The sequence below is a fragment of the Gopherus evgoodei genome, chromosome 5 (genome assembly GCF_007399415.2).
Source record: "Gopherus evgoodei ecotype Sinaloan lineage chromosome 5, rGopEvg1_v1.p, whole genome shotgun sequence".
Lineage (NCBI taxonomy): Eukaryota > Metazoa > Chordata > Testudines > Testudinidae > Gopherus > Gopherus evgoodei.
In genome coordinates, this window is record NC_044326.1 from 112,798,116 (window position 1) to 112,942,294 (window position 144,179).

Genomic DNA, 144,179 nt, shown 5'->3' on the forward strand with positions numbered 1-144,179 from the left:
AAGGAAAGCATTGTTTGCACCATGCGGCAGGAGATACATGTGAGCTATTCCATCATGGCTAACTAATAGAATAGGCAGGTTTTCATTTTCATTCTGCTCATAAGTATCCACTATCACTACTGTCAAGGCAGGATCAATCTCAGGTTCACACGTTGACTACATTTTTGGGACACTCATCCCCCTGAATTCCACCACATATAAGGAGGATATCATGGGCCAGACTGACAGCTGGTTTAAATCCACTGATGTCAATGGAGCTACACTGATTTATATCAGCTTAGGCTCTGGCCCTGTGTACTAAAAAAAAAAAAAAAAAAAAAAAAGATGGGTGATTGTATCGAGATAAAAGCCTGAATATGAGAGGATGTAGGCATCTGCAGCAACACTGGATATTTACATTTCCCTCCTCCCCAAGGGTTTAATTGTTTGAACGTAATTAAGCACAATTCACTGAAGGAAGTGGAATTGCTGTACATTTTTATACAGAGAAAGAATATGTTATGATTTCTACATAGAAAAATAACCCAGTATGATGGATGATCTGAGGATGCGAAAGAAGCTTGAGAAGAGTTCTGCTTCTGAGAGAATGTTAAACAGACCACGACAACAGTATCAAATCTGCTACTGACAGAAAAGGCATAGATTGGCTTGAAGTTTCCTCTGGCTGTCTTTATTCCTTTTGTAAGCTCCAGTCTTCTTCTAGTCTCCCTAGAAAGTGTTACATCACTTTAGGGAGAAGAAACTTGAGATAATCTGAAATGAAAGGAAGGACCCCAGCGAATTAATAGTGACGAGTTGAACGCATAGTGCCTACAGATGAGTTTTACAGTTGGGTCACTTAGCAGCACAGGATGCATATTTATGACAATGCAACTGTCATTTATGACAATGAAAGCCTTGAAATTTAATGGGTTTCAGTAATGGAAGTTTGCACTGACAATAAGTTGGCCTGGATCATGCATTTGACTTGCAGCTAATATAGATTGTCACAGGGCTAACTTATTAGAATGACAATGGCCAAGCCTACTATGTCAAGGAAGTTCAGAATATAGCAAAGATCTTGACAGCACAGTCTACCATCCTGCCAATCTCAGGACATGTTGCTCAAATGCCATGTTGTGGTAACACAACATGTCGCAGATCCCTGAATCCAATTCAGCTTTGCTCAGCTTAATAGCCAGGAATCAGCTATTAACTTATCCTCATAACTAAATTTAATATGAGATAAGTCCCCCAGCATCTTGTTTAATCTTATCGGTCTTCCAGATGCAGGGGGTGAAGAAAATATAGGAATAACTGCATGCCCCAAAATATCCATATTCTGATGGCCACAATCCAAGTCCTGACTAATGGTTTCGAAATGCTGAGTACGGTAGTTAAACAGGCATCTAGATCTTTCACTAGGGAGCCCTCGATCAATATGTGGGGGGGCAAAAGTGAGAGAAGCTCTGAAACCTGAAGCAAGACAAGAGATTAAAACCCATAGCGTCTGTGAATATTGCAGATAACATCAGAAGGGCTGTGTCCATATGAAGGACAAAGAAACAGTCCAAGGAAGGATAAATCAAGAAACCGAAAGACTGAGAATGTTAAATTGAATGGACTTACAAAAGAGGATTCTACTACAAGGTTTTATTAGTGGCTGAGAAATGGTGCAGTGTTTCAATAGCAGAAAGGATATGCACAGAGATTTCCTGATACAACCAGAAGTCTTGGTCTTTGATGCACAGGAACTTATGGAAGAATGATGGTCGGTGCAAGTGAGAGTCCTGAAAAGCTGTAAGTGAGCGATAAGAACTTATGGGTAAGATCACTGGGAAAATATTGCAAAACTTGGTAAATGCTGTTGGGAATTTTGATTTTTAAAATGAATTATGGGGAATATTCCCATGTTTCCAGAATATGGCAGAGACACTTCAGACTACCTAGTAAGTTTTTTAAAAAATGCATAGTGGAAAATTATACTAACTAATTGCAGGTCAGTCAGAAGCATGCAGAAAGGTCTGGCAAATTCTGCAGATGGTTTCATCAAAGATCTGCAGAATTTGGGTGATTTTTGACTTTACATCACATTTTAAGGAATGAGTCACTGACTCATAACAGACATGCATTTAAATGAAGATATCTGTAACGCGTTACAAGTCCAAGATCCATCACTATAGTCACATTATCAAGAGTGTCTAACCATTTATGGAACAATTCAGTTTAAACAACATTAAACAGCAAAAAATAAAGAGATTCTATCCAAGTCTGGACTCTGTCTTCCACATGCTATGTCTGTAAGAGATTGAATATTGCCACTGCACTTCCTGAATTTCTAGGAGATGCAAATCAAAGAATTTTAGACTTTAGAAATGGAAACAACTTATTAGGTCATCTAGTTCCCTACCAATGAAGGACTATACTCTGCTATTTGTACAGCTTTGTCCAGTCTTATTTTAAGTGGCTGAAGATATGAGATTCGCACCACTGATCTTGTGAGACTGTTGTACTTTTAATAGATTTCACCATGATTAGATCATCCCTCCCACAGAAAGTCCCAGGGGAGGCAGCCCATTGAAAGGAAGCCCTTCATGAGTTTCTTCATGCAGTTTTTCCTCTGACAGATAATTGGAAGGCATGTTATTTGTTGTAGTGCCAATGGACCAACCAATATTGTGGTCCCATTGTGCTAGTCCTGTACAAACACTAGTAACAGAGTCCCTACTTGAAAAGCTTACATTCTAAATAGACAAAAACAGGCAGGGAGTAGGGGAAAAGGATAAGAACACACAAGCAGAGCTATCACTGTGATGGTGACAACTGGCACATTAATTCTGCCATTTTTGAGGGTGGGAGAGTGGATTTGTCAGGAGATTAGCTACACAGAAAGGCAAGGAAAAGGAAAGAAGTGAGGGGTTAGAGCAGGGGTGAAGAAGAAGGTCTGAGTGGCAGGCAAATGTGGAGTGAGACTGAGGTGAAGAGATTGTGACGGGGCAGTATGGGATTGGCGCAAACCACCAGTCAGCACAGGGCAGAGACAATCCAGTCAAAATTATGGAAAACCTTATTAGGGCCATCAGTCCCCGCTTTATATGCTTCTCTGCTGGCTTTGGCTTCTGGCCGGTGCGTCCTTGCAGTTTCTTTTCTTAAAGCCACATGGCAGGGGACAGAGGAGGGTTTTGCACATTTCTGGTTCTGGGGGATGCTGCAGGGAGAGGGTTGGCCACAGCAGGATCTCATTTGACCTCTCCCTTCCTAGTGCAGCAGTCCCTAAATAAGCTGCTCCTACAGCTGCTCTGCCAGCTTGAATATTTGGCATACAATACATGCCAAGTTGTACTTCAATGAATTTGTGATGTAGTATAAAGGATTTATGGGCATAAGTATGAGATGGCCTCATTACCAGGGCGTAGTCAAGCTACAAGTTCGTGCTTTATCATAGGGACCTCCAATTTGTATTATCTTTCTTTTCAATTACTGTAGTTTGTTTTTATTGTTTGGTCCAAAGCCTTTTGGACTCCCATTGACTGTAATAGCCTTTAGATTAAGCCATTCATTTGTTGTTTTTATTCCTTGTTTCCTGTATCGCCTGCTAGTAGATTGCTTTTGAAACCCAGTGTGATAGTGTGTGACATTCTGTTTTGTTTTTCTTATCCATTTTACATATTACATTTTGTTAAGTCTGCTTGTATGCATTGGCAACTCATGCCTTTATCATAAGATAAATGAGCATTTTTTAAAGTTAGATGGATGGCTTTGTTTACCCAGTACATAAGTATATCGGCCTTTAGACAAATTCAAAACGTTACAAAAAGTCTCTATCATGGACAACCCCAATCAATTACAGGGGTATCTTGTTTAATAAAATGACTGAATCGCCTTATAAAAGGGAAAGAATAAAAGCTTAAAGGCCAGATTTTCAGAAAAGCTCAGCTCCAGACAGATCTCATTTAAAGCCCTAAATCAAATGGCTAGAGTCACATTGTCATTCAGAGTGCATGGCATTTTTGGAGCAGGAGCTGAGCACGTCTGAAAATCTAGCCCTACATTAAATTGTGTCTGTTAAAACAGCTCATTTTGCAGCAAAGGAGCATTAATATTTTAAATCAGGTTGCTCTGGAGAAGTTTCTGTTCCTAGAATTCCAAATTCAAATAGGTCAACATCTTATTCATATGCCATTCAAATACATATGGAAAGCTAGTTAATTTAAGTTATGGGAGAAATTGGGGACATAACCCTTGTTATCTTATATGCAAGCTCTGTTTCATTTGAATTTGTTAAAAGTGTTTGTGCTGTGCTATTTGTTGGAGGATATTTTGAACCACATCATGTACTTGGAAGGTACTGTGGATCTGTTTCTTCTGTAGGCATCTCCAGCATATTGAAGGAGATGAAAGGCACATGCAAGCCCTGGAAACTAGCAAACTATTTCACAGATCTCTTTTTATTCCATTTTACTACCAGTCATTCTAGAATGTATTTATTTTTACTAGACAAGACCTCCCCCAAAATCAAACTGATTACAAAATAGGTTAAATTACACTCTTTGATCAAGTACCGCTTATGGAATTCGTCCTTTGATCTCCCTAAACCAAGTTTACAGACATGATTAGTGAATAGTATTCTACTGCAGGACAAAAATGTGATGCAAGAAATGATAACTGTTCTTTCTGGGTAAAAGTACTATGGGGCAAATTTATATCTATGTCTTCATGGTGGAAGCTGTGGCAAACTGAAACTGTGCAACGTCAGATGAGTCTTTGGAAAGAGCAACATAAAGATTATCTTTACAAATCTTGTTTTAAAGATCGCATTTAACAAGAGATACCTGCTTGTTAGAAGTTAATTTAAAAAAATTGAATTTAGATTTACTAAAGGATTTTGTGGGGGAAAGTTCTCTCATTATCACTGACAGCAAGTTGGCATGGCTGATTAAAAACAAAGAATGCCAGAACTAGATCTGATCCTGGGAAATTATAGATTTTAATAGGTATTTAAAAGTATTTCAGAAATTGTTACCAGGGGTGGGGGGGTGACAGAAATTGTATCCCTCTCCCCAATTTGGAAGATTTGGTTAATCCACTGAATAAACAGAGGCCCTCTAAACTAGATTGTACACACAGGACAAAGGGTAGGTCTACACTGCAGCTGAGCGGTGTGATATCCTGCTCAGGTAGACATACATGCACCAGCTCTGCTTGAAGTTGTGAACTAAAAAATAGTAGTATCGTTATGGTGGCATGGACTGTACTTGGGTAGCTAGCCTGAGCCACCAGCCACACTACTAACTTTATGTGTAGATATCTACCCGAGCTGAGAATCACACCTCCCAACTGCAGTGTAGACATATCCATAGACCAGTGGCTCTCAACCTTTCCAGACTACCGTATCCCTTTCAGGAGTCTGATTTGTCTTGCGTACCCTCAAGTTTCACCTCATTTAAAAACTACTTGCTTACACAATCAGACATAAAAATACAAGTGTCACAGCACACTGTTACTGAAAAATTGCTCACTTTCTCCTTTTTACCATATAATTATGAAGTAAGTAGACTGGAATATAAATATTGTACTTACATTTCAGTGTATAGTATATAGAACAGTATAAACATGTGATTGTATGAAATTTTAGTTTGTACTGACTGTGCAAGTGCTTTTTATGTAGCCTATTGTAAAACTAGGCAAATATCTAGATGAGTTGCTGAACCCCCGGAAGACCTCTGTGTACTCCCAGGGGTACATGTACCCACGGTTGAGAACCCGTGCTATAGACAACTGCATGGAGTGCCATGAAACTGCCTGTGCATAACTGGGAGTGGAGTTTGTCCCAAAGTGCAGATCTTGAAGAAATACAAGGAGGAGAATTGGCAAATTGGCTTTATACTGCAAGAATGATGCTCATACACCAGACTTCCCCTTCAGCCCCAAGCCCCCAGCCAACCAACAAGAAAAGAAATTACCGCAAGACAAATCAATCTGAAAAAAGTAAATAAATAAAATTAAAACCATATTCCCAAGCAGAGATTTTACTTCAAAAAGGAAAAATGCTAGAAAGTCCATAAAGTCTTGTAGCGACTGCACTATTGCTATCAGTTCTCTGTGGAAGGTACTCAGATTTTACAGTGATGGGCTGAAGTGAAGTGATTGATAGAAATAGCACCTCTGGATATGTATGACCCCAGCCTAGGCTCAGAGGCCATAATACAACATGCTCTGAATTTGTGTGCACCAAATGGAGGTTAATTTTGAAAATCTCACTCAAATATTTCATAGCATTTAGTGATTTCCTTAGTTGCAAACCTTAGTGAAAGAAACAGCAGTAGACACTTTCTTTCATAGCCACAATGAACACAAGGGTCAGTTACAAGGGTCAGTTACTACTGTAAATCTTCAGCCTGGCATGCAGGGTATCAAATGTGAGAGTTGGTTTAGCATTAACAGGATCCTGCGCATCAAGCCTCTAGGGCATTGTGCTGAAATTGTATCATCATGGGTTAGAGGATATTATAGCAGGATGTATGGAAACATGCAGATGCATAATTTCTAACACTAGAACAATTCACTCTTCCCACATATGAAAAGTTAACAGGTCTGCTGAACAGAATATCTCAGCTTATTTATCACATCTCCTTGTGGACTGAGTTGTGGTGGCCACAAATGAAATCATTCTGCTTTACCAGGTGATAAATGTTGTGTTTCTGAAAGCTTGTTTTAAGCTTTGATAAGACTGAAGTGTCAATCCTCCTCCTGTCACAGGTCAAGTGGAGTGCAGAACACTACAGGCTTCCCCACACACCTTACCACCATGTATCTTGCCACTTTACTTGGGTGTGATCCTGCTCCTATTGAGGTCAATGACAAAGCTCTCATTAACTTCACTGGTATGTTACCAGGCCCTTTGAGAGCCTACGTGTCAGTAGGAAAAAAAAAAGTTCTCTTTGGTTTATTTCCACATGGGGCCTCTTTTTGAGAGAGCAAATACTGCCAGTTGGACCAAAGTTGATTTGTGCTAGAAGCGCTAGTTCTTTGGGACTGAAGCCAATACTGCCAGACTCAGCACATGTAGAAAATGTTACTATCACATCATCAGAATAAGTTCCAGTCCCTTTGGTTGATGCTGGATTCAAAACAGGGTGCTTCAGGTGGAAGGTCAGTGTCTGAAAATTAAGTTGACAGAGAGCTATATTCCTTCTCCCTTCTTTATTAAGAAAGAAATCTAGGCAGATTAATTAACTCCTGCTCCACACTTGGCCAGCCAGCCAAGTATGCATCTGTCCCCACCCCCCTTGTGACAGACAATTTTTAATTCACATCCTCATGGTCTCCATTCAGCAGGTCTGAGTTAGACTGCTGCATTTCCCACGCAATAAATTAAAACTTGAAACCGAAAAACATCTTTAGCATATGACTGTCATGAATCATTTATTTAAAAAAAATGCTGACTGAGATCCCTGTCTACTGCATATTCACTTCGCCTGTCTGCAAAATGTAATTTAAATTACCATATTGCTTTAGGAGCATTTTGTAATCCTAGCTATATTAAAAGCACTGGTTTCTTAGGATAAGAATGGCAACTAGTAGGATTTCTGTTAACTGACAGTTAACTGCTGTCAATTGAGACTGTGGGGGACACCTAAAAATGTTACTGTTAAGGCTACATATAACCAAAAGAAAGTAGTCAGTGGTTCTACCAGTTGATGTTTTGCCTCCTTTACTGTTTGATTGAAGGATTATCACTATCTCTCTACTTCATTTTCCCATTGTGTGGTTTGCAAGATATTTAAGGCTTCAATGGGTTATCTAAGTTAAGTTAATGGACAAAGTCTTTCTGTTGACCTCAGTGGGCTGTGGATCAGGCCCTAATTTAAACCAGAAGTGTGAGGTTCTCCTGCTCTTTGTTTTACTAGGAGACAAGGACACAGGCCCAGCTCCTCAGAGGTATTTAGGTGCTACCGACATTTTCAAAAAGCTGTCACTCCGCTTCTGCCTAATCACGTAGGTACCTAAGTCCCCATAGGGACCAAAGTTTCTCCCAGATGGCAATTGCCAGCTCGATAGCTACTGAGCTGTTTGGAATCCTAACTCAAACCAAAGCCCCAGAGAGCCTGAAGTGGGATTCTCAAACTAGGTGCGGGGACACTGATCTCGCCACTGGGGCCCAATCCTATAGATACTCTCTGAGCATAGCTCAGACCTGAGACCTGTCAGTCCCTACAGCAGGAGGGCTGGATGCAAGCCACTAGTAGAGGGGGGTGTGGGGGTAGCACAGCACAGCACACACACGAGATATCTGAGGTCACAGGGAAATGTAGCATGACAGAGAAAAGTATTGAACAGCAGCAGGAGAAAGTTTTAGGGCACAGGCAAACTTATGTGGATGACCTGGTTTAGGTGCCCAATTCCAGACGAGGGTTTGTGGCTGAGGTGCCTCTCTCAGGCCTGTCAACCTGGCATACTAGCTCAGCCACTTAGTGACTAAGCCTCTCTCCTGGTGGCTTAGCTGGCTCCCTGCCCAGCTTGTTGGCTTTGAGGATCCCTTTTTTAGGCTCCTAACTATCCCCATGAATTAGAGATCCTGATTGCCTAGCTCTGGGATGAGGATTGCACTAACTGGCATGCCACCTAGGGGAAAAATATTGCAGTCCTGAGCAGAGCAGCACTTAAGTACCTTGAGGATCTGGCCACTGTGTCTTAGTGAAGAGTTTAATTGAATAATACCATTTCACACATAGCAGAGTCTGCCTTGTGTTTGTTATTACAACTTATTTGCATCACAGTGCTGTTATTCCTGCATAATATTTCTCAATTTCCTGCTCATGCCAGCTTCCATGATGCCTCCTATACTTAGAGTCATAGACTTTATGGTCAGATGGGACCAATATGATCTTCTAGTCTGACCTCCTGCTCAACGCAGGCTGCAGAATCTCACCCACCCACTCCCCCAACCTAACCTAACCAAATCCCTAACCTATGTCTGAGCCATTCAAGTCCTCAAATCATGGTTTAAAGAATTCAAGGTCCAGAGAATCCTCCAGCAAGTGACCCAAGCCCCACGCTACAGAGGAAGGCAAAAAAAACCCAGGGCCCCTGCCAATCTGCCCTGGAGGAAAATTCCTTCCCAACCCCAGATATGGTGATCAGCTAAATCTTGAGCATGTGGACAAGACTCACCAGCCAGACACCTAGGAAAGAATCCTCAATAGTAAAGCAGATCCCACCCCATCTAACATCTTGTCACAGGCCATTGGGTATATTTACCGCTAATAGTCAATTAATTGCCAAAATTAGGCTATCCCATCATACTATCCCCTCCATAAACTTATCAAGCTTAGTCTTGAAGCCAGATATGTCTTTTGCCCACACTGCTCCCCTTGGAAGGCTATTCCAGAACTTCACTCCTCTGATGGTTAGAAACCTTCATCTAATTTCAAGTCTAAACTTTCTAATGGCCAGTTTATATCCATTTGTTCTTGTGTCCACATTGGTACTGAGCTTAAATAATTCCTCTCCCTTCCTGGTATTTATCCCTCTGATATATTTATAGAGAGCAATCATATCTCCCCTCAGCCTTCTTTTGGTTAGGCTAAACAAGCCGACCTCCTTGAGTCTCCTTTCATATGACAGGTTTTCCATTCCTCGGATCATCCTAGTAGCCCTTCTCTGTACCTGTTCTAGTTTGAATTCACCCTTCTTAAACATGGGAGACCAGAACTGCACACAGTATTCCAGATGAGGTCTCACCAGTGCCTTGTATAATGGTACTAACACCTCTTTATCGCTACTGGAAATGCCTCACCTAATGCATCCCAAGCCCACATTAGCTTTTTTCATGACCATATCACATTGGAGGCTCCTAATCATCCTGGGATCATCCAATACTCTGAGGTCCTTCTCCTCCTCTTTTACTTGTAACTGATGAGTCCCCAGCTTATAATAGAAATTCTTGTTATTAATCCTAAATTCATGACCTTGCACTTTTCACTATTAAATTTTATCTCTCTGTGCATCTATCTTTTCCTTCTGCTCCCTCACAAAAAATATTCATTTCATGAAACATTTGAAAAATAACTACCGTAACATTGCAGTACAAACTTCAACTCCTAGTAGCACTAAGTGTAATATATAGACACCATGTTTTTTTTTCCTCTAGAATTCCATTCATAGCAGCAGAGTTATGCTTCAGAACCTAGTTTTTTTGTTTTTAAAAGTGGTTTCCAGTGCTTGTCACGGTAACCTTGAAAATATGAAACAAAGTATAAACCGATGTTGCCTCCCTAAGTCTGCATGTAGTCTGAAACAATAGTTTTGAATATAGCTGGAGGAAACTTCCAGAATTTCAAAATTTTCAATCAATTTTTTGTCCAAAACCTCTATCTTGACCAAAAACAAATAAAAACCAGAGGTGGACCCAAAGAATTTTTAATTTAAAATGTATTTTTCAACTGAGAGCTGGTTAAAATTTAAAAAAAATTAAAGCCTATGAAATATTTTTAAAAATAAACTTTTTTTAAAAGATACCTGCAAAATAGTCCCTGATTTTTGAGCAGCTTTAGTTCTGAGAGAGCTGTGAACTACAGCATTCAACTCACTGTCTCTACAGTGAATTTAAATGTCAACAATGCTAACATGAGTATTTCATTGCTGATCACTTTAGCATTGAATGTGTTTGGCCCAAACTCCCAAAGATGTGAGCAGATCAGAACATTCTCTACACTGCTTTCAAAACCTCCTGCTCCCCTTCTATCAATGTGTATAACATGGAGTCCTACTCACCACCAGAAACCCTCACTTTGTAGGCACAGCTGGGGAGTAGGTCAGTCAGTCTGATGCCCCTTCCTCCAGGTGCTCACTCTGTCTCTTTCCCTCACAAGGCTCAGCCCCAGTTTTCATAGCTCAGCCTTGCTTCCAGCTAGGTCACTGCAGTTTTCCCCTTCTGGGGTGTAGGTTTGTGTACCAAAGTCTTTCTGAACCAGCCATTCCAGACAGGTTTCCAATTCACTGCCTCTTAATGGTGCTACTTCTCCATTAGCTGTTAGGGGATTCTGGGCCCACCCTCTTCTCCAAGTTCCACCTCAGGGACCCCACAACCAGCAGCTAAGGTCTGCACTATCCTCCTCCTCCTCCTCCTCCTCTTGTTGTTGTTGTAGTTGTTGTGGCTGTTTGTTGTTTGTTTGTTTGTTTGTTTCCCTGGACTGCTTCCTGCACCTACTTCCCTAGCCACAGAGAGAGTAATTACAAATCTCTCCCCACACCCCTGTTTGTGCTCAGCTATTTGTTTTTTACAAGTGCTGCCTGTTCCTGCCCAGTTGAGCCTAATCCTTTAATTAGTTGCTCCCTGGCTCTTCCTCCAGGTGCAGTTTAAGTGGTTAATGGGCCCACCTAGCCACATTTAACCCCTTAAGGGGTGGGTGTGGGGCACCCCATACAGTGGTTACACATTCTAGTTGAAAAAAATCTGACACAGTGAAAACTGGAGGGCATTGTAGTATAACTGGAATGTAATATGAAAATAATAACAATTGATAGGTACTACTTCTATCATTCCTTTTCATGTTTAATTCAATAAACCCAAAGCCATCATCACGTTTTCAGTTTGCTGCACTAAGGTGAAAGAAAAACCAGGGGATATTGCTCTAGGACAGGGTTGGCCAAACTTACTGACCCTCCGAGCCATATACAATAATCATCAGAAGTTCAAGAGCTGGGTGCACCAGCTGGGTCTCGGGACTTCTGCTCTGTGGCAAGGCACTGGGGCTCAGGGATTCTGCCCTGAGAGGAGCTGGGCTTCTGGGTTTCAACCTCGCTCCTACTGAAGTCCCCAGCCCCAGCAGGTGAGCCCTGAGTCCTGGCAGGTGCCTCCCCTGGGGCTGAAGCTCCATCACTCCGCCGTAGGGCAGAAGCCCCAAGCTCTCCACACACAGTCTGGTAGGTGGAGAATGGGGGGAGGGGTATGCAGAGCTCCGTGACCTGCACTTTAACTGTGAAAGAGCCAGGTGAGGCTCAGGAGCCACTATTTGGCCACCCTGTTCTATAATTTAGAACCTTCCAGTTTGCCACAGAGTACATGGGAACATACAAATTGCCATATTGGGTCAGACACAAGTTCCATCTAGTCCGGTATCCTCTTTGTGGCCAGCAACAAATGCTTCAGAAGAACATGAAAGAAACCCTACAGTATGCAGTTGCGGGATAATTTGCCTTCTATGAATCTTAACATCTTATATTGGATTGGCTGAAGCCTTGAAGCATGAGTTTTAATAATCCTTCAAAAAACATTTTTAAGCCTAAATTAAAATCTATTATTAATGTATTTAAATATTTGTATGTACCAAAAAATCTCTTCACTAAGAGTCTCCTTCTGTTTGCTTGTTCAAATTAGTTATTTCCCCGATGGTGGTAACAAAACCATTCCTGGCACAGAAATTATGACATCACAAACACAGATTTATGGTGTCATGAGATGAACTGCCTCTTTGCAAACATTTTTCTTCAAGAAAGAGTCACACCCCCACAAACACACAAAAGGCAAAGTGCATTACTTGTAGATGACAAATGGTATACTACAGTACAGCATATATACAGATGGCATTGGAATGTTTGTGCAAGTCTAGGCTTCACTCAAGAACTTGGTTAGCTTGTGCTAGAGTTGTGCCTGTTTACAACAGGAGTGTATTTTTTTTCCTTGAATGGGTAGATTATGCACTGACTGTGAAAACAATACTAGTTCACCTTGCCAAATGGCTGCATGTCAATTCTAACTTTTACTATCAGCATTATATATTTTTTAACTTTCAGGTTTTGGAGGCATTCTATGCTGCATATATAATCAAAATTGTATAACAATGCATATCGTGTTGAGGCTTAGTGATAGGTGAACCTCAAAAGGTTTGACAGTAGGAGTTTGATTTGGATAAATACCCAGAATTCTGGATACTTCTTTAAAGTATCTGAACCTTCTGTATGAAAATTTTGAGCTGGAAATCTCCTGAAAACAGGCTTGCCAATGGGAATCCTTGTACTAAGATTCTACTTCCTGTCAGTACTATGAGAACAGCCTTGCTCATGCTATTTTGGTGCTCCCATTTTCAACCCTGGACAAAACAAGAAATTCCAGGAGTGTGTTGAAATTAAAAACAAACAACCTGACAAATCCATAGGTCAAGACTGTCAGTATGATGCATGCTGTGGTCACTCAGAACTTCATGGCAGTAGGGGGACGGAAATCAGATTTTCCTGTTCCAAAGATATAGGCTGCTACCTAAGGAAAACCTCTGTTAGAGCACATATGCTCATTTCATTGTCCACTAAATTACACCAAAAAAATTGTGTAATTTCATTATATTTAGTGAAGTTATAGGATTTATTGTCTTGATATCACTTTTTGTATGAACACCCATCTCCACCCAGTTTAAAGGCAGGGCCATTACATTCAGTAGTAATGGTAATCAGCACTGACTTTCAAACAATAATAACTTTTAAATGGCTTAAACCACTAGTTTATTGGACCATGCAAAGCAACTTTTCCTCTGTGACAACTGGCTAGCTGCATGCCATATTTGAAAGGTTAAAATTCAGCCACTTTTCATCTTCCCCCCAACAAACTGACTGAACACATTTTGAAAGCACATGCATTGAATTTTTTTTACTCCATCTTAAATATAACAATATTACTACAATAGCTAGAACTGCTCAAATAATGAGGAAAAGAGGTTTAAACATATTTGCAACTAGATGGTTTGATCTGAATTTGCTGCCGCTCATGGGGTTGTTATTTCCAAATATTTGACCAGTCATTGACATTCGTGAATGTATTTGTGTTGTGTGTGCAGTGTGTTAGTCATGACTGTTTACATTTGTTATTCTCCTGTGAAAATGTCAGTCACTCAGTTAGGAAGTGGAACCAGTACCAGGCTATTCTCAATTTGTGATTTCTGGTTAGTTGTCACAAACAGTTACCAATCAGTTTGCAAACCATCCACAGTCTAAAAATCATTAGCCCAAACTAGTCAGCAAATATGGATGAAAAACATAGGCAGTCTCAGAAAGGCTTTGTGAATTGATCACTGGAAAACAAAGGGGGCCTAAATTCATAACATTTTTGGTTTGTTAATTACCGTTTGAGCAGCTTTGACAATAAGAAAGGGGAATGTGTGTCCCAGGTGTACCTGGGAGCCCAGGGCTAACATTTGTAATCTGCCTATCATTTTGAAAAGTATTTTTATGTTAATTGTGGGGTGGGGTGTTTTTTTGCTAGCATCTAAGTTTCTAAATTGTATTTTTCTTGGTATATTTCAAAATGTTAATTTCTACATGAAGATTCATTCCTCCGCTTTAGGAAATGCATCATGCACCAAATTACTTTTAAACAGTCTAAGAGCAAGCTGGTACTGTACAAAACAAAGATTTTATTTGTACCAGACATTTGTAAATAAGTCATTGACACTTGTGCAATAACAACAGCAGCTCCAATAATAACACAGAACTGCCAGCATAAACAAGTTTCCAGTGAGATCCACTCTATGTTGCAGATCCATCAAGGTCAGTCACAGCAGTGGTGCTCAGAGTAATAGCTAAGGGAACAGATGGAGTTCTGCAGTACAGCAGCAGCCACCTCTTGCTTTCTTCTCTTCCTTCCTTTGCAGCTGCCTTTCAGCAGAAGAAGGTGGACTGGGAATCCTAGGCCACCAACAGGCTGTTGTCTATGCTAACTCTGCCCAAACTAAGTGTTTTTCTCAAAAGTTTGGACACATCCTAAACCTGCAGAAACACTGAGGTTTGACTAGGCAAGAAAGCAATGCCTGGTGCTGCCAGGGGAAATAGCAGAGTTGATGACATTTTTTAAAAGAATTTTTCCTAGTTTGTGCCTCTCACCCAAGAAATCCTAGTTCCCCGCTCTAGGCTTTACTTCCATCCCACTCCATTCTTATTGTATTGTAAACCCTTAAGGATGATCTGCATGAATCTCACACAGCAGATTCTCTTCTGCATATTCTTTGCAACAGCTCCCTTTCTCCCCTGTCCTTAGGCCTTTGTGTAGGGAGAAAGTGTCAGCAGAGGAATCCATACCCCAAGCACCTGATCACCTCAGTCTTGTCCCTCCTTCCTTCAATCACTCCCTATACCTCTCTCATCTCCTACCACTCTGCACTGAGCAGGTAAGCAGCTGACTGGCAGAGCAGTGAGAGGGCACGAGAAGGATGAGAGGAAATACACCGCTTAGCAACTCTGACAATGGCCATTAACACAAAGAGCAAAACTGTTGAGGAAATTTTTTTCCCTTCTCCCAGCCTCATCTGCTGACTAGAGCTGGTTAAAAAAAAATATCCAACAAAATTTTTTGATGGAAAATGGTTTTTTTTGGCTGAAACAGAAGTTTCCTTGGTAAATGTCAGTTTTCTTTACTTTTTTTCTCACAGGTTTTCAAGAATAATCATGCTGTGATTAATATCAATATGCCATATTGGTTGAGTACAATCTCTGGCTATTTCTATCTGTGTTCTCTTACCACAGTGATCACTGGGTATCTGACCAGCTATTCTGTTTGATTTCCTAGACTCTGAATATTATATACATGCAGATGGGGATATTTTTATTTAAAAAGTAGTTATTCTTGATAACCTATGGGGCAAATTCACCTCTCAGTTGCATATATACCACATATCAGTGAACAGATACCATTAATTGAAAAGTGGAAATAGCTCCTTCTTGAATGAGCAGCTAAAATAATTTTTTTTTTGTTCTGGAGGCATGTGTATTAAAGTAAATGGCAAAACTCCTATTGACTTCAGCATCCAGCCTGTATAGTATACAATGTTGCCAACTCTTGTGATTTTATGGAAAGTTTCATAATATTTGGTAGGCTTTTTTTATTATTATTTTTTTAACCATGGCAGTCAAGAGACTGCCTGAAAACCTCAGCTTTAAAAAAAAGTTTCTAGCCCTCTCAGTGCTGTAAAAAATATGAAAATATGAAACAAATGCACCCTATAAATCCAGAAACCAGATGACAACTCAAAAGAATCCCAATTTTTAAAAATATCTAATGATTTTTAAGCCAATCTACTTATTTTGGGGCCTGACTCATGAGGTTTTGGCAATACTGAGTATATATTCCAATCCTATTCAATAAAGACCTACACTAAAACAGCAGGCAAGGAATGTGGGTAAATATTTTTGGGAAAAAGAATATTTAATATATTTCATCTTATTATACATTCTTTTTCTAAATTACAAAGTCATCAGGAAGCATATATATTCTGCTACAAAGCTTTTTGTAAGAAATATCTCTATAAGAAAATATATCTCATTAAACATTTCCTGTAAATAAATTAGTCCAAATACTATGTTTTGTGCGGAGAAGGGGAGGTTATGCAGAAGTCAGAACGTAAGATGCAAATCACTAGGGGGGACAATTCTTCAACTCCCTACTCATATGGAGTAGACACACTGAAGTCAGTGAGACTGATCTTATATGCATGTGCTGTTATGGTGTACAAAAGGGCTTTGGAATTGACCTCTATATTTCAGTTGTTCTGCTGAAATGATTCACTTTCCAGACTTTATTTCTGTTCTCAGTTGCACTGAAGTAACTCCATTGAAGTCACTGGAGTTGCAGTAATGTAGCACTTGTGAAAGTGAGACTGGAATCGGATCATCACTTTTTAAGGAATAAGAGAGCCTATCTCTACAGACCATTCCCTTTTTAACAATAAAAAGTGACTTGCATATGAAATATATTATCCTATAAATCATTCTCTTTAATCCAGTATATATGTTGGAATTTAGATTCTTATCAGAGATACAGGAAGCGTAGTTTAGATATGATTTCCAGTAAAAAAGTTTGCGTCAGAAGATGTATATGAACCATTATTTGTACAAAAGGCACTGGTACAGAAATGCAAGGGAGGGGAAAGGTGCCATAAAGAGGGAGAGGGGGGAAGTCAAAAGTTGGTCTTCACAATTAAAGTAAACTACTCTGCTGTACACAAGCTGTTTGGAACTGATTAACCAAAGGGGACAGCCATTGTCTTATAAAATGCGGAAACAAATATTTCAGTAAGTTAATTATATAATCTGCTATTTTTAAAAGAAATTCCAGTCTCTTTACTTACGTTTACACAGATAACATTCCTTAAAATAAGTGAGCAAAGTAAGAGGAGATGAAAAGACATTAAGAGAGAAGTCAGATGGTGGACATCCTTCGTTTTAGCCAGTTCACGAACAGGGTAGTTATGTTAACAGATTTCTTTATCCACTGTAGTCAATGTGAATCCACTGTTCACAACAATATCCAAACTGTTAACATGCATTCAACCAGAACCTATTCTCTTTTCAGTCTGAGCTGTTGTGTCACATCACATGATGGCTCGCAGCATGTCATAGATGACAGCATCACATGTTACTGTCTGTTCTTTAGGAGAGGCGATGAGATGCTTGCAAAAGTCAACTTTTTAATTTTTTGCTGACTGTGAAAGGTGAATCCAATCCATTTTAGCTTCTCCAAATCATGGAAGAACCAGATTTACACTAACAGCCTATTGTTACTGTTACAGTATAAAACATGTAATTTATTAGCATACAATCTAATTGTAGAAGATGCAGGCAGCATCTCGTATAGTTAAGGTTGCAAAACAATTTCTGTTATAACCTTCCATATTCAGATGTTCATAACTTTTCAAAATATTACCTTTATGGAACTATCCATAATGCAAGCATGTTCTGACAAGAAAACTATATTTAGTAGGTCTACGAGCAACTGAATGGGTATCATTCTGGACGAATCATGCACATATTTTGCTTTATCTGCTCAGCCCATGTATGCTAGCAGTATACCGAGACAAATACAAGCTATTAATTATAGTAACTGAAGATGAACCGATTAAGGCATTTCAGTTTAAATATTTATAGAATTATATATATATTTTAAACAAAAAAAAACCCCCTGTTTAAATGCCTCTGATCAGAAGAACTGCCACTGGTGTTTTGAAATCACTGTGTGGTGAGATTTTGCCACTCCCACTGGGGCCTGCAAAATCCAGCACTCTTGCCCTGCAGGAGTGCTTTCCTTTTTCAAGTGACAGCCCTGATTAACAAGGTGTATGGACATTCACAGTAACTTTTATTCCCATCTCTAACACCTGCTATTTATCACTAATATTTTAGTACCCAATAATGTGTTGACAGAAAAAGTCTTTCTGTAAAGCACTGCTTTGTGTTGGAATATGCTGTATACAATTTATTTAACAGTCTATTACCATGGTGGAAAACTATCCCACCCCTAACACTGAACTCTTGAAAAGTCATGGGACCATGCAGCTTGATAAATGTCAATAATTTCCATTGTGCTTTTTTATAATAGTTTTTTTCCACAAACTGTCGAAATTATTTACACAAAGAAGTTGCATAATGGAAAAACTCCAGCTGCCATCGCATTCACTTCCAGTTCAAAACAAATGCAGTTTGGGGTGATTTCTATTCCTACCACAATCATTACTTTAACCATTCTGTGTTTATTTACAATCCTCATTTCCGACCATGTTGCAATGCAAATACACAAATTCACAGTCTATTAGTAACATTTTTCCAATCCTCATTCAGATTTTCTGACATACATGAAGTCTTGATTTAGAAGAATAAGTGGCATCTTTCCATACTTTGCAAGACAGCCCTTTAGCACAGTCACATCGCTGGAAAATCTCCAAGCCGTGAGAGCCTTTCTTGCGCTGTTTGGTACACACCTCCCCCTGATGCAACACAGGTTTGCAAATTTTGGTCCAGAAATGGCGAGCACAGCAGTACCCCTCAATGCAGTCTGATGATCGTAAGCAGGGATCTCCTTCATGCCCTAAGAAAAGCCAACAAAATATTTCAGTGTCTGAGGCAGAAGGTATAGATTCAGAACAGTCTGGCTCAATGTTGACTAAGAAACAGAGGATATGATACTCATCAGCAGGTATTTGAAGTACATAAACGCCAAGGCCTGGGGGGAGTTAGAGAGGTGCAAGGAGGATATCAATACAATTGTCTGTAAGGCCTGATAAGGAGAAAGTCAATTAATGAAGCCTCATGGTCACAAAGGCATGTGTTACATATTGCATGATCATCACAAGAGAAGCAAGGTGCGGCCTGCACAGATTGCGCAACTGGAAAATACACTTTCCCACCACATCTGACACATGGCTTACAGTAAAGGAACAAATGCTATTCTGAGCACAGAGGCTATGACTGACATATACAAGCAAATTGGTATAATATCGTTTGTGGTCTGTGAATTCTTGAAATATACAGATGATGACAATCCCAGCCCTCCCAGCATTTCATAGCAGATCACTGTAAATCAGTCTAGTCTGCGTTGCTGTAGCTTGTCTTTCTACAGAGAGGTGAATGAACTGGACTATATTGCAAAAGCAATCCTACCTTTTATGTGTGACAGCTTGGACTGTGGTCTCCCTAGATTCTGCCATCCCAAGTCCTTGCTAGAATAAATACCATTTTTCTTGTGGCGTGGTCCTTCCAGAGCGGGGATGTGTGGAGTAAGGATGCTTTCAGTTACTGGTATGCAAATACCTATGGGAATGAGATGTTAGAAATGGGAAGGCCTATTAGAAGGCTGTGGTAGAGGCTGAGAGGAGTGTTGTCAGTCAATAGGGCACTGAACTGAAATTCAGGAGGCCTGGCTTCTATTCACAGCTCTGCTAGTGACCTTGAGCAAATCACTTCACCTCTCTGTGCCTGTGTATTTCCCCTCCCACCGTATGTATGTCTTATTTGGATTCCAGGCATTTTGGAGCAGGGACTCCAAAACCTCATACCACAGGATCTTCAATCTCAGGTGCGGCATCAGCAATATAAACAATAACAAGAATATAACTTCCAAGGCATCGTTTTAGTGGAGTAACACCACGGATGAATTTGCTTCTTTACATTTACTGAAAAAGAATGATTATCCAGTTTGCTATTGAATCAGTGAATTAATCCATATTTTAAGTAATCTGTCAGCCACCCATAGTTTAGTCACGAAATATAGGTTTTGTTAAAAAAACATAAACATCTAAAAGGACAGGGGGTCAGAGAGGTGGTTCGCAATACCTTAAATGAATAGAAATGTACTATGACATTACAGAAAATTTAATGAAAAGGGGGATTTAAAAAAAATAGTAAACATTCCCCTGCTGTGTTTGACATTGTATTAGCGTTGCATTAACACAAGAGTCGTGAATCTGACCAGACACTGAACGACTACACTCTAAATGGCTAGTTATGCATCGAACTTTTTACTGCCACATACAAATACAGTTTGAGCATGCAATCAAAATAACTGCACCCTCAAATAAGGCATACGGTTGCCTACACAGTTTTGAAAATCATGTGTTAGGTTTCTCACTAGCAGAGCAAAATCACAGAATCTCTTCTAATCACAAGATAGAAAGCATAGGACATATTTATACAAGCCCTGTGTTGCTATAAGTTTTTTGACATGTTTCCTATTGGTCTGAAGAAGGAATTGTGGTAACTCAAACAGAACTACTGCTACACATGTCCTCTGCTTACATATGTTCTCAATATATGCCATTAAACCAGTCACTGTCATATATAAAAGGAAAATAAGAAGAGCTGCTTAAGTACCATTGTTACAACGGTTCCCAGGGCAGCACATGCCGTCTCTGTGGCAACGCTTCTTTTTCCTTCTGCAGATCATGCAGGCAGATGTAGCTTGATGAGGGCTATGGCAGTACCTCCCAACTTCACATTCTTTATCATTAGTGCAAGGGTATGCCTGGTCAAGAAAAAAGAAGGATTTAAAATAAAGTAGTAATGCACAATAATTCTTAATTCATATAGTTCAAATCACATTAGCAAAACGAAAGCAAGAAAAACTAAATGTGAGAGGTATGTTCGGGGGGGGAGAAGGGGGAAGAATTTATCAGATCCAAGAAGGTGCTACAAGGGGGTGAAATGAAAGTGTGCTTCTCTATGGCAATTTACAGCTGGCATATGGTCATTCAGGGACTACAGCCAGCTTTTATAAGTCAGAGCAGCCCACAGGCTGCTCTAGCTGACGTTGGAGCTGTGGCAGGAAGCCATAACCAGGGAATCAGGAAGCCATAACCAGCTCCTTGATAGCCTTATTCCTTCTTAGACCAAGCATATCTTGGTGCAAGAGAGAATCTGGCCTGTGTTTTTAATGCATTCCAAGTTATTGAGGCCTGTAATTAATTCATAAAACCTCAGTAATCCAAAGTAAGGAATGAACAGTTTTATCTTTGGTGGAGATCCACCTGGAAGACAGTAAAACTCCCAAAGTGTCCTCTGCACTGGATCTTGTCTAAAATCTGGGCTAAATACTTAGGTGGTATCTTTACTTTGAAAGGTTCCAAAGTCATGGTCAAGAACATAGACGAAGAGACCTTTCCCATAAGTTCATGATATTTACACTGAATACTCTCACACTGGTACAAATTCTTCTTTTGCATGCACACTGCTCCCACTGACACCTATCAGTGGGATACTTTGAAAGCAAATAGTATCAACATGCTCCTAGCCTGACAGCCACTAAGAAAGGAACACATGGAACACTCCTGTACTCATCAAAACCATAATTCTCTTCCACTAAGACCTCTCTTTGACGCTTTTTCATGTAAGAACAGCGGAATATGGCCCTAAGGAGAGAGAAAAAGAAGCTTTGTCCTTTCAGGTCCAACATAATGCTTCCATGAGACCCAAACAAGGACCCCAGCCCATTCCAGAAATCCTACCACTGGCTCCCAAGCAGCTGTCATTGTGCATCACTGCTGTATTTGATTGAAAGGATAATTTAATATGCGCTACTTACACAAGCAAATATATATTGTTGTTGTTATCTCACATTAATTCATTCAAGACTTTCCACACATGTGCTTTAAAACTATATTCAATATTTTATTTAGTTTTCTATTTAACTTTTTGGATTTGGGATATTAACATGTCTCTCAGAACTAGTGCTGAGAGAAAAATTAGTTTCCCAACAACTGTCAAAAAATGTTGAGGAATTTTTGAAATAATTTCCCCCAAAATTTTTTTACTGAAAATAGTTAAAATGATTAATGCAATTATTTGTTTACCACATTATTTGTTGGGCTTGTACAGCCTATGCACTGAAGCCTGTGCTGCAGTCTTCATTGCTATTTTTAGCCATACTAGCTAGATTACAGCTAGCTCAGTTATGCCTACCTGAGCTGCAAATCACACCTATGATTTCAGTGTAGACATCCCCAAAGCCCGTTTCCCAACCAAAGAATTCGCTCCCTGCACAATGTGCAGTATTTAAAAAGGCCATTTTCTCACATATGAACATGTAATAATAACGAATAAACACTTGGCTATTTTTCAAAATTTGAATTTACCAGATTTCACTCAGTGGCATTTACTCTTTCTCCTTTGTAGCTGCCTCAGAAGCTGACACTGCTGCTTCATGGATAGTGGAGGGAGAAAAGGTGCTTGGAGGGCTGACTGGAATTTGGTAATTTAAATGAGGGGGATGCATTTAACCAGGAGCTTCCTCATCCTACTCCTTACTGTATGGGGTATCTACATCTGATTTCCCTAAACCAACTTGGCTTGACTTTCAGTGCATACCCAGGAATCTCAGGGAGCACAATCCCTCTCTGAGCTCCCAGGATGCAGGAGAAGTTGCAGCCTATGCTGCAAAAGGATATCTAGCTCTACAAGTTGCTGCAACGAGGGGGATGGAGCCATGGCCCCCTTCTTATCTCCAAGCACTTGTTTTCAGGGATATATGAGGAAAGCAATCTATGGGCTTACTGGATATAATCCAATGCCTATTAAGTCATGGAAAACTCCAACTTGACCTCACTGGATTCTGGATCATGCTTCTTGAGCACAGGAACTGCAACTGCCCGTTGCCTTTCCATGGGAATTGCAGAGGAAAGTAAAGGGATCCTGTATGTCCAATTTCCTACTCAAGGACCAGAGAAAATCTGTCCTTTGGTGTTTACCCTCTTCCGTATTTGTAGACAGTTACGTTCCCTTTAGTCATTGCGTAATCACACTATAAATCTCCCATAAATCAGCCCTCCACCAAGCAGTGTCATGATTTGGTTTGGCAAAACTTAATAAAGTATAAGTACTTATCTGAAGTTATCCCAGCCCCTTTGACCTAGGAATTTGGCTAGAAAGCCCTAAAGAGCTAATTGGCTTTCCTGTGAGATTTCCAATAGGGTACTTCCTGATTTCAGTTTAGCAGGAAATGCCACTACAGAGTGTGAAGGTAATCCAAACAGTATCTTTTAAATTAAAAAGTTAACCAAAACTTTTTGCATCTCATTTTTTGTTTGTTTGTTGTTGGTTTTTTTTAAATATAACAGTGAGGGAAATTAACAGAGCATCAGCCTCAGCTTTCAGTTTCCTGGGTTCTGTTGGTTTGCATCACTTCACAGCCTTATCCTTTTTTATGGGTTGAGTTTTGTCTTCATTGTAATACTCGGCCTGGAGACACTGGTTTTGAGTGAGCCAGCTGTTTGCCAGTGATGTGTCAAATGAGTGGAAATAATTTAAAGTCTGAGATGGAATTTTTCATCGTGTTACGAAATGTACCATTATCAACAGTGGCTGATCCAGTTTATAAATAAAACTTCAAACCATCGAATTATACAAATCATGGAAAATGTATTTTTTCACACAATGGTAAATTAGCACAGCTGTTCTACTGTCCTGTGCTGAGTTCATTTGTTGTGGAAAATGTAAAGGCTGAAACTTATTCAAGTAGTGACCTTGATCATGGTTCACTACATTGACTGCTGGGGTTGGGTAATCAGGTAACTGTTCAGGGGTAAATTGCCTGTGCCTGTCCTTGTGTGGGTATGCAGGGGGCAGACAGCCAGGATCCTTCCACCCCACGCAAGGACAGGGGATGAGCACAGCTCTTGCATTTGGGGAACTGCAGGGACTGCTTCCTCTATGCATTCCTGGGGGCGCAAATTAACCCAAAAAGGGCAGGGAAGAGGCAGGGCCATAATTCACCCTGCAAGTCTTCCTTCCCCAACCAGGCCAGCAGAGATAGGCCCGCTGCACAAAGAGCAGCATGCTCACCATAGCTCTTGCGACTCCCCAGCTATGGGGCAACATGTCGCTCTCAATGGTTCTAAATGTTCATCCACTCAGCACAGCTCTGATTATATAGGAACCTTTATGAAACTGATAGATAATATTTAGCACTCGCTGCAGCTTCATTTAGATACACTCATTTCATGTTTTCAGCCCAAAATTAGACACGGTCATTCGAATAAAACCACAGAATAAAGCAGATTGGATCTACGACAGGAAGTTGGAAGCTCAAATTGCATTAGTAAATCTAATAACAGATGCTTTGTTTTTACAGGGTTTGCTGCTCTCCTCCTCTCCACCCCTGCCCACAGTTTCAGTCTGTTGTGAGCCTATTCATAATGGATATTGCTGATTTGGTGGCAAGAAACCACATTTCAAAGACTTCTTTGAACTACAGCTGGAGTAGAGGACCCTGCAACCAGAGAGTTTGAATTTTGCTTTCCAAGGGGTGTCTCTGGAAGTGCATCTCTCCATTTGTGTTATGGCATTCAGGTGGATCAGTCCTCAAAGACTATCCTGTTTCAGCCATGGATATTAACTCTAAAAAAAGACCCCCTGAAACAGTGATTCTGCTGCATTCATAATACCAAGGGCTGTGAATGAGTCATGGGAATATTCAGGGGAAATCACAAAGGGGCCATGGAAAAAACCTCAAAAGTGGATTATTTTTAGTTTTGAAAACATCAGCAGTATTGGCTGAAAACATCAGGACATAGTTTGTGGTAAAACTAATCCTTATTTTTCCACTTTTGGTACAAGCTGTGATAGGGCAATGTCCTTCTCTTGTCTTCTGCTCTGTCTACACAGACTCCGAGACCTTCACTTGTTAAACATCCCACCACCTTACTGATCCATACACCATAGGCATTTACAGTTTCAATCTTTTCTCAGTTCTCTGCCAAGGAGAGGAGAGGGAAAAGATCACTACCCAGAGATCCTGCCTAGCTCTGGTTCTACTAGCTTGCCTCTCTTCTCTGCACTTCCCTACTGAGACTTTTTATACTGCCTTCATTAATGGGGCAATTTGCTCACTAGTGCTCCCCTAGTCCATTCTAATCCACTAATTAGGCCTGGTGAGGTCCAGCCTGAGGGGAATTAATTGGTGTTAAAGTGACAAGAGTACTGACTTAGTTGTTGGTTCCCAGTTCTCTGTCACTGATCTCCCCTTCTTGCTGCAGGTCCTGTTTTTTTATTTTCCTTGGGTCTTCCTCCCTTGCCTGAGGTGTTACTCTGCTGGAGTCTCTCCTCACTCCCCGGATGGTCATCTGGGGGTCCCCTTGTGGAGTCCATCCATTCTTCACCCACAGAAATTGAATTTGATGGGCAGAGGTCACCCCCACAATTCTGCTTCTGCCCATAGGTCCTCATATCATGGGCAAACTATGGGATCAGCCTCCCTATCCTAAACCCCTTTACTTTGTGGTAGAGCCTAGGGCCTACCTTCCTCCATCTGGTTGCTCAGGGTCGCTGTTTCTCCCAGCCCTCCAAACGATATCTGGGCTCAGTCCTTCCGGTGTATGGGTGGAGGGGGAGACCTGATGACCTCTCAACCCTGGCTACCAGGCTTGGGGTATTTGTTTCTTCTGCCTCTATTTCCATATTTTTCTTATCTTTCCCCGTTTCTCAGGAGACCTCACTTTCTTTCCCTTCCTGATGGTTTGCTGTCCTAGGTCCAGTGTTTACCAATCCGTATCCTTCCAGTTTCAGTATTCCCCCCACCCCCAACTCAGGTTTTATTTCTTCCAGCTTGGGTTACATTTTCCACTGCTTGGGCACCCTGGCACCATACCACATCTCAAATGGAAATGGGCTCCAATCTGTGCCCAATGTCACAAGTTGGGGCCATCTGTCTACTATCCTGGTTCGATCCTATAGTCAGCCATCTTTCCTGGGGAGGTCCACCTCTATGAATTCTTCTTTCAGTTTAACAGCCATGTCCACTGTGGTAGGCTGATGTTATCTGACCCATACTTGAGTGTTCTTGGGGAGGCGCTGTAGAATCTGTTCAAGGATCAAAGTGTCCATAATTTCCCTCAGCCAGTGGGTGGTCCAGTCCCTCAGCCTCTGGGCAAAAGGATGTGGACTCCCACATCCATCTCGTAGTTCAAAATTTCTATATTTTTCAGTGGGTTGGCCCACCCTATCCAGGATGGCCATCTTTACCAATTCAGTCTCTCACTTGCACATTTGTTAAAGCCATATAGGCCACCTTTGCCTTCCCAGTCAAATAGGGCACTAGACATTGGGCCCAGATCTCCTTGTCCCAGCCCGCATCCAGAGCTACCCTCTCAAAAGCTGCCTACAAATGCATGTGGATCATCCACAGGGCCCTTTTTATGTGTTCCCTGTGGCTGGTGACCGGTTTCCTGTCACAGGACTCATCATACTTGGGAGCAGCTGCTCCTTCATGTGCAATTTCTCTTTTATAAAGCCTTGCAGGCTCTTACATTGCTCTGCCAGTCAGGTGAGCAAAGACTATCTTTCCAGATGGTGAGCCTATATGGATAATTGACCTACCTGCCACCTTAACACTGGCATCAGACAAGCAATAAGAAATACACTGGGGTGAACACTGCATCAGACAAGCAATAAGAAATACCTTAGAGGACATACATTTTTCTGAACATTTTTGCCCTGAACTGCCTCCTTTCTGCCCAACTCCTTCCTTACCCCTAAATTAATTTGAGTTCCTGTGTGTGAAGGAAGCTCAAACAAGCGGCAAACAAACAACCACTCTGCCCCTGTCAAGTTCTAGCTGTTGTCTTTCTAGGAATGAATGGAGCATTGCATTTAGGACTATTGTGTGGCTACATGCTGCTCATAGGGTAGTCCAGCATATCATATGTGGAATCCCACTATGTCACTATTTGCTGCTTCCTCTGAGGGCAGTAAGTAGATTCTCCACTTGAAGTTCCTTAACAAAACTGTCTGAGGCTAGCTGAAGTGGCCAGCACGGGGTGCGAGCATTTTCATTGTTGTGGAATAACTATTGCTAACACCAGTGCTTAATTTGTGCCGGGGCCAAGCCCTGGCACCTCTAGGCTTGGCAGTTCATTGCCCTGGCACCTCTAGATTTGCTTCGTCAGTTATAAATGTAAAAAATTGCTTGCCCGGCACCTCTTTCATTTCAATTTAAGCACTGGCTAACAGGTTGGGGCTGTATGAGAAATGGGATATGAGTGGGAAATGGCTATTATATACCACTTTCCTTAGTGCTGCCTGTTATCTGAGGCCACAAAATCTGTGGATGAGAGGGGAGCTTGTTACAACTCTTCATTGCCTACGCAGCTCCTTCACTGTACTGCCAACTCTCAACTTCACATAAGCACAGTTGCTGGTGAACAATGCTATAGCTGACGCTTCTGCTAAAGTGAGCATTGTGTGCAAGCAGATAGGCAATCAGCTCCTCCACTGTGGAAATCATGATTTGCTCTCAGATGTTTGCAAGAAGAAAATGAGGCTAATTCCTTTAAGAAAACTATTGGCCGCAAATCATTTGTTCAGCTCTCATTTTCTTCCTTAATTTGATAGTGAGAGAAAGAGAGAAGCCATGGGTTCAATGAGAGGCTGGGGTTAGCCAGAAATTCCTTGAGTGCTAATCTTGGCTGCGGAATTGGCTGTTCCTGCTCTCACTGAAGCAGAACACCCACTGACTTCAGATTGGGCCCTTGGTGAGTAGTCACAAACTCAGCCACGTAGCCTCTCTTCCCCAGTCTATAAAATGGTGTAATAACACTTACCCACCTCTCTGCAGTGTTGTGAGGATTAAGAGATGGGCCACATTCAGTCTGTGCCAGCAAAAGCAAGCCCCCTTCAGCCAAGGGGGTTGACTGCTACGCCACAAAGGGAGGCACTGACTCTCATTCTTTTCCTGCACCAATAACTCCCTTAACTTTTCAGCTTGCCCTCTCTGCAGCTGTTTATAACACTGTGAAGATGGCAGTACAGCCAACACAGGGCCAGATTGCGTGTGTTGGTGTATCCCTGAGTGAGGACAGGTGTTGCCCCCAACCTGTAACCCCACAAGCCTTGTGCCACACAGACAACAATATAAGTCACAGTTCCTCCCTGTTCCCCCACCCCATTGCTGTGCCAGAATATTCCACCACCTCCCCAACCCTCCACGCTGTGTTGGACAGTGTGCTGAGGGGTGCAGCCAAGACTCTCCTTATTTCTCATCCCTGCCCACCTACTCCCTGTCCATCCATTCTGGGTGCAGGTCCATGTAGGAGAATAAGAGGGTTCTTATTCCCTTCCTATACCCTTACTCGCCTTCCTGAGCACATAGTAACTGGTTGCGAACTTGATCTGCTATCTAGGATTTCTTTTAGATACAAGAATGAAAAATAACATCCTCCCCCTCCCCCCCAGTAACTGTGCACAAGTTGCTAGCAGCTGTGAAAATTATGGTACTGTCTGCACCCTCCGATTCCATTCACAACAATTTCTCACTCTGTTCTGGAAAAGGGTACCATATCTGCAAATAAGCCAGTTTTAGGAGAAGTGAGCTAGCAGGATATAATTCTTCCCCATCTATCTATGTTTTGCAGGGACTCTCTTCCTGTCAGACAATACGGTCAACAAGCAATGCAGCATTTGTTTCCACCACACTAGTCCACTTTTATCTCCTTTTCCCTTCAGTTTTCTGCTTTCCAGGCTCCTTGCTATGGCATTAGTATAGAAGGCAAGCCCCAAAAGTCATTCAAGCAAACTGCCTTTGTAGCCAAGCTTTTTTTATACCAAGCAAGTTGGATTGCCCCTATATATTCTCAAGTCTTGCTCATGGACTAGTGCAAATTTTGACTCTGTTCTGTCTTCAATATTGCAGGAAAGAATCCTAAAAGTCTAAGCATTCCTGGTGTTTTTTTCCCCCCACTCCAACTACTGTGCTGTCATGCTGATTTCAAGTGACACACCACAGCAACTCCATACCAGAGCATTCAGTAGTAGTAGCACAGCAACTGGCTCTTTCCTGGATTCACTCCTAATAAGAAATAAATAGCGAGTTACGAGGTAGGAGGGGCTAGTTTATGGTAGCTGAATCCCAAACTGGCACATACCAGTAACTAATTACCCAGACTACAGGTTACCCCTCTCTCTGTTATTTGTGTGAATGTTTCTATTGACTGCACTGTAAAATTAGCAGTTTGATTGTCCTTGAAGACATTTTCATTATAGATAATTATATATGAGTAAGTCTACTGGAGTTTGAAGTTTTTCAGACTTTTCAAATTATTCTCTGGGTTCACAAAATTAGTTCAATGTCCTCAACCCATAATTTACCTGTAATGTAAATTATTAGGGCTAGATTTGGACTTTAGCAAGGTACTCTGAATAAATTGCAGTGACTCAAGAATAGTGTCAGCAGACATTGTGTTTCAGAGACAGTCCACTGAGGCACAATTCCCCCCTTGCTTTGTCCTTGCCCCAAGGAGTAGTAATTTACTTCTGTCTTATTCTGATAGCAAATAATAGCACCTCCTGTATTGGCTGATGTGATGGGGGGCTGGAGCCAAGTCTCCATTAATCCCCCATCCCTCCTCACTCACCTGCTTCAGGGGAGAGCTGTGCACCTTCTTAATTCTATGCCCCAGATTCCAATGTTCAGTTAGCCCCCACATAAGTGTGATTGTTCTTACCCCCTCACACTCCCGCACGTGGCTGTGCAGTCCAGTCACAGTCTAGTCTTTATTTTCATGGTTAATTAAAAACAAGAACGCCTATGCTTTTTTTTTTTTTTTGGCTAAAGGGAAGCCTGTGCTACCCAGTGTATCCAAGATAGCGTCTTTATAGTTATTCTTTTCTGCTCCTTTTTTCACTGCCTTTTCTAAGCAGAACATGAGCACAATAATATTTGGCTTTGAGTTGAACTTTCAAGAGCACAAATTTGCCCATCCCTAAAGAGAATCTTAACAAACTAACAAATTGCATGCTATGCATAGACAGAGCTGTATGCAGGTGTTGCACTAAGGCTTCAGCTCTGGAGACCAGGGTTAAAATCTTGATTCGGTCACAAGTGAAAATGAGTTTGATGATCTCAGCTTAATCCCTGGACATTTGTCCATATCACAAGACACCAGAGTATCTGATAAACTACAGTCATTTCCTGTTCTACCTATAGGGAAAAATCACATTCCTGCTGTGTTGGTGAATGGAAATCACTGTAGTTGTTTAATTATCATTAGCATCAAATGGGACTTACATGAATGTATCTATTTCTGTGGGTGAATAGCTTCCTGATGATAAGGTTGATGATCATAAATTGGAAAAAAAATTGCTCCAAATTGGGGAAGGGAAAGTTACATGAAACCTCTAGAATGTTTCAAAAAAAGTTTTGGGTTTCATGAAACTTATTGAGTTACATAAAACCTTCTTCCCCTTAATTTAAAGCATAGTTTATCCCAGGGAAACAATTTTAAAAAACATGTATTTCTTACTAAATGAAAACCTGTGTTAAGCAGAAAATAAATATTCATGTTTGAGAATAATTCTCAGCTTATTTCTAGGACTACCAGGGGAATAAAAATTTTAAAATATGCAGCAGTCCAGACCTCATGCTTTCCCAGAGCCAAATAAAACTCAGACCATAAAAGTTTTGAGCTCTCTTTGGAATCTAGAGTATATATGTATTCAAAGGATTCTGAATTTGACAAACCAGGTTTTCCCAGTTCTTACTAAAATGCTATGGGCAACACTACATGTGAGTTGTAGTAGAAGTGTGTAGCCAATACCATTCAGGTGAGGTATTGGAGGCACTGTGTCTCAGTGAGGCCTTGGGAACAAGAAGGGGTGGTATCAATTACACTACCAAGAATTGGGTGCAGCGTGCATCCACCATGCATAGGAACAGCCATTGTGAACAGTCCCTGCTTCGTTTTAGCAGAATGGGCTCCTAGTGCTTTCTCCCTTTGCATACCCACTCATTTTCTGGCCCTAGGTTAGGTGTCATGTTTCAAATGGCACGTTATGGTTTTGATTACACACCCATCTAGAGGTGTAAAAGAGGATACGCACCCTCCTTATGTAACTCTCTGGACCTTTGGGCAGGATGGATAAGAGTAAGCAGACCAGACACACACACACACTTATTCTTTTCCTGGAGTAAGTGGATGAGGAGTGGATAGGAGGGGCAGGGAATGGATGGAGCCTTGTTTTCAGCCTGAGAGGCCAGTGCATCTGAGCCAGTATGCAGGGTGGAAGGTAACAATTTTATGCTGGTACTATAGGCCAGCCATAAAATACTATGCTGGGGAGCAGGGAAGGAACTGTGGCTCCCAGTGGAAGGCCAGTGTGTCCTTGTAACAAATTCTAGCCATTAGACTATAACTAGTCTCTTTTAACTATTCTGCATTTTTAACCTGAGTTTATCCAGACTATATATACAAGATACCTCCAAGGGAAGAAAAGAAGATTTCGCAAAAGCTTCAGTGCTAAATTGGTGTATTAGTAGCTAAATGCATCCAGTGGGTTCCAGATCAAATCTAACCAAAGGGTGCACATAACAAAAGCACTTTGTGGCATTCCTGGCTCCATCTTGCCTGGACCCCAGCACTATATGGCATTGCCTCCCTTTCAAACTTTGGGTGTAAATTTTGTGGGTCCATGGTCCCCTCCAAGCTCAGGGCCTGGATCTGTGAATCCCTGGATCCAGGCTTAATTTATGTCTATCAATTTTTAATGCGGGTCACTAATTCCACTTTAAAATTGATATCTTTGATGAGACAGGTTAAAAACATTCCAAGATTCAGAATGGGTCAGAATGGGTCAGACCCAACCTTTACTGGCTTTGACTCACGCCAAGTGGCTCCTATTGGTTGATGAACTACCAGTAGCAGCATTATAATGGAGGGCACCAAAGTAACATTAAGTAATTTTTGAAAGCAGCCGTACAGAATTAAATCAGGTGTGACAAAAAGCCTCCATCTTTTGAAGGCCTCACCAAAGACTTCTTGAAAGATGCAGGTTTGTTACTATGTACTTTGTTCCATATCCTGTCTTTTCAACAGTCTGTTTTTCCTTTTATCTCTGCTTTCTTCTCACCCATTTCTGCTGGTTTTACTTTTCAATTTGGTTTCTAATTGGCTATTTATCATGTGTTCCAGAATAAGATTGTTGTGGATTTTTGATCAGCACATTAACTGCTATGGCTGAACAGTAGGTTGCCAAAAACAATTTTCATACATGATTATTAATGCTGGAAATATGCATTTTTATTTACGAATACTATCCAAATGGAAACAGCTAGCAGAGTCTATGGCGTACAAAGCACCAGGAATTAAACCTCAGGTAGGTACTCACACATTATGGTAAGGAGTTTATTAATGTAGACAGGAAACTGGGAAGAAGTTACTGTTTCAACACATTTAAGGATGAAAGTTTTTGGAAAATCATATGACTGGAAGGGACCTCAAGAGGTCATCTAGTTCAGTCCTCTGCACTCATGGCAGGACTAAGTATTATCTAAATCTTTACTCCCCATGTAGAGAAAGTCAAAAATCAGGGAGAAAATGTTGCAGAAAGTATTCCCCTCTCTCTTTTTTTTAAAGTCAAAATTGGAAATTTCTATGAAAATTTTGAAATTTGGAACATTTTTGACCAGTGGTTACTCCTGTGTCAGTGTCTATTTGAGGTGAATATGCAAGAGTGAAATCACTGCCACTTTATCTTTTAGATGGATTTGTGGAAGCTTGGTGTCACGGTCCTGAACTATCTCATGTGTAATTTGTGACAACGTCTTCGGTCTGGAGGCATCCCCCTTGTGAATGATTAATGAGGGAGTGGTACTGGTACCAGCCCTGAATAGATCTGGTCATTTCTTGCAATATTTAATTTATCCTGTCTAAACAGAATATCTGAGTGGTAGAAATGGGCCTAAGTCACAATGGTTGGATCCAGATCTGAACTTTCCTGAAGTAACAGAGTATTTTGATCTGGGGTTTTGGTCTGACCCCATCTCTACACAATAGTCATCAGCAGTCACGACCAGGAGAAATTACAAATGCACCAAGAGCATGGAAATAAGAAGAGGTTATAGCCTTTCCCGGTGGGTTCAAACTGCTGCTCAAGAAATGAACTTACTTTGTAATAAGAAGGCCACAAAAAGGTAGAGAAAGCAATTAATTAATAGGGTGTAATCCTGGCTCTACTTAAGTCATTGGTACACCTCCCATTGATTCCAATGAAGCCAGGATTTCACCTATAGAGAATGCTGCACAGTTATAAAAATATGTGCAAGGCTCCACATACTCAGCAATTCCATGTCTGTGGACTTGACCATGGAAGCCATCCCTTCCCTACAAATTCCTGCAGAACTATGCTACTGCATCTATAATTTCTTTTTTTTAAAAAAAAATACATGTTTCTAGCCCTCATGTTTACATGTTTCATACATGTTTCTTAAAAGTGTGAACTGAGTGTCTGTAGCAAAGTGAAGACTCGCCGGTGTGACACCTCCTGCTGGTCATTTGGGTATTAGCTCATCTATCACTCAGAGCACCTCCTGGTGGCCAGTATCTCAGCTGCTTCAGGCCCCTGTGTCCCTCCCAGACCCCAGTGCCTCCTTACCCTGGGGTTCTTCCCCCACAGCAGTCTCCACACTCTGAGTCTCCCCTCCCAGGGGAACTCCCACCCCTCTACACCCACCTTGCCTCAGTTGCTACTGCCAGTCATCATCCACCCCCCTCTCACTAGAGCAACCTGCAGTCTGTCGTGGCCACTCATCATTGGCAAGGGGGTCAGAGCAGCTGCCTCTGCCTATCCCCAGGCTACACTTTAGCCCCAGTACTTGCCTTTGGCCTTTATCAAGACCTGCAGCCCAGGAAATTGCCAGGCTGGAGCTCCCCAGCTCCTCTTGCCTTTGCCCAGCCCTGCTCTGCTTCAGGTACCCTATTCTCAGGCAGCTAGGTCCTTCTCCCTCCAGCACTAGAGAGAGACTAACCCAGCTCCTGGCTCACAGCCCTTTTATATAGGGCCAGCTGTGGTCTCATTGGGCATGGCCCCAGCTATGCCTGCTTCCCCAGTCAGCCTAGCTTTCCACCCGAGCAGGGTAGCTCCCCTGCTACAGTGTCAAACTGAGACAGCCAGAAACAATAGCACTGAGAGGTATGACCTGCACTATTCATCTCAATTGACTGTTAACTCTGAAACATACAGATGGCAATATATGGAATCATTGTTATTTACTTCCCTGCTGAACATTTTAGCAGGAACAGCTGACTAACATGCTTACATCACAATCCCAAACTGCTTTCCCGGGTGTCAAGGGCCACAACTGTCATCACCCAAAACCCTTCACCTTCTCTGTTACATTCGACTTTACAGTGCAAAATCTATTATGTGAAATCTGTACAATTCCCCTGACTAGAGAACTGGCAGGGACTGAATCTCAGATATCATTCTCCAAAGCACAGATGTGTATCCAAAACTGAAAACACTGGACAGCATGAATCAGTCTGATTTTAATATCAAAATAAATAAAATAGGGCACCTGCACAGACTGTATTAATAATTTTCATGTTTATGATTATTAAAATGCCCATTTTTATATTTAAAGCAAGATATCACAGAATTTAGTTTGTTGCACAATGGCACTGCAGAATTCAGGATCTAGACATAAATGGGGACTTGAATATATGTTAAAACAGATCCCACTTTTGCAATCCTTACAAGTGAGTCAGTGTTGGTAGCATGAGTAAGGGTTGCAAAATGGGACTCAAAATTAAGTCACTGAATGCAACTCTGGGCTTTCATCTTTATTACTATAGTGTGAAATATAATATTGGGGCCCAATGCAGAAATTCTTTCGCATAGATAGTCCCATTGATGTCAAACAGGACTACCTGCATGAAGAAGGACTATATGTATGTAAGAGTTGAAGGCAGAGGTCCTTGAAATGTCACATGATGGGATCACCTGGGTCTTTGGTTGATTCATCACTAACAACAATAAAGTCCATGTTACAATACTACAACATTAAGGACAATAATCAATCTCTACCTAAGGCCAATTAAGACTAAAGGGGCACTATGCGAAATAGCCTGGACTCTTCACAGCAACACAAAAAACACAATGATGGTGTTGTATGACTAACCTAAATTGTTCTTATTTAGTTTTGCATAAACAAGAAAACAAAAATAATACAGCAAGGCAAAAATGTGAATAAAAACAGATGAACACTAATATATTTATATGGTATATTGCAGACGTATAGACTCAGGCAACCCTTGGACCTGATTCTGAGCTGCACCTCTCAGGATGTGCTCTGGCCATACTCTCTTCTCCCTCTGACAGGTCCTCTCCCACTTCCGGGCTTGTCCTGGCATCCCCCTACACCAGAATCTAAAGGAGAAGGGATGAACAGTCCTACATCCTTTCACTGGATTCTCTCTGGTGTGTTTAATGCCACAGGAATGGTCAAAAGGGACCAGAATGCAAACCAGACCCAGAGTCTGTAACTCCGGAAAGATCCTTGCAAAAGGGGAGAGAGAAACCATATGCATTTGGGAAGCCAAGCAAGCGCTCTGTTCTAATCCAATGACTGTTGTTGTGCAAACACATAGAAAGCTGCCCTTTTACACAACAGTGACATTACTGTACCTATACTAGATGATGACTCACCCTTAAGTCAAGTTCTGCTGCTGATACTTCTCTCTATCCTTTTCCCTGCCATATTTTACAATATTCATTTGATCCATTTTTACAACCTGTCTGAAAACAATAAGAGTGGGGGGTGTCATTTCTTGCATTTCTCAATCCTGCTAGAGAAAACTGTGCTACGGTCTATATAGTATGTTCTAATAATGTGTTAGCTGTCCCCACACCATGCTGTAATTGTTAAAACTTGAATAGCTAGAAATCCTAATGTTGACAAGACTTTATACAAGTAATTTTAATTGCTCTTAAAAATAAAATATTTTTTCCATATATGCAAAAAGGAAATATGTATTTTTCAATAAGCGCCCAATCCACCAAAGCACATAAATATTTGACTGCAATGGGACTATTTGCATGCTTAAAGTTACACATGTACTTACATACTTGATCATAACATAAATCTGTTCACAATCTTTTATTATCGTTACATTGTGCTCTGCCTTTTGGAGAGATGGACTATTTCCCCATAATTACATTGTAAGGAGGCAAAGAAAGAGGACAGATAGGGACTGAACTGACACTACCCCGTCAGTGAGGAGCAGTGAAGCAATGAAAGATGTCTTTCCTCATCTATCAGAATGATATTTCTCCATCTCAGCCAGTTCTCTTTCTTATATGTACCCCTCAAATAGCCCAGGTGAATACAAAAACCATAGGAAAATTTGCACTCAAGCAAATAGAGTATTACAAAAAGGATACAGTAAAACCTTTGCGTGAATCTAGCATAGAAAATGTCACACAGCGGGTACAGTGTATGCTCCTGCAAGCCTAAACTACCATATATAGCAACACAGTCCTAGCATCATACTGCCAAACCTGTGTGTGGAAGGGGTCCTCTGGTCATGACTTTCTCTGCCTCTCCCACCCCATATGAGAGTGTCAATGAAATCAATGGAAGTTAGAGCCAAACTTTCTTGGGCATTTTTGAATATCCCACTAAGCAGCTACCTGCATGTTAGTGGCCTAAAAACCTTGGAAAATCTGGTCAGAAATCCCCACCTGAAAAATGCAGAGAAAATATCCGCTACATGGGCCACTCGGTTCTGACATAGGCAAAATTCCCATTGACAACCAGAAGATTTTCCTGATTGGAGAGTCCAGCTTCAGGCCATAGCATTTATGTTCCATATGCAGAAGAATTAAAATGATAGATGGTTTTATAAATAAGATGTATGCCCTTATCAACAAGCCTAAAGATTTAATGGACTCACAATGTGAACTGCTTCTTGCCTGTCGGAGAAGAAGCAGTGTGGGGAAGCTAATTCTCCTGCTAACCATGCTGTACCTATTCTACAGAAGGAGAAGTTTCCAAACTTTTTTGATCGCACACCCCTATCAGTAACAAAATTTTGAGCATGCACCCCCTGACTCACTGCAGGGCAGGCTCTACCATTTTTGCCGCCCCAAGCAAAAAAAAAAAAATAGGTGCACCCCACTATGGAGATCACTGCCATAGATGCATACAGAACTTCAGTCTCAAAGGTGTAATTTTAAAAGTCCTCACATGATTAAAGTGAAAAGAATCTAAATGGCAGTGCAGGCCCATGGGCCAATCTCCTACCCGCGCTTCCATGTATCTTACTTTTGTTACAGGGGAGGCCCTGGGTACAAGGCATGTACAGCGCTTTTCTGATATAATTGAACATGAATTGAGTTGTTTCATAGGAATCCTGGGGACACATTAATATTTCACCCTTAGTCGTGACAGCACAAATTCAGACTGTAACCTACTTTGTGCTAATTCTGCATCCTATGAATATACACATAAAGTCCAAAGGAAGCAGGAATATTCCCCCCTTGTGATGCCTCCATGAAAGAGAAGAGTTCCTACAAAATCAGACTTCCTAATGAAGGAAGCTGCTGCTGAGAATAATGTTACAAATCCTTTTTCTTATACCATATTCCATTGCTAATTATTATTATTACAAAACACTTATATTGTATCATACATTCACATGGTGCATTACAAATGTTGATCTTGATCCTGCAAACCCTTACCCACATGAGCTGTACTTACTCAAGTCAGAGTAGCATTGAGGATGCCCAGGTTGTCTAGTTTGAAAATACCGGATAAAGTCCCCAGAAGATGACATATTAGATATTAGACTGTGATACTATATTTGATATTGGTCTTCAGACATAGAGGAATTGAAGACCATTAAATCAATCGAAGCTGAAATCCCGAAGATGGCAAAATACTGATTTTTAAAAGAAGCTGCAAATTGCTATTTGTCTTTGTTCACAGACAACTGAATTTAACAGCTCTATGTTATGTTAATTTTTTTGCCAGATGGACACATGAATCTTGCATACTAATCTGTATGAAATTTGATTGTACGAACAGAAAAGCAAGGACCTGATTCCCTGCTGCCCTTCACCTTGTGTAGTCATTTGCGCAAAGGGGATGCAAAACACTACCAGATCAGGATGGTAGCATGTGAATAGACCTAAGTGACTACTCAAGTTGCAAGGTAGTGGAGAGTCAGGTCCGAATTTTCTAAAGGCATACATAGAGTAATACTTTACTCTGTGAGGATTCACATTGAAATCAATGGGACTTTTCACAGCATGGGATAATACAGAGTGAATAAGAGTAACAGAATCTGGCCTTAAATGAAATAACTTAATTTTATGTTTCTCCAGAAATCCTAAAAGCATTAGTTGACATTATAGACTAGCAAAGGCTGGCATAGGAAAGACAATAGAAAGATAAAACCAAAGGCCTCAAAAGCAGTAACCTGAATATTATTTTCCCTGCTGGCTGTATTTTTAGGACCTAGTAGTGCTATATCACACCAAGAATACTGACCTACTATGTAGAATAATGGGACTAAGATATGGTGGTCTGGTAACAAAACAGAAATGACTGGATGCACGTCTGTGATTCTTTCTATCCTGGCTCAATTGAAAATCAATGGGAGTTTTGCCACTGACTTCAGTGGCGCCAGGATTTCACTCCTGGTTTTCATGTTCTCACGTAATATCTAGTCTATATGTACAAACACAAACCTCATGTGTTTTCTCTTTTTTCTCCTGTCAGTGGCGAAACCCTAGTATTTAAAATTGTAACAGAGATGAGCCTGAGCCACAATATTTAAGGACCTATCCATTTACTTCAAATGCCCCCCCACACACACACGAGACAGACACCCCCAGCTGTACGTTACAGATTTACCGAGGAATGTGCAGTAGTGTCCTTTTCAGTTATATCAGATGTAACTCAAGGAAGGCTTTTGAAAGGTTCAAAAGAAGAGCAACAAAATTGTTTTAATAAGAATCCATTAGACTTAAACTTTGGTCATAAGTCATCCAGATCATTGTTTTGTTTATTCTGCTTTATGAATAATAGTAAAGTTATTCACTACTTAATGACTGGATAAATGCTGAAACTCTGGGAAGATGGTTTATTTTAGATGTTATATCCAGCACTACAGTTATCCGTCCTGTTTGGAGAAAATTGATATAAATGAATGGAAATTTTGTGGCTGCTTAGCTGTCCCAGGGTGGGTTCCCCCTTCCCACATGTTTCACTTTGCAAGCAGTCCTCATGCACTCCCGCGTAGGCTCAACATAGTGTGCTTTATTCACAATGCCTTCGACAAGTTCGTGTCCCCCCAGCATAAAACTTTCCCCAAGTTTTAACCTACTCCCTAAGCACTGGGTTGGAGAAATCTCACCTCTTTGAGCTCCTAGGCTTCTTTGCCCTTCCTTCCAGACTCCCCCTCTCCCTTCCTGCAGAGAGCAGTGAGTCATCCCTAGGCTAATCCTACTCTATCAGGCCAATAAAGGAATTTCCCCAGCCAAAATCAGAACAAAAATATGAATTAATTTTGAAAATAAAAAGGCTCAAGGCAATTCTTGCAAGCCCTTACTCATGTGAGTTGCTCTAACTGATGTAAAGAATCTCACTGGCTTCAATGGGAGTCTCAATGGATTTACTCAGTAAAGATCTTTCACATGAGCAAAGGTTTGTAGCGTAGATTATACTGTAACATAAGAATGCCAGGAAATGTAACCTTATTTACTGGTTGCAACGGTTCAGTTCTAAGGAGTTATTTCAGAATAGCAGATGACTCATGGAAAACACTGAAAAAACATTCTCTTTAGAAGCAATTCTGTGTACAGGAGAACTTGCTCCTACCTATTAATTTCTCAGAAATAGCACTTCCACTAATCTTTGCAAAAGAGTCGGGTCCTACTGCATACAGCAGGGGAAGCTACAGAGCTGTCATTCAGAATCTGACACTATCGGAGCAAGCCCATCTCCTCCATCCAAAATAAACCTTCCAGAACTAAAAAAAAGCAGTCACTTCGGTAACTCAACTGGGTTTATAAACATTTAAGGACTAATATTTATAACTTTACACATGTTTTTTAAAGTGTGATTGCATTCAGGAAAGTCACTCTCCAAACGGCACTTTCAGACTCACTGGATCTGCTCCACATGTATATTAAGCATAGAACTACCTTAATTTCAAGTGTAAGCAAGTGTTCCGATTTTTCTCCTATCTAGTATTGTGAAGTAAACGTACGTGACAAAGTTCCTCCTCTACCTTGGTGGGTCCTGCGCTTATTGACAGATTTGCTCACCTCAGTGATCTCCCCCACAGTCTGGATCAACTCCTCCTGTGTCTGATCAGGAGTTGGGAGGTTTGGGAGGAACCCAGGCCCGCCCTCTACTCCGGGTTCCAGCCCAAGGCCTTATGGATTTGCAGCTGTCTATAGTGCCTCTTGTAACAGCTGTGTGAAAGCTCCACCTCCCTGGGCTACTTCCCCAAGGCCTCCTCCAAACACCTTCTTTATCCTCACCACAGGACCTTCCTTCTGGTGTCTGATAACGCTTGTACTCCTCAGTCCTCCAGCAGCACACCCTCTCAGTCTCAGCTCCTTGTGTCTCTTACTCCCAGCTCCTCACACACACTTCCTCTCCTCTGGCTCCTCCCCATCTGACTGGAGAGAGCTCCTTTTAAAACCCAGGTGCCCTGATTAGCCTGCCTTGATTGGCTGCAGGTGTTCTAATCAGTCTGGCTGCCTTAATTGGTTTAGCAAGTTACTGACTACTCTAGTGCAGCCCCTGCTTTGGTCACTCAGGGAACAGAAAACTACTCACCCAGTGACCAGTATATTTGCCCTCTACCAGACTCCTGCACCCCACTGGCCTGGGTCTGTCATATATCCCTCCCCCCTGCTCAACACAAGGGGTTGGGCAGCTTGGGAAGCCAGACAGTGCACACGTGACAAGCCATCAGCATTGCCGTGACGGCTCCCTGCTCTGTGTTGCACACGGAACTGGAAAGGTTTGAGGGATAAGAACCACCTGGTCACCCTTGTGTTCTTCTCCTTGTTCCGCTGCATCCATTGGAGAGGGGCATGGTCGGTCACGAGGACAAATCTGCACCCGAGCAAGTAGTAGCGCAATGTTTCCATGGCCCATTTTACGACAAGGCACTCCCTCTCCACCACTGCATATTTTTGTTCCCTCGGAAGGAGTTTCCTACTGAGGTAGAGAATTGGGTGTTCCTCCTCCCCGACTATCTGTGATAGAATGGCCCCCAATCCTACTTCCGATGCATCCGTCTGCAGGATAAATTCCTTGGAGAAATCAGGGGCTATTAGGACAGGGTTACTGCAGAGGGCAGTCCTTAGGTCTGTGAATGCTTCCTCTGCTGCGTCAAACCACCTCACCAGATCAGGTCCATGGGCTTTTACTAGGTCAGTCAGGGGGCTTGCCCTTCTGGCAAAGTGGGGGATAAATCGTCGGTAATACCCCACTACACCTAGGAATGCCTGGACTTGTTTCGTGCGACGTGGTCACGGCCAATTTTGGATGGCCTTCAACTTGTTCACTTGGGGTTTTACCAGACCTTTTCCCACAAGGTAGCCAAGATATTTGGCCTCCGTAAACCGTACAGCGCACTTGGCAAGGTTTGCTGTAAGACCAGCTCGCCTGAAGGTATCAAGGACTACCTCCACCTTCTCTAGGTGACTTTCGCAGTCTGGGGTATGAATGACCACATCGTCCAAGTAGGCAGCAGCATAACTGTTATGCAGGCGTAATAGCTTATCCATGAGGCCCTGGAAAGTAGCTGGGGCCCCATGTAGTCCAAAAGGGAGGACAGTGTATTGAAAAAGACCCTCTGGTGTAGAGAACGCAGTCTTTTCCTTTGTGTCTTCTGCAAGGGGAATCTGCCAGTACCCCTTTGTCAAGTCTAGAGTAGTCAAGTACCGGGCATTCCCCTGATGGTCCACTAGCTCATCTATGCAAGGTATGGGGTACGCGTCAAACTGGGATACTTCATTTAGTTGCCAGAAGTCATTGCAAAACCTTGTGGTGCCATCAGGTTTGGGCCCCAGCACGACTGGGCTGGACCACTGACTGTGGGATTCTTCAATGATCTCCAACTCCAGCATTTTTTTTACTTCTGCTTTTATTTCCTCCCTTTTGGCCGCTGGCACCCAATAGGGCCTCATTGTTATTCTGGCCCCAGGGTTCGTGACAATGTGGTGATATGTCTCAGTTGTTCGACCCGGTTTTGTTGAGAACACATCTTGGTTCCGGAAGATCATCTCAGACACCTCATTCTTCTGGTCTGGAGTTAAATCAGGAGACACTCTCACCTGTTTGGAAGGCTTGTTTTCCTGGGTTAGGTCTTTTTGGACAGTTATGCAAGCCTCTTGTGCATGCCAGGGTTTCAGAAGGTTGATGTGATAAATCTGTTCTTGTTTTCGGTGTCCTGGCTGCCGCATCTTGTAGATTACTTCTCCCATGGGTTCAACCACCTCATAGGGCCCCTGCCATTGGGCCAGAAGCTTGCTTTCTGCTGTGGGTACCAACACCGTCACTCGATCCCCTGGTTGGAACTGTCGGACTTTTGCCTGGTGATTGTAATAGGTTCTCTGGGCCTCCTGAGCCTTTTCCAAATGTTCCCGTACAATAGGAGTGACACGGGCTATGCGGTCTCGCATCTGTATTACATGTTCTATTATATTTCTCCCCTCAATGGGTTCCTCTTTCCAGATCTCTTTGGCGAAGTCTAGTATGCCACCGGGGTGATGCCCGTATAATAACTCGAAGGGGGAAAACCCAGTTGAGGCCTGAGGTACCTCCCGGATAGCGAACATAAGGTAGGGTAGTAGGGCGTCCCAATCCTTCCCGTCTCAACTTACCACCTTCCTTATCATAGCCTTGAGGGTTCGATTAAACCTTTCTACCAATCCATCAGTCTGCAGATGGTAGACTGAAGTTCTCAGGGTATGTATATGGAGCATCGTACAGAGGTCCTTCATTAGTTTTGACATAAATGGGGTTCCTTGGTCTGTTAATATCTCCTTTGGTAGCCCCACTCGGGCAAAGATCCCCACGAGCTCTTTGACTATCGTTTTAGAGGCTGTGTTCCTCAGGGGGATGGTTTCTGGGTAGCAAGTAGCATAGTCCAAAAAAACAAGTATATATTGGTGGCCTCGAGCCGTCTTCTCCAGGGGTCCCACTAGGTCCATGGCTATTCGCTCAAAGGGGACCTCTATGATGGGAATGGGTACTAAAGGTGCCCTCAGGTGGGGACAGGGACTGTGCAGCTGACACTCTGGGCAGGACGCACAGTACCTCCGTACTTCTTCGTGTACTCCGGGCCAGAAGAACCATCGTAGGACTCATGCCAGGGTCTTCTCTACCCCCAAATGCCCCCTAAAAAGGTGACTATGAGCAAGACTTAATACAGCATTCTGGTGTTTGTGAGGTACGAGGATCTGCTGTATCTTCTGCCCCTGTACTGGTGCAACCCGGTATAAGAGATTCTTCTTCATTATGAAGTAGGGTCCTGGTCCCTGGGTTTTCCCTTCCACAGGGACCCCATCTATTTCAGTCAGCTCCTTCCTAATGTTGTTGTACCTTGGGTCTTTGGCCTGGTCTTGTCCAAAATTTCCTCTTCCGGGACTAATCTGCCCAAGATCTAGGGGCCCAGTCTCTGTTGCCTCTACTGGTTCAGAAATGCTAGGGTGGGGGTCAGACTCGGGTGCTTCTCCCTCCGGGGTGGCCTCCTTTTCAATTGCTCGGGTCTGCCTGCCTACGAGAGCGACCCTCTGGCTTTGAGTCAGTATTCGGGTTCCCAAGGCCTTAGCTGCCATCCTTTCCCTTTTCAACTTTCTACCACATCTAGGAGTGGAAAATAAATCTGGGGATATTTCAGAGAAAACCGGGGGTTGACAGTCTACTATGGAAGCCTCACTAACTTCAGGGTTCCCCTTTTCCTCCAATCCTCCTACTGGGAGTAAGTCTCCAAACCATGGGAAGACCCTCCCCATGAGCACCAGGTATGAGAGTTTAGAGACGACACCTGCTGCTACCTCAGTAGTGTTCCCCTGAATCTCAATTTTTACTGGGATGGTGGGGTAATAACCAACTGTCCCATGGACGCATGTTATCCCCATATGCTTAGTCTGCAGCAGCTAACTACACTTCACAAGCTTCCCCGAGACAAGCATGATAGCACTCCTCGAATCAAGCAGTGCTGTGGTCTCTACCCCATTTAGCTTTACTGGTCTGGTATACATATGTGGGGTTAGTGAGACCCCTACAAGGTGGATTAAGGAGCATGGGTCTGCCCAGTTCCCCAGGTTACACTGCATCAGCTCCTCAGCTTTGGGACATTGTGCAGCTATATGTCCCCATTCCCCACAGGCATAACATCTATATGGAGCCCTAGGCATTCCCCGGTCTCTTGGTTTGGGCAGTCCAACCTCATGATCCTCTTCTCTCTCAGTTCTCTGACTCTTTGTGGCTTCTGGTGAGCCTTCAGCCCCTCTCTTTTTCCACCTGGGCTCCCCTGGTGGCCCCATCACTCGAGCTCTAGGGCTTAGTGCTGCTAGTTTAATCTGGGGTGCCTCTTCCTTAACTGGTCGGGTCAGCTCCCTCGCTGTCCTTCGCCTCTCTACCAGTGCAACAACCTCATCATAGGTGGAGGGTTCGTTCTGGCTTACCCAGGTACGAAGGTCTGTCAGTAGTCCCCTCATGTATAGGTCGATGACCAGAACTTCTAGTATCTCTTCTGGACTCCGGGACTCCGTTCGCAACCACTTTCGTGTGAGATGGATGAGGTCATACAGTTGGGACTGCGGGGTTTTATTTTCCTGGTAACTCCACTCGTGATACCGCTGGGCCCGCACTGCAGTTGTTACCCCAGATCTGGCCAGGATCTCTGCTTTCAGATGGGGGTAGTCTGCTGCAGCCTCTTCAGGAAGATCATAGTAAGCCTTCTGGGCCTCTCCAAGCAGGAATGGGGGAAGGATGCCAGACCACTGATCTTGAGGCCAGGCCTCCCGTAGGGCTGTCCTCTCAAAGGCCAGAAGGTATGCCTCTACATCATCCTCCCGCGTCATTTTCTGTAGCCAATGGCTGGCCCGTATGAACTGCGCCCTATCATGGCCATGGTTCAGCTCTGTAAGGGTCTTTACCTGGTTTACCAGTTCTCGCAACATAGCTCAGTCTTGAGAAGCCTGATCCATCAGCAGGCGATTAGTCTCTTGCTGCAGCTGCACTGCCTCCTGTTGGGCAGCTGTCTGGACACAGGTAGCCTCCTGCTGAGCCCCTGTAGCTTGTTTCAATGCCCGCACTAAGTCTTCCATTGTGGAGAAAAAAAAAACTCTCTACCTTTTTTTTTTAAAATCATTATCCTTCTTCTGCCGCACTGTGCACACCAAGATCCTACTTCTGACACCAGTTGTGACAAAGTTCCTCCTCTACCTTGGTGGGTCCTGCGCTTATTGGCAGATTTGCTCACCTCAGTGATCTCCCCCACAGTCTAGATCAACTCCTCCTGTGTCTGATCAGGAGCTGGGAGGTTTGGGGGGAACCCAGGTCCACCCTCTACTCCAGGTTCCAGCCCAGGGCCCTGTGGATTGCAGCTGTCTATAGTGCCTCCTGTAACAGCTGCATGACAGCTACAACTCCCTGGGCTACTTCCCCAAGGCCTCCTCCAAACACCTTCTTTATCCTCACCACAGGACCTTCCTCCTAGTGTCTGATAACGCTTGCACTCCTTAGTCCTCCAGCAGCACACCCTCTCAGTCTCAGCTCCTTGTGTCTCTTGCTCCCAGCTCCTTACACGCACTTCCTCTCCTCTGGCTCCCCCTCCTTGACTGGAGTGAGCTCCTTTTAAAACCCAGGTGCCCTGATTAGCCTGCTTTGATTGGTTGCAGGTGTTCTAATCAGCCTGTCTGCCTTAATTGGTTCTAGCAAGTTCCTGACTACTCTAGTGCAGCCCCTGCTCTGGTCACTCAGGGAACAGAAAACTATTCACCCAGTGACCAGTATATTTGCCCTCTACCAGACTCCTGCACTCCACTGGCCTGAGTCTGTCACATATAATTGAGAGTGAGATGGAGCAATTTCAGATCAAGCATCATCAACTGAATCGTTAACTATATTCTCATCCCTGAATCTTTTTATTGTGGGGTATTTGTGGCCAACATTTTCAAAAAAGGGTGCTTAAGGTTAGCTTCCAAATCCATATTTAGGCATTATGACAGGGGAGGGCAAACTGCAGTCCACCAGCCATTTTAAGCCAGTCCTCGAGCTTCTGCTGGGGAGCGGAGTCTGGGGCTTGCCCCATTCCAGCGCTCCAGCAGGGGAGCGGGGTTGGGAGCCGTTCCATACTGCTTCTAGAAGCAGCAACATGGCCCTGCTCCGGCTCCTATGTGTAGGGGCAGCCAAGGGGTTCTGCTCTGCACGCTACTCCCACTCCAAGTGGCCGCCCTCGCAGCTCCCATTGGCCAGGAACTGAGAATGGGGCAGCATGCAGAGCCTCAGTCCGGAGCCCACTCCACACCCTGAATGCCTCATTTCTGTCCTCACCCAGAGCCCACACCCCCAGCCAGAGCCCACACCCCCGCCCGCACCCCAACCCCCAATTTTGTGAGCATTCATGGCCTGCCATACAATTTCCATATCCAGATGTGGCCCTCGGGCCAAAAAGTTTGACCACCCCGTGTTAGATTAAACCAAGTCTTATGTGTAGTGTATACAGATGTTCAGTACATACAGATGCCCTGCTGGAATAACTGAATTTTCAGCCTGATGCACTGACATATCCCAGAAAGACCTTGGTTGGAACAAGTTCATATCTGTGTAAATCCACTGCAATCAAAGTACTTCTATATCAGAAATGGATGTGACCTCTTCAGGCACTTAATGGAAAATACAAAATACATGTTTGTACAATGCCCAGAACAATGCAGCCCTCTTCTATCCTGGGGCTCTTAGATTAAAAGAGAAATACTAATAAGAGAAATACTAATAGAATCATAAAACTACTTAGAAACAAATCTATCCTTATAATATATTGTTTTTATGATTATTTGTTATTTATAATATGCCAGTAAGCGTAGCATGTTTATATGAAACTTTAGTATAAAACAATGGTAAAAGTAACAAGGTGGAAGGAATTTTTAATATCATGGTAAGAGTCTGTATTGTTTTCAGTGTCCCCCTACTTACATACACAATCTGTAGGAGCTCAATTTTCAGATATGGGCACAAAGAGCACGCCCAGAAAAATAAATCACTATGTTACTCTGTGACATTTTGAGGTTCACGCAGGCTAGTAAGGGGTTTGGTCAACATGTGCCTTGCAACTCTGGGCTTCTGGTGGCTATGAAGCTTTGCCTCATCCTAGCTTTGCCCAACTTGGATAGTCCTTGCAGGCTGACCTTAGTACCCTTCCAGTCCCTATCACTAGATTCTCTCAGAAAAAGTATTAGTTCACTGCCTATGTAGAAACAGCATAACATTGTAACATGTTAGCTTACTAGAAGCACACGCTTTACTGAACTTATCCGCCTCTGATAAATTACCATGAAAGCAAAACAAGGTTATTAACAAAAGAGTGAGGATTAAGTCATACTAAGTAAAAGATATAAAGGTAGCAATGGTTACAAGCAAATAAAAAGTGAAAATATGCATCTAAAAGTCTAGAACTTAATCTATCAAGATGCAGTCTTTGTTCCAGATGGTTTTTCTCTCTCCAACAGTTTTCTTTCCAACTTTTTACTGTCCAGCTTGGATCCCAGAAATCAAATTATTTCGTTTCTTTGTCTTCTTAAGGTAAAGTATAACTTAGGAGTCCACTTCCCTTATCTTTACAGTTCAGTGAACCTTTGAATATATTCTTCTGAAGGGTACCCCTAGATAAAGTTCATTAGTTCATTCTCAATTAATGATCCATGAGGTTTGAAAGATAAGGATCCCTGATGGTTCCTCCTCTGTTGATAGTTGCTACTATGCAAATTATCTTTTCCTTCTGGAACCTATGATGGCAAGTAAATAGCTCATTTAATTTGGGCCACATCATGTTTGCGGTGTTGTCCTCTTTTATTTGTCTGAAGAAAACCTTTTATCAACTCCCCCTGATATGCCCAGTTTAAACATCTTTTAGTCTCAGGGCTAGTCTACACTAGAAAGCTACAGTAGCGCAGCTGCACCACTGTAACGTGTCTGGCGAAGACACTTTAACTCAATGGAAGAGTGCTCTCCCGTCAACGTAATTACTCCACCTCCGTGAGAGATGGTAGCTATGTCAGTAGGAAAAGCTCTCCTGCCAACATAGTGCTGTCCACATTGGTGCTTAGGTCGGTGTAATTTACGTCACTCAAGGGTGTGGATTATTAGCATTCCTGAGTGATGTATATTATACCAAAGAAAGTGGTAGTGTAGACAAGCCCACAGACTTTAAAACATAATATTAGCGAGTGTCCATAATTTAACATATAGTGTTTTTACACATAATTTACAATGATATTATTGACCAGTGTGGTGTTAGTTTTCAGATGATACCTCACAAGGCATATTGTGGCCCTATTGTGAGAGCCTCACTCACGTTGAATAGCACGTTCCTCAGCGAGTAATCCCAGTGTGGTCAATGGGACCACTCATGGATTAAGACTTTACTAAACATGATACAAGAGGTAACAGAATCTGGGTGTAATTGTATTTCCTGTTTTTCCTTCCCTCAATATATTATCACTAGGGCTGGTTCTACTGTGACATACCACAACATGCTTGTCAGACTCTCAGTCTGTGAGTAATGCTGTTTATTAGTTGTATCTGGGACAAGCACTGCAGCTTCTGTTATTTTTTGTCAAGAAAACACAGCACAAAAAAGTAGTCGTCCCAAAAAATGTTAATAAAATAAGAAGTATTGATACTTCCTAAAACATACTGAAATCTTGAGCATTGAAAATGAAAAGAAAATAATAGTCTTCCTAATAAATTCATTAAAATGAAATGACCATTCCCCCATCACTCCCAATACTCAACTACACAAAGACAAACAAACAAACAAAGTCTGCTGAATTGTAATAGTGGCTATGTGTTTGATGAGACTGACGTTATTTATGTTTATCAGCCCCCGTCTGTTTTGCAAAGCATTTGGGATGGTATGTTAGTGATGTGCCTCATTAAGGTGACCATATGATAGGCCACAAAGAACCCCAGCATTGTGAACATTTAGTTTTGTCAGTGAGTTGTTGAGGTACGGAGTGTGCAACTAGAGCTCTGCTATTAACATCCAGGTTTTTTCTGGCTCACATTTATGGCCTGACTGTCAAAAATGCTGAGTTCCCAGTATCTCCTATTTCGGGTCCAGATCCCTTAAAGCACATAAGCACATGAATAATATATACTTAAAGTATACTTCATATACTTAAAGCTAAGTATGTGCCTAAGTTCTTTAGTAACATAGGTCATAGTGCAGGAGTGGGCAAATTTTTGGCCTGAGGGCCACTTCTGGGAATAGAAATTGTATGGCAGGCCATGAATGCTCACAAAATTGGGGTTGAGGTGTGGGAGGGTGTGAGGGCTCTGGCTGGGGGTGTGGGCTCCAAGCTGGGGCCAGAAATGAGGAGTTCAGGGTGCAGGAGGGGGCTCCAGGCTGGGGCGGGGAAGTAGGTTGTGGGGTGAGGGTGAGGGTTGGGGGGTGAAGGAGGTTGCTCCAGACTGGGATGGGTTCAGCAGGTGGAAGGGTGATCAGGGCTGGGGCAGAGTGTTGGGGGGCAGGAGGGGGGCAAGGGTGCAGGGTCCGGGCAGCGCTTACCTCAAGCAGCTCCCAGAAGCAGCAGCATGTCCCCTCCACAACTCCTACGCGAAGGTGCGGCCACAGATCCTGCCCCTGCAGCTCCCATTGGCCATGGTTCCTGCTTGGGGTGAGGAGAGCGTGCAGAGCCCCCTGGCTGCCCCTATGTGTAGGAGCTGGGGAGAGGGGAAAATGCCACTGCTTCAGGGAGCTGCACGGAGTGAGGCAAGCCCCAGACCCTGGTCCCCAGCAGGAGCTCGAGGGCCAGATTAAAACGTCTGGAGGGCCGGATGTGGTCCCTGGGCCGTAGTTTGCCCACCCCTGATCTAACATGTTTAGTTAGGAAACTTGTCATTTTATTTGCTTCTCTCTTTTGAAAACAGCTTATTATATATATATATTTCGCTTTTATGGTCCACCAAATCACATATGACCAAATGTACCTATTTAGTGAAAATGGGTTCCATTAGTTAGTAATCTTATCCAAGCATTGTTTTCTTCTGAAGAAAAATAATGGAGAACAGGTGGAGATGCTTAGCATCAGGCTCCTGTTTCTAGAATTACAATCTGCTGGGAGCCACCAGCAATCTCTGAAAGCTGTCAAAAGTGCTCAAAAAAAAGTATGATCCAGAGCACACTCAATACATTAAAAAACCTTTTTGAAAATTTAAGTAGGTGCGACAGGAGAAAACTAGCAAATGGTGTAGGGATTTTAAAATATCCCTGTAAAAGGTCATGATTTCCTTCTGTGTCCCACAATAACTCAAGCTGTCCTCCATTTCCACAGAAGAAATTAGCCATTTTTTCCTCTAGATCTCTACCATATGCACTATAATTTACACGGTTTTATTCTCCAAATATAGTAGGATTCGCATGACTGGAAAACAGGGTCTTCAATTTCCTCTGGAAGAATATTTCCCCACAGTTGTTCATCAGATTATTCTAGTGTCACAAAAGATGCTGTACAGATGACTATCTCACTGAATTGTTTTTTTAAAATGCATGTGATATTCTGCATAGATTTGGTCATTTGGTTACAACAACATACAATGAATGACCATGAAGAAACAAAAAGATAAGTGTAAGCCTAGACACTTTTCTGTAAGTATTAGACTGTTGGCATCCTTATCTGACTGAATAGGAAGATGAATGGGAAGAGGTATTGGAATTGAGGGCCATATTTTCAATCACGGGGCCTTTGCACTCACAAATTTAGTAGCAGGTTAGGCTGAGATGTACACATGTGTTTTTATATGCACATCCATTATATCCTGATTTTAAAATTTGGGTCCAAAGTTTTTTTGTGGCAGCATATATAAGGCAAATTTTGACAGACCTCCACCTCAATTTTATTAAATTAGTCACTGAAGCTTGGTGGGTACCACTGATTACAATTATGTGTCTCTCTATCTATTTGTACAGCCTTATAAAGAGAGGGTCTGATTCGATGAAGTCAGTGGGCATCTTTCCATTGTACAGCCTAAACTCTGTACTATCTGAGGGCCTATGATGCTCTAGGATAATGGATATTTTATTGAGTTTTTAAATTTAAAACAGCTTAGATGGGCTGGGGTTGTGATAGAGTAGTTCATTTTTTAATTTAAGCTGGGGAGCAAGAAGGGAAGCTAAAGTTATATATTTAGGGCCAGATACTCCACTGGTGGCAATTGGCAAAGTGCCGCTGACTTCAGTAGAACTATACCAAATTACACCAGGTGAGTATCTTGCCCTAAGAGTTAAGCTGTAGTGTTTATAGTTATATAAGCTTAAAGTTCTATTTATTATATTATTATTAATTATTATTTCTCTTTTGGAGCCTAATGCAAAGTCCATTGAAGTCAATGGAAAGACTCCCACTGACTTCAACAGGCTTTGAATCAGACCCTCTCTGTGCCTTGGTGGTTATTTCTGTCTTATATGTGCTAGTCTTGCTCCTTTGAAGTAGACAGCCTGCTGAGCTACAGGTACCATAACAGGCATATTCAGTCTCAGCATTGTCCCAAGATCTTCTTTTTCTGCTTCTGCTGTTCTTCAAAGGAGACTAAATGGCAGCAGCACCTCTGACTCCTGAAGGTACTGGTATAAGTGGCACTTTATATGAAAACCTCTTGCTGCTCTCAAAGAAAATCCTGGGATGCCTCATAGCTTTGAAGATGCTACTTCGGACTCAGCAAAAATTCCACTTTGTACAAACAGTTCAGCCCAAATCCAATGGAAGAGCCAGCAAAAGAGGAAACTATTTGCTAAAGGGAGGTGTTTTACTTCACTCTTGGGTTTGAAAGAGCGATGATAAGAACGGGAGTTTTCAATTTAAAGGGAAAACTATTGCCTCATGAGTTGAAAAAGTAGTTGCTAAAAAATTTTCAACCTAAGGCGCAACTGTTATCTGCTACACAGACTTCAGTACTATTCAGTCTGTCTATCTGAAACTGTGGATTACTGAGACAAGTGATTATATAGAAGTGTCAGATGCATACTCAATAGATCTGCTCCCTGTCTGTGTCTGGAGTCATATGGATTCTGGACTTTTCTGACTAAAATAAATGTTTTACTACTTTTTACTCCTGTTAGCTCTGCAGAGCCAATACAGCTGGATACAGATAGAGTGAAACTGGATTCTCTTCTGACTTGTGCATCATCAACAGAATTGTTGACCAAATTCCAACTGTAGAATCTTTATTACTGGTGATGATGTGTGAGCCAAAATGAACACAGCTTGACTTTCTGCTCCCAGAGTGCAGCTCCAGCAGTTAGATTTAGCATCTCTTTATTTGTAAACTGAGCACATTTTATATGGAGTGACTGAAAGACAATAAACATGAAAGTCCATGATGCCATTTTTACAAAGTCCCTATTCAGAATATAGTTGCATTTTAATACTGAGGTTCTAAATTCCCTTCCAAAGACATTTTGAAATAAAATATTAAAAGTGCAACATATTGATGAGTGCAATATGTCTGAAAGGGAGCTCAGACAAATTTCTTAATCACTTTGTAAGCCAATTAAAAACAAACAGTGTAGATCTACTTACATGCTATGATTACTGTTGTGTAAGACAGATAAAATGTAAATTCTTTAGATGAAATTACAGTGCGTCATTATTAATACAAAAAAATGTATATTAAACAAAAGGTGAGTTACTGTAGTGGGAAAATTCTCCCCTCACACCTACTCTTAAATTATTTGCTCCCTCTTCATAAACATTGAATAATTTTATAGTCAGGAATTTATTTATCTCCTCTTCTAGCTATCATTTTGCATTTTAAATGAACATTTGCTAAATCTATTTCAACATGTAATTCACCTCAGTCTGAAGCAACAAGGCTTGGGTTCAGTTCCTAAGAATTTCACTCATTCCAATTGTATATTTGTTTGCACATATTCAACCATTTTTCACTTGCACCTCTACCCCGATATAACACAACCCGATATAACACGAATTCGGATATAATGCAGTAAAGCAGTGCTCCGGGGGTGGGGGAGGCTGCGCACTCCAGTGGATCAAAGCAAATTCGATAAAACACGGTTTCACCTATAACACGGTAAGATTTTTTGGCTCTCGAGGACAGTGTTGTATCGAGGTAGAAGTGTATGTAGCATAAACTGAGAATTACGCTTTTGAATCAGGTCCTTGGATTTTCAATAATGTAACTTATTTTCTTTGTGATTTAGATATATGGATACATAGCTTTAAAATAGATATGTGTGCTTGAACGTTGTTCCTGCACCTGGTTTACCATTGTTTTTTAATTGTTTATTAGCCACTACATTTGGTTTTACAGTTGTAAAAGAACACTCTACATTTCCTTCCTTTCCTCTAGACTGGATACTATGCCAGGAATAATAATTAGTATAAAGGAGTTTAGATTCATTTTAGAAGCAAATGCTTTTCAACACAAAAATTCAATTTACAAGAAATAAAACAGTGAATTTCGTGAAGCAAAAGTGATGTTAGAATAAAAGATAAACAGGGAACAGAATGTCTGATTTTATAAAAATCTCATTGCGTGATTAATTTTATGCACTTGGTACATAATGACTTTTCCATCTTTCTTCAAAGAAAAGAAATAGTCAATTTCAAAACCATGTGTTGCCAAATAAATCTGTCCTGAATTATATCATTCTGAACTAGCTGGAAGACACTATATTTTTTTGTTCATAATACCACAATTTTGATATACAAACAAATTGCTTAATTTTTTTCAGGACTGCATTGCTGCATATGCAGAACACTAAGTATCACCTTGTGGCAATGCTGCTTGCAGACCTAGAGTGCTGCCCCTGCATTTGACACAGTTGCTCACCCTTCTCAGTATGCAAAATCTGGATCCAATTTTCAAATGAAAGATCCTTTGCTGAACATTTATTTGACTGTGGAATGACTTTACCAATGTTTGGTGTATAGACTCTTTTCAACCTTGGAGGTTATTTATTTAGATTTTTATTCTCTTCAAAAAGTTGATGGAAAATATTTGTCTGCTAGAGGGGGATCACATGCTTCTGATTTAAAGGTTGAGTGACTTATACTGCCAAAAAAGCAACTGGTCAGCAAATATGTGTGTCTTTATGGATGTTAAGGCAAGAATGAAGGTAAAATTTTCTAAAGTGACTTGTGAGCCTAACTTCCATTCTGAAAAGGGAGTTAGGCACTTGGGAATATAACGTAACTCTAACTGAAAGTCAGCATGATTTAGATTCCTACGTGCCTACCTCACTTTTGAAAACAGAACTTGAGTGCTTTTGAAAATGTTAGGTGGAGTTCCTTGCTCAGGCGTAGTACTCTAGTAAAGGGCTACGTAGAGGTTGTAACTAGATTTACTTCTCAGAAAGCAATACAAGGTCCCACATAGTTTCTCAATTTTCTGGTTCATTCCAATGCATCCTGTGACAGAGGAGTCCTGAATTTGATTCCCAGTCCTGGGGTGACAGAGGCTTGAAAGCTGTGGAGTCAAAATATCCACTTAGGCGCTAGCGGAAAAGAAGTGCCTTGTGTCACTGAGCATCAGTCTGTCCTGGTGCTGTATTGTCAATGGGATGCAAAGAATATCTTGTTTAGTGAGATAGTGGTAACCAAACCGGGGGAGAGCGTTAATGTGAGGAACTGGGGTTAAAATGAAAAAATCCTAAGACTTGAAGGGTTGTACGACACGCACATCTCTGCAGACAAGGGAAAACTAACAAACTCCTTGTTTGCCTATTAAATCATGTGTCATGCTTTTTTTTTAAAAGGAACAATAGCCATAGCATTGAATTAAACTATCCCCTAAAACCTAAAATATAAGTTAATTGAAATTAGCACCAACAGCTGCCTTATAATTGCATTTTTTTTTTAAATGGTGCTTTGTACAAGGGACAGAACTTCCCTCCATACAATAAAATTATAACAGTGTGATAGCATAGCACTACAATAATATAAAGGTTGAGACTAGCTTATTGTTTAAATCCACATTCTTATTCAGATTATCTCGAAAATCGCTGTACTTACTGGGGCCCAGGGTAGGGTTGGGGTCCAAATTTGAGGTCTAAGCACAGGGTTCCTGAGATATAGCCCCCATCTAAAAATATCACGATATGAAAATTTTATAATGTGTTTTGCACACATAGGGCTCAAACTATGGCTCTGATGCTCCTCAAATTGATGCTCACCTGCTTTGGGTTAATCACAGCTACTGCATGGATATTTCAAAAATTATTCAGAATAAATGTTGGATTCTCATCCAACATGTTGACCCAAATTGACAAGACAGAGAATGTCAATTGTGCATGTACAGCAGGACTAGGGTATTGATTAGAAAGTAACTACAAGATGATTCTCTTTCTAAAAAATTTTTAATCCATTGTATACCACATAGTTAACAGAGAAGAATGACATTCCTCCTACAGAATTCTATAGGCTGATTTACAAGGCTATAGAAAGCAGAGAAGGACAAAAGTTTTTCATCAAAACATTTTGTTCATGAAAATGGTTTTGAATTACATTTGTGTGGAAATTTTCCTTTTTGGTTGAATTTTTCTAATCTGAAAACTGAAATTTTCAGTAAAATTTTTCAGTTACAACCTTTTGTTTTTTCTGTTTACTTTTTGGTTAAACTACTGGGGTTTTGGTATTCCAAAACTAAAACTTTGTATTAAAAATGAGGGTGGGGATTTTTTTTTTTTTTTTTTTTACAAAAATGAGTTCCAAAATTGAAAATATATTTGGTATTTTTTTCCCATAGAAAAATCCCCAAATATAAATTGATCATTTAGGAAAAATCTCACTTTTAAAAAAAATCCATAAAAATAATTTTCAAACAGCTAATTTTCTGTATATTTTTTCACTTGGACTCTCTCTGATTCTACTCCAGTCTTTTCCTATATCCCTCCAGATTGATCTTCTCTTCTATAATCCTCCTAATATTTATTGCATTCCAAAAAAAAAAATCACATAATCGTTATGCAGAAAAAAATTGTAATCATAATACACTACCTGTCTGGAAATGTCAAAATCATTATTATAGAGCATCATCTCCCTATATCTCTAGAATCCAGAGGAAAGATGGTCTTGTGATTAAAACACTGGACTAGAACTTAAGAAATGTGGTTTATCTCCTGGCTTTGCTACCAATTTCCTATGTAACCTCGGGTAAATCACTTAATATTTCTGCCCCTCAGTTCCCCATGGGTAAAATGATGATAATACTTCCTTTCTCTCACTCTTTGTCTGTCTAGTTTATTTGGGCCTTATCCAGAACCCATTGAAATCAATGGAAAGAGTCTCAAATTCTTCAGTGGGCTTTGGAATGTATACTCTTCATGGCACAATAGGGCCCCAATCTAAGTGGAGGCTTCTAGGCACCACCGTGAGAACAAGAAGATTGCTTACAATACTATAATATATATAATACACATGGGACATATGTACTAACTATATTGCAATATAAGTTATAGTATAATATGTATAGTGTTACAGTACATGCAATCTTACTATGTGATAATTGTTTGTGTTGTTGAAGAACATCAGGTCCAGATAACAGCCAATTACTGGAATTAATATGGTAAAATCTATCTTAATAACTCACCTAAGAGACCAGCAAACATTAAATGCCTAGTCAAGTGGTCTTTAGTTAAAGGTCAAATAAATTGCTACTTTTAAAATGATCACTTAAAACAGGACCTTGATGCAAGTTTCACTGTATTAGACATAACTAAATGAGACCTTTTTAAGAAAGCCACATTTAAAAAAACAAATAATTTCTATTTCCTTTGCTCACTGCAGTTGGAATTGTGTTTACTTTCTTCATGTATACCCCCATGCAAATTGCCATATTGGGGTGTTCAAACCCATCTCTGATCCACACAAAATCCTGAAAATTCAAACCAACTCCATCATTTTAATTTGCTAACTAGTGCAAAGAGGAAGAAAGGTTTGAAGTAGGACAATGGATTAAACAGGCCTGTCACTGGGGCTATTTCTCTTGAATGCCTTAGCTCCTGACTGCCATTCCTTGGCCCTGGTCAGTGAAAATAGCCAGCAGACTAATTTTGTAATTTATTTGGCAGCAATTGTTACTTAAAAAAAAAATACAGGGCCATATTCATCCATAGCCTAACACCACTGAAGACAGTGGAGTTACAAAGGGATGGATTTAGGCCACTCTTCTTATTTGGCATTGTACATTTATAGATCTATAGATTAAAAAATCTATTGAGAGAGCAAGCAAGAAATCCCTTCGAAAATGAGAAATGACCCACACAGCTAACTGGAGTTAATTAAGGCTAAATGGAACCTGAATCCATAAGAATTCTGGTTCCCACCCCTGACAGATGTCGCTTCCGAGCTACTCCCACATCTCTGAGATGGACTCTTGTCTTCCTCCCACTTCTGAGTCCTTGATCTTTCTCCCAGGCAGCCCAACCGGCAGTCAGCCAGCAACAATCAGCTACGGGCTGAGCTACTGCCTGCTACTGACTCTCACTCTCAGTTCCACCTGGATGGTTGCGGGCTGGGCTGCACAGTCAGATAAGACAGAGCTTTGATAAGCCTCTGCAGCTAACAATGTCCCACCTCACTGTGGAGATAATGTGATGTCCTTAGTATTTTACAGTTAGAACTCTCATGCCTCCAAGCCATTCTGTAGCTCAGTTTAGTATAACTCATCACAAGAAAAGAACTTAGTAAATGTTGCTTTTGAGGCTCTCATGGTGAGTGTTGATGTATGGCTGAGAATTTGAACACAGGTGCCTGAAGTTAGGCTTTGTCTACACTAGTACTTTTGTCAGTAAAACTTTTGTTGATCTGGGGGTGATAAAAAACACCCCCTGACCGACATAAAAGTTTCACCAACAAAAACACCGCCGTGACAGTGGTATTTTGGTGGAAGATGCTCTCCTGACAACATAGCTACCGCCACTTGTTGTGAATAGTGGTTTAATTATGGCAGCAGTGAGAGAGCACTCTCGCATCACCATAGAGCGGCTACATGGGAGACCTTACAGCAGCACAGCTGCAGTATTAGTTAGAGCTATGCCACTGCAAGATCTGTAGGGTAGACATAGCCTTAGGCTCATAAGTCCTTAGGTTTTAGCCCACAAAAGCTTATGCTCAAATAAATTTGTCAGTCTCTAAGATGCCACAAGGACTCCTCATTTTTTTGAAGAAACACTGAAGTCACTGGAAGCTGCAGGGAGCTCATTTTGAAAATCAGGCCACTTATTCAGTTGCCCCAATATGGATTTAGGAACCTAAACTTAGGCACCCATTTTGTTAAATCTTAATCTGTGTCTATACGGTATGGCATGCCAGTGAAAAGGAAGGCTCGGGGAGTGGGGGGAGTTAAGCTATGATCATCAATACATTTAATGAAAAAGCAGCAAAAATCATACCTACTCACACCATTTGTCAGTGTTTCAGCACATGCTAAAATTAGGGCTGCTAAGAGCCATTCACTAGACAGTCCAGCCCTGGAGACAAGCTCCTTTAAATCTATGCCATAGAGAAGACTGTATATATGTTTCTATCACTTTTTATCAAGAATCATGGGTTATTCTGAGAGCCTTCTAATAATCACCAGGTAAATCACCAAGTCACAGAGTGTTCGATGTGCTCTGGAGCACAGCCCCGACAAGATGGCTGGTTGGTCTGCTAAGCCAGCTGGCATGCTCTTCACTGTGTTGTGGGGGCAGGGAACCCGGAGCTTAATGTCTTCAAAACAAGCCAGATGGGGGTGACAGACATCATGGATTTTGATCAAACAACCTAGAAGTCATGGGTTTTGTCACAATTGTCAGAGCCTGTGACAAAAATACAGCCTGACTCATTAGAGGATTACTTTCAAATCAGTTTTCCCATTACACTTGCACCCAGTTTAAACTGCTTCATCAGGCTCCATTTGACTCATTGTCTTCATCATTTTTCATGGCTGGTTTGTTTTGGAAGCAGTTAGATGCAGTGTGAGGAAGCAATGGCAGTCAACTTGGGAGAAGCACTGTTACAGTTTGGATTTCTCAGTGAAGTATTTTTGCAATCTAAGGGCTGAGAAACTGCCATTGGGCTGGAAAACTGCAGCTTGGAGGTAGAAGATGGGGGGAGAAGATTATTTTTTGTTTTGTTTTAAATATTTTAAACATATGCATTCATAATAGCTCCAAACAAGGTGGGAGTTTACAGCTGGAAGGGAAGGGCAAAGGGGAGAAATATTTTTATTATTAAATATATTTATTAAATAACATGTATCAGGAAACTGCAGCTGGGGGAGCACGCGAAGGGAATGCAATATTTTTCAGATCACATGCAAATTCTTGCATGCACACAGTAAGTAAGGGAACTTACCTGAGTCAACATCAAAATGGGCAAAGACCTCATTTAAAATACAAAGTAACTTTTATTCGGTTCCCTCAGTCCCTCATCTAGTAAACTTAACATGGGTCTGAAAGAAAGCCCTCTTGAGTTCTATTCCTGACTCTGATACTGAATTTCTATCTGGCCTCTGTTCTCTGTGTCTCTTTTCTTCCCTCTGAAAAATGGGGATAATGAACCAAATTCATCTCCATTTAAGTGGGTGCAATGCCCATGGAGTATCTAGGTAAAATTAAACAGTGACTTAAACAATGGTGTAACCTTTATATTGGGCACAAACTGATTGCAAAAGAGAAGTGGTAAAGAAACATAATTTGCACTAATATGATAGTCAGTGAATGTGTGAATGAAATATGTACTATTTTACAAACATTTTCTCAAAAATGTTTCACGTTTTATAGCTATAACTGGTTGGGTCATCAAAAACAGGGGAAAGTGCTGACCATCGCTACTATTTACTTATGAGAAAACTATGCTTAGTCTGCTGTAAGGCCTGATTTTTCCAGCCATTGTCCGTGGAGAACTCTAAATGACATCAAAGGGAGTTATGTGCATATCAGGGCTGCAAGAGCCGCACAAAAAATGTGAAATCTTTTCTGGGGGCAAAAATGGCTAAATAGCTGCATCTTGGAGCAACAAATAATTTACTGTGCATGCTCGGTGTGAAAGTTACAGGACTTGTTTATGATTTTTTATTTTGTGAAAGTTTATTCATCCTCACCTGTAATCAGAAATTTTGGGAGGAAGAGCTTCACTACTGACAGTGAACAGCACAGGAAGTTGCAGGGAGAGTTTTTTAAAAGACTTCAGCTCCCATTGTTGAGTGACTTGAAAACCTGAGTCTTCTGAAAATCTTACCATGGCCTTTAACTACCTAAACAGGAGCAGAACTCTTCTGAAGACCCAGTCTCAGCTGTGTGTGCTGTACACTTCTGCAAATTTGGCCCTAAACCTATTACTCTCTTTTTCTTTCCACTAATTTTTTTTTTTGAGCCACATTCATTTTTCCCCATACCCTGCAGTAATCTTCTCTTTGGAAAAGTTAACAATCTCATTTAGAAGCTAAGCAGCCTCTTTGGACAATGAGCCTATACTGAACTCCATGAGAGGTTTGTTATTGATTTCAATGAAAGAGAGAGCAGACCCTTGATGGACTTGATATCAAAATATTCATAACAGGATACCAACATCCTAGGCTTCAGTTCAGCAAAGTACTTGAGCACATACCTAACTCCAAGCACATGAATATTCCCACTGAAGTAAGTGGGACTATGGTCATGTTTAAATGTAGGCAGATGCTTAACTTTACCCTTGCTAAATTAGGGCCCTCATTATTAGTTTCAGCATTTGCATTCTGGTTCCATTCACATTAGTATTTTGTAGAGTTGTGGCAAACAGTTTGCCAGAGATAAAAATGTTTTGGTTCACTGTGGTTATAATCTGCCATTTGCAGGATCATCTTTCTTGCCAGACTTAATGATCCCTTTAGGTTTATGATTAAGGATAAACCTTAAAAACACTGTTATGTAGGGCACTTGAGACAGATAGGAAGGAAGAGGGAAATGTCTGGGTTATTTTGCTCTGCCAAATATTTGTGGTGAAACATATTGTGAAAGTAAACTGTAATCAGGGTGAACTTATCTGAAATTCTTCAAGTATCTGAAATTTACCTTAATTTCCTGCCTTTTATGTTTATTTTTTGGAGTGAAATCAAGTAAAAGCAGTATCATATTTTACTGAACAAGGGCTGAGTTTTTTCACTTTACAAACACAAAGACTCCAGTGAAGGCAATGGGAATACTTGTGTGAATAAGGTAAGTGGTATTAGGTCCCCCATCGATATGATGACACCTAGTAATCAAGAGTAGTAGGACATACTGTCATCATGACAGCACAGAAGTGTGTAATGCAATGAGAGTCTGATGAGCAACTACAAATTCATGTTTTATCTCTTCTGCTCTTGCTGTGTATTCTAAGCATTTGAGGATCCACCATGAGAATGGAGCACTTTATTAGAAACAGAGTGGATCATCTTGACCAAAATTCACCCCTATGCAAAGGTAGTAGATGGGCCTTCTGCAGGCCCAAAATCCTACTTAAGTTCTCAAAATAGGCCTCATGCCATCACTCCATACAGGTATGAACTGAAAATTAATAGGCTTCATTCTAATTATTTTGCTCACAACTCTACATTTCAATGCTGTCCCTGTAAAACCCCCCCCCCACACACACACACCCCATCAAGCACACATATACAATATACCAAATACTGAAAGGTGACCAGAAAAGGCATTTGAGATAGTACGCAGGGAAAGAGAGGAAATCAAAACCAGAAATTAGGCCTCAGCCCCTGTTGTTCATACTACACCTCTACCCTGATAGAACACTATCCTCGGGAGCCAAAAAATCATACCTTGTTATAGGTGAAACCGTGTTATATCAAACTTGCCCCACCCCCCTATAATGCTGCTTTACCGTGTTATATCTGAACTCGTGTTATATCAGGTGGCGTTATATCGGGGTAGAGCTGTATTCTCACAGACTCAACTAAATCTGATTTAGAGAGCCCTTCCTCAGTCACTACTGCTGCCACCGCTATAGCCATGATCACTGGGAGACACTTCTCTGAAGAAGAGTATGGTACCAGTGCTTCAGCAAGGCCAAAATTAAAACACTCATGTTTCAGATACTTGTATATGTACCAGTGCTTCTGCAGAACTCATTAGGTGTCAATTGTTTTAGACAGGATAGGTCAGGAAGGGATCTCCTTGCAGCTCTGCCTGCAACATCCCTGCATCCAAATCCAATTTTTCACTGAAAATGTTAGCTCATTTTAGGGAAAGCAGATTAAGGGTTAATTTTGAGGGCTGTTGAAAACTATCTGGTGCAAGTGTGCCAGATGAATGGTGTCTCATTCAGCAGCTCTCCTTCATGGCATCATTTGAATGTTGCCCTGGTGCAGGGTTTCTCAAACAGGGGTTGCCGCTTGTGTAGGGAAAGCCCCTGGCGGACCGGGCCAGTGTGTTTACCTGCCCCTTTCGCAGGTCCGGCTGATTGTGGCTCCTACTGGCTGCGGATCGCTGCTCCAGCCCAATGGGAGCTGCTGGAAGCGGTGTGGCGGCCAGACCTGTGGATGGGGCAGGTAAACACACTGGCCCGGCCTACCAGGGGCTTTCCCTACACAAGCGGCAACCCCTGTTTGAGAAACCCTGCCCTGGTGGCTCCCAAATTATATATATAACCCAAAGGGCCAAATTCTGACTTCTCTGCAGGGCAGCTAAGGAAGAAAGAAGTTGCTTGGAGTCCCTCCAATTCCCCCTTGCCTGACCCAGGAGGCAGACACAATTTAGCTACTTGCTCTCCCTGCCTGAAATTCACCCCTGTGCAGAGGGGACCAAGAGCTTAATCAGGATTAGAATGATGCATAGTTTTTGTGTCAGCTCTGTACATTGGGTGAATTTCACTCATGGGTCACACAAAGGAACACAAAGAACTGTTTCCAGCCCTGGGAAGCCGGAAGGGGTATCTGGGTAGTGTGAGATTGTGTCCATGGTCAACTTCCCCTGTGCATCAGATAAGAAAAAGTGCTGAGAGTGTGCTTCTACAGGTGTTCTACATTGCTTCTACAGGTGAGCCTCAGTATGCCTGGAAGCATTATGTCTGCTTCTGCCTTGTAACTACAGCTATCATGCAAGAGAGGGCATCTACTTCTCCTTGTTTTCCCAACTCTCTGTAGTGCAATTATGGCTTCTTAAGTCTTATAAGAGGCCAAATGTCAGGGGTGAAATCCTGGCCCCATTGAAGTCAATGGCAAAATTCCCATTGACTTCAATGTGGCCAGGGTTTCACCCCCCATTTATTTTTATATATATATATATATTTGTGTGTGCGCGCACGTGTGTGCACGCGTGTGTATATATACACACACTTTAGAAGGGTTAGGACAGCATTATCTTACATTATCTCCCTGTTTATTTCAATGGGAATGGGAATGTTACAAGTAACTGCTTCAGTTCAGACAACAGCCTGAATGACTTAGTGGATACTCCAGTGTCCAATGGTATCTAAACTATTTTGACCTCTCTCTAGTACATGCCTGTTTAGAATAATAAAGGACTTTCTTAATGACAATCCCTGTTACACAGACAATCTGCAGCTCATTTGCTATTCCCTTTTCACTTTATTTTTAATGGGCCCTTAAAACATATTTCCCCTTAAAATTACAACATCCTTCTCAGCCTTTTTGTTCATAGGACTTGTGTGCTCATAAACAGTTTGAGCATTCCCTTCACACCTGCAACGCACATGTCCGCCTCTGTTAAAGACTCTCCTATCTAGCCCTCACTGATAACTAATGAGAACAGTGTTTATACAAAGGCACTGGTCCTTTTCACTGTAATATCATAAGAGCATTATTTTTAAAGCAAACATGTTGCAAGTAGAGATGGGCCTGAGCTGCAAAGTTTGGATAGGGATAAAAACTTCCCCACTGTTCATGGAAATCTCTAGTTTTGAATTATGTTGTGTAAACTCCTCTTTAGCTGTATTCAGTAAAGCAATTAATGTAAATTTCAAAATAAGATTTTCTACTTACAAGTTGCCTTTCCCATGAGTCTCTACAAGCACATTACAAATATTAATTAAGCCTTACAACATCACTGCAAAGTTAAAAATGATTATATCCATTTTACAGAGGAGTAAACTGAGACAAAGGAAGATTTCCTGATGTACCTACAGTTTCACAGCAAAACAGAGCTGAGTGGGAAAAAGAACTCAGGAGCCTTACTTACAGATTCATTTTTTAACCACCAGATACTGTCTGCCCCTCAGCATTCCAGTTTGTTTCTCCTATTTTTGAACTGTAATCCAGTGATAAAGAAAATGCTTATATTGTTCTATATTTATGTTAAAGCAGCAAAGGGTCCTGTGGCACCTTATAGACTAACAGACGTTTTGGAGCATGAGCTTTCGTGGGTGAATACCCACTTCGTCGGAACATATATTTATGTTGTCTTTTAATTTAGGATTGTATATTTTATTTTAAAGTGTGAAACAGGTTTAGGTATATAAAATTTAGGTTTCCTTCATATACAGCTCTGCCAGTTAAATTCTGATCTGCAACACCTGTGCAGCAATTTGAGGGATTATTCCTGGCTTTGCTCCTGACACGTGGAGGATGGTATCTAGACCAACAGTTTCAAACATGGGTGCCTAATGTTAGACACTTATGTGGATTTAGGCAACCAAATCAGTAGATTTGAGAGTTTTACATATCCACAGCTCCAACTGAAACCATAATAATGCTTTGTCCTATGTGGCACCTTTTATGCATTTGAGCAACTCAAATGTTTACAGTCCATATGGTTCCTGGGTCTAGCAAGCGCTCTTCTCCCCCACCCCTTTGTTCACTCCGTGCAAGGGCCAAGTCAATCACATGCCTTAGGGAAGCACAGGGACTCTTCCTTCCTTGTGACTCATACATGTAAATTGCCCCAAAATTGGGAGGGGAGGTAGCAGGGAGGAGAAGCAGGCTCTGCCATGGTTCTGTCCACATACCACGTGATAGAACTGGCTGGGAGCCCCGGGGAATCAGCCTGTATAAATCCAAGTTTCTCTGCACTATTTTCTTGAGTTCCCCTGGGGAAATGTGACACAGCGATGAATAGAAGGATATAAATGCCAGTATCTAGTCCTCATAAATTTACTCACACAACATCCTTGGGAGCAAACTAAGTACAGATGGGGAAACTGAGGGTTAGCAAGATTAAGGCTCTCCCCCATCTGCATAATGGGAACAATGGGGGTTACCCCTCTCACAGGCATTTGGGAGGCTTAATTAGCTTGTGTCAGCAAAGTGTTCTGGGAGGCTCAAAAGGAAGAAAATTTCCATGTAAGTATTATAACAGAGCAACACGAAGACAAGGTATAAAACTTTTGTAGGGGATCCTGGAAAAAGTATTCTGAAAATGCTTCCCATTTAATGCAGTTTGGTATCCCAAAGGCAAAAGGGTTGTTTTACAGAGGCATCTTGCTCTTATAATTATCCCTGGCAGGGATGGTTCAGCAGTAGGGAGCTGAACAATATGAGTGAACAGTGTGATACTGTTGCAAAAAAAGCAAACATGATTCTGGGATGCATTAACAGGTGTGTTGTAAACAAGACACGAGAAGTCATTCTTCCGCTTTACTCTGCGCTGGTTAGGCCTCAACTGGAGTATTGTGTCCAGTTCTGGGCACCGCATTTCAAGAAAGATGTGGAGAAATTGGAGAGGGTCCAGAGAAGAGCAACAAGAATGATTAAAGGTCTTGAGAACATGACCTATGAAGGAAGGCTGAAGGAATTGGGTTTGTTTAGTTTGGAAAAGAGAAGACTGAGAGGGGACCTGATAGCAGTTTTCAGGTATCTAAAAGGGTGTCATCAGGAGGAGGGAGGAAACTTGTTCACCTTAGCCTCCAATGATAGAACAAGAAGCAATGGGCTTAAACTGCAGCAAGGGAGATTTAGGTTGGACATTAGGAAAAAGTTCCTAACTGTCAGGGTAGTCAAACACTGGAATAGATTGCCTAGGGAAGTTGTGGAATCTCCATCGCTGGAGATATTTAAGAGTAGGTTAGATAAATGTCTATTAGGGATGGTCTAGACAGTATTTGGTCCTGCCATGAGGGCAGGGGACTGGACTCGATGACCTCTCGAGGTCCCTTCCAGTCCTAGAGTCTATGAGTCTATGAGTCTATGTACAGCAGTACAAGGAAGTTGGTCTGTTTATTTCTGAATGACCTTGTTCAATATTATTTAACTATCTCTATCTACCAATACTATCTTTTGTTTAGTTTCCTTACTCTGGGAATGTTTGTGCCACCCTTACTCATGAGGAGTTGTACCTTACCTCTCAGACAGCCCCCACCCCTCCAAAATGGATGGAAATACTCAAGGAATAAGATGATGCACCAGCATGAGTATGGGTATTGGAATCTGGCCCTCGGAAAGGCACTCAGATGCCACAGTAATTGATGGCCACGATATAAGAACCTAAATCAAACAGAACCAAATAAGATTAGCGTCATGAATATTTCCTCAGGTACCTTCAATTCAAGCACTGGTATAAAGACTTGGAAATATTTATTTTTGTGCAGAAAGCTTGATTTTCTGGTTAGACAATTAATTCAGCATAGCACAAAACATTGCTAAACAAATAAGTTATAATACAAATATTTGTTTGGTCACCTATCATTTTAACAATGAGAACCAACTGATACTAAAGTTCAGTTGCAATTTCTTGCAGCTGTTGCGGCAAGGACCCCCTTGGAAATGTAATTTCAAGAGGATTCTTCTTGTTAAAAAGCCATTTCCTTGTGAAGGGGGTTCTGGAAGATAGCAATAGAGAGAGGGAATAAAAAAGCAAGCACAGAAATTTACAAGCATTCCTGAAGAGCATTTTGAAAGCCCTGTATTAATTTAAACAATTGCAGATACATTTTTACCAAGTTAAACAGTTTAACCCTTCCACTAAAACGTTATATTAAAAGTGGATTTTTAAACATAAGTTTTGACAGAACTTTGGCCTCAGTGAACACATTGTCTTTAACAAGATGCACATGATGTTGTGTACACCATCAGGCTCTGCTTTGGAATTTGTTGGGAGAGAGAATAGCACCTGCGCCATGAGGTCATATTACATAGTTGTGAATATGTAGATGCCACTAAGTAGAGGTAGCAATTATTCTGGAATCCTAGACATTTCCACATTTTAGCACAGACAGTGTGAAAAGCCATATTGGTATGCAGTGTTGGTGAAGGAAGAAGGGTCAGGGCGAAGCTGGGAGGCAAGATCAAACCAGTATCTTAGATGCCTTTATACAAATGCAAGAAGTATGGGTAATAAGCAGGAAGAACTGGAAGTGCTAATAAATAAATACAACTATGACATTATTGGCATTACTGAAACTTGGTGGGATAATACACACGACTGGAATGTTGGTGTGGATGGGTATAGTTTGCTCAGGAAGGATAGACAGGGGAAAAAGGGAGGAGGTGTTGCCTTATATATTAAAAATGTACACACTTGGACTGAGGTGGAGATGGACATAGGAGACGGAAGGGTGGAGAGTCTCTGGGTTAGGCTAAAAGGGGTAAAAAACACAGGTGATGTTGTGCTGGGAGTCTACTACAGGCCACCTAATCAGGCGGAAGAGGTGGATGAGGCTTTTTTCAAACAACTAACAAAATCATCCAAAGCCCAAGATTTGGTGGTGATGGGGGACTTCAACTATCCAGATATATGTTGGGAAAATAACACCGCGGGACAGAGACTATCCAATAAGTTCCTGGACTGCATTGCAGACAATTTTTTATTTCAGAAAGTTGAAAAAGCTACTAGGGGGGAAGCTGTTCTAGACTTGATTTTAACCAACAGGGAGGAACTTGTTGAGAATTTAAAAGTAGAAGGAAGCTTGGGTGAAAGTGATCATGAAATCATAGAATTTGCAATTCTAAGGAAGGGTAGAAAGGAGTACAGCAGAATAGAGACAATGGATTTCAGGAAGGCGGATTTTGGTAAGCTTAGAGAGCTGATAGGCAAGGTCCCATGGGAATTAAGACTGAGGGGAAAAACAACTGAGGAAAGTTGGCAGTTTTTCAAAGGGACGCTATTAAGGGCCCAGAAGCAAGTTATTCCGATGGTTAGGAAAGATAGAAAATGTGGCAAAAGACCACCTTGGCTTACCCTTGAGATCTTGCGTGACCTACAAAATAAAAAGGCGGCATATAAAAAATGGAAACTAGGTCAGATCACGAAGGATGAATATAGGCAAATAACACAGGAATGCAGAGGCAAGATTAGAAAAGCAAAGGCACAAAATGAACTCAAACTAGCTATGGTAATAAAGGGAAACGAGAAGACTTTTTATCAATACATTAGAAGCAAGAGGAAGACTAAGGACAGGGTAGGCCCACTGCTCAATGAGGAGGGGGTAACAGTAACGGGAGACTTGGAAATGGCAGAGATGCTTAATGACTTCTTTGTTTCGGTCTTCACTGAGAAGTCTGAAGGAATGTCTAGTATAGTGAATGCTTACGGGAAGAGGGTAGGTTTAGAAGATAAAATAAGGAAAGAGCAAGTAAAAAATCACTTAGAAAAGTTAGATGCCTGCAAGTCACCAGGGCCTGATGAAATGCATCCTAGAATACTCAAAGAGTTAATAGAGGAGGTATCTGAGCCTCTAGCTATTATCTTTGGGAAATCATGGGAGACGGGGGAGATTCCAGAAGACTGGAAGGGGGCAAATATAGTGCCCATCTATAAAAAGGGAAATAAAAACAACCCAGGAAACTACAGACCAGTTAGTTTAACTTCTGTGCCAGGGAAGATAATGGAGCAGGTAATCAAAGAAATCATCTGCAAACACTTGGAAGGTGGTAAGGTGATAGGGAATAGCCAGCATGGATTTGTAAAGAACAAATCGTGTCAAACTAATCTGATAACGTTCTTTGATAGGATAACGAGCCTTGTGGATAAGGGAGAAGTGGTGGATGTGATATACCTAGACTTTAGTAAGGCATTTGATACAGTTTCGCATGATATTCTTATAGATAAGCTAGGAAAGTACAATTTAGATGGGGCTACTATAAGGTGGGTGCATAACTGGCTGGATAACCGTACTCAGAGAGTAGTTGTTAATGGCTCCCAATCCTGCTGGAAAGGTATAACAAGTGGGGTTCCGCAGGGGTCTGTTTTGGGACCGGTTCTGTTCAATATCTTCATCAACGATTTAGATGTTGGCATAGAAAGTACGCTTATTAAGTTTGCGGATGATACCAAACTGGGAGGGATTGCAACTGCTCTGGAGGACAGGGTCAAAATTCAAAATGATCTGGACAAATTGGAGAAATGGTCTGAGGTAAACAGGATGAAGTTCAATAAAGATAAATGCAAAGTGCTCCACTTAGGAAGGAACAATCAGTTTCACACATACAGAATGGGAAGAGACTGTCTAGGAAGGAGTATGGCAGAAAGAGATCTAGGGGTCATAGTGGACCACAAGCTTAATATGAGTGAACAGTGTGATACTGTTGCAAAAAAAGCAAACATGATTCTGGGATGCATTAACAGGTGTGTTGTAAACAAGACACGAGAAGTCATTCTTCCGCTTTACTCTGCGCTGGTTAGGCCTCAACTGGAGTATTGTGTCCAGTTCTGGGCACCGCATTTCAAGAAAGATGTGGAGAAATTGGAGAGGGTCCAGAGAAGAGCAACAAGAATGATTAAAGGTCTTGAGAACATGACCTATGAAGGAAGGCTGAAGGAATTGGGTTTGTTTAGTTTGGAAAAGAGAAGACTGAGAGGGGACCTGATAGCAGTTTTCAGGTATCTAAAAGGGTGTCATCAGGAGGAGGGAGGAAACTTGTTCACCTTAGCCTCCAATGATAGAACAAGAAGCAATGGGCTTAAACTGCAGCAAGGGAGATTTAGGTTGGACATTAGGAAAAAGTTCCTAACTGTCAGGGTAGTCAAACACTGGAATAGATTGCCTAGGGAAGTTGTGGAATCTCCATCGCTGGAGATATTTAAGAGTAGGTTAGATAAATGTCTATTAGGGATGGTCTAGACAGTATTTGGTCCTGCCATGAGGGCAGGGGACTGGACTCGATGACCTCTCGAGGTCCCTTCCAGTCCTAGAGTCTATGAGTCTATGAGTCTATGAGTCTATGTACAGCAGTACAAGGAAGTTGGTCTGTTTATTTCTGAATGACCTTGTTCAATATTATTTAACTATCTCTATCTACCAATACTATCTTCTTTCTCCTACAAGAGGCGTGCCTCCCATGTATGTCACCCTATAACCATGCCCCACATACATAATTGAGGTGAATGTAGTCTCTGTCTGGGATCAGAGAATTCTTCCACTGGTGAAGGATACAGCTCCCATGTGGGTTACCTCCTTTGCAATGCACAATTTACTCTTCCCTCTCTAAGTCACTTCAGTGTGCTCCCTTCCGTCCATGAGACAAGCATCCTTCCTTGCAGATCCCCCATCCAAGAGACAACTCTCTCCTCGTCCCATGAGCTATCATCTCTCCACAGAGATGGATGAGGCACCGTCTCTTCATCTGATTTCTTCTAGTGAAGGAAATACATGTGAATGACCTCCCAGAATCTAGCCCCTTTGCCCCATTGGAAAGAAGGCAGAATCCTCTATCTGATCATTTACACCTCCACTAGAAGAACCAGTAGCAAAGTAAACTCATAGTCCTGTCCTCAGAGCCACTCCCCCCTGAGGAAGACAGGAATGACACCAGATTCTCTCCACCTGATCCTACTCTCTCATGAAAAATAGCAGTTTGTAGGGAGGTGAGTGAGGAGGGAACAGCAGATTCACCAAGCCTAATTCTACCCATTAAGAAGAGAGGAGAGGAGATGATCTTGGCTCAACATTTACTCCATGGAGCCCTTCTCCCACATGAAGAGAAGTGGGAGGGAAACTAGCTTTTCTAAGAACACTAGTCTTTCACCACTCTGTCAAAAGAAAGTGTGAGAGCCTCATTTCCCTATCTCCATAATGAAGAGCAGCTGGATAGAAACTGGCATGTTCTCCCCAATCTTCAACCCAGAAGAGGAGAAGCCAAGTAGCAGATGGGATTTGTGCAGTCCATTCTATCCTTACTGGAACAGAGGCTTGTAAAACAGCTTCATTTAGCCTGATCTGCAGCCTCTTCTGAAGGAGAAATTGAGGGAAACCATCTCCTAAACTCATCTTTGCTTCTCTGTTGTAAAAGAAACAATGTTTTTTAAACATCAATCTGTAAATATTTTTGGACTGAGCTCAGATAACAAAACAGAACAAATAAAAGAACCCCAACATATTCTACATGAATACATATGAGATAAAAAAACTACGAGAGAAAGTAGCCAGACCATACCTGTTGCTCTAGAAGAATGAGGTGGATACAATTTTCAAAAGCATCTGAATTATTTAGGAACCTAAGCCTCATTTTCAGAAGTGATTTAGCACTTAGGAGCTTAAGCCTCACTGGCAATCATTTGAAAATGGGACTTTGGCTTCCAAAACACTTAGGCACTTTTGAAAATGTTTCCATTGCAGCTATCCAAACTGTACCCATCTAGATTAGCTTTGACATATGGTTTCAGACTAGTTGTGTTATGCATATTTTTAGTTTGTTTTAATATGATTTTTCTCATTCTCTTTCTAATGAATCTTATTTTACTGAAACCCATGTAGTTTTAGGCTCTTTGGGAATTTCATTAAACTGAACAGAATGGGGGGAACCTTCAAAGTCTAACATGATGTAATAAAAGAAGGGTGGCTCGAGACTACCCTGTTCAGAATTCCTCATCCAAAAGTGTATCATCTAAGGAATCTTTTCCCATAAGGTTTGTGACTTCCAGGGCTGTGATCCTAATGATATACAGAAAACGTCATGGATGAATATGAGGTTTTAGGGATGTAAGCTGGCTACTGCAGTGCAGAGTATATACATACCATTGCTTGTATTCTTTATCATTCCATTTAAAAATAACCCTACTTTAAAAAAAAAAGAGTCAAAATTTCAGTTCGGCAGTCACAAGTCCTGCAGACCACTGGCTCATTCAACAGAAACTATAAAATGCATAGATTTGAAGCCTATCTTTTCATTCACTGGACTAATGGGTCTACTTTTAAAAGCATACACAGCCTGGTTAACACCTACATTATGTGGAGAGAATGAGGCAGAGTTCCTGTGAAGTTGAGCAACATCTCATACCTTGAGCATTTGCAGAACAGTCCACCTTTGTCATTACTAGAATGTATTAAAAATTGTACTGTTTGCATTACATATGCGCAAAGAGCAGTTTTCAAAGATTCGTAACTGTCATATGAACACTGTATCATATCAAAGACTGTAAGTAAGTCCCATGGGACTGAAGCAAGTGTTTAAGTGATTTCTTGACAAAAGGGCTTAAAAAACGTTATTTTCCTTTCCTCCATTCTTTACTCATAGAAAGTCCAAAGCAGTTGTTAAATGAGGAAGCTTTTTATTTTCATTAATGATTTTAGATATGCTCATTTCAGAATCAATGACTTTGTGTCTATATGCCCAAAGGAACTAATAAATCATAGATGGGTATGGGGACTGCCACAAGAACAAATATTGTGAGAACCATAACTGTGATTAATTGTGATTAATTGTGCTGTTAAACAATAGAATACCATTTATTTAAATATTTTTGATGTTTTCTACATTTTCAAATATAGTAATTTCAATTACAACACAATACAAAATGTACAGTACTCACTTTATATTTATTTTTATTACAAATATTTGCACTGTAAAAAAAACAAATGAAAGTTGAATTTACAAATGTAGAATTATGTACAAAAAACAACTGCATTCAAAAATAAAACTATGTAAAAACTTTAGAACCTAGAAGTCCACTCACTCCTACTTTAGCCAGTCAGACAAACAAATTTGGTTACAATTTGCAGGAGATAATGATGCCCACGTCTTGTTTACAATGTCACCTGAAAGTGAGAACAGGTAACCCACATCGCAAAATATTTACGTGTCTGATGCACTAAAGATTCATATGTCCCTTCATGCTTCAGCCACCATTCCAGGACACATGCGTCCATGCCGATGACGGGTTCTGCTCGATCATGATCCAAAGCAGAGTGGACTGACACATGTTCATTTTCGCCAGACACCACCAGCAGAAGGTTGATTTTGTTCTTTGGTGGTTCGGGTTCTGTAGTTTCCACATCAGAGTGTTTCTCTTTTAAAATATCTGAAAGCATTCTCCATACCTTGTCCCTCTCAGATTGTGGAAGGCACTTCAAATTCTTAAACCTTGGGTCAAGTGCTGTATCTATCCTTAGAAATCTCACATTGGTACGTTCTTTGCATTTTGTCAAATCTGCTGCGAAAGTGTCCTTAAGATGAACATGTGCTGGGTCATCATCTGAGACTGCTATAATCTGAAGTATATGGCAGAATGCGGGTAAAACAGGAGACTACAATTCTCCCCCAGAGAGTTCAGTCACAAATGGAATTAACAATTTATTTATGGAAGCATGTCCTCTGGAATAGTGGCTGAAGCATGAAGGGATATATGAATGTTTAGCATATCTGGCACGTAAATACCTTGCAACGCCGGCTACAAAAGTGCCATGTGAATGCCTGTTCTTACTTTCAGGTGACATTGTAAATAAGAAGCAGTCAGCAGTATCTCTTGTAAATGTAAACAAACTTGTTTGTCTTAGCAATTGGCTGAACAAGAAGTAGGACTGGGTGGACTTGTAGGCTCTAAAGTTTTACATAGTTTTGTTCTTGAGTGCAGTTATGTAATAAAAAAATCTACATTTGTAAGTTATACTTTCACGATAAAGAGATTGCACTACCGTACTTGTATGAGGTGAATTGAAAAATACTATTTATTTTGTTTATCATTTTACAGTGCAAATATTTGTAATAAAATAATAATATAAAGTGAGCACTGTACACTTTGTATTCGTGTTGTAATAGAAATCAATATATTTGAAAATGTAGAAAAACATCCAAAAATATTTAATAAATTTCAGTTGGTATTCTATTATTTAACAGTGCAATTAATTGTGATTATTTTTTTTAATCGCAGTTAATGTTTTGGAGTTAATCGCATAAGTAAACTGACTAATCAACAGCCCTAATAAAATTTCATTCAAAGCGGGTGCCATTGAGGAAAATTAAGCCCCTTTTTGATCAAGGATGGATCTGCAATGAAGACACGAACATTCGCGTTTTCACTGTAAAAATTAAAGGAGAATTTTGCAGACAAAACATCACCTGGAACCAAACTATGAAAGTTTTCCTCCTAAAGACTTTGGCAGTTGTGTGGGGCTCTCCATGTCACTAGAGTCAAAGCTCAGGGAAGTTAGTTTCAATCTGGTGCCAAAGGCACAATCTAGCCCTCAAAAAATTTTCAAAGGACCTCCTGAGGCTCTTCTAAGATTAACAGCCTAAATGTACGCGGGACCTTACTTTCTTTGATAGTTCCTTTAATGCTTAAAGATCCTTAGACAATTTACAATCTTTACACATCTGACACTTCTGCCATGGACATGACACACACTATTAAGCATGGAAAGCATCAACCAAAAGGCAAACACACTCTGTGGGGATGAGGAAAGTTTGGTGAAGGTCACCAAGGCAAAGCCTACTTCTTATAAAAAGTCCCCTGGGATCTGGCCACAGCTCTTTAATGCCCACACAGAGGAGGCCAGGCCTCTGCCTTTAAAAAAAAATCTTTTGAATAAAACCTTAATTCTTGATGTGGCAAAGTTTAAAATAGTAAAGGGACACATGAAAAAACAAACTCAGGAACTGGTTTCAAGGGGCCCCAGTTGGGCAGAATTAAATCCACTGTACTATATGTCCTGGGAAACATAGCTGTAAAGCAGTCAGGAATAAGACCCAGAATGTTTACTCAACTTACAGAATATGATAGAGATGTAGCATGCTGTCAACAGATACAAATGCTCAGTTTTAGCTACAATTAAAACTGTATCTCATTTGCACATACAAAGCTTCAGCTTAATTGAACTCAGGCAGGTGCTAAAAAAACATTTACAGAGGGAAAAAATGTTATCAAATTCTTTCTCCGCCATTTGTCTGTGTAGTCTATTGAGACTGTTAGATCTTCAGAACAGGGACAGTCTTTTGATATGTGTTTATACAGCTTCTAGCACAGCGACACTCCAATCTCAGCTGAAGGCCTTTAGATGTCACTGTTATATGAACAGTCATAAATTGTAATAAATAAATATAATACTATTTTATGGGAGATCTTCCTCCAAATTAAGATATTAACAAAACATTAAAGGGGACTCAAAGTGAGACACAGAAAGGAAATAATTCCTGCCCAGTTCTCCCACAGAGAAAGAAAGAGTTTTCTCAGCCACTTAACAAGATTGCTAACAGTCAGCCAGTTAAGTGTCCAGATTCCAGACAGCTAAAGATGAGGGCAAAGAATAATTTCTTTGGCGGCCTTTATGGATGCTAGCAATTCTGGTTACTTACATAAAATTATTGTGGCTGGATATAGTTCTGGATACTGTAGTTAAATTATTCTTGATCCTGTGGTTAAATAATTGGTGCTGTCTTGGTTGTTAGCAATTCAAGATACTGTGGTTACATTTTTGGTGTCTTTGGTACCTTTTATTGCTGTGTTCTCAGGATACTGTGGTCAATTACTGAGTCTCATGCTGTTTTACTTGCCTGCTACTAAGAAATCTCATCTTAGCATTTTCTAGGATGTCACAGTGTTCATGCTGGTAATTATGTCCAGTTGGGAAACACTAGTATGTAAATGAGCTGGTGAATATTAGAGCTGTGCAAAGCACTGCCATTTTGATTCAGCTCACAAAGCTTATAGTAAAAAAAAACAAAGAAAAACAAACAAAAAAAACCCATCTGAACCCACAAAGGTTTGCTGGTTTCAACCTCTTATCTTCTCCATTTTCCTCTCTCTGTTTCTCCCTTAACTAGCCTTTTTTACTCACTCAATTTCTCACTTGCTCTTTCCTCTAACCTCTTAACCCCTCGTTCTTCTCTCGCCCAGCTCAAAGCTATTGTTCACTCCCTCAACAACGCCCAGAACCACCACGAAACGGTAGGCCCATTGAGGAGTGGAGATCCAGTTCAGCTATTCAGCATCTGCTCTTTTGGCCAGCTGCAGTGGAAGAAGGGACTGGACTTGGCAGAGGTAGGAAGAAAGAAGGGGCCTGTAGCTGGAGTTAGGGAAAAGTGTGTGGAGGGGGCTACTAGGACCCATGCATTAGTAAAGGAAAGTAGGTGGATAGAGCACATCTGAGAGGATGGAGTCAGAAGACGGGAGGGACCTATACCTACATTAGTGAGTGCTACTTGGGAAGGCTGAAGCACAGAGAGTGGAGAGTCTCTAGGAAACAGAAGGGTAAATGCAAATTGTGGTGAAGTGAGGTACGGAGACAGCATACAAATACAGTCTCACTGAAGTCAAGGGAATCTTCATTACTTTCAACCAGGAGTAAGAATTTTGCCCATAAAAGTGATCGTTTCAGAACAGTGGGGGATGGCATGGGAAAGCTTGCCCTGCCACAGTGTAAACTATACATAAGTGATTAGAAAAATTCAATTCGCAGTGCTGCTAATCTGGCATGTTTTATTAACCTTACATTATTTTTTTAAAAGATTATAAATCCATAATCATACTCTCAAGAACCCAAAATGGTAGCTGTTCCCAGAGTTCACACATCTAATTCAAAATTAAAAAGAAAAGTGAGAGGCGGTGATGGCATGTCACCAGGCCCTCTTAGAATAGCACATTCGTACACTATTCCTGCTCACTTGATTCAGGAAAAGAAGCCATTGATTTCACTGAGCCTCACGGAGCAGCAACTAACCTGGGGCCTGATTCTGCCACCTTTCCTTAGGATTACTCATGTGAGTTAGTAACACAGAATCAGGTCCTTACTGAGTAAATGGAGGCGCATATGGCCTCATATGTCTATATAATTTCCTTAGCGTGACTGCTTGTACATTTTACACTTTTGTGAAAGTGGATAAACAACCATAAAATGAGAAGATGAGTGACAGGAATGAAGAGACAGCCAAATCCAAATAATTCAGCAATTCTATGATCTCTCACTCTCTGCAATTGAAAAACTGCTAAATTATGTTACGGCTATTTTTAAAGAAATAATGCTTACTGTATAGGCATAATTGTGTTCAAGAATTATTCAAAAATTGTATTCCTCCTGATTGCCCCATATGCGTATGTCCTACATTGGAATAAAAGACCTGAGGCATGCCCATGGTTAGCTGACTTCAGCTCTCAGGGCTTCGCCTTGCAGGATAAAAATTGCTGTGGGGTCTCAGGCCGCAGCCCGGGCTCTGGGATTCTCCTCTCTCATTGGGTCCAGAGCTAGAGATCTGATGCGAGCCTGAACATCTACACCGCAATTTTACAGCCCCGCAGCCCAAGCCCTGTGAGCCCGGGTCAGCGGAGCCAGGCCAGCCATAGGTATTTAATTGCTGCGTAGATATAATCTGAGACCAGATGCTGCTTGCCTTACTCATACGAATATTCCCATTGACTTCAATAGGAGCTTTGTCTGAGAAAGAAGTGCAAGATCATCCCTTTCTAAGTGAAAGCATTAAGTGTCAATCGCTAGAGGAAACATCAATATTTCAGAGAAATCATGGACTATTAACACATTCATTTCTTTAATTGATTAAATTAGAGTCAATCCTAATCTTGATGTCGCAGATCATCATAAAATGTAAATAAATGTAAGAAATGCACCAAATGCATAGTGGTCTAACCAAAAAACCAAACACACGCACACCCCAACAACTATTGGGGTGTTAGCTATTGTTCTCTTGTTCAGCGTGAACCAAATTCTTTGCTGGAAGAGTTCTGTTGACTTCAGTTGAGCTTTGCCAGTTTACATGAGCAAATAACTGAGCCCATACTCTGCAGCTGTCGTAATACCAAAAACTAAATTTTATTAGTTTTGCTTTGCACTTTATGCCCTAATTATTAGAAAAACCATTTTCTATTTCTACATAAAATCAAAGTCTGAACATTTTAATACCAAGGAAATAAAAGGTACTGCTGTTTTTAATCACACTATCAATCCCGCTATGGAAAAAAACATTAGCGAGAAAAATGTAGGAAGCGCTGCTCCTTTAACATACATATCAAGTTCCCACAACGATGTCCGAATGTCTAAACAAATCAAGGAAGAGTACTAATTTAATAAAGCTCTATTTTAAGAAAATTATTAAAATGTCATGTCTTAATTGGTTTGTGATATATGATACCACTGTTTAGAAATTCAGCAGCTTACCAACTCTGAAACCATAAATGTCAACAAAAAAATTAACTATCAGCACAAGATTTGTTGTTGTTTTTTTACTGAAGTGTTGTGTTAATTATCTTCAAGAACGAGAGAAAGAAATAATGTCTAAGAATTACTGGTTGTAAATCTCAGCAATTTTCATGGCTATCCAACCCCACACCTAATGATGTAGCCACAAATGAGGATGAAGCTTCATTAATGAGAAAATATGATGAATACATTACCCTCTCAACAGGAGCCAAGCCTGTACTCCTTGTTCAGGATAAACAGCCATTAATTCTAATGGGAGTTTTTCCTGAGTAAAGAGTGCAGGAATGGGGCTCCTTGAGCTAAATCTTGTTTGCCTTTCTCAGCCATGTAATCCATTGAAATATCGACACTATTCACATGAGTAAATTGAGCAGGATTTTAGCTGAAGCGATACATTTGTAGTCCAAATTATACGAAAACAGGATCTGTAAACTAAGTGGCATCTTTATACCACTAAGGACATTTATATTTCTATATAGATATCTCAGAGTGCTTTGCAGTAGAGCATCACTAATTTGTGCAAGTGATTCAGAACCAATACATGGACAAATAGTCAAATTAGCAAGCAAATAAGGGCCCAGTCCTGCAAATCTTATTCCTGAGCAGTTCCAGTGACTTCACTGGGAATAGGTGAATAGTATCAACATGTCTTCAGCGCTAAAGACATCTTATCCTGAATAAGGGTGACCATGTTAATACCAAATAGACAGATCCTGTCTTCTATACTCTTGTACGTTACTGGGGGAGCAGCAGCACAGAAACTAAGGGTCTGCTCAGAGAGCAAGATATTATGGGGTGCGAGAATGGGTGGCAAAACCTGCCTCTTGGTGATTAAACACAGTGAAGAAAGCAAGAAGAATGAATAATAAAAATGTACTGTGCTCCTTTATTTTGTCAATGGCGAGTTATAATAAGTCATACTCCATTGTTTCCTAGTAAATGTAAAAGTAGTAAAAGAATGCAATAATCTTAGTAATATGAGACTTCGTTACAGCACCTGCTATTAACTTTTGCTCAGGGATAAGGAATTCCGTGTGAATTGTAGAACATTGTGGGGTCTGAGAAGGGAAGCTAGAGAGATTAAAAAATCATGTAATTAGCTTAAAATAAAACCCTAATCACATATTGCTAGTTTTGCATGCACTCCTAACAAAATAGCTATATCCAGTTATTAAGAAGCTGCAGTGAAATAATTCAGTGAATTCAGTGAATCACTTGAATTTGTAGCTTCTTCCTTGCTTTAAAGAAAGATGTGAACAGGACAGGGACCCTTTAGGCACACAGTATGTTTCCTCTCTAGTGCTGAATGTTGGCAGCTCCCTTGCCGCAACACTCTGTTGCTTATGAAAAGCAGCTGTATCTGGAGGTGCTACTAGTGTCTGATTGTATGAAAACCAGTATTTTCCAAAGCAAAATAATGCATGCTCTATCTATGCCATTTATACAATCACTATAATGTGCCATTCAAGTGGCGACCTAAAAGACAATAGAGGGCTGATGACTTAAAATGCTACTTTATCATTTGCCATCCAGGAAACACAAATGCAGAAATGTTTCAGTCAGATTTGAGTATATCCAAAGCAGGCGGAAGAAGGAGTTGTTGTTCACAGACAAATCGGGTTTCCATTCTACTTCTGTAACTGTAACTCCTTTTTATTTCAGCTCAGCTTTGCCCTCCCCATCCTGAGGGCTGTCATTCTGTCCCCAGCCTACTGTGGTCATGACCAAAGAAAACATCTGCAAACATTGTGGGGTGTCCCAGAGAGAAATATGCAAATCTTTTCCTACCTCACCCTAAACACATAACTATGCACAAGAATTTTGCTAAAATATTAGACTAGAAAGCCTTCTGACCCTCATTAGTACACTTTCACGCAAGATGATTTCTCCTGCTCTATCTCCCACTTGTGATTTTTATGAAGGGTTTCATTTTATCACTAGCAACATCGTTTTCACTTTGAGCTCTAATTTGACATCATCTGCTCAAACTTGACTTACTAAAATAAATAGCAAACAACTACATCCTTAATTATTAATTATTATGATTATTAACGGTTTTATTTCCAGCTGTCTTTATGAGCAATTCCAGCAGAGAAATGCTCAAGACAATCATTTAAGATTACTGACTCCCTTAGACAATTGATACTTAAGAAAAATAAAAGCTTTAAACCTTATAAATCTCCCTCTTACATCTACTCCTCTAAAAACAATGTTGTCTTTGACAGTCTTGGAGAAGTTAATTCATTTCTTTTTGGAAGGAAAGCTCTATCAAGAAGGGAGGGACAACAAATCTGACTTTTTAAAAAATATAATAAAGTTGAATGTTAGATCTACGTGAAGCAGGGAGAGAGGGAGAGAGATCACATATAAAAATAATCATTTACACATTAGTGAGAGAAAGAGGAAGATGTGTATATGAATTGTGTCCTACCTCTCCTTGCCGAAGATGGTGCTTTGGAGGTTTTCCCATCTGCCCTAGGATTTTGCCCTTCTTACTGCTCCCAAGTGCCAGTCCCTGGTGGATGCCTGCAGATTTGTTGGTTGCCTGCGTTGGAGCCTCCCCCATCAGAGTGGACTTGATTGAGTTCACCTTGGAGCTGGAGCTGTCTAGCTGGGAGCTCTCCACCATCAGGATCACGGCTAGTAAGAGGAGACAGCAGGAGCACTTATTCCATATCAGCAGCATCATCTCCCCCTCCCCACCAAAAAAGGATTTAAAAAACAGCAGAGGGATAAAAGAAAAAAATCTCCCGAAGTTTGTTAACAAAACAACTCAATAGATTTCAATGCCATGCGCTCAGGAAACCGCTGTCCTGGGAGAGATAGGAAAAAGAATCCCCTAAAAAAAAAGTACAGTCTATAGGAAATGAGCAACACTCAGATCAAGTGAAGTGACGGCTTTTTCCTCCAGATTCTTGAGAAGTTCAGGAAATTTTTTAGTGACTGGAAGCAATAAACTATGAGGCAATTGCACCCAGGAAAGCTTCCCACCAGTGGAGTCACCCCGCAGGTTTGCTCAAACTTCAGACGAAGAGTCAGTTACTTATTTCCCCCCACTCCTCCTCTCTTGCTACACAAGTCAGCAGGGAGAAAACTCAAACCAGATCCAATCCAAGCAGCACCGTCAAGGGCTGGGATTAGTTTTGTTTCTCTCTCCCTCCTTTTTATTCCCCTCCCGTCTTCTTTTTCTTTCTTTTGCCTCAGACTCTGTAGCCAGTGTTTGTGAAAAGGACACGTTCTCCTCCTACAGACTAGCTGATGCTGGGGTGAGGGGCTCCAGGCATCCGGCAGACAAGCAGACAGGGTGAGTCCTGGGGACTGAAGCCCTGGAGTCAGGATCACACAGGCAGAAACAGACAGACATCTAGACAAACTCACTGACAAAGTCCTTAGCACAGATCTCTACACACACTCACTGTTCTCTGACAGTCTCTCACTTTGCTCTGTCTCCCACTGCCCCCTTTACTTTTTATAGCTTTCCACAATGGATTTCTCTTTCCTCCGCCCCCAGTTCAGAATGACAAAGAGTGAAACTGACTTCTCATCCACCCCTTGCACCCTGCACCCACCTTCCCAACAGCAGATCTTTCTTCCCATTTTGGCTGGGAGACAGAAGTATCCCCCCTTCTTTAGGAACACAGGGGGCTGTATCTGTCTGTGTCCCCCTGAGCAACTAGCACACCTCCTGAACATAAGTACATACACATAGTGTTTCAGCGGTCAGCATACTCAAGAACACATATCCCTTTGCACTGGACTATCTGTAAGGCTAAGATTTTGGCACTAAGGCATGGTGTTCAGAATAAATCAGGAATTTCAATAAAGCCCATGATGAGTTTGTGCTGCAGTGGTGCCTCCCTCCTGCAGGTTTGGGCCCAGCTCCATAGGCACTGGAGACAGAGGTGAAGGGGGCAAAGTGCTATGCCCCCGACTTTTAAAAACCTGGACAAGAAAAAAATGTGCTGCTGCAGCATGGCCCAGTCAGCCCACCTGCCCCCAGGTCCTGCTCTGAGTCATGCTGTGTGTAAAATGTTGGCCAGCTCCTGCTCTGCACTGTGCAGTAGAACTGCCGGCTGCTGGAACTGCAGCGGTAGCTCCTCTTGGCTCCAGGGACTGGCCAGGTAGGGATACAGGGTGGACCAGTCATTTGAGGTCTTGTTCTTGCCGGTAAGGAGCTGTCGGGAAGATGGTATAGGGCTCCAGCAGGGTCAGGCTGGTGAGAGAGGCTTCCTTAAGGGTTCTGGGAGGGTCATTGGGTGACCTTTCTGTGACTTCCTCCCCCCCCATCTCTGCTGTGAAACTTGCTAAAAAAAATGGTGCCAAAATTGTAGCCTTAATTATCTGAGATGCGAGTAGAAGTTGGATCCTGCCAGAAAATGCTGCATTCTGCTAGATCCTGCCAATGTTTATACCCAGGCCTACAAAATTCCACTGTCTAAATAAAAAATGTCCAATCATTAGCAGTGTGCAGAAAAATTCCACAACAAGACATTTCAGCACTAGCTCCATAAAAACACGGATCCAAGACATGAATCCTTCTGTATCCTGCCAATTTTTGTGCCCAAGCCTCTAAATTCCATTATCCAAATAAAGAACACATTCAACTATTATCAGTGCACCAAAAAATTCCTGAATACAGCACATCTCGGTGCTGCAGTGCCACAAACTTCTGGATATGAGACATGGATTCCGGTAATTTGGGCATGCCGGTTATCCAAATCCCACCTAAGAACCCATCCAACTGCTACTAGTGTGCTAAAAAAATTGAGTGTATGGCACATTTCTGCATCGCAGCACTGCAAACAACCAGAGACAGGCAATGGAACTGGGGACTTGAGTGCAAAAATCAGCAGAATCTGGCAGGATCTGTCTAGATCCAGCTTTTACCTTTTTCCCATTAACCGAAAGGGACTCACTACAAAATGTTCACCTTCTGTACTGCGGTGGAGTAGTTACAAACCCTTGATTCCTTAGTGAGCGTGTGTATGTATAGTGAGTGGCAGGAGGGGAGAGAACAGTTTTTCTTGTAAGTTGCTTATTTACACACTTAAGTGTAAGCAGTAACATTTTGGGAGGTGAGGGGAGTTCAGTAACTGGGTTTTCACAGGTTCTTTTCCTTCCACAGGGCTATTAATCTGAAATAGAATCAATCATTTCCACTTATTATAGCCCTTTACATGGGTAGGGGGGAGGAATAAATGAAATTTCATTTCCCTTCTCTCTGTTAAATCAGCAGTTGTGTGAGAGGAAATCACTAAGGCATGCAAGGAGGAGGGAGGGCAGAGAGGGGAAAGCCCCCTGAACCAACATCCTTTATTCTTGTGATTCTGTGAACTCTCTTGCCTGGCTGGGAAGCTGTGGTTAGATCCTTTTGAAGGAGATAAGGAGCTGTGTCTCCAACAATGACCTCATGTGAAACAATGCCTTGTGCAGGCTTTTAAAAGAACACAGAGGGCTGTTTCTTCCAATGTGTCCCAATTTTAGGCTTTGTGGTAGTCTAGAAGGAGCTCCTGGTAATGACAAAGTGAACCTATAAAAACTTCAACTCAAGCCTTTGATATTTTTTTAAACCCAATTTTACATGGAGGAATTTTTTTAAATCTTTTTTCTTATCCAAAGAGGTTATCAGCTTCAGTACTCATTTTTAGTATGGATGGATTTAAAATTAGTTTCATTTCTCAGAAGTGGCAGATCAACTATAAAGCTTGGATCTTAAATCCACAGGGTCCTAAAATAAATTGCGTTGTGTAGTTTAGAGTCTGATTCCAGGTTCAGATAAGTCCTTGTTTTGCACTTTAAAGATTAAATGGACTTTATTATGGTCAGTGCAAAGGTTTATAAGTTTCACATTTTCCCTATCTTAGCCTTTGAGTGGGGAGGGAATGAAGGTGAACTGAAACTTCATTAACAATCTGACAGAGTTTTTCTTGCTAACAGCATTTGTCTTTTGCCCCTTTGTGGAGCCATGGATAAGGTTAGGAAATAAAGGGTGATTTTTGCATTTGCATCCGTGTATAATCATGGAAGGCATTTCTATAGGAAAGTTCCTAGCAGGGAAGGAGGGAAGTGCTTTGAAATTTCCGTAGAAAGGAGAAAAGAATTTTTCCCCCACCTCTGTTTTGTTCACACACCTTTCCCTAATGTGATCTAGTTCATCGGAAACCTGTGAGAGAAAGCAAGGGCAATCATCTACCAGGGCAAAAGCAAAAGGCTACGTCTCATCAGGGGATTCATTCAGTTTGTATATGGATGAGCCTCTTTTTCATTTATAACACCGTGAGTCTGATTGGGAACTGGGTGGCAATTTAATATGTTGAAAAGATCCTTCTCTGTAATAAAAATTTTAAAGCATTTGAAAGAAACTTGAATTTCACAGAAAACTAGTGAAATGAGATCTGAACAGATTCCACACAGAAAGATCCCTACAACACTGCCAGATAGAAACACCCGATCAGCTCTGATACCCCTGGAGGCACACACACAGGCACACTAGCCCTCCATTCAAACATAAATCACACTGAGATGGACAGACACACAGCTCACTGGTTTATCACTGCAGTGAGAGATGTCCTGCATTTCTTTCCTACAGTCAGAAGAGTTCTCAAATGGGTGTGCCAGGAGCTGAGATACTACAGAGAACAACTACCATGGAAGTCACACCTTTCCAGTCTTCACAGTGGATTTCACAAAGCAGCCTTCCCTTAGCCTCAGAGTTCACTGCCTTGTGACAAAGGAGCAGAAGGATAAAGTGGCGAGGTTTTGCGGGATCTGCTTCCCATCTCAGTTATCACTCCCCCACGGTATATAAGATCAGTTTAGAACTCTACTTAAGTAAACAAACCTTCTCCCCCGACACCTTACTTAAATTGATGGCATAACGTCTACCAGATTTGTGGCTTATTGATCAGAAAGCTGTGAATGATTATATTAGAGAGCCATGTGAGATGGAAAATGTGATCCTTTATTGACAGTTTAATTATTTCCTAAGTACCTTGTGGGACAGACAGTGTCTTCCTCTATGCTTTGTATAACTAGGAACACACTGTAAGCACTCAAAAAGAGTCCGAACCTTCTCCCATTGAAGTACATGTGAGTTTGCCTATTAACTTCAGATGTAAGAGAATAGGGCCATAAGGGAATTAATTTATTGGGACTCTGGATCTGGTTCTGTTGTCCTCAATTAGGAAACATTTCCACTGACTTCAACTTGATTTTTGCCTAGCAAGGGTTGCAGGATCAAACCCCATATTAGCACTCACTAGTATTTATGTTTCAAAAAATACATATTCTATTTATTTTAATTAAAATCAGAAATAGACAAACCAATGATGAACACGTTTGTTTGGAATATTGCCTCTTATGGGATTATAAAACAGTGGCTGAGAGAGAAAGACAAATACAGAGAGAGAGTCCATGAAAAGAAAACCTACAATCTAATTACCTGTTCCAAGTAACCACAGCTTTCACTGAAATCAGTGGCAATTGAGGATGCTAAACATCTCAGAGGAGGCCCTGAGCACCTAGCTGGATTGCACTCTAAATATAACAATTTATCTTTAAATTAAAAAATGCATATATCATGTATGTAGTCTGAACATGAACCAAATGACAAGATTCTCATTAGCTTCTACGCCCCTGGGTATAGGGTCAAAGAAAAGAGAAAAATGTGGGGTTCCAAAGGTGGTATAATAGATTGCCAAATACATCCTATTACCATTCTACTGAGTTTGGTGGCGGGATGAATCAGAAATAAATGTGACTTAGGATAAGCATTGTTCAGAGGATGGGGGAAACCAACTGAGAATCCAGCAATCCAAAAGGCTAGGACCTGTTTTATGGTATGTTTCTTACATGAGTGTCTTTGGAGTGAGGATTGCCTTGCAGCATCTCACAGGATTTGGAGAAAAGGTCTGCACTGTCTCTCCTTGACAGTTCATTTTCTCCATGAGGACTGAAGATGCAAGTTCTGGGTTTCTCTCTAAGTGCAGGAGAGCTAAGGGGATACTCCACTTGTTCAGGGTGCAGCTTCTGCTCCTATTACACTCCCATCCCTTCCCATAGCTCCTGTCCCCCTCTCTCTGCTTCTATCCACCTCTCTGTCCTGGGTCCTTTCTCCCTCCCCTCTGCTCCTATTCAACCCCACCAGCTCCTGCTTCACTTGCCATATGCACCTATTTGCCATCTCCCGCCTCCTCTGCTTCTATCTACCACACATACTGTCTCCTGCCCTCCCCCCTGATCACTGCTGCCCCCTCACCTGCTGTCTCCCTCATCCTCTGGCTCCTGCATTGCCCTCTTCTCCCCACTTCTTTCCTTCCCCCACTGCATTCAGTTGCTGCAGAAGTGCAGCAGAGGGGGTGGGGAGGCTGCAGTCTCACTGCTCAATTCCAGAGTCTGTTGCCACAGCAGACAGGAGGAGCAACTGCAGGGAAAGCTCTGTTCAGCCCCCGCATGCAGAAGATAGAGCATGCTCACTCACTGTTTGGGGATGGCACATGCACAGTCCAGTCAGCACCAGGAACTGCGAGAGGATGGTGCATGCTCAATGTGAATGGAATCTTCAGATAATTTAGAAGCCAGATTAAGATCATCTCTACTGAGCATGTGCAAAACAATTTTTCAAAAGCTCATACCTTTGCCAAATTTGAGGAAATTTTTACAGGGACAGCAAAAGGAACACTTCTGACATGCCCCTTACCACATACCCCTGCTAAAGCTTCTCAATGAAACAGTTGTACTTTATGTTTTAAAAACATGGGGGAAACAATGTATTTTTTAAATAACAGTTGAACTGATTTATCTTACACTCCTACCCCTCCCCGACAAAAAACTAAATCAGCATGCAGCAAACACCTGTCATGGAAAATTTCTGCCCAAATGGGAATAGTCTGGCAAAGTTACAAGCAATTGAAATAGTGTTTTATAATGGGAAGTGTTGGGAGAATATTAAGTACTGTATAGGTGGCACTACCGGCTCAGCCTATAATACTAAGAATATTGCTCTCTACAAAGAAACAGCTGAGAACTCAGATACAGTAATGAATCCCCGCAAGATGCAAGCTAGGCTAAGGGCTAGCAATAGGGCTGGTCAAAAATTTTCCAAAGCTATTTTTGATAGTAAATTGGGTTTTCAATTAAATAATTTTTTTCTGTTTCTATTTTCCACAGAAAATTTGGAGTTCCCTAACAATCAGGATATGGAGTCATTCTCACTTTCTCTCCCACCCAGTGAAGGTTCTTGTTTCACCGAGAAAGCAAAAAACACTTTGCTTTGGGCTGATCTGAAACAGAAACATGTTTTGCTTTTTGATTCAGCCAGTGAACCTTAAAAACAAACAAACACACACACACACACACACATGATTAGGGAGGGAAAAGTAAGCTTCCATTTTCCCCTTCAGGAAGAGGACAGCTTCAGAAGTTGAAATGTGATTAACTAAAGCTCTCTTATTTCTAAAAATGTATGCAGATATCTCCTTGATGGATTTATCCCTCAAGTTTGTCTCTGGACCTTAATGTTTGCAACTTTAACTGAGCCTCTCTCTTGTTCTCTGGGTACTAGGAAATCATTTTAGTTGTATGAATGCTTTTAACCATACTGTTGCACATAAATACTTTTTTAGACTTGTTCTAGAAATATATCAGGGTGTTTGCTTTAATTACAGCTGGTCATGTATTTTTCATCCAACCATCAAATGGACTTTTTTTAAAAACTAGATACTTTTGGGAAAATTTTCCAGTTTTATGATTTTTTTTACTACTCCCCCTCCTACCAAAACTTCAAATAAATTAATTTTCAACAGTATGTATTTTAAAATGGTAGTTTTTCATAATTTTGACTTTCCCCTTCCTTCTCCCCCTTTGTGCCACAGAATGCGTTCATTATGGCCAATTTGTTTGTCCACTTTTTCATGTCTTTCCTCTTCATTTTTCCTTTTGTTACTCTCATCTCTTAAAAAGTTTCAGAATGTTCTGAAAAAGTTAGACTGGCAGAAGAAAAATTGGAAAGAAGGAAGGAAAATTAAAAAAAATCCTGGAAATCATTTTACTCAATGACAAAAAGGCAAAGAAATTTTTAAACACACTTTTTGCTTAGTTATTTGGTCCATATTTTGACAGCTGATGTAGTCTTTTCTGATTATATATATTAGTTCAAAAGGGGGAAATAGCCCTTTTTCAAGGGAGTTACAAACTTTGAGTGAAGGGATCTCAAAGAGCCTTTAACTGGCTAAGGTGACAACCTATATGTGAAAAATATTACAGGACAGATTCTAATCTCACAGATTTTACACTAGTTACGCCATAACTCAATTGACTTCAGTTAAGCTATTCCTGATTTATACCAGCTTGAGTTCAGTTTCCGGTCCTATGTTTTTATTCCCCTTAAACAAAATTATCTGTTCTAATCTGCTTTTAATTCTGTGTAAAGCATTGTGGGATACAGATTATATGAAAGACATTATATAAAATAAAGGTGTATTGTTTGTGCTTTTTTTTTTTTTTTAGGTTTTCCAGCTGCATTGAATTTCCACCACTCCATGCAACAGCTCTCGCAGCCCAGATATAGCCAGTGCCTCCCTTAGCGCTCCCACTAGGGCCAACTCAGCAGTTTAATTTCTTACTGAAAAACGCAATCAAGGTCATAAAGCAGTTTCCAGTTTTGTTTGGGCTCACTGAAGAGTGTTAAGGGAGAGGTAACACTTCAATACCTAAAAGGAAGGAAAATAAACTGACATCCAAATGCCCCTGCTGCATAGTACCTTTGCTGCCTCGCAGCATTTCACACTTGAACATAGCTGTGCACTTTCACTATATTAACGCCAATGGAAATTCTCATGACAGACTAGCATGAAGGGTCTGATCCAAAGTCCACTGACGTCAATGGAAAGATTCCCACCATCTTCAGTAGGCTTTGAATTGGGCCCTCAGTGCTTACAGAACTGGGGCTCAGATCCACAGAAGGGACACCGGCACCTAAATCCCAGATTTAGGCACCACTACAATTCACAAAATCCGTGCTTGGTTGTTACCTAATCCTATAGGCATCTAGCATTACTCTGCAGCTTAAGTGTTGCTGTAAATGTCCCTTAAGCGCCTAAGTTTCTGCTTGGACATAATAGGAGTCTGGAGACCTATTACAGGACTGCCCTTCAGAGTAGGGTTGTCAGTTTTGATTGGACATATTCCTGGAGATTCCAGACCAACCCTATGCCAGAGGAATCCTTAAACTAGGTGAAGGGAGGTGGGGGTAATACCTATCTTGCCTCTGGGGCCCAAACGAATAGGTGTGCTTAGCGCATGCCTACTAGATCACAGCCTATTCAAAAGGCAACAGAAGGAGGAGGTGGTGAATCCTGCCTTTTAACTTTTAGCCCTGTAGTCAGAGCACACACATGGGTTGTGGGAGATCCTAGTTCCATTCCCCCCCTGCCACAATAGTTCCCTAGCTACAGAATGTTTCTCCCAGAAAGGGACCAGGAGATGTTATGTTCTGATAGTTTTGTCTAATTTCTAGCACCTCATTCCATATAGGAAGGGAGGGAAAGGATGCAGTAATTTATAAAATGGGTTAAAATTCCATGTTGACTTATTCAAACAGGTGTGTATTGAATTTTATTCTTGTTGCTCATAACATGCATTCACCTCCTTGATTAAAAACAGTACAGAACAGTGTAGTATTAACTAACTGCATGGTAGCATGATTGGCTTGGCCAATTACAATTCAGGATTTACATAGCTCATTTGTTAATAGTTGTTAACCTTTCAGGGTTGGGAATCAGAACTTCCCTGGGGCAAAAATTGTTGGCCAGGAATATGCCAGAAACAGGGTGTGTTAATGTCCACCCTGTGGCTATCATTGATCTTTTCCAGGACAAGCATTACTCACACATGGAAACTATTTAAGATTTGGCATTTTGATCAGCCTAAGATGAACTTGGTCAGTAGAAGTTTACTATTTACATGAAAGGAAGATCAGGACAATTAAGCAAGTCATGGAGTATTATCATTCCTGGTCACTAAACATGAATCTATGACTAATCACAAGGAAATGTTTCTAACTATACCCCATCCCACACACAAAATAAATAATCAGTATTGACAAATATCGCTTTCAGAAACTAAAATTGGGTTTCTAATGAATTTAAATAAAATTATCCCAAAACATTCTTAAATATACCTTCACCCATTCATTGAATTAAAAGTGGAATCCAAATTGTATTGATTACCCTTTCCACTACTCTGTTTATCTCAGTTCCTATCAGAGAGAAAGAGGAACCAAAAGGAAAAATTTTGGTACAGAACTAGCTAGTTCTTTTCCATTGATGGGGATGAAAAACTGAAATGGTCTTACTTACTCCAACAGTAATCATTAGGTACCAGAGAGGAAAGCAGCAGATAAAATGGTATAGAAAGATTTAGTCACTTTTATTTAGTGACATAACCAGTCAGAGAAAAAAGTTTCTATTCCCTATAAGTTACTGTACTATGTGGCAAAGAAAACTATGCTATGGTAATTAAATTTAAAGACCAGACAATATTGCTACATAGTGAATAAGTACAACAGCGCTAAAGTCCATGGAGCTACATCAAGGATTAATTTGATGCATAAAATGTATTTCTCACTATTAAAGGACTAGCTTTTTTGCTTTACATTGCACCAGTGATGGAAAGTAGCCATACAGAGGTCAGCTAATCACAGTCGTGCTTTCTGGTCTGGAAAAAAAAATCTACGTATCTATAAATCTGGCTTAATTGATCAGTCAGACGTGTTTACAGCTGCTTGGCATTGCTTACCTGGTGGCAGCTGGAGGATGTTGATGGATCCAGCCCAAATACTTGGAATGAAATCCTGGCTCTACAGAGCAAATGGCAAAACTCCTATTGACTTCAGTGGGGTCAGAAATTCAACCTTGGTCTCTTGGAATCACCATACAGTGGATTCTTTCATTTACCTCTACTGGAGAGAGAAGAAAGAGGCGACAGACTAGGACCAGGAACAGAAAGGAAGAAGCAGTGGTTCTGTGGCATGTTCTGCTCCTCCCCTGACCTTATAGATACCCCCTGCAGGACTATGGCTGAACACATGCTTTTCTGAGCACAGAGAATGCCTAAGCAGCACTTTATCAGCAAAATATGCTGTATATGTGCCACATGTAATTTTCAAAGATCATAACACAGTCAAACTAAAGCTTAATTTTGCTGTAACACTCAAAGCCTTACTAAAGGCTGTTTCCTTACCAAAATTTGACTGTCTATTCCCAGCTGCAAGAGCTGCAGAGTTGCTAAAAAAAAGTTTGAATAATTATTTATAGTTGGGAAAGTCTGTATACCCCAACTTCCCTTATACTCAAGCAGCTAAATCATTTTCTCTCAAACTTCCCCCAAGAAAAATAACCTTAAATAAAACTCAAACGTCAAGGATGAAAGCTTCAGAAAGTTATGAGGGGTGGAAAACGGGTTAGAAGGAAACTAGCTATAATACATACTAAGAAAACTGTTATTTTCACACTTTTTTCTGATATATGTGGACTCACATCTGAACATTTTTACATGAAGTAAATTCATATGGTCATTATGTTTTCTACCTAAAACTAGATGGGGCAATTTTGGGAGTCAAATGCAAAATGTGAAAATAGAAAAAAATTAACAGTGAAAATAAATAGTCCAATATTTTTCACAGAATTACTGAATGCAGTAGATGTTAAGTCAGTTTCAAGAACAAATCCAGGAGCCAGAACTTGGAGGAGGGGAGGGAGGGGAGTTCAGGCAGGATTAACATTTCCGAGCAAATAGGAAAGTAGGACTGTCCAGGGCACATCTGAATAATTGGCTTAAAAGTTGTGTTGCCATCTCAAAAAGGTTCTGAAAAATGTGTAAATGCATAATTACACCTAACCAGACTGTCCTGAGTTCTCCAAAACAAGGCTATGAGAATAGGTTCTCCTATGATGTTTCCACTATTTCTTGCACTCATAAGGCCAACAACACTGTAAGGACAGCCATTCTCACAGGGATAAACTTGCTGCTGTGCAGAAAGCCAACACAAGGCTTATCTATGCACCATTTAAGTTTTATTTTAATTTCTTATAGGGTGACCAGATGTCCCGATTTTATAGGGACAGTCCTGATATTTTGGGCTTTTTCTTATATAGGCTCCCATTACCCCCCATCCTCTGTCCCGATTTTTCACACCCTGTCTGGTCACCCTAAGTTCTTAGGACTTAAGGAGGGATTTCTTGGGAGGAGGGGTTAGAGAGATAATGTCATCCTTAGGATTTTGGGCTCTTCCACATCCTCTCCAAGCTGAAACTAGGAAATATAAAATGAATGAAAAATACTGGGTTAAAAGCCCAGCATTCAAAACTCTGAAAAGGCTTTGAAATATATTGCAGGGGTTTCTGGAGTACATTAATGTAGTACATTATATCTACAGTGTTTTAATCTGGAAACATCTCAGGTATAGAGATCTAGCACTGTCTCTTTTTTGCCACAGAGTTCTCTCATCTTTCTGTATGATCATGTTCAATTCTGTTTCCTATTTTTCTTTAAGGATTGGACTAAATTGATATTGTAGTGAGATTAACCATCTAGAATGTGCTAAACATATTGTCACCTTAAGTATATTTTCATGAAAATCAAAAGCAAAGTGCCAAAATTCCTTGGTGAGTAGATACTACAATCATGAGCACGTTGAATAGATAAAATAGGTTTAATCCATCCATCCCATGCAGATATTTAATCTCTATACCACATTTGCTAAAACTACTTGTTATTTATAATTTCTTGTTAGACTGCCTTGTGAGACCCATTTAGGTGTAGATCAGGTCACTGTGGAGGAACTTGTTTGATGTGAATGAGGGAAAGGAAACATAATAATTGCACATAATGAAACCAAGAAAAATGAAAGTACAAACAATGGCTCAGTTTAGGCTTGGTTCAAGATTGTAGAGAAGGTTCAAGCTGGTTCTCATTCAACACAAAAACTTCCTTCATTCTTGATTGAAAGTCAGCTAGATGGGCAGTTACAAGAGGGCACCAGACAGGAGTGTCAAACTATATATTTTAAAAGATTTACATGCAGTCTCCAGATGAAGCAAGTACAAGAGGTCCAAAAATTCTGACTTTGATCTTACTTTAGATTGTTTTTGTTTTTATCATCTAGGCAGAGGGTGCAAATACAGGATACCAACACAATGAGCTATTCCTGCTATATTCCCACTTACCACAGCTACTTTCTTCTGTCTGTATCACTCCATGATTGTGGGTGGGAGGTCAGTAAGGAGAAGAGCTTGTTTTTCAAACAGAGTCAGCTAATGCCTGGCTAGTCTAGGAGGTGGGGGAGGGTGCAATTGCTATATCACATCTGATTTGTTTATCCAGTCCCTTCTCTCCTTCACCCCCTCCCACATCCCCTGGCCAGTTTCCTTCTCTCCTAGGGTCACTCAATGGAAGAACCCTTCCAAACTCATCCCTGGAGAATTCCACTGAAATCAGTGGAATTATAACAGGGTGCATTTGGCCCCTTGCATTTTTCACTAATATCCACCATGGGCAGCTCCATGTTTCTGCATAACAAGTACCAGAATACTGAAATATTACAGCTGCCAAGAAATGCAGAACAAACAGATTTACATGTTTTTCCCTTTATTTCCACCATTTGACCCTTGCTTTTTAGTACTAGGAGAAACTGCAACTATATTTACATGTTTAATCTAGAAGAAATGTTAACTTTTGTTTAGATGGCTATGGAAACTTTGATCTTTGACTTTGATTTTCTGTTTTTTTTTAAAGCAAAACATAATGTATTAATGAAAACATTGAAATTCTTGGGTTTTTAAGACTATTTCCAGTTCATGTTTTTTATTCTTTCAGCTCCTGCTAGATCTTCTTTGGCTTCCCTGAAGTTTTGGAACTTTAGTTCAAAGCCCAGAAAATGTAACTTGTATCCCAACAGGGTAGGCACTCAAATCACTCAAATCACCCAATTCATTTCAACCCTGGTTGATTCAGAATCAGAACAGAAGTATCTGGTAAGTATCAGCAAGGAGTTAGAGCTTTGTTACTACCTAAACAATTCTGAAGCCCCAAGAATGGAGAGAGGAAATCTGGGGAGCAAGAAATTAAGGGTTTTGAAGAAAGAATATGCATCAAGATGTACAAGATAAAAACAGCACAGGAAAAAAAGAAAAATAAGAATTTGGGATTGATTCTTTTATAATAAAAGTTTTGAATCTATTATTTAATTATCTATTAGGCTTTACAATTAAAAAACCCAGACAAAACCATGAACATTTTCACAAGCCAGATCTGATCCCTTTTAGATGCTAAATATTACCCAGGGTTGGTTGGTTGTTTTTTTTAAATGTTGATAGGGATGCAGCTCACTATTCAAACTGAGTCCGGTCTGCCAATATATGAAGAGCATTTAGTACCTTCATTTTTTACATATACATACATATACACACACACACACACCCTGAACCATAGAATCCACCCAATGTTTTATAGACTATGGGCAGAGATGAAAGTGGGCCAGTATGGTGTACCGGTAACATCGCTGCCCCAGTCAAGGAGAGGGAAGGGGCAGCTGCCTCGGTGCTGGCGATTTAAAAGAGCCTGGGGCTCCAGGCCACTGCTATTGTGGCAGGAGCCCCAAGCCCTTTTAAATCACCACTAGATCCCCGAGCAGCATGGACCAGACAGCGTGAATAGGCTGGCTGGGGTAGGCTGACCCCCCATCCTACCCCTTCCACCCAAGGCCCCGCCCCTTCCAAGGTCCTGTTCTGGGCCCCCATACCGGTAATAATTTTATATTACTTTCACCCCTAACTATACATAAATACATTGTTGGTGATATACCATTAGAATGGTCTTTAATGCCTCTTCTGCCTCAAAGAATTTCTTGCAGATTGAGGATAAATGGTCACTGATACTGAACTATTGCAAAAAAGAAAAGATTGAGTGTTATCTATTAGACAAATGATGTTTGATGGTAATTTTGCAATCCTGTGTAAATTACACCAAATCTTTGTAATGGGATTGCACTCACATCTTGCGAGTGCCCCCTGGCTGAGTGTATGTGCTTACACACACTCTCCACCTGTTTGCGGAGGGTCTTTGCTGGCTCACTCCTGCGGCCAAGTCACACACAGTCTGTATATGAAATAAAAACAAAGCAAACCCCTTCTGGGTACAAGTACAGCTGGGCCTGTCGCAATAATGTCTCTTGATCTATAGCCCTATCTTTGGGCTCGTTCCTCAATCAGTCCAGCGGGGCCTAGCACGGTACCCTGATTTGAACTGTCTCAGCCCCTTCTGGGCTCTCTCAGGGCCCAGTCCAGCCTGTCAGAGTCTTGTATAGATGTATCATCCTTAACTATCACAAATGTGTATTGTTCCATTTTAACTGTATTGCATTACCTGAAAGAGACTTAAGTTTTTCTACATTGGCCCTAAAGGAAATAAAAAGGATGTTTACTGCTCTAAAATTTGCTTACCAGTATTTGTCTTCTTTTTACAGAAGCTATTAATCAAATTGTATATGCCCTTTCCCTAGATACTCCTTTATTTCTCAACATCCCCACTAATTTACAGATGACTATCAACTGTTGAGAGGAAAGGAAAGGAGAGTTTTCATGGTGGTGGACTGCTGAAGATTTGATTGACTTCATGACATGGAGTTTTTTGTGAAGCCATTTGTGGCTGTAGTGAAGACAAAGAGAGGTTTATTTTCTTCTGCTATTGCATCTCCCCAGTAAACTCTTGTGAGTGGTGTACCATCCAGGGCCGCCCAGAAGAGGGGGCAAGAGGAGCAATTTGCCCCAGGACCCCACGAGAGTTTTTCAGGGCACCTGGAGCAGGGTTCTTCACTCGCTCTGGGAGCCCTGGAAAACTCTCACGGGGCCCAGGACCCTGGAGCTTCTTCCACTCCAGGTTGTCGTCATCAATTCGGTGGCAGGGGGTTCTTCCGCCCCAGAACCCGCTGCCGAAGTGCTGGGTCTTCAGCCGCGGAAGGCCCCCGGCCCCCTGAATCCTCTGGGTGGCCCTGGTACCATTTACCACAAGATTCCAGAGCTGAGTGTAAAAATAGAAGAAGAAGAAGAAGAAGAAGAAGAAGAAGAAGAAGAAGAGGAGACTGGTGAGATTTGGAAAAAATCTCACTGGAGCAACGGAGGCAACACCACCACAGAAAAGAACAAATGCACCCTCCTCCTTGGCTAACTTTTGCGCAGTTTCACAGTTGCCCAATGATTCTATATGCACAGGGAAATTTCTATGCAGGTATTGAAGAGGTAGAGTTCAGCTTCTTGTAGTTAAAGCCATTGGATATTGTCTGCATTCATTATTAAAGGAGATCAAAAGTGTCTCCTTGAGGGAAGGCCAAGAGTCAAGACCCTCAGGGGGAGGGAAGTAATGACTGTCTTTTTTCATAAGTTCGAAGACCAGAGTGACACTCGTGATCATCTAGGCTGACTTCCTGTATAATAGGTTATAGAAAATGCTTGACTTTAATAACTTAATTACATTGCTACTCAGTTTTTAACTGTACCGTTTTGGGGGATGATCACTGAGAAATTGGTGGCTAGTTAATTACAACATCTGGTATTCTCAAACGTTTATGTTCCAGTCACTCAGATTCAATCAGGCTCTCATATGGAAGATGCATTATCTTAGTGGTTGTTGACATACTCAAGAAAATGCATAGAGATCAGACATCTAGGCTGATATTGTTACATCCACCTGCAACCTTCAGTGCCCTGGACCATGAGTTGTTACTTACTTGACAGCAGTGGGTTAGAAAGAGTTGCCTTAAAGTGTTTTCTCCCATTCCTTCAAGAGAGGTCACAAAGTAGTGTTATGCAACTACTATTCCTTCCTAACGCCTCCCAGTTATTAAGTACTATATACTATGGTAACCCATATCTTTGACATCTCAAGGCTTAACTACTGCAGCCTGATTCATTCATAGCTAAATTCGAAAGCCAGCCAAAAGCTCCATCTGGTACAGAATGCGGCAGCCCGTTTAGACAGAGCAGAACAGAAGTAAATTACCGTATTCTGTACTGGAATATAGGAATAACTACTCAATCCAGATTACAATTACCTCTGGATAGCACTCTCTCCCACCCACCCAATTTTATGTATTGCACTACTGTTCTTTTTAATATATAGGAAAAAGATGAATGTTTCTGGAAGGCAAGAATGATAGCTTGGAATGTTGTACAGCAGTTTGAGTTCAACTGTATGGAATTCATAGAAATTAAATTGTCCTTTCAGGATGCTCTTGAGATTATCAAAACTTCACTCTCAACAGCAGATCTCTGGGAAGAATGTAAACTGGGAGAAAACACAGTACATTCCTCATTGTCAGAGCTCCAAAGAATCTTTAATATAACTCCTGTCAGTTTGACAGACCTTGAACTTCCCAAGACAAATTAAACATCCAAGTAACAAAACTTTTAAAGCAAGAATACATGTATCCTGTTTTGGACTAGATCAGGGATTGGCAACCTTTGGCACATGGCCCATCAGGGAAATCCGCTGGCGGGCTGGGATGGTTTGTTTACTTGCATCGTCCACAGGTTTGGCCGATCGCAGCTCCCACTGGCCACGGTTTGCCATTCCAGGCCAATGGGGGCAGCGGGCATGGACCGAAGGATGTGCTGGCTGCTGCTTCCCGCAGCCCCCATTGGCCTGGAACTGTGAACCATGGTCAGTGGGAGGTGCAATCAGCCAAACCTGTGGACGCTGCAGGTAAACAAACTATCCTGGCCTGCCAGTAGATTTTCCTGACAGGCCATGTGCCAAAGATTGCTGATCCCTGGTCTAGATGATCTCCTGAGGTCTCTTCCAACCCTAATCTTCTATAATTCTGCTATGTTACCACTTAAAACAATATATCGTGCTATTTGTTCAATTTCAGATTTGCTAAACACTGGGTTTGCTTTCAAAGAATAATCTTGTGCAGTGTATGCAGATACTGGCTCTAAAGCTGGGAAAGAAAGTTAAGAATGTGTGGGTTTTGGCTTCAAAATTAGCCATGCTTTAGTAATCTAGCACACTAAACTGTTTCTTATTACTAGATCATGCAAGTACTCTCCCATCCCCTCACAAGTCTGACACTTTTCCAACATATCAATAACAAATGTTCTGTGAAATGTGACTTTCTGATGAAGCCCACCCTGACTTTTATTGTGGTCTTAAGCCACCAAACTTGAATATCAGATGTATTTTTAAATAAAGAAAACAATCTAAAAAATTCTTGTTAGTTCAATACCTCAAGTTTGATTTTCTTCTGTAGAAGGCAGTCTGTCTGCTTAATCCAGATTGAACAGATTTCAGTTTGTTGGCTTTATCAAGTGATTTAAGGAGAAGGTTGGTGTCATGTCCCTCAATGTAATTGTTTGCCATAGAATATGGTTTTGAAGGGTTTCAGCTTTAAAAACAGCTGTTTTCCTTTTCAAAACAAGGAAGGCTTGTCAAAGGAATTTTTTCAAAGCATTTAACTTAGTGAATGAATTTTATAAACACTTCTGAGATGTGGCCTAACAAAAATCTTTGTCTTCTATGTCAGATTATTTGATATTAATATTGCCATGGTGTCCACAAGTCTCAGTTAGGACTGGGACCCCCTTGCGGTAGGCACATACAGAAACACAGTCTCTTCCCCAAGGAGCTTACAAAGTTTAAAAAGACAAATGACACATGAAAGATGGAGGAGAGGGATACAATCATATATAGTCAGTTTTCTTATTCATTTTCAGTTTTTTAAATGATAGTAAACAGACAAAGTATCATTTATCCCCATCTGCCTCTAAAGCTCACCCTCATTAATCATCTGATTTTTATAGGTATTGTGGCAGAAGTGAGTCTTGGGGAGAGATTTAAAGAAGAGGGTAATGGCCCTACAGATATCAGTTCAGGGAAGGAAATTCCTGTATATGAGGACGCACAGAAGAAAGCACAGAGAAGGTTGTGTGAGAAGCCATCAAATGGATAAGACTGGCACCACTGGTGGAACAGAGAAGGTGGGGTGTGGGAGACACAGAAAGAGATATGAGCAGAAAAGTCGGGGGGAGGGAGGCAAAGCAAAGGACCTTGGAGGTCCAGATAAGGAGTTTGAATTTGATGTGGTGTAACTTGGGAGTGGAAAGATTCAATGTGGGCAGTGAAGACAGAGAGACAAGCAAGGATGATGACCTTAGCAGCTGTTTCAACTGGATTAGAGGGGGAATGTGCTTGTGAAGGATGCTAGAGAGGAAGAGGTTATCTTAATCAAGATGGGAAACAATGAGTGTCTGGACAAGAATTTTGACTCCCCATAGAGAAAGTAAAAGGATAGCTCATAGAAATGTTACAGAGAAAGAAGGGGAAAGATTTAGATACAGCCTGGATATATGGAACAAAAGAGAGGAAGGAATCAAAAGTGAATCCTACTTAACATGCCTGAGAGAAGATTCTGTTTTCATAAGTGACAGAGATTGGGGGAGCAAAAAGCATGTTAGAGGAAAGAACAGGAGACCAAAGACAAATTTTGGACTTCCAGCCCCAGCTGCAAGTGCCATGAGTAAAGACAATTGTAGATTACTGTGCACTGGTTTTAGCTTTACACCTCACATATCTTCTTGATTACAAGAATCTACAAGTTCTCAAAATCTTTAAGTCCAAGATGGCACAGCTGCCGCCATCAGATCTTGTCATAGGCTAAGAACTCCCAGGTGTTGAGGTCAACATTGAAAAACTGGTGACTGGCCTTGAGAGCGTCTTTGTAATGTTTTCTTGGTCTGCCCCTAATGCAACTCCAGTCTCCAATTCTCTGTAAAAAGAGACAACCTTTGGTATGCTACTCTCAGACATACAGACCACATGACTACACCCTCTCAGCTGCGCTCTCACTATAGAGGTGTCAGTGCCTGTGATAGTGCATTGCCCAAGGACCACTGTGTTTGGAACAAAATCTTGCTATTTAATTCCCATTATCCACCATAGATGGAATTGGTCCAAGTGTTTTATGTGGCATGGATCAGTTGTCCACATATCAGTGTCTTAGAGGAGTGTGTTTACAACAATGGCATGGTAAACATCATAGAATATCAGGGTTGGAAGGGACCTCAGGACCTCATCTAGTCCAACCCCCTGCTCAAAGCAGGACCAATCCCCAGACAAATTTTTGCCCCAGATCCCTAAGTGGCCCCCTCAAGGATTGAGCTCACAACCCTGGGTTTAGCAGGAAAATGCTCGAACCACTGAGCTATCCCTCCCCCTGCCAATTTTTGTTTTCAGTCTGTTTCTGGAACACTGTGTCAATGCTGAAGTTCTCCAGAGCCATTGCTGGCTGCACCAATGTGTTTCATAATGTTGTCATCAATCATTGCATTTAAAGTTTGAGTCTCTACTAAGACGTCCAGGAAGAGTTGCCAGAAAGTTAAGCTGACATGAAAGATTGGATGGAGAGAATGGATGCAGGATGGAGGTCAAGAATGGAGAGGTAGATTTGTGGGTCTTGGGAGTAGAAATGTTAGATGAGATCACACAGAAAGAGGTTGTAAAGGAAGAAATGGAAGGAGGTAAGTAAGGACTCAAGGAGAGAATCAGTATCTAAATAGGAGAGAGGAGGAAAAGGAATGATTGATAGAGATGCAGAGGTAGCAATGACAGGAGTAGGAAGACAGACAGGAGAGGATGGAGTCACAAAAGCCAAGAAAAGACAATATTTTAAGGAGTGTGTGATTGAGATCATCAGAAGTAGTCAAGGAGGAGTAGGATGGAGTAGAGACCCTTGGATCTGGCTATTTATCATAAAGGTCCACTATGATAACACTCTTAAAAATATATGAACCTTTAATATATTAATCTTTGAACAGATAAAAAGAGTTGTGGTTTTGAACAGATATTCCTTGGGTACTCAAAACTCCCATTGAGATGTTAGTGGACGTTTTAAGTAGGCAAGGACTGCAAGATCAGGCTTTGTGTCTCCAAGATGAGCAACTGTGAACTAAAAGTAGGTAGGTAGTAAAGGTTTACAATCTATACATTTGCCTTTGTAAATTTAACACAGTTAGTTCTGATCTAGCAATGCAGTATAGAAGCACAGTAATTTCCAGACTGGATCAGACCCAAGGTCCATCTAGTCTAGTATCCTGTCTCCCACAGTGGCCAGCACCAGATGCTTCAGAGAAATATGCAAGAAATCCCTTTTTAGGCAGATGTGGGGTGTTCTTGAGGAGGCACTTACATTATAAGCTCTTTTATAAAAACTATGCCTAAGATGTTTTCCAGTACTCCAAAAAAATTATTCTTTGATATATCAATATTTGAAAAATTTGTGCTCCTACTTATTTAGGTATTTGTCAAACTTCTTATTATTTATTTATTGGTGGTGCTTGGATAATATAAAAATATCATGACTCACTGGCCACTCATCCATCATGGACAACTTCACATACAGTCATTTCACTCCATGCCTCTTTACAAACTAAGAAGAGATGTGACATCTCTGGCCAGCAGCAAGGCATCAAGTCCCTCTGCATGGGTTCTACACTGCCTAATCCAAAAGTACACTAGCAACACAGAATTTCCATTGTGGTTGGAGCTGCCATGGAGTTGCAAGGTTTTCCAGCATGGTATTTTAGATGAAACTGGAGGAACTAGAATATAATTAAGACTGGCCTCAACATATATTATGACAGTGATTTTAAAAGCTAAAATACCAAAGCTTGGGTAAATCCTATTAACATCAATAAAAGTTTGGATTAAACAATAAATAAGTATCACCTCTTCATTTGACCCAGAACTTTCAAATCAAGGAAATCTAGAATCTTTGATTCTATTCCATTCTCTCCTTTTTATACTGTACCAACCATGATAGTATCTGAGTGCTCTTGTTAGAGGTTATATTAGGATGTTAGATATTTATAAACGACTGATGCATTCTGGCACAGTATGAGAAAATGCAACAGAAAACTGGAAAAAGAAATCCATGCTGATATTTAAATTGAGATGGAAAATTTTTTAATCCCAAACATTTTTGGCAATGAAAGTGGAGAAAATACTTCAAACGCAGAGAATTTTTTCTTGCTTTTTTCTTGATCAGGTGAAGACAGTAGCATTAGACAAACATATGCACCTGTATGTTTTAAAGCACTAAAGAACTGGAATAGTTTATATATTAAAACCAAACAAGTTCTCTAGGCTCTGTTGCCAATGGAAAATTGAAATCTAAAATAACTGTTCAAGAACCTGACTTCCTTTAACATGTGTACAAGATTAAGTGGTTACAAATAGAAATGCTTGATATTTCATAATATCTGGGCTGCTTGTTTTGGCAGCTTTCATAGGGAAGGGGATCGGTATGGCATCTGTTTTGTTTTGAAAGATCTCAGAAATGTTAAGAAAAACTGATGTGCAATGAAGAACTGGAGGAAATGAATTCAGGACGAATTACAAAGAATACCTCTCTACCTAACCCATGAGTTTGGGCTGAAGCTCCCTTCCACTGTATGGTATGCTAAGTGAGTGAGTTAGGATCATAAACAGTGTAATTCTAATATTTCTCGATTACAATGCAGCTACATCTGCCTTCTCTGCTGCATTCACTTTAGCTAGACCTTCCCCAGCTTTAGCTACAAGACAGTCAAATGCCCTCTAGTGACCAACTAGCAACTGCATCTTGTCATATGAAGAATTTAAACACATTTCTAAAATTGAAGAGGTGCATATTTACAAAGTAACATTTCCTTTCTTTACTCTGACAGATGGTTTTCTTTCAGGCACGTTGAGCACAAGTCCTGTGCACCACTTAAATCCCAAGAAAGCTTTATTGTGCAGGTTTAAGTTAAATGATCATATGTTCTGGTCCATACATTCAGTAGAATGAGTGTTCAGTGCGATGAACAGTGTTTGGAGTGAAGAGAAACACTGGGCCTATGAAAGTTACTCTGTTATTCAAAGTAAACATCAATGGTGCTTGTTCAATATTTTGTGATAAACTCATTCAAAATGCTACATTACTGGAAAAAAATACCCACTCAGGGAAATGTGCCCCTCTGTTGAGTCAGAAGCAGGCAGTAGTGACACCAGCACACATTTTAAAAGTGCATTTTTGTCATTTGTATGTGTATTTCATGACCCTAAAAATGATGCCTCAATTTGTAATTTAAAAAACATGCTCCCCATAACCTCATTTAAACAGGACTTAAGCAATCCATGGTACTTGTGCAGTTTATCTGCACAATGGGGAACTCCACCTACAAGGATATGAGGCACAGTTCTCTAACCACATAAGCCAGCTAAGCTACTGAATGTAAACATAGGGTAATAACTCACCAGAATAAAGCTGTTTCCTCAGGGCTGGATTGGCACATTGCAATCCAGCCTGAGTAAGGGGCACAGCAATGGCCAAATTTTAATTCAGATTCGTAGTTAACTCGCTGCTTCCCTTTTACTCCAGGGGGAAAAGATATTTGGCACAGATTGCTACCTCTGTTTCCACCACCCAGATATGGTGCAGTGACTGCATATGGAGTGAGAGGGGATGATGCCATAGTTTAATCCTATGCACTCCCCACCTGTCCACACCACCACCACCTGAGCGGGAGGTGGAGTAGCATCCCAGATGAAGTTTCAACTTCTAAATATGGAGAATTTTCATTTTATGATGAATATTTCTGTATATAAAGAATCAACAAATGCATTCTTAGTAAATTGAAAGCAACAAACAATATATCAGACTCAAATCACCTTCTGACAGCCAGGTTACAAATTAAATTAGGACTCTGTCTCATATGAAAACACATGAAATGCCTTCCTGAACTGTTAATTGAAATGCTTGTGACAAATGAGTAAATATTGCATCCAAGATATGGAGTCTAAGTGATTGTCATAGCATTTATATTATTTTACAATACCAGCTTTACAGATATATGCCACACATGGTGGGCCGGCCCCCCGCTGGCCTTGCAGCCACCGGCGGGCCGGCCCCCAGATCTTTTGAAAAAGGAAAATTTAAAATACATACATTTTTAAAATCTCAAAATCAAAATGAAATGTTTAGTTTTGGATTGAACTGAATGTTACAGCAGCTCAAGAGGATGATTGACATCAAAACCTTGATTTTCTGGATATCCCAAACCTTTATGGGGCAAATTTCTCTGATCACTAGAGAAGATGGCCCTGGATAACAGATGGATCACTCAATAAATTGCTCTGTTCTGTTCATTCCCTCTGAAGCATCTTGCACTGGCCACTATTGGAAGACAGGATACTTGGCTAGAGGGACCATATATATGATTTTTTACAAACTTTGGAGACTTCCTTTAGAACATTTCTTTTTATAAGACATAGGTATTTTTGTAAACTTAGTTCTCAAAAACTGAACATTTGTTGAGCTGTTTTCAATTATAATATTAATAGTCCAACAATTTAAAGCCAAGACTTTTAATTTACAACAGGGCTTGTTAATTTACAACACTGAACTTGTAATGTTTAAGTAAACACTACACTTCTGGATGACAGATAGCTAAACAATGAAATAAAACTTCAGAAACATCCCTACTCCTAGAGCTTTCAAAGAGCTTCCAGTGCTGTAAAAACAAACAGCATTCAGCTGGCCAGCAGTCACTTACGGTTATGTCTCCTGTACCGCTAATGTGGGGGAAAACCAACAGCTTAAAATTTCTCATTCATAAGATTCTTTTATAATTTCAAACTTAAAAGGAAAATGCTGCCTTTGTCTTTCCCCTCTCGCCCCCCACCCCATTGTGGCAGGAGAAGGGGAAAGAATTCTAAGGCTAGCCAACCTATGTGTATTATACGGTAGCCAGCTCAAACCTCAGATCTTTCTCCAAATCAAACCTTCCTAAGGGCCAGGTTGGTCAAGGAGAACCTGCCTGTGTTCCAGCCTTCTATCATGTGACTTCTAAACGTGCTGAGGGTTTCTTGCCACAACAACCCAGCCCCAAGCCTCCTTCCCTAGAGAACAAGAAGTTCTTCTCAGCTACCCTGTGGGTTGCTTCTCCATCAAACAATCCCTCTAACATGCCAGCTATCTTCTTCCGCCACAGCTTTGGGGGATTTGGGGAAGGGGGTCAGAAAATGTGGAGCACAGGGACATATGCAGGACATACCAACTTTTTGGTAACATATTGAAAACTGAAATATTTTGTCTCAAAACCAAGATATTTCATCTAAAAACTAAAAGATTTTGGCTAGAAACCTTTTCCATTTTCAGGTGTTTGCTTTTTCAGCAAAATCTTCTACAGACAGCAAACATTTTTAGTGAAAAATTTCATTCAGACGAAAGCCCAATTTTCTATCAAACAGTTTAGATGGCAAAATTCTGACCAGGACTACCTAAAGCTTGTAGCTTCTATACTTGAGGATCCTCCTGCCTCCTTCCTTTTTCCTGTCCTTTCAGACTCCCAACAGCCAGTACTCCCAGTTCTAATAATTACAAGCACATCTAAACACTACAACCAAATACTGCACATGATCTCATGAATCTGCTGTTTTTCTCATGTTTTAAAATGAAGTGGAAAACCATTCCTCTTCAGAGCTATACCGCAACAAATCCCCAGATTTAGACCCATTATTTAAAGTTAAGTATGCATTTAAGTGTCTGGCTGAAGTGGAGCCACAGTGATATTGTTCTTGGGAAGTCCATTAAAATCTATGTTAAGAGGGTTCCTCACTATTTAAGATGGGTTCCAGCTGAAGACCTCTGACAAACACAAATGTGCCTGCATCTAGTCATGAGTGATGCCATCTACACTGTTACATGTTTATATATATTGAAAAGCCATCAGTCCTGCTGTATTATTTATCTATATTAAAAAGTCAGTATTTACTGACAGTGAGCATGACATAGCAACTAAGGCACCCTTGTTATTTCTTATTGTATGTATAGATACTTCTTCATCTCAGACTCCACTGAAGCAGAAGGATCTAGAATTATTCTAAAAACTGGAATTGCTTGTTTAAGTAGAAAAGAAGGAAAATGGGAGCTTTCACTTCACTCAAAACTAATGCATGCTTCCAACATACTAAATTAGATACAACACAGCCACATCTGAAACAAAAGACAAAGAATAGGAAGAGTATTTATTTACTGCAGTGTTTGTACATTAAAGAAAGGAGCAAAGGACAAACACCAAGAGCTAGAATTAATGGAGAGTATAAACTACTGGGCATAACACAGAGACTGATTCTTATAAATAGAAATGTCAGTACATGATAGGTGTTAATAAAGCTAGCTAGAAAGAGAGAACATGCATATGTGTTTGTATGTGTGCGTATTTGTGCATATGTATGTGAGTTTACCCTGGGAGTACAGAAGGATAGACAAAGAAGGAATGGGAGCACAAGAGGGTCCTGGGAAGAAAAGGGCAAGAATTAAGGTAAATTGCTAAATTGTCCAGCTATGTGACAGTTATAATAAGCAAAATAATAATAATCAGACCTGGGTAGCACCTTTCATCCCATGGCACTCATCCGATTGCCATTCAAGTACTGCCACAGTCAGCAAAATAAGAGATACAAATTTTATAACAACCTGATTTTCAAAGGCACTGGGTACCTCAGCTCCCACTGAGGTCAATAGTCAATACCTCTGCAACTCAGACAGTCATAAAATCTGTTTCTGCTGTTTTGCCAGCCATAAAGGGTTATGATTACAAAGCACAACTTGAATTTTCCTTTGGCAAAAATGGAACTCTTTGGGCTTTGCAGTGTCATATAAATGATATAATTGAAATGATTGGCTAGAATAAAATTTAAGAAGCTTAAAATTACCAGTAAGAAAATGTGATAATACAATGAGGCTTTAACCAAGATTAGATGAAAGCTATGCTCACAGTTAAAATGAACATACCCAGAACTAGCCCTAAACTGATGTGATATTTGCTCTATTTTTATTATTTATTAAAAGCATGATATCTTCAAATCCCGGTTGTCTCAAGGTCATTTGAAAGATGTGAGCATTAACTTAGGGTTAGGAACAGATGATTTAATATCATGCCGTGATGCCACTGACAGAACTGTGAGGAGTCCCAGCATGAAAGTGTGGCATGAAGTAAATTCCATTCCTACTTCCCACAGGGAGCAGAGATTCCATCACTCCAGCTTCTCTCTCCATTTGCCCTCTCCTCCAATGAGCACAGGAAATCCTGTCAGATTTCACATTCTACATTCCTCTGTGGTATCAAAGAGATATTAATACATTCCTAGCATGGCATTTGGGAAAAATATGCTGGAGAGGTACAATCATCTCTTTCAGCTCTCTCAAAATGAAAATTCCTGCTTGAAGACATGGGTAACACTCGCTTGGGGATATAAGGACAATATTTCTGAAGCATGGAACATGAACTTAGCTTGGTTTCTTTAGATTTGCATCTGGATCTCGCAATGACCTTCATGCTGGCAGACTGCTGCACCTGTGTGGTGTCCTATGGACTTCAATGGGCAACTGAACAGACACAGGGTATGCCTAGGCAGAGCCAGCATGCTGAAAGCTAAACTCATACTTAAGTGCTTTGCTCAGTTGAGACCAGAATGCTCCACACTTTGCAGGACCGAGCTGGTACAAAACATTAACTTAGGATAAATTATTTCAGTCTCCTGATTTTCCAGTATCACAAAATGCTTTCCATGTGACTTAATGGATAATTATGTAATCAAGCACTGGATTTAGGACTCTATCCAGCATTGAGAGCTAAGTGGTGTGACAGACCCAGGCCAGTGGGGTGCAGGAGTCTGGTACAGGGCAAATATACTGGTCACTAGGTGAGTAGTTTCTGTTCCCTGAGTGACCAGAGCAGGGGCTGAACTAGAGTAGAGTAGTCAGGAACTTGCTAGAACCAATTAAGGCAGACAGGCTGGTTAGAAAACCTGCAGCCAATCAAGGCAGGCTAATCAGGGCACCTGGATTTTAAAAGGCGCTCTCTCCAGTCAGATGGGGAGGAGCCAGAGGAGAGGAAGTGCGTGTGAGGAGCTGGAAGCAAGAGACACAAGGAGCTGAGACTGAGAGGCTGTGCTGCTGGAGGACTAAGGAGTACAAGCATTATCAGACACCAGGAGGAAGGTCCTGTGGTGAGGATAAAGAAGGTGTTTGGAGGAGGCCTTGGGGAAGTAGCCCAGGGAGGTGTAGCTGTCACACAGCTGTTACAAGAGGCACTATAGACAGCTGCAAATCCATAAGGCCCTGGGCTGGAACCCGGAGTAGAGGGCGGGCCCAGGTTCCCCCCAAACCTTCCAACTCCTGATCAGACACAGGAGGAGTTGATCTAGACTGTGGGGGAGATCACTGAGGTGAGCAAATCTGCCAATAAGCATAGGACCCACCAAGGTAGAGGAGGAACTTTGTCACAGTGGGCACAGGGATATGTCAGCAGAGTTCTCAATGCAAGATCAAATCCTAAGTCTTCACTATCACTAAACAGTGCTGCAGGGCCGGCGCTACCATTTAGGCAGCCTAGGCAATCGCCTAGGGCACCAGAATAATTGGTGGGTGTCGTTTTGCTGGAGGGGGCAGCAGGCGGCTCCGGTGGAGTTGCCGCAGTAGTGCCTGCGGAGGGTCTGGTGCTCCACGGCTACAGTGGAGCTGCCGCAGTCGTGCCTGCGGATGGTCGGCTGCTCATGCGGCTCCGGTGGACCTCCTGCAGGCATGACTGCGGCAGCTCCACCGGAGCCACGGAGCACCGGACCCTCCGCAGGCACCTCTGCGGCAGCTCCAGCGAAGCCGTGAGACCAGCGCGAGGGATGGCGAAATTGCTGTCCGCCTAAGGCGCTCAACCCCCTAGCACCGGTCCTGCAGTGCTGTACTCTATTTATTAGAGTTCCCTGACTCATTATACCTTTGTCAAAATGGAGCCAGCAAAAGAACATACCCACAGGGCCAGTGCAAGGATGTTTCGCACCCTAGGCGAAACTTCTACCTTGCGCCCTCCCCCGTCTGAGCCCCTGCCCTGAGGCGCCCCCCCCCCCTTTCGGCAGCTCCTCACCCTCCACTCTCAGGCACCCCACCCAGCTCATCCCTGCTCCAACTCTACCCCGAGCACACCGTCGCTGTTTCACTTCTCCCGCCTCCCAGGCTTGCGGCACCAATCAGCTTAGGCTCCACAAGCCTGGGAAGCGGGAGAAGTGAAGCAGCCACAGCATGCTCGGGGAGGAGGTGGGGCAGGAGTGAGCTGGGGTGGGGAGTTGCCCTGTGTGCCACCCCCGACCCCCTTACTTGCTGCCGGTGGCCCTCCCTACGCTCCGCTGCCCCAGCTCCTGAAGATCTATCCGCCGCAGTCACTGCCGAAGAATATGGCGCCCCTCAAATCCTAGCGCCCTAGGCGACTGGCTAGGTCGCCTAAATGGTTGCACCGGCCCTGCATATCCAGTACACATTATGCTGCATAACAAAATTCATTCAGCTACTCACACTATAAATATTTGCTTTTCATTCATAAACTTTCATAGCACCACATACAGGCCTCAAATCACATCCAGATAGATGGGTAAAATCTGGCTTAATATAAAGTGTTTGTCTATAGAATTAATTGTAATACGACCCTGATCCCTTTCTGCTAAAGCCAATGGGAGTTTTGCCATTGCGTAGAGAGTGTGACTATAGCATCTGGGCATAAACGAACAAACTTGCTGCTATCGACAGTCATTCTAATTCTCCGCAACACCTGTTAAATGCTGATATCTGAGGAATGGGACTAAGAATACCTTTGCTTGACATTCATCGAGAAAATATTTGGCAGGCCATACTCTCCCCATTCTCTGTCACTGTGGTTTGTTGATCAGAAACTATTGGACCCACTGATTGTCTGTTCAAAGATAGATTTCGGAGCACGTGATGTGACTGAGGGCTTCGCTACACTTGCAGCTGTGCAGCGCTGGGAGTTACAGCTGTCTTCGTACAGCTGTGTAGGGAAAGTGCTGGAGTGTGGCCACAGTGACAGCTACCAGCGCTGCAGTGTGGCCATATTTGCAGCGCTGTTGGGAGTGGTGCATTATGGGCAGCTATCCCACAGAGCACCTCATCCCATTTTGGTGCCGTGAGTTGTGGGAAGGAGACGGAAGGGTGCGGGTCATTCTGCTTCCTGTCCCAATGCCCCGCGATGCATTGCTTCACATCCCAGCAGTCCCTGTTTTTCCATCCATGTTTGGCGCCATTGTGACTCTCCCAATGGTTTCTGTGCAGCACAATTTCTGTGGGAAATGGAGCCCGAACTGCTGAGGAATATGCTGAGGAATATGCTAATGAGTGTCGCCAGCACATCACGTTTGGCAGTTGAGCTATTCTTTAAGCTCCAAAGTGTTGAGGAGTCTGACGATGATAGCGATTCGCCTGATGCGTACGACATGACATTGCTTGTGGCATTCATGGAAATGGTCAGCACCGTGAAATGCCACTTTTGGGCTCAGGAAACAAGCACTGAGTGGTGGGATCACATCATCATGGAAGTCTGCGATGATGAGCAGTGGCTGCAGAACTTTCGGATGAGAAAAGCCACTTTCATGGGACTGTGTGCTGAGCTCGCTCCCACCCTGCGGCGCAAGGACACGAGATTGAGAGCTGCCCTGCCGGTGGAGAAGAGGGTGACTATTGCAATCTGGAAGCTGGCAACTCCTAGACAGCTACCGATCAGTCGGGAACCAGTTTGGAGTGGGAAAGTCGACAGTTGGGATCGTTTTGATGCAAGTTTGCAGGGCCATTAATCGCATCCTGCTAAGAAGAACCATGATTCTGGGGAACATGCAGGACATTGTGGGTGGCTTTGCACAAATGATTTCCCTAACTGTGGAGGGGCGATAGATGGGACGCATATTCCTATTCTAGCACCACCCCACCTAGCATCTGAGTACGTCAATCGGAAGGGGTATTTCTCTATGGTTCTCCAGATGCTTGTGGCTCACCATGGGCGTTTCATTGACATTAACACAGGCTGGCCTGGAAAGGTGCATGATGCATGCATCTTTCAGAACACTGGCCTGTTCCGGAAGCTGCAGGCAGGGACTTTCCCAGACTGGAAGATCACAGTAGGGGATGTTTAAATGCCCATTATGATCCTTCGAGACCCCGCTTACCCGTTAATGCCTTGGCTCATGAAACCGTATACAGGGAAGCTTGACAGGAACAAGGACCGGTTCAACTACAGGATGAGCCGGTGCTGAATGACTGTGGAGTGTGCTTTTGGCCGTTTAAAATGGCGCTGGCGATCTCTGCATGAGAAGCTAGACTTGGGGGAAAGCAGCATTCCTGTGGTTATATCCGCGTGCTGTACCCTCCATAATATTTGTGAAGGGAAGGGTGAAACATTCAGCCAGGAATGGACCTCAGAGGTTCAACGCCCTGGGGGCTGAATTTGCACAGCCAGAGAGCAGGGCTACTAAGAGGCCCAGCACAGGGCTTCAAGGATTAGGGATGCCTCGAGGGAGGAATCTGAGGCTGAAAACCAACAGTAATGGTTGGTGCCTTCCATGGGAGTGAAGTGCAGTGGTTACAATGTTAGTAGGAATCTGTTTTTCCTAAGCTGATTTGCAGTGCCTGTTTCTTTCCTGAGCTACAGTATCTTTGACTTTCTGCAATAATAAAGACTGTTTTCAAAGCCAAAAATTCATTTATTGAAAAGAAAATAACTTTGACAGACACACAACATTTTGGGAACCTAAAAGGGCAGGGAGGTGTGGTGGGGAATGGTACAGTCACAGGTTTGAATATGTTTTGTCTGGAGTGCTGTGCAATGACTGCTGCACTTCAGGATGCCTATACTGCATGGTGATGGGGGTTGAGCGCAGAGGGTAAGGGTCGTAGTTCTCAGGGCTGGTGGGTGAATGTACAGGTGTTGGAGGTAGCTGGTGGAGGTAAGAACCTGGATGCTGGGGAAGTGGGTTTGGAGCTTACATTGGGGCACAAGGGAAAGAGTTTTGGGACTGGAGGGGGCCAGTGCAGTAGTGCTCTGCCTGCATGACTACGAGCGCCTGGATAGAGTCCGCTTGGCGCGCCAGGATGCTTATCAGCTGCTTTGTGCTTTTCGCCCTGGCCGCTGCGTTTCTCTGGCAGATCCTGCTTTTTCTTTCCCTTGAGTCCTGCAGTTTTTTATTCTCTCTGGCAGAGTGATCCATAACTGCTTTCAGCAGGTCATCTTTGCTTTTTCGTGGCTTCTTCCACAGGTTTTGAAGTCTTTGAGCTGTTAATAACACGGGCAGCTGAGAAGTCAAGGTCACTTGTGAAAAGGCAAAAAAGGCAACAGTTAACAGAGGCAGCATTGTTTATATCTCAGACAGTTATTCCCACACAGTGAAGGAGTTTACAGTCTTCACTTTAGCATAATTTTCCAATACCAAAGAGAGCGAACATAACCCACAGGAGCCCCGAAATGGTGAATAAGGGGGACTGATTGCTTCAGGGCTGTGCTGGGGTTTCTGTGCATTGGGGAAAGCAAACAGCTGCAGGGGGTACCTACACTGAACACTCTCCCAACATTTTCCACAGGAGTTAATCCTGGAAGATCTCGCTGCTGGGGTCACCTGGGAATAGCAGGACGGTCTTCTACAGCAATGCAGATTCTGCCCTGGCCCCTGTGCAGCTTGCCTGTGTACAGCAATGGTCCCCCCACCCCTCGCGGCACAGTGGCGTGGACGCGTTAGCCTGACTGGGACAAGGACCACAGTGTCTCTCCCTATAAACTTGCGCAAGCGCATTGCCCACGCTCTGGCTGAAACTTTTGAAGAGATTACCGAGGCCGATTACCGCGATGTGATAGACCACATCAATGGGCTATTCCACATCTAGGAATGCATGCATGCAGCCCTAACCCTCCCTGCTCTCCTGAAACATTTCCATCTTGAAAATAAAAGCCACTTACCAGGAACCCGCTCCTCCGCTTGTCCTTCACCAAGTACCGGCTGCTGCGACTGGCTACCTTCCTCCTGGCTTGAGAACAGCTCCTGGAACCATGCCTCCTGGGACTCCGGGGTGTCTCCCCCCAACTCCAGTACCCTCACTCTCGGTTTCCTCCTCCCTCTCCCCTGCTCTGAAGTGTCCATCATGGTCCTCGGATTGGTGGTGGGGTCACCCCCAAGTATCGCGTCCAGCTCCTTGTAAAAATGGCAGGTCATGGGAGCAGCGCCGGAGTGGCTGTTTCCCTCGTGGGCTTTGCAATAGGCACTCTGCAGCTCCTTTACTTTAACCCTGCACTGCACCGCGTCCCGGTCATGGCCCCTTTCCAGCATGGCCCTTGATATCTGCCCATAGGTATCGTAATTCCTATGGCTGGAATGCAGCTGGGACTGCACAGCTTTCTCCCCCCAAACACTGATGAGGTCCAACAACTCGCCATTGCTCATGCTGGGGCTTGTTTGGTGCGTGGAGGCATGGTCACCTGGAAAGATTCACTGATTGCACTCCACACCTGGCTGAGCAAACAGGAAGGGGATTTTTAAAATTCCTGGGGCATTTAAAGGGTGGGTCACCTGAGGCCAGGGCAGTAGAGTTCGAACTGATGAGCAGAGTGGCTGAACAAGCATTCTGGGATACCTCCGAATACCTCTGGAGGCCAACAACAGTGCTTTTGGTGGCCACACTAGCAGAGCAGCGCTGCATCACTAGTGCTGCAATTGTTATTCCCCAGGCAGAGGTGTATGTGCCTTGCAAGTGTGGACAGTGAGTAAGTTGCAGCGCTGTAAAGCCACCACCAGTACTGCAACTCTCCAGTGTAGCCAAGCCCTGAGATGCCAGCCAAGCATCCCCTATATATTTCTGCAACAAAACTTATCCATACAGCAACAACCTTATTTTTAACTGTATTTTTACAAGACACAATACAGAGACTAGCTCACAAGGTTCAACATATAAACACTATGATATAATTATAGCTGCATCATTTATATTAAATCAGTCAAACTTCATATTAAGTTCCATTAATAAATGGTTTCTAAATTAATAATTAATTACCAACAGCTGTTTTAAGCATGTTATGGACATGAGTAGTATGTATTACAGATGGTTAGAAGTAGATCAGTTAAAGGTGCTATAGATCAGTGGTTCTCAACCAGGGTATGCGTACACCTGGGGGTACACAGAGGTCTTTCATGAGGTATGTCAACTCATCTAGATATTTCTTTAGTTTTACAACAGGCTACATGAAAAGCACTAGTGAAATCAGTACAAACTAAAATTGCATACAGAGAATGACATGTTTATACTGCTGTACCAGTGTTTCTCAATCTGTGGGGCGGAGGTCATGATTTATTTTATTATATGACTAAAATGAGAAAGTAAGCAATTTCTCAGTAATAATGAGCTGTGACACTTTTGTATTTTTATATCTGATTTTGTAAGCACGTTGTTTAAGTGAGGTGAAACTTGGGGTATGCAAGACAAATCAGCCTCCTGAAAGGGTACAGTAGTCTGGAAAGGTTGAGAACCACTGCTATAGATGATTATAAGCTATGGTTATAAACAACCTATTGACTTGCTGGAACCTATAACGATTAACCATTTATAAATCCTTTATAAACTGTTTATACATGGAACCTTAAGATAAAGTGTGACCAATAAAGCTATATATCTATATCTATATCTATATATTTAGAAACAAAATGCCACATCTAGTTACATTTCATGTGTTTCAGCTCAATATCAAGGAGGAAATGGTGAAGCCAGACAAAGGCATATAGGGCTAATGGAGGACATTTGTATGTGTAAAATAACATGTCTATAAGCAAAACTGCCACTCGTTCCTTAGGTCTCATGGGATACACGAGAAAAAAGTCGTCTTAGGGCTTGTTTACACATCAGGTTACTGTTAGTGCATGACAAGCCAGAGTTTAACTGTATAGTGCACTAGCTTGCCATACACTAACTCAACATGTGGACACTGCTACAGTGCATTAAAAATTCTGTAGTGCACTTTGATGTACTCCGGTTTCAAGTAGCACATCAGCTTGCTGCACTGAATCACTGTGGAGACAAGCCCTTAGGTTTGGGCAGGGAGAGAACATGCATACCATTACAAACCTTCTGATGAAGACGTTTTTAGGACTAAAACTGAGAGATTTCCTATATTATGGAAATAGAAGTGTATTTATTTCATTTTATAAATGTGTGTCCAGTTCGGGCTCTGAGTGTATTCACTATAAATATAAATTATAGTTACATCCAATCAGTAACAAATGGAACCCTCTCAAATCTACCACATCTCCACATTCAAAATGTAACTATGTTTTTCCTTCCAGGAAAAGCTTTGGATAACAAATTGGCCTTGCAGTGACCCAAAGGACAACATGGGCTTTGACAAAATGATGAATGATGTAATTTCCGCAACTAAAGGCTCCTCACTGAGTATGACCTGCTTCAAGCCCCATCCCGATTAGCTCAGCACTGGAGATGATCTCAGACTTCCTCATTACCAAACAAAGTGTTGCTATTCATATTAAGGCAGGAGGACCTTGTATTTAGCACTTAAATTACTTTTATTTAAATATTATATAACATAACAGCAAACAGAGCCTGGTGTTGACTTCAGCCTACAGCTCCCTCTAGTCTAGAGCTCACCTTCCAAAATGGAGGATAGTCTTTGGTCTTTTCAGCCACACCTTCATCCTTACATTACAATAGCAGCTACTTCACTCAAGGAATGAGGTGGCTTCTGAGGTAACCAAGTCTCAACATATTCAAGGCTGGTCCATAAAACGAGTTTGCACTGAAATATCTAAATCAGTTTTCATCGACATCTTTTGTTATCTTATTGCAAGTGTCCAGTTATTTCCAAATAAAAGTGTCCAGTTTGAATAAGCAAAATCAAATGGGGCTTGTACCAAAAGCACCTTTTTACTTTCTCCCAGAGGGGCTGACATAAGAAAAAGCACTAAGATGCTTGTGGGTGATCAAGGTGGATATCATTGGCAGAGTTAATCCAGAGGGCCACTTCACAATAAGAAATTAGTTTTGATGTGTAGAGAAAAGCTAAATAAAATCTTAAAAATTCTCATAAATTAACAGAAGGAGGAGCAATGTAAATTTGTCCATATTGGAATCATTCTCCAGACTCAGTCAGCCTATACACACTGCTAACAAAATCACTGACAGGTTGATTTAAGCAGTTTTATAGCATTTTTTTCTATTCGTTTCAAAAAGATAGTATGTGCTACTGTTAATTGGATTTGACCCAAATAAATAGAGATGGGTCCAAATTTAAACCCTACATCAAGTGGTCTACATCTGAACCTGCAACAGGTTCAAAGTTTGCCTATGGGCTTTTTATGAGGCAGAATCAAAATTCCAGATCCAAACATTTAAGACTAGAATGAAATTCAGAGTATTAGTAATTTGTACGTTGACACTGTGGCTAAACAGTACAATTAATAGTAAGCTAGGTGATCAGCCTAATGTAATTTATGTAGGTGATACTTGTTAGTAACAGAAATATTAAATTGTCTTAAACATTAACCATCACTCCATTATACAAGCAATGTGTCTTTCATTAGGAAAGAACTTCATGCACAACATTCTATCACTCTCCTTTTATCCTTTAAGTTTCTATAAGACTTAATTCAGAAATTAAGCTATTTTGGTATTCTTAATTTTGGAAAGGATATCTTTAAATTTAGGTTTAAGTCAATGGGCTAACATATCTGACAGTTGGAAAAACAATACCCATTACAATATGCGAATCTGTCTGATCAAATTAGTTCTCTGCAGAGCAAAAATCCCACTCTCTAAATTTGTCTGTTTTATTTAAACAACATGCTGTCTCTAACAGAGCTAAAGATGGAACAGTACTTGAACGTTTAAAAAATGCTTTAAAAAACCCATCTCAACACTCTGCATGCCTTAAGTCTTGCTTAGTCTGCATAAACTATGAGCTGAAGGGCAAAAGAGTTTACAGTAGCATTTTTATGTGGTCCTGAAAAACTATTCAGCCATACAGTAGGCTAAGAAATAAGTAAGTACAGCAAGAGGTGGGTGACTAAATGCACTTGTAATGATGTTTTGGAAACAAACTCAATTAAGATACTTAAAATAATAAGCCTGCACTGAAATTCCTATCAGAAGAAAGCTGATAGGTTTGTCAAACTGATGATCACTAAAGGATCAATAATTCAATATGGGCTAGAGTAAAAAATAGAATACATGTAATTATTATTAGTATTACTGTAGTACCTAGAGACTCCAGTCAAGGTCAGGACCTCATTGCAAGAGGCTCTGAACAAACTATACAAATAAGATATAAATCATGCCCTGAAGAACTTGCAGTTTAGACATGAGAGAGAAAGAGACATAGTGACTTGCCCAACCTCACACAGCAGGAAGGAAATAGCACCCAGACTTGTAATCTGTTATTGTCCTATTGGCAGTTAACATCTGGTACCTCTGAAAATTAATTGCCTGAAAATGATTGGCTGGGATTTGACAAAGCTAAATAAATGGTCTCATCAGCATTCAGTACCACCTCCAAATTACAACAAAAGAGAAGAGAAATAAAGATGAAGGAAGAATTAAAAAACCCTAATAACATCAAATGTTGACTGAACTGTATACTCTCTCTTTATTTGATCTCCTTTCCATAACTAATCTGAGCTGGCACAAGATGTTACATGATATTTCATGCTGTGGTAATTAGAAGCTATTGTTTTCAGTAGAAATAATAAAGACTGAAACTAGTAACGTGCATCAGCAGTTTCAGACCATAACAACATAGCCAATTAAGAATGTGCATCTTTAGCAGTGCCATGCCTGTCTATCTTGCCTCTTCTACAGTGTCCATCACAATTGTATTGGAACGTCAATGGTGGGTTCCTTTAAAGTGTCTACCTTCTGTAGAGCTCTGTGATTTTACTGGTTCTAATACTATGCTCCATTATAGGTGTGACACTGAGCCAGCAGGCTAAGTGATCCAAAATCAACCTTTAAAGACATATTAGAGAAGTATTGAAATGGTAAACAGGGCCATTTCTAGTAGATAGTTATTGAAGCCATATTAAGTACACTACAGTCTTTGAAATATAAACCTGTATTGTCAGAGAATATCAAGTAGATACTAACTGTATTGTCTGTGTTTACCTATATCTGTTAGATCATAAACGTCTGTTCCTGTCTGTTACTATATTCTATTGATTCAGAGATCAAAAGGGAATATTAACATCTAGATGAAACTTGGGGTGTAATATGATTGTCTATTATTCTCTTTGGAGTTTGTAGTAAACTATCTATGAACTGTCTGAATGGTTAATTACCTTATGCTAATGAATGCAGCTAGTTACTGTTGTGTGCCTAGTACATAGAGACTTACTTCAAAGCAACAATGTTACCTATTCTTCATCCAAGGAATGTCTGCTGTGCTGTCTGCTGTCAAGAGGCTAGCATAGCTTGCTAGAGAACTATAAAAGAACTCTAGGGCCTGATCCTTTTTTATCTCAGATTGCTTAAATTTGTCAGGGGAAGTTCAAGCTGCAAGACTGAGGTCTGCAGGTCCATGTGGATTATTCCTGCGATTTCTCGTGGAAGAATTTGAATAAACTCTGCACATGGACTATACCCTGTTTAACTGATTCTGGAGAACTTTTATAAAATCAGTAGTTCACCATCTCTGTTAGGAACAGATCCAAGAACATTATTCATACCTGTATGTATAATGATCTTTTAACCATAGTAACTTTTTAAAAAATAAATCTTAGATTAGCTAATAAGAATTAGCTGTAAATGTGTATTCAGTAAGATCTGAAATATTCATTGATCTGGTGGGTAATGTGTCTGATCTCTTGAGACTGGTAGAACTATATATGATGAATATTATAAGCAATCCTCAATATATTAGACTGGCTGTCTGGATGGTAGCCAAAGGCTTAAGGGGAACTGTATTTTAGCTTTTCAGTAACAAGTAAGGTATTACAGAAGCTGTTTTGTTACTGGCTTGATGAATCTAATTATACAATAAGCCACCTGTTTTGGGGATCATCTGCCCTATTCTTTGCAGTATGCCCTGATTGGGCATTCTCAGCATGGCATCTCCCAGCAACCATGGTCACAATAGACAAAAGTGTGTAATTTAACTTCTGGACCAATGAAGAGGCCAATGTGTATGGGAACTGTGTAGGCTATACGATCCTTTAAGATGTGATTTATGGTAGTCCCTAAATAAGGTTCCCATGCATATTTCAGTGGTTATAATTGTTATCCATTAAATAATTACATTTTAACATTAGACAGATGTATTAATATCTTTCCTCTTCAGTTAAGGATGGGTTAATCAGAGTTATATGAACAAATCGTTTATTATTTAATTATTGCTAAAAATTTATATTAGGAAGAGAGCCAAACTTTTGACACTCAAAGAGCCTCAGAGAGGTTTTCAACAAAGGTTAAGGGTAAGATGGATTCTTATTTTATCCAAACATTTTATCTATTCCTACTTACTACCCTACTTGGATTGGACCCTAAATGAATCACATATATGTTGGTTAGAAGCGGCTAAGGCAAACTCTGCAACATGACAGTCTTCCACTAAGAAATAACAAATTATAGAGATGAGAGAACAAAAATAACAGAGTTCAATTTCAAATGTTTTTATTACAAGTGTGAACTGTAACTAAATTAAATGCATATTAAAATGGAATGTATCATTTAATTTACGGAGCACTCAAAAGTAAAAAGAATAAACTGTTCCTGATCTTTTGATTCTCATGATAATCATTACTTTATTCCCAGTTTTAATTACTCACAACAGTGTTAAGAAATGCATCAGAATTTTCAGTTTTCTCCTTTTACTCATTAGTTTTCATCAAATGGCTTACAGAATTCAAACCAAATGTTGGCATGATTCATATGTTAACTAATTCAAGGGAGATCTAAGGACATCCTCCTTATAAGATTTTGCAACTAATTAAAATTGATTCAATATGGTATTTAAAAATGGAAGAGGGAAAAGATTTATTTTTATATTTAAAGTGTCTTGGGGATTTTGAAATTAAAGAAAATAAAAATATTCCACTTCTATTTAAAAAAAGATTGTAGGCCAAATTTTCAAAGCAGCTTTAGCCAGCCTTCTAAATTTGCCAGTATATGTTCTACATTGTTTTTGAAAAGTTTTTCCCCACAAACCCCCAAGCCTCTAAACCTACCTTGCCTCACTGGCTACTGCCAATCATCATCTAGCTCCCACTCCCTGGGGCAGACTGCAGTCTGTAAACCACTCATCATTGGCAAGAGGGTTTGGGACCAGCTGCCTCTGCCTATCTCTGGACTGTCCCTCTGCAGCCCCAGTACCTTTTGTAGGCCCTTAGCTAGACCTGCAGCCTGGGGCTTTGCTAGGCTGTAGTTCCCCAGCTCCCTCTGCCCTTCCCCAGCACTGCTCCCCCCTAGGTACTCTCCTCAGTTTCCCAGGCAGCCAAGTCCTTCTCTCCCAAGAAAGCTAGAGAGAGAGTCTTCCAGTCTCTGGCCCTCAGCCCTCTTATAGGGCCAGCCATGGCCTGATTGGGGCATGGCCAGAGGTGAAAGTAATGCCGGGACAGGCTGGTATGGAGGACCGATAAGAAAAGGAGACTGGTTGAGGGAGAGAGAAGCCTGCCCCCTGCATAAGAATAGTTTAAACTCAGCTGTTCTCTGTGTGGTTCAGCCCTCAGGGTTAGGAGCGGTTTCTGGCATCCTTGTTAATTTCACTCACAGTAGCTGGGGGGAGTGAGGAGGGTGTGTTTGACCATGGCAGGGGCAGTCCTTGTCTGCCCCCAAGGATGAGGGGATCTCTCACCAATACTGATATACACAACAAATACAAGCATTTGGCTGCACAGCTTAAATCCAGAGCTAATAAAAACAGGTGGAAGGAGAAAACTCACTGTCACATTGGTTTCTCATCTCCTCCCCCCCGTCCTCCAGCCAGACTGCAGACAAGGCTCTGCATTCCTCCCCCTCAAGCAGGGGTTCTCCTCTAGGCTCTAGCTTGCGGTAGGGATACTGGCTGAGATGCCTGCTGCTGCTGCCTGCATAAAAACAATTTAAACTCAGCTGTTCCCTGCGCAGTTCAGCCCCCAGTGTTAGGAGCCGTTTCTGGCATCCTTGTTAATTTCATTCCCAGTTGCTGTTGTTGGGGGGGGTGACAATTGCAGGGACAGTTCTTTTCTGCCCCCAGGATGAGGGTATCTCCTATACACAAAAAACACAATCAAAATCAGGAACCATTTCCAAGTTCAAATCTATCCCATTCCCGCCCCAGGGGAGGATCATGGTTGTGATGTCCAAACTGCTTGCAGATCCTCTTTGAAAAGTTACTGAACCGTGCAGGGAACAGCTGAGTTTAAACTGTTCTTATGCAGGAGGCAGGCTTCTCCCTCCCTCAGCCAGTCTCCCTACTCCCTGCTGCAAGCTAGAGGGAAGCCCCTGCAGCTGCTGCTCAGTGCCAGGCAGGGAGAAAGCATGGAGCCTAGTGTCCGCAGCCTGGCTGGAGGTGGAGGAAAGACATGGAGAAAAATGTGACTGAGTTTTCACTTTTTGAGGCTTATTCCAATAGTAAAGTTTTATTACAGATAGTACTGATAGTAGTAACAGTAGCTTTATTTTCTCTATCTATGTCATGCAATGGGAGGGATCCATGAAATATATAGGAGAGGTGGGTTGCATGAGATTGGACCACATGGGTAAGAAATGTAAATTACTTTCACCCCTGCCCAAACCCCAGGGCTCCCAGAAGCCTCTGCAGCTGCTAGCTCTGGGGGTGATTTAAAGGGCCCAGCTCCTTGCTTCAGCTGAATCCCTGAGCTCTTTAAATCCTGATTTAAAAGCCCTGGGATTTAAAGGCCCCATCTCTTCCAGTAGAGGCCACGCCTCTTTTGGCTGAGTCCCTTCCCTCTCCGCAGGACTCTGGAGTACTGGCAAGTCCTTTGAATTACTTTCACTCCTGGGCATGGCCCCATCTGTGGCTGCTTCCCCAATCAGCCTGGCTTTTCCACCACCCCTGCCCTTTCCCAGGGCTATCTTAAGCAGCGGGGTGATCATCCTGCTACAGGGAGTTGAAATGATAATTGTAATGAAAAATGCACACATATAACTTACAGTTCACATAAACCAAAGGGGGATTCTCCCTATGAAATATAAACTACGTCACCAAGTGCAAAATGGGCATTAATAAACCCTTCATGGTTTATACCAGGAAACAAATGGTAAAAAAATAAAATGAGCTGTGGTACAGACTCTGTGGTGAAGTCAATAGTATCTAGTGTTTCATGATCAGACATACAAATAAAACATTTTATGTTTTAGTTTCCTTTTTGGAAAAAATACAGAAATTCCCAGAGTAAGAACTTTAAGATATTTAAGAAGTTTTTGCATAGATTTCTGGTTAAACATTTTAGTTAAAACAAAAATATATATAAAAAAAATAAAAACGCTAACGATTGTATTTTAAAATCACCTACTAAATGTTAGTCTGTAAATAGTCCATTCGGGTAATGTGTTCCCAGTCTAGCCTATACACAGTTAGTCTTTGAGTCCTCTTTAGGGATGAGTCAGTCTCAAATGAGATGACTTCCACTGGACTTGCTTTTACTAAATAATTCATTCCACCCCAATTTCAGATTTTTCTTCAATCAAAGAGCATTCATGGAATTGAGTCTCTTAATTTTCCAACAGAATATTGTCACTCTGTAATCTTTCTAGAATCATTGCAGATTTTGTCTCCAGACATTTACAGACTGAGTTAAACAAGAATAAGTGATAGGCCAGTACATTTGCTAGAGCTTCAATACTCAACCTGTTGACTGTAGAGCTGGGAAAAGCAGAAGGAAGCTAGGAGGAGTAGGAAAGATGGGGGAGAGGGTGGGAGATATTGTCCCCAACCTAGAGCTACAAAACAGTCATGGCACAACTTTGTAACATTAGCTACCTAAACATCTTGAGATATTTCAAAGGCTTTGCCCCTTTACTATCTGCATTCTGGTGCTTAGGTCTCAATCAGCATGAGACAATATTGAGTTGTTGCTGATGCAACACCACAGTACTAACCACCACTGAGTCATGATGACATAATGTGACTAATTTGATGACGTGGATCTGCAGTTTTTCAAGTGAGGAATAACAGGGTAGGGAGATTTATGTTCACCTTGCATGCATCACAGAGGATGCTACTCTGACACAAAGCACTGCCATAAGGTCTGATCTTGATCACCACGAAAGTATCAAATTCTTACCACAGACTAAAAATGAATTAATTGAACTTTAATATTTCAGATGATTTCTTTAAGAGTTCATTTTTTTACTGCCAGACAATAGCCTTTAATACATTTGTATCTGTGTACAGTAAACACAGACATCCAGTGGTAGGCTAGGTGAATCACCACTGTATATGTTTGGAGCTGTCCCAAGGAATATACCAGGTTAATACTGATTTAAAGATGAACCTGAGCTCATCAGATAAGCAAATCTATAATTGGATAGATTTATGTTCTATTGTTGGAGCATGACTAGCTGTGATGATAATCCATTTATATTTCTACCATGCAGAATCAGTTCAACAAGTGCCTAGTGAAAATCTGATTTAAATAGTTTAATTGACCTCCATGGAAAAAATTCTAAAGATAGTAAGGATGGCCTAGATGTCTGCATGCTGAAATCCCCATTCTGGAATCTGGACAGGGTGACCACATGTCCCGATTTTAGAGGGACAGTCCTGATTTTGGGGTCTCTCTTTTATATAGGCTCCTATTACCCCCATCCCAATTTTTCACACTTGCTGTCTGGTCATCCTAAATCTGGATGATGATACTTCAATTTGTCTCACATAAATCTTGCATACCAAAACCAAGTTACTTGATTGAGTTCATTTCAGCAATATAGCACTATTTTGTTTACACAGATGTAGATAGTAAACAAAAGCTTACAGATTAGCACACACATTTTTAATGTATTCCTATCCCAGTCCTTAAAGCAACCACTTTTTCTCTTTCAGATCTGTTGCTGTCCTAGGGCACAGTTTGCAAACTGCTGTATGCCCTCAATCTCTCCTGATGTCAATGAAAGTTGAGGTGATTTAACCACATCTAGAGCAAGGACCTTAATTTTTTCTATAAAAAGAGGATGTGTGTGTGACTTTAGACATCAATATATTTATTTTTCTCCCATAATATTTTCCATTGCCATATACCTCTCCCCTGAAGCATCATAAATTTTATGTTAAAAAAAATCTGTTCACTTGAGCATTTCTAGTGCAATTTTCCAGACTTAAAATGGAAAGTTTGGATAAGGTTGATTAAGAAACCAGACTTTGGGTTCTTATCCAAATCAAATTTTTGAACATTCTGAGGCTTGATAGGGTGCTACCATTTTAGAAAGGTTGCTGCTTCAGATTAGGCAGAATGGCTCCAATTCAGAAAAGCACTTAAATATACTTAAGTGTTGAAAAACTGAAAAGGGTTAAGAATAGAGCGACAAGAAATTTTCAAGGTCAGGAAGTCCAGCCTTACCACTGGAAATTTAAAACGCTTAATCTATTTACTTTATCCAAAAAAGATTAGAGATGTTTTAATCCTGGTTTATAAATACCTATATGGTGAAATGAGTTCTGATAGAATAGGTCTGTTTAATCTAGCAGACGACAGCATAACAAGATGGATTGGAAATCTTCTTTAAAGATACGGTCTGCCTCAACAAGAGCTATGAGTTAAATACAAGAATTAATGGATGAAATTTTATGGTCTGCATTATGCAAAAAATTAGACTAGATCATTACTATAGTTTCCCTCTGGCCTCGAAATCTAGGAATATAGATGTCCATTCACTAATTTCAGTACCTTAAATGGGGCAATTCAGGTGCTCAGAGTTGAGCCTGTGTTTAAATGTTTTGCTGAGATGTGACCTAAACCAAGATCTATAGGGAGCTACCAATTTTTGGTGTCTGCCCAGGTAAAGCTGAACAAAGTGGAAGTTAAAGATCTAGTGATATATTTCAAGTAGGGGATAATCTCAATGTCTCCACCAACATTCTCTTTCTCAAAAAAGCTGTCTCTGATACAGGGCGAGCTCCACAGTTTTTGCCACCCCAAGCAGCAAGAAAAAAAAAAGCCGCGATTGGCACTTCTACCACCACCACTTCATTCTTTAGCGGCGATTTGGCGGGAGGAACTGTCATAAACAGACAGTTGAGGGTTAATGTCTCTTTCACCTGTAAAGGGTTAACAAACAGTGAACCTGGAACACCTGACCAGAGGACCAATCAGGAGACAAGATACTTTAAAATCTTGGTGGAGGGAAGTCTTTGTTTGTATGTTCTTTCTTTGTCCGTGTTCTCTCTGGGTTCTGAGAGTTACCAGACGTACCTACAAGCTCTCTAATTTTCTGTTCAAATAATGAGTATAAGTACCAAAGGCGGTTTAGTCTTTTTGATTGTTTTCTTTATTTGCAAGTGTGTATTTTGCTGGAAGGATTTTAATGTGTATTTGTGCTGGGGGGAAGGCTCCTCTCTTGTGTCTATAAGCTAAAAGACCCTGTAACATTTACCATCTAAATTACAGGGACAACTTTTACTTTTTTTTCTTTCTTTTATTAAAAGTTTTTCTTTTTAAGACCTGATTGATTTTTTCCTCTTGTTAAGGCTCAAGGGAATTGAGTCTGTACTCACCAGGGAATTGGTGGGAGACAGGAAGAGAGAAGGGAGGGGGGAAAGGTGGAATCCCTTTGTTTTAGATTCACGGAGCTTGAATCTGGATTACTTCTTGGGGAGGGGGAGATAGGAGGGGGCAAGGTGCACTCCTCTCTGTTTTTAGATTCAAGGAGTTTGAATCACAGTGATCTTCCAGGGTAACCCAGGGAGGGAAAGCCTGGGAGAGGCAACGGTGAGGGAAAGGGTTTACTTTCCTTGTGTAAGATCCAGGGGGTCTGGGTCTTGGGGTCCTCTGAGAAGGTTTTGGGGAGACCAGAGTTTACCAGGCACTGCAAGTCCTGGTTGGTGGCAGCACTACAAGATCTAAGCTGGTAATTAAGCTTAGGGGGATTCATGCTGGTACCCCATCTAAGGTTCAGAGTGGGGGTTATACCATGACAGGGACTTGCCACCAAAGAGCCGGACGTGCCGCCCTTTTCCGTTGCCCGCCCCAAGCACTTGCTTGCTTCTCTGGTGCCTAGAGCCGGCCCTGCTCTGATATCCTGATGTTTAAGAGCTATGTCTGGTCACATACTCTTACCAGAACCTACAGTAATGAAGCACTTCATATTACTTTGAAAGCACAAAGGTGATATTTAAATCTAAATTCTAATTCCATTTCATTGATTTGCTTCCAATACTGTGGTGCCAAGACACTTCAATTGGGTTATATTCACACCTATATTGAGCCCAGTAATATTGGGTAGGAGGCCAATAATTTTTGCCCTAATGCATCATCAGTGATGGTTACACAAACAAGAGAGACCTCTTCATGAACAAGCTACAGTTTCAAAATTTGTATTGTGCTGCTTGCAGTCTCTTTTCTTCTTTCCAAGAATAGAAAGTAATTCTTTGTCCTGCCACTTAAATCCTCCATCAAGGGGTTAAGGGAGTGTGGAGGACCTTTCACAGGCTGTCTGCACTGCCATGAACTTCACCCATAGGGAGAAACTACAGTGTCAAGGCTGGATTCCAAGTATTGTATTTGTATTTTAGCCCAGTTCTTATTGCTAAGTTCTTCATCATGAGCTTTTTTTCTGCATACAGTACAATATATGGAATTAGCTGTGCTTTCAGCATAGGACAAAATGACCTTATGATAACATGTAAAATAGGGAGCCTATTAATTGCTTACTGCACATCACCACATCTGGGAAAAATCTGTTCTTTCCAATAGCACAAAAGACATTATACAACATGCTTATTTTCCATATTGCGAATCAGACAACCCACAGTATGTTAAAAAAAAGATTAAAAACCACTGTTTGCATAGTTTTGCCTCTTAAATTTTTAACATTGTAGATGGTGATAGTACAGTGTTAAAAAATCCCAGGTGTCAGTAGTCCAAGATTTAACTGGGTTTTTCAGCTAAAAATCAGGGATAAATTTAGTTTCCTCAAAAATATGAAAATTTCTGCTATTTATTGGAAATCTAATTGTAGTACTTTTGGGCTCTTTCATTGACTGTAACCATTTAATCTCTGCTCAAATTTGCATCTGAATTTATCCAAATTCAAGCTTTGCATAGACAAGATTGCCCAAGTGGTTCCTCCTTGTTTAGTTTGAAATTAACTCCTTCCATTGCCATTCTTACCATGTCTCAAGGTTTGCCTCACAATATGCTTTTATGTATGTCCTTTTACCCAGACACATAAGGTTTGATTGTGCCTTGACTGTGCACAGCCCTGACGAATTGCTGGTGCATAAGCTGCGTTGACTCTGGAGTAGCCTTTGGAGGCATTGTGACTTAGAGACTCCCATCTAAGGCACAAATCTTCCCCTCCTCTTCTCTTGCTCTGACAGGTATGGGAAGTAGGACTAAATTATTGCAGACACCCACCTAACATCAACAGAAGAGAAGTGGGCCTCTAATCCTTCCCTGAAAGAAAGTAACAAGAGAGAAGGGATGATGGGGAGTGGATTTTGCGGGCCTATTGGATGGAAAGAGCTTCTCTGATCCCTGTGATATCCACAGATTGGTTCTGCCCTCAACATAGGTTAGAGGAATTCCAGGGCTGTTCTAAAGTTTGTCAGTTGTCAGCCTCAAAGGGCCATTATGTAAATTCCGAGAGCTGGAGCACAGTAGTGATCCAGTCATACTACTCCCTCATGCTTAACTTCTTCCCCAGCTGTGATGTAGTGGTTTAAAACAAAATTGGGTAAACTAACCTAAATTTCATATTCCCCATATCAGAAGTGGTTAAACTCAGTTTACCCTAAACTATAGAATTCCCCAGTCATGTAGAGCTGGATATCCTAGCCCCATGTCAGTCAGGGAATGCCAGCAGAGGAATCAACAGCAGCCCACTCAGGGCAGCTTAATGCCCCTTTGTGCTACGGGAGCAAGCTACTGCACTACCTCACTCCTCATGGAGCTCTAGTTTTATCAGCTCTTCAAGGATATTCTTTACATAGCTCATTTAAGTTATCATGAATGAGGAGCACAATTCTTTATGCATTTAAGTTCAAAATATCAAAAGTGGCCAATTTCTTAGGTGATACAAGAATGTGTTTTAAAATTTGCAGTTTCTGGGGGGCTGTGACTGTTTAGCCAAAGGAACTCAAAGAAAAAAAGTGATAAAAATGGGGCCACACTTAAAAATGGGAATATGTTCAAATGTTTCCTCTGAAAAAAGTTAGAAAATTCTTCGCTAAAGATCAGAGGGGTAGCCGTGTTAGTCTGGATCTGTAAAAAGCGACAAAGAGTACTGTGGCACCGTATAGACTAACAGATGTATTGGAGCATAAGTTTTCATGGGTGAATACCCACTTTGTCAGAAGCATATAAGGTGCCACAGGACTCTATTGCTTTACTAAAGAGTTATAGCGAAAATTCAGTTTACCTATAAAGAATGATTGTACCAAATGTGGGAGCTAATTTTGGTCATCAAAATGTGAAACAGGAATTTTAATCCTGCTTTAAGATTGCTTTTATATTATATTAATTATATGTATATAATATGCTTATAAATATTTATGCATATAATTGATACAAAGGATGAATTTTTATAAAATATATTATAGAGTCATTCCTGACACCTCAGCAAGATTACACACACTAGGTACATATTGACAGACTGGAATGATAGAGTTATGATTGAGTTGTATTTTGTACTTAAAGCACAAATTCATCCTTTATATCAATTATATGTGTAAATATTTATAAGCATGTGTAATCTGTGTCTAGTTCATGCGTACATGGATGATTCAGCTTAATTTTTTTCTCATAGGGCTCAGTCCAGAGCCCATTACGTCAGGCCCAAACACAATCACCAGGAGACAGTCTGAGTTCTGGAATTATGCTGCTTCAAGTGGTTTCCAAGATGAACAAAAATCATGTATTTTTAGTGATCACGGAGCCTTCTGAACCTTTTGGGGAAGCCTTTGAACTTCCATTAAATGGTGATCTGGTTAATGTTTGGGTATGAAGGAGGGGGAGGAAGTTGGTTAAACTAAGACAATGTTAATACAACCTCATTCCAACACCTTAGCATTTCAATCACGTAACCTTGAGAACCACTATAGAGAATTATTGAATTAGACATTCAAAGAGGTTGCTGACAGACAGAAATAAGGGAAACAAAGATAAGCTCTTCTTTCTCTAGGCACCAGGAATGATGCAGCCTTAAAACAAAGCAAATTTGTGTGTGAAACTGCCTACTGTAAATGTTAAACTTTTCATGGGAAGACTTCGAATCCTGCCTGACATATCTTTGGACTGAAAAACTCCTGGCTAAATATTTCTTAGTTTTGTCTTGGTCTAGGAACAGAGGTAATTTTTTTTTATTAAAATACCATGAAATGAGCCACCTACAGCATAGTAACCTGCCGTATCCATTTAGTAACAATAGAACAGATGTCAATTTTCAGTTTTATCAGAAGCCACAGGTCTAAAAGTATTACTGGCGCCTACTGAATTTTATCTGGGGACATAACAGAAAACATCTGTTCTGTTATTTAAACACACAATCAATAGATTAAATCAAAGTTTTCTTTTCTTCTTTCTTCTGTCCATTAAATGCACAGGTTGTCCTCCTCATTTTTCTTCTATTTCTATTTATAATGTCTTTCTCCGAGTAAGTCAAATTCTGATATAATACAGAGCTTTCTATGACTCTGTCTGGGCTTACTTGGGGCAACATGTATCTATAGCTTAATATAAAGCAAGCAGAGAACTATTTTTGGAACACATACTTGCGAGAGTTTGATTAGATATATCTAATATCTGGACTGAAGGCAAACAACCTATTTAAAAAATAAAATTCAAAACTGAACAATTTTTTACAGCAAAGCTTACTACAGAAACTAATAAAATGAAAAGAATTGGCTGGAGCCGAAATTATTTTTAAGAGTAATATCTACTGCAAGAATATGTATAATACTATGATAAATGCATGAAAAGAAAACATATAAGAGAAAATCTGGGAAGAATATTACCATATGCTGAAGTTTATGGTAAGGATTTTTAACCATTAGGAGAAAGAAATCATTACTTGATCTAGACCCCAAGAATTACATTAGTGTAGGTAATTATACAGTGTTATTGCACTACGGAATAGTTATAGACTGTTGTATAAAACACTAGGCTGTAAGAATAGTAGTACATTGTGCACCCACATAAAATGTTTTGGGCCAAATCCTTCCCCCTGCTACATTCATCTAACCCCGTTGATTTAACAATGGGGGCAACTGAGAGCACAATTTGGCCCTATGACTTTGAAATGCTCAGTCTACACATTATACCATCACATCATTTGAGAGGTTCCATCATCTTAAATCATGCCATTAAAGCCATGCTACCTTCACTAAAACCTAACCGTAAACTAATATTAGCAAGATACATCCTTCCATGGCTGAATGGAGAGTCTTCACTGTGGAAAAGAAAGGTAAGATTGGAACTGCCAGTAACAGAATGTGGGGCTGAGTCAGAGAGAGAAAGAAATAAAGAGAATGTCCTGAAAGGTGAGGAGGAATGAAAGAGAGAGAGACAGGGGCAGCTCCAGGCCCCAGCACGCTAAGCGTGTGCTTGGGGCAGTAAGCCACGGGGGGCGCTCTGCTGGTCACTGCGAGGGCAGCAGGCAGGCTGTCCTCAGCGGCTTGCCTGCTGAGTGTCTGCTGGTCCCACGGCTTCGGAGGACCTCCTGCAGGTGTCCCTGCAGAGGGTCCGCTGGTCCCGTGACTTCGGAGGACCTCCTGCAGGTGTCCCTGCAGAGGGTCCACTGGTCCCGTGACTTCGGAGGACCTCCTGCAGGCAAGGGACCAGCGGACCCTCCGCAGGGACGCCGCTGTGCTTGGGGCGGAAAAATCCCTAGAGCCGCCCCTGGAGAGAGATATAGACATCACACAGTACACTGAGAATTGGGTCCCAAGAGAAAATGACCAGAGGCTCTTGAAGAGAAAGGGCATGATCGCTGAAGAACATTCACTAAATAAACCAAATTTGGGATGTCCATACAAAAGAGGCATACATTTGAGATAAATTGTTATGTTATGAGACTTAGAGAAATAACACCAGTCTAAAATATGTGGTTTTATCTCATTCTGTGCCATTTCTCATGCTTTTTCATAGAAGACACCTCTTTGTTACCTATTAAAACAAGGATGCCTCACTTGTTACTGAACAAAAATAATTAGAAATGGGAAGACAAAATGCATAAAAAAAATTCAGCCTCAGTTCTACCTAAATACTAACATCAAATGTGTAAAAGTCATTGATAGTTCACATCTCATTGTGGGGAAAAAATATTGATAAACATCTGTGTTCAGTGTTTCATGGCACACTATCATTTCCACGGCATTCCCGTTAAATTGCATAACAGCTCATATACTGCAGTGCTTTTGTAGATGATAGGATAATCCCTCTTTTAATCTCATTTAGATTTTTAGGTTCAGATGAGTCTTTTTTAATCCTTGAAGCAAGAGGATGGTGAGGGAGGGAGTTTCACAGCCACATTATAGAAAATATATTCAGATTCATACTGTACTCAAAAATCTAAATTATTCTTCTCTAACCATTCCTACATTTTAAATGTGCATTACTATCCACAATACAGCAGGAGTGCAGGAAAGAAAAACTCCTCCTCCCCCCCCCCAAAATCTACTAAAATTATTGACTGTCTAGAATCCCTATGTATGAACAGGGTTCTCTGAGATATATATTTTCAATGCATTAAATTAACTAATACTACTATAAAAAAGTAGGTAATATGAATACTCTTAACCATAGGAAAAAATAACTGATATTTAAATATTAGAAAATTTTGTAGCATATGAAGTTTGTGAAATGTCTAGGAACACAATAGAGGTCCCCAATTCTAGTCTTAAGCATATGTCTAACTTTAAGCATCTGAGTACCCTCATTGAAGTCAAAGAGACTAGTCATATGCTTAAAGTTAGGCAAATTCTTTTAAGTATCTTGTTCAATTGGGACCAAGTTCTGTATTCAAACGATTGTGCTTGAGGTTGCTTTTTTTTTTTTTTTTTTAAACAAAGCTGAATTAGACATTATGAAATGAATAGCTCTATGATTCCAGGATGTAGCAAAAGGCAGTATCTGAGTGTGTATGCACAGGAGAACAGACTGATCTAAAAAACTATGTTTCTAAATAACTGGTCTCAAAATGTAAGCCCAGAGAGATTTCTATGAAAAGTAGCAATACACTACACTGAGCTGAAGAGAATGCTTTCCAAAATCTGCAATGGGTAATTTAGTTTAAACCACCATGTGAAGTGTGGATAATAAAAACAGGAAACCTGGGACTTCAGTGGAACTACTCTCTCTAAAATAGCAATAGTTTTGGAAACTAAAAAAAGTAAAACCACTTGACCATGTTATTTATTCCATGCAAATATTTTCAGAAAAATGCACATGTATATACATCTAGGCCATGAGTTTATAAGGTTCTTTTCTGTTCCACAAAATGTGGGTGTTGCAACCTGAATTAGACATATCAAGACTTTTCTTTCCATATTCGTTTGCTATGCCTGTTGCAGTTGTCATTATCTCCTTACTATTATTTTGTTTTACCAGCTAATGTAGAGAGGTGGTTCTCAACCAGGCGTATGCAGACCCCTGGGGGGGGGGGTACATCAACTCAGCTAGATATTTACCTAGTTTTACAACAGGCTACATAAAAAGCACTAGTAAATTCAGTATGAAACTAAAATTTCATACAGACAATGGCTTGTTTATACTGCTCTATATGCTATACACTGAAACATAAGTACAATATTTATATGCCACATGATTTATCTTATTATATGGTAAAAAGAAGAAAGTAAGCAATTTTTCAGTAATAGTGGGCTGAGACACTTTTGTATTTTTATGTCTGATTTTGTAAGCAAGTAGTTTTTAAGTTAAGTGTAACATGGGGCTATGCAAAACAAATCAGACTCCGGAAAAGTGTACAGTAGTCTGGAAAGGTTGATAGTCAATGATATAGAGGTTTTCTGTCTGCAGAAACAAACAAGTTTATTTCTGAAACAGTTTTAGGAAATACACTAAACTTAGTAACTAACATTTTCAGTGATAAGCAGTAAGCAATTTCAGCGCCAGTGAGGGAAAGAGAAAAAGATACCAAAGTCATCAGTAATGTATTCATGTCTGAACCTGGACTATTTTTCCATTTGGTTACTTGATTTGGGAACTATTCATATTATATTTATGATCTTCATCACAACATTATAGCTGCTATACATTTCATTTTCTTGAGCCAAGCAAACATAAGTCACTTCATAGGAAGCAATGAAAGATGATGCTCAGCAATGCAGTATGGCATATTTGTTGGACTACACTACTCCTCTGAAGACATACAGCTTCTTTTAAACCATTTCACTGCTACTGAACACACCAGATTACAGATTACTATGGTTGCATTTTGGAAAACTGTCACTTATGCCTGCAATTTTGTGCATATTTGTGCCCACAAAAAGCAAAAATTGCACACGCATCAACTACTATTCTGACAAGCTAATTGACTAAAATAGCTACTTGATCTGCTGGTGCATTTTTTAAAATGCTGTTTCCATGCAAAATATATGACCCACAACTTCCCCTGCATTGAGATCACTTTGCAAGGTGCTGCTAGTGCCAGGTAGCTAGAAAGCTTAGGTAACTGTTCACATGAGCACAAAGGGATCTTTTAAGGATTTAGTGCCAGCAAAGCAGCTTCCATGTGAATGCCTCTCCCTGCTGCTTTAGTGATGGGGATAAGGAAATATGGCCAGGGCTTTCCCACTTCCCAGAAATCTTCAGAACCTACAATGGCCCTTTTGGCAACAAGATGGAATCTAGTGGCACATGAGAATGTGACTGGGCTAGGAGAGCTGTAATCCAATATTACTTGTTAGGATATGTCAGAAAGGAAAAGTAACTGCCTGAAAAGTATTCTCACTTACTCCCATCTAGATCACTGTAAGTCAACACCACCTCATGACCTACAGTAACAAAGTCAGCACATAGAGCTAACACTTATAGCACAGACATCTGATTATCCATTGGCAGGAAGCATCTCTCAAGCGCCACAAGAAGTGCAGTCTGTGTGAGTTACGCAAACCTGAACCCAGATTGACAAGGGTTGAGGATTCCAAGGTATCCAAATATTGAGGAAGCTGTCTTGCCTCATCTTTCTCTATCAATGTAGCCAAAAATATAATACAGTATTAGAGATAGGGCAAAAATTGGACAACTTATTAACTGCAACTACTCTCCTTCAAACAGGCATTGGCAGAAAAGGGATCGAGAACTATTCCTTACCTCTTTACACAGCATAAATCCTCAAGAAATCACTGTGCTACCATCAATCAGCTTTAACACAAAATTTCAGCTACCAACTATCCAGCCATCTTTCTGCTTGCTTCAGCTGCCATAGGTCATCTGTGAATCAGGCTGAACTGTGAAGACTATGTCAGGGGGAAAAGCTGCATAAACCATAAACCTTTATGGACTACTCACATACTTAACTGGACTACTCACATACAAGATAAACACAAAACAGACACACTATTAGATCTATCTTTGGGGCAGGAGCCACATGGCCTCTATGTATCATGCTGCACAAATACCTGGCTGGGGCAATGGTGCCAAAATTCATACCACAGTGCCATCCAGCTAGATCTTGGTTATATCTGCAGAATTTGGGGTCTTGCCTTTAAATAAAATCATGGTTAAATAAAATTAACCAGTGACCTTACATTTACCAACACAGACCAAAGACCAGATATCTTGTCCACTAACATCTCACCCTCCTGAGAGAAACCAGGTGATTTCATACCTGAGACCTCATCTGTATAGTCTCCTTTGTCATACTGACTAGATATTTACTTTTCCTGTATTTAGTCTTTGCTTTATGTCTCCCAGTTTCTATTTCTAATTTATGTGCCTCTCAGTTTCTGTATTTCGTTAGAACCTTAATTTTGCATATTTCACTCTGGTCAGTAGTCTGCTAATATGATAGTTCTGCACAAGGATCTGTAGCAGTATACTCGTTAATGTTTTTGATTAGTTCTTCCAAGTGATTCATATATTGCTATTTTAGGTAATAGTCCGGCTTCTTTGGCATCTTTTTAGTTTGACTGTTTGCTCCACTGATTAGGTGTATGAGTTGAGCCTAGAAACCAATGATAGATAACAGTTGGTTTTGTTTTCATTTAGATTTAGTTTTTGATACTATAGTGCTTTGCAGTGGACAGTGTTTGATGCTTTGGCTGAGGTGGCAAAGAAATTAAATATTGTTTTCTATATGTTAATTAGCAGCAGAAATTGCCCAAACTCTGCTTTGTGGTCTTTATTGCAGGAGCTCCTGTGTACAGGTGAAACCACTGTAAATCACAATGCAATATCTGAGTCTTCATTTATGCTTCACACAATTTCTTCCTGCTTTCTCTCTTCATCTTTATTACCCCAGAGATTGCAGTCCTCATAACCAATTGTAATCCATGCTTCCATATACCAGTGCATGGCAGCTTTGTTCTACCATCTAAGCTCTACTGAGATAGCTATTAAAGAGCCACAGATGCTGCAGCTGGGCTCTCAAATACGGATCTCAAGCAAACTACAAAAACCATATCTAGTAGTATATTTCCTCACTCATAATACCAAGCAAAAAGAACCCCTCTCACTTTACAATCCCTCACTAACCTTCAGTTATTTCACATCCCAATTACTTTTCTCTGTGCGGAAGTATTGCCCGTGCTCTTCAGAATCACTAAGTCCTGTAGCTGAGCACACTTACCTAAGAAGTCACTGTGCACTGAAAAAATTAGATATCTTTAGGCCAATGCTAAACACCTTACATACATGCCTACTATCACCACATAAGTACATGACTCCTAACCCTTTCCCAACTCCACCCACTGGGATATCGACTATGGCTGCTGAGCAACCCTGTACTCATGTGTAGTAGTAAGCAATGGTAAGTCTTGCTCAGCATGGTGCACCTCGTTGCATACCACACTGAGTGTTTGTTTGAGCCAATGTTGGTGCTGAGCAACTGTGCTCCTTTCACCTCTGTGCTGCTGTACACTCTACTCTGCATCTTATCTTGCAGGATTGACCCCTTTCACTGTTTGATTCTATTCACATTTTGTTTCTCTGCATAGCCCTCTTTCCCTATGGAAGCAGGTGTCAACTTCTTTAATACATGAATGTTTACAGCAATGATCTCCTGGGTGGGCTTTTTGCTGCTGACATGGGAAAAGCCCAAAACTAGCTCCATATAGGTCAGTGCTTGCACGGACAGTGAGACAGCGGAAATGGAGTAATACTGCAATTGAACAAGAAGATTGTTTTTCTCCCTAAGCATGTGTTCTACACATGTTCAACAGATCCTTTTTATCTCCAGCTTTTTATGCTTTTTATGTCCAGCAATACTGAAGTGAGCCCAAGTTCCCCAGGGAACAATGGGGTGCAAGAGAAGTTGGCATAAAGATTTGTGCTGAGAGGGAAAAAAAAAAGATAGCCTGTCACACTGAACTTCTTTGAAATTTGCTTTTACATGGAGAGCCGTGTAGGACTGTGAGATATTTGTAACCCTAACTTACATTTACTGCTTCTGATTGAATATATTCACTGAAATATATACCGAGAAATATACTCAGTGTCTATTTGTACTTGTAATAGTTGTGGCTAACGAAACCACCCATCCTTTTTGTAGCTAACAGAACTGTGAGAAACTCATCACAAGGGTTCAGGCAAACCTAGTTTTTCATTAGTTCTGAGTCTTCACTTATGTATGTAATCCTGATTAATCCAAAATATTGAATTTCACTTGGTCTGATGCCAATACCACAGGAAAGTGTGAATTTAGTCTATTTTATGTAAAACCATAAAGTTTGCCCAGGATCTTTAGAAAAGTTAGTTTGAGGTTTGAGTTTGTAATTAAAAACAAATTCAGGGTGACTATAGCCTGGTTTCAAACTTCATTATGAATAATTTACTCAACTCTTGTAACTAATCTTACATAGAGGAAGTAATTCTCCCACCCTCCCCAGAATTTTGTTATATTGTTATTTAAACCAGCTTCTTTGTCAGTTCTTTAGCTACGATGAAGTCGTGCTTAAAAAGACATATCCCCTAACTAAAGTACTTCAAGTGAAATCCTCAAAAAAATCCAAGAAAACAGACAGAATGTGCATTGCTTTTTAAAAATTATGGCTTACATTTTCAAAAATATTCTACTAATTTTGGGTACACACCTATAGATCTCAAGTTGTGCATTCAAAAACCAAGGCACCTAAATTAGTGGATGTAAACAATTGAGTCCATATAATGCAATAGTAGGGCACTTACTACCTGTCCTATGTGCTTCTTTGAGAGCAGTTTAAACATCCAGGAAAAAGGAAAAACAATTTCATATCCCATAAGAGCAGTTGCTAAAATATCCTTATATTTTCAAGCAATTTTTTATTCAGATATAAAATAAGTGATCAGTCAATGTCAGGAAAATCTCTCTGAGGACAGCAGATATCTTAAAAGACATCAAATATGGTAAGATGTTTATGGATACTGTACTGCTCAGACAACAACAAGATACTCCCATTTACATTTTTTTAGGTTCACCACTGTTCTGGTAGATCAAAATAAATGTATGTGTCAAACAATAATGGCATGACTGCCACTGATTCCAATGGACTTCAGTCCAGGATCTAAGAGACCTGCAAAACTGAAAGTACACGATAAAACATAATGATATACTTCAAATTCCTAGCTGATAGGAACATAATGAATATCCCCACAAACAATGGATGGCTTAAACAATGATTTCAGGGCAGCCAGATCTTTAGCCAAACAGGTTCAGTACAGTACATGCCTCTCCCACATACCTTGAACTGAAGGGACTACCTCTTGGAGACACAAGATAGCTGTGTGTAGGTCAATTTAATCCTTAGCCTCTTACTGAAATTTCAGTCAAAGAGCCTGATTCATCAACTCCCATTAACTTCAAAGAATTGGTGCCAATTAGTGTTTTTTCTAATGTGGACTTTTGTTCACTGGAAACAGGACTGAGATTAATCTCTTTTCACATAAGCCACCCAATCACATTTAAACAGTAAAAGCTTTTGGTTACTACTTGCCTGGACTAGATTTTAAAAGGTGAACTATATGCTCTATATCTTATTATGAATCCCCTGTGCTGCCTAGTCCCACAGGCTATATTATTTTTGTATTTCTTGCTGAGCATGATCTTTTGATACTGTGCACAATGAAAATTTTCTTTGGATTTCTGGAACTCATTACAAGTTTAGTCCATTCCTATCCTATTGAAAAGCATTCAACAATAGAGGGGACCTTCCAACTGTCACCTTGGATTTGTTATGAAATATTGAATATTATGGAAAAATTGTATGAGGTAAAATATAATTTAAAGTGGTAAAATATACAAAACACTTCATCACACGTAACTTGACCTCAGGTGTCTCTCAATGCCATTTCACTGTCATCGGTCAGTGATTTAGCTTTAGCTGCAGTAATCCTGTCAAATGAATGTAAAGCTTTATTCAGGGTCAAAACCACCATGAATGAAAAAGCCCAAACAATTTTGATATCTTTACAGTGTGATAAAAATATGTTTTAGTAGAAGGAAATAGAGGCGGCCAATACCTAGCCCTCAGTGAATCTTGTAAGACACATTAGAGTGGACAGTTGCCAGGTAGGAGAGCTATTGAACTGCATCAACTCATTTCTGAGATATGAACTTGTTGCAAACTATCAATCAGATTGGCACACTGGAATCCCTCAAACATTTTATGCCTTATATGCAAAAGCCTAATATATTTCAGCTACAGTAATACCAATTTTGCTGTGTGACTGAAAATTGAAACACAACCATTGGCTTTTAAAGTACATCACAGATTTTGCTGAAATTTACATTTGTGTGCTAGTTTGAGTACTTTCTTTTGGGTTTTAATAAAGTGACTATGAATTGGCAGAAACCTGATACGGAATTTGACGGCTACTGAGCTACTAGAATCACTGCAACAATTTTGTAAGTGAGGTCAACTGGACAAACTTTGAAATACAGTAGCTATAACCACCCCTCGGCCCCACCCCAACCTCATAATAGATTCAGTGTCTATGCCTAACACAGTTATTATTGTTGTCAAAAAAGAAAGAAAAATATGTGATTCCTCAGACCATATATGTCTCAATTTTCTAATGAAAGGAGGCAGTATATTAAAAGCCCTCAGACATAGCCAAGGCCAATCAGAGAGGGTCCAGGAGAGCCATTTGGCCTGGGCCTCAAGCTCAAAGGGGGCATCAGATTTAGACACTTTAATTTTTTGGCATTTGATAAGTTTCGCAACTTGTTTTTATGTGCATCCCTATCGGACCAAAATGTGACACTCGCTCAGCTTAGAGCTGCAAATTTAAGCAAATAAGAGATGTGATTTGGTAAAAAAGAATTTTTGTTATCTGATATAGATTGTCATATTAAAGAGTTAAAAATGTTCATAAATATTAATAAAAATATATTGATTCTGATGGCACAAGATTAGACCCTGATGAATGTTTCCTCTCAGATCAGCTGATTATATAAACAATCCATTACTTGTGGCTGGTGCTAGATCAAATGTGTGTTGAAAGGTAGAGAATTGTTACATTTTAGTGTCTTTATAGTTTTACATCTAGTTGACTAAAGAATTACTTATGTGTGAGAATTCCTCATTATTATCTTCATATGGTAGCTTAAAGAGGTGATTGGTTGGTTGAGCCCTAGCTTGGTAGCCTGGCCATCATCATAGGCTTTTGTAGTCTATAGGCCCAGATTCATGGTGAAAATTTTTTAGGACAATCTTGTACAGTGAGTTTTGTGAGGACATGTGTTTGAAATTTTTGATAGTATCCTTCTGTCTGTAACTGTGTTTATAGATATATATATATAGATAGGTCATCACTTTGTCTTCAGCTCAGCCTGTTATGTTATACCTTGTGTGCTTGAGTTTTGATTCAGTGACAAGGATAACAACATGTCTAATTGTTTCATTTTATGTTCTTAATTAGTATTCCTTCATTTTAAGTCTTTTCAGCATTTGTGTACCATTCAGCATTTGTGTACATGTTTATACAGTAGACGATTTGAAGTGTAGATAAGCTACTTACTTACAGAAGAATATTTCAAGTGTGGATAGGCTACATATTGAGCAGATAGATCACTATGAAGAGGAGATTTGAAAGTGATGCAAGCAAGAGATGGTGAAAACAACTGAGTGAAGCAGCAGCTAAGAGCTCAAAGCCAATAACTTCATTTCTAAAACCACTGGAAAACACACCTTACCCAACAAACAATGCTACAGATAATGAAAACTCCACAACTGCAACACATGATATTTCAATGCCAATACCTGAACATGAGGACAGTAGTCAATAGCAACAGGAAGATGCAGATCTTACGCAGCATGAGCAATTCGTGAGTACTACAGGTTTGACTGTAAATGACATTGGAATTATTGACAAGAGCAAAATGCTGCCCAAATGTAATCTTTTCTTCAAATTAGTTGTTTTGAAATTCCAAGTGACATTCCATGAGATGCTGATAATCATGCTTTCCCTACTCGTCTGCTGACAAAAACTCTTCCAAAAGGTGAGAATTTTGAACCCTCCATAGTAGCAGAAAAATTACAAACTGAAAGCCTTTGGGCCTCAATAGTCCTCATGTGTTATTCAACTAGAGATGAAATCATGGCCCCCTTGAAATCTATGGCAAAACTCCCAATGGAGTCAGGATGTCATCTCTAATAACTATAGTTTGGTGGTAAAACAGCACAACCATGAAAGCATTCAGGGCTAAACCAAAGGTGATGACAAGCCTACACCAATCCATTAGCATATCAGATCAAACTTGAAGTGCTAATAACTTTGTGTCATGTGTCCAGTTGTTAAATGAATGGATGCCTTTGTTTAGTGGTACCCTATCCAGAGATGCCGAAGTCTAAAGTGGTGAATCCCAGCCAGATGCAAGCTAAGCCAAGTGGTAAATGAAGATGTTAAAGCATCCTTATAAGAAATATACTAAACCACTTTCAGTTCTGAACAATGGCATTTCAGTATGGATGGCACAAAATGACAGTTACTGGAACATGTTGTTGTGTATTTTAATTACAGCATAGAAACGCAGAACATAGGATTATTACAAACCTGAAGCCAGGGTCACCAAGAGCTCTACAAACCTAAGTTAAATTTTAGATATTTCCAGGTCTTGTTTTCAGTGTTGACAACCCCAAGCATTTTAAAATCATGAGTCAAGCCCCCATAAAATTATGAGATTGTCTAAAATTATCACCAGATTTACAAAATAATGCTCAAAGATTTACACAATACATTTTGGGTTCTTTTTCTTTATCTTCTGGTTTTTGAGTCTGTAACGTACACAGGTCATGTTTTCAATTTTCACCACAACCAAAGATTGAAACATTTCTCTAAATGGGAACTAGAAACCCCTTTTTTGGGGGGGAGGGCGGGGGGGAAGGGAAGTGCAGGAGCTGAAGCTTTTAAAAAAATAAACTCTCATCACCACACACACTAAATATGACCAGACTTGTGTTAAAAAAAATCACAAGAATTGGCAAAACACTGTGTTTTAAGGGAATTCAGGAATTGTGAATCTGGAGCTGGATCTGGAGCTTCTGCATGGTCCCAAACCAAAGCAAGCAGAGTATAAATTTCTGCTGAGTATAATTTAAATTAATTTGAAACCAAAATTCAAAGCAAAAACTTAGGGGGTAAAACAAACAAACAAAGATCACAGCACACATTCCAGATCTAAACCACTGTTTTTTACATAGCTCTAGTTAACATCTGTCTGTCTGCTTTGCCTCATAGTAGAATCTATCTGGGGACACAGCTGTCTGTGTACAATATGCCAATCACTACCATGGTATCTAGGGCTAGTCTAGTTAAAAAAACCCACCAAGCTGTTGATATCCTTAACAACCACAAGTTAGGACAATGGCTATTTTTCATAAAAAGGAAGCACCTCTGATAGCGGGATGTATTTTAGCAGCATGCTGGAGCACAGGTTGAACGCTAGTAAAGGGAAGAGTGCCACCTACTGATTCACCAAGAACATTTCCTGCAGTACTTGGGTTTTCCTTGATGTTCTTCCATCTGAGTATTGACCATGTTTGATTCTGTTTGGCTAACAAGATGTGATGGGATAATACCATGAAGTGGTATGCCTGCAGGCCTGTGATATAATACGCAGAGTAAAGATGTATTTGAATTGATAGATTCTTTTCTACATAAAGCCAAACCACCAGATCAGATCACTGATTGCACAGTACATTAACAAGTGACAGGATATTTTCTGAATACTTCCCCACAGAAACAATGTGACACTCCATTGGATACCATCTGGTAACATTACAGTACAACAGTACTTCCGGATAATGAGGTCTATCAATCATTTGTATGACCACTGTATATGAAAGAGATGCATGTTGCCTGTAAAATAACATGTTGCCAGGTTATTTTACAGGCAACACGCATTTGCTTATTACTGGAGTTTTCATTCTGACTAGGACAAATGTATATCTGCAGAACAGCCGCTAAAACAAACAAAGTATCTTTTTTGAATGGATTAATCTGCAAAGACTAGTAAATAGAGAATAAAGAGAATAGCTAACCAAAGGAAAAAAAGCCATAAGTACAAAAATAAATAATTAAACACTGAGTATGACTCCAACAAGTGTCCAAAATAATAATAATAAAAATCAGAGACACACCACTTAATAGAAGTGATATACACAGCGTTATTTTACTGTGTCTCCATATAAATTAGACAATGAAGGGGTATGGTAAAAGGAATGTGTTACATAGAGGAAAAATGAAGAAAGAATTAGAACTGGACAAAACAAAAGGTTGATTGTTTTTTTAAAATATTGTTGGTGGTTGTCACAGGTCATGCACACCTCATCCCTTCTCCCTCTGTGGTGTCCAGAGCCTGTGGGTCGTTGCATCTGGCTGGCCTCCACATCATGAAGTACCAGAAGTCCTTCAGCAAGAGCCTATAACACATCTCCTTCCTCTCCAGCAGTCAGCCCAGACGAAGATGTGCCACTCCCTCTTATACTACACTTGGAGCATGCCCAGTAGGCACATGTGGGTGTGGCTTCCTCAGCCCACCGTGAGGAGTCAATCCTTGCAGTTCCAGTGTGAGGCATGCATGACCCCATCACAGTGGTGTTATGATTTTGGAAAACCAAACCATGAGTGGTTTGTGTCTAGGTCCCATCTGATTTGTAATGATTTATTCTCTTTATTCATCATAAACTAACTGAGCTCTGCTAAGACAAGCAGACCAAACTGTCAAGTTCTGCTAGCCACTTCCATTCCCAGAGCTGCCCAGCCTGGGTCCCCAATTCCCCAACTATGCATAAACTCCTACCACCACAGTGCTGGAAGATGAGGAAAGCAGGCAGGTAGGAGGGAGTCAGGGCAGGTGGGTATTAGGAAGCATGTGGAATGGGGTATTAAAGAGGGAAGCAAGAATGTAGGAAGGAAGATAGGGGAAGAAGAGG

The 144,179-nt window shown here is 40.9% G+C and overlaps 1 protein-coding gene across 1 annotated transcript; it reads right to left on the reverse strand.

Moving 5' to 3' along the window:
* Positions 1-15,805: 15,805 nt before the first annotated feature.
* DKK2 (dickkopf WNT signaling pathway inhibitor 2) lies at positions 15,806-82,081 on the reverse strand. The gene is made up of 4 exons (XM_030565546.1): positions 80,975-82,081; positions 20,608-20,758; positions 19,399-19,548; positions 15,806-18,826 (listed from the first exon to the last, which is right to left on the reverse strand). Exons 1-4 carry the CDS (start codon positions 81,230-81,232, stop codon positions 18,576-18,578), a joined length of 810 nt encoding a protein of 269 aa, XP_030421406.1. The 5' UTR covers positions 81,233-82,081; the 3' UTR covers positions 15,806-18,575.
* Positions 82,082-144,179: the final 62,098 nt, after the last annotated feature.

Bases quoted from the DNA above. Each gene is read 5' to 3' on its own strand.
- DKK2 (XM_030565546.1), bottom strand. From the start codon at position 81,232: ATGATGCTGCTGATATGGAATAAGTGCTCCTGCTGTCTCCTCTTACTA. The intron at 20,759-80,974 runs GTAGGACACAAT...TTTCTTGACCAG, and splicing joins ACCATCTTCGGCAAGGAGAG to GCATACCCTTGCACTAATGA. The intron at 19,549-20,607 runs GTACTTAAGCAG...TCATTCCCATAG, and splicing joins TGGGAACCGTTGTAACAATG to GTATTTGCATACCAGTAACT.